This window comes from Pristiophorus japonicus, chromosome 15, assembly GCF_044704955.1.
Source record: "Pristiophorus japonicus isolate sPriJap1 chromosome 15, sPriJap1.hap1, whole genome shotgun sequence".
NCBI classification, from domain to species: Eukaryota; Metazoa; Chordata; class Chondrichthyes; family Pristiophoridae; genus Pristiophorus; species Pristiophorus japonicus.
The window spans coordinates 119,435,574-119,579,752 of record NC_091991.1 but is presented as its reverse complement, the minus strand read 5'-3'; the positions used below and the strand labels follow the sequence as shown (position 1 = coordinate 119,579,752).

The window sequence follows — 144,179 nt, the reverse complement described above, 5'->3', positions numbered from 1 at the left end:
CATTTATACTGTATAGTAAGGACATATCATTGGTGACGAGAAACTGGAATTTAAACCACGCGAGCATGGCCACTAGCAGCGCAGAAGAGAGGTACTGTGTTGGTGATGATTGGGACGACTTTATTGAGAGACTACAGCAAAGTTTTGTCACTAAGGAATAGTTGGGACAGGATTCAGCCGACAAACGCAGGGCTCACCTCCTGACGGTTTGTCGATCCAGAACGTACTCCCTGATGAAGGACCTCCTAACGCCAGAGAAGCCAGCGGACAAGATGTTCGAAGAGCTCAGTAAGTTGATCGGGGTACACCTTAAACCGGCGAGCAGCAAGCACATGGCGAGACACCGGTTTTACACGCACCGGCGGCGAGAAGGGCAAAGCATTCAGACTTCATGGCAGATCTTCGGCGACTGGCGAGCCTATGTAAGTTCCCAGATGCATGCAGAACGGAGATGCTGCAAGACTTTTTTATTGAGGGCATCGGGCACGCTGGGGTTTTCAGGACACTGATTGAGACCAAAGACTTGACCTTGGAAACGTCGGCTTTGATGGCCCAGACATATATCTCAGGGGAGGAAGAGACCAGAATGATGTATGACAAAAATCTTGGCTCAAATGCGGCAAACGACCAGGGAGTCAACATTGTTAACGCGGCACACAGTTCTCTCGGCAGTCAAGGGCAATCGGACATGCCCAGCATGTAGTCGAACCCAAAGGGGGAATTCAACAGAGACAATGGCTAGCTGAACGGCAATTCATGCCATCGCAATGGACAATGCGGCCAGTAATGGGGCCATCAACACTTGTTAATGGTGCGCTTAAGGACAGTTACAGAGACAGTCAGAGATGATTGACTGGTAATGGACCTTTTGTTTCCAACAATGAGGCCTCCAGCTCATGTTGGAGGTGTAGAGGCAAAACCCAGCTAGAGCTTGCAGGTATCAGCAATATACCTGCAGAAACTGCAACGTCAGCGGTCACTTGGTGCATATGTGCAGGAAGCCTGCAGCCAGGTTGATGTATGAGGAGGACGGGCCTGATGTAAGCCCTACGAGGCCAAATGAACGCTGGGGGAAATCGCTGGAAGCTGAAGTTCAGCGAGTTCATGTGGAGCACATAGACAGTTTATATACCAGGACGCACCGATAATGATGGAAGTGCTCCTCAATGGCATCCCAGTATTAATAGAGCTAGACACGGGGGCCAGCCAGTCCCTGATGAATAGCAAACAGTTCGAAAGGTTGTGGGTATCCAAGGCCAGGAGGCCAAAATTATTGCCGATTGACGCACAGCTATGGACATATAAAAAGGAGATCATTCCGGTGCTAGTCAGCGCCACGGTAGTCGTGACCCACAAAGATTCGGAGAACAGGTTGCCACTCTGGATTGTCCCGAGGGACGGTCCCACACTACTGGGGAGGAGTTGGCTTGCTGTCATGAACTGGAAATGGGGCGATGTCAATGCAATTTCTTCTGTGGAGCGAGTATCATGCGCACAGGTCCTGGACAAATTTGACTCACTATTTCAACCCAGCATTGGCACTTTCATGGGGGCCAAGGTAGTGATTCACATAAACCCGGACGCCAGGCCAGTACATCACAAGGTGAGAGTGGTGCCGTACGTGATGTGGGAAAAGATAGAATGCGAATTGGACCGCCTGCTGAGGGAAGGCATCATCTTGCCAGTTGAATTCAGTGACTGGGTGAGCCCGTTCGTGCCGGTGCTCAAGGCAGATGGGTCGGTCAGGATATGTGGCGATTACAAGGCCATCATCAATCGGGTGTCACTCCAAGACCAGTATCCGCTACTGAGAGCAGACGACATCTTTGCGACACTATCCAGTGGCAAACATTTTTCAAAATTGGACCTGACCTCAGCTTACATGACCTAGGAGCTGGCGAGTGAGTCGAAGAAGCTGACCACCATCACGGCACACAAGGGGTTGTTTGAGTATAACAGATGTCCGTTCGGGATTCGTTCGGCTGCCGCGATCTTCCAACGAAATATGGAAAGCCTCCTCAAGTCGATTCCAATGATGGTGGTTTTTCAAGACGACATCCTCATCACGGGTCACGATACTGAAGAACTCCTCCACAACCTGGAGGAGGTGCTACGCAGACTGGACCGGGTAGGGCTGCGACTGAAAAAGGCAAAGTGTGTCTTTTTAGCTCCAGAGGTAGAATTCCTGGGGAGGAGGGTAGCAGCAGGCAGGATCAGATCTACTGCGTCCAAAATGGATGCGATCCAGAGAGCACCCAGACCCCGTAACACGATGGAGCTGCGTTCGTTCATCGAGCTCCTGAACTATTTTGGTAACTTTCTTCCCAAATTTAGCACGCGGTTAGAGCTGCTACACGTGCTCCACGCGATTGGGTCTGGGGGGACAGCCAGGAAAGGGCTTTTGATAGAGCACGCAATTTGTTATGCTCCAACAAACTGTTAATGTTATATAACCCGTGTAAGAAACTTGTTTTAACATGCGATGCGTCGTCCTATGGGGTCGGGCGTGTGTTGCAGCATGTGAATGCCAATGGTCAGTTACAGCCGGTATCTTATGCCTCCAGAAGTCTGTCCCAGGCAAAAAGGGGCTAGGGGATGGTAGAAAAGGAAGCACTAGCATGTGTATATGCAGTAAAAAAAATGCACCAGTACCTGTTTGGCAGGAAATTTGAGCTGGAGACAGATCACAAACCCCTAACGTCCCTTTTGGCCGACAGCAAGGTCATAAATGCGAATGCATCAGCCCGCATACAGAGGTGGACACTTACGTTAGCCGCCTATGACTACACAATTCAGCACAGACCGGGTACTGAAAACTGCGCAGATGCACTCAGCAGGCTCCCACTAGCCACCACTGAGGGGACAACTGAGCATGATGCTGAGATGGTCATGGCTGTTGAAGCTTTCGAAAGCGAAGGCTCACCTGTGACAGCCTGGCAGATTAAAGTCTGGACAAATAAAGACCCGCTACTGTCTTTAGTTAAGAAATGTGTCCTGAATGGGGACTGGAAAGCCACGTACAGGGCATGCCCCGAGGAATTTAAACCATTTCATAGGCGCAAGGATGAACTCTCAATTCAGGCCAATTGCCTACTGTGGGGAAACCGAGTAGTCATACCCCAGATGGGCAGAGAGGTGTTTATCAGAGAACTTCACAATGGCACCCGGGCATTGTCATGATGAAGGCAATTGCCAGGTCACACGTTTGGTGGCCAGAGATAAATGTAGACCTGGAACTTTGTGTTCACACGTGCAACACGTGTGCTCAGCTGGACAATGCACCCAGGGAAGCCCCCCTCAGCCCCTGGTCCTGGCCCGCCAAGCCATGGTCACATATCCAGGTGAACTACGCAGGTTCTTTCATGGGAAAAATGTTTTTGGTTGTAGTAGACACCTACTCCAAATGGATTGAGTGTGCCATTTTAAATTCAAGCACATCCCCTGCCACGGTAGAAAGTCTACGGGCAATGTTCGCCGCCCATGGTCTACCAGATGTCTTGGTCAGCGACAATGCCCGTGCACTGAAACACTGAATTCCAGGAATTCATGGCAAGCAATGGAATCAACGATGTCAGAACGGCACCGTTCAAGCCGGCCTCAAACGGCCAGGCGGAACGAGCAGTGCAGATAATCAAACAGGGGATGCTCAGAATCCAAGGGGTTCCCGACAAAGCCGCTTATCACGCCTCCTGTTGGCCAATAGATCCCGACCACACTCGCTCACAGAGGTTCCACCCGCAGAGCTGCTAATGAAAAGGACACTCAAAACCACGTTATCCCTTATACACCCTACTATGAAAGAAATTGTTGAGAGCAGGCGTCAGTCACAATGTGACTACCATGACAGGAATGCGAGGGTGCGATGTATTGATGTCAATGACCCTGGTTTTGTCCTTAATTACGCTGCACGGCCCAAATGGCTTGCAGGCACTGTGATTGCCAAAGAGGGGAATAGGGTTTGGTACTTAAACTTACCAATGGACAAATCTGCTGCAAACACGTGGATCCAACTAAAAGGAGATTCAGCAACCCCATAGAAGAAGCAGAGGAAGAACACGATGTAGAGTTTACTCCACCACAGGTGACCGAACACCGGAACCAAGTGGAGGAGAGCCCAGTCACTGTGGGCAGTCCGGACAGGCCTGAGGCACCGCAAACAGCAGACACTCAGACCAGCGCCCAACAATCGGAGCCCCAGTTCAGGCGCACTACAAGGGAGTGTAAACCACCAGAGAGACTTAACCTGTGATCCCAATAAGACTTTGGGGGGGAGGTGATGTCATGTATTCAACTATCATTGTAACCATGTATAAGCTGACCTAAGTTGTACACCTTGAGAACATTGACCACAAGGGGGTGAACTTGTGGTAGACACTCCTAACCTAGACTTTCAGGTATAAAAGGGGAAGCTCCACCCTGCTTCATCACTTGAGGTCTTGGTAATAAAGGTAACTGGTCACAGAGTGACCTTCTCTCAAGTATGGGCCTTGTGTGCATTTATACTTTATAGTAAGGACATATCACAAGGCCCATTTTTTTCGGCCTTAGCCACCAACTGGAAAGTCTAGCCCCTTATTTCCACCCAAACTGATTCTACGTCTTAATCTTCTGAGTCAATATCATTTCTCACTACTGCACTGATCTCATCCCTTATTAACTGAGCTACCCCACCTCCTTTTCCTTTCTGCCTATCCTTACGAAATAGCAAATACCCCTGAATATTCAGTTCCCAGCCTTGGTCACCTTGCAACCACATCTCTGTAATGGCAATCAGAGCATACCCATTTATTTCTATTTGTGCCATCAACTCATCTATCTTGTTATGAATGCTGTGAGCATTCAGATAAAGAGCTTTTAAATTTGTCTTAAGTATATACGCTCTTTTCCTTCCTATCACACTCTGGTTATCATTACCCCTATCGCTACTCTGCACTTTTGCCTTCTCCATTCTCTTTTTATCTTTCCTCTCATCAGATCCCTCTCCCCGACTATTTAGTTTAAAGCCCTATCAACAGCCCTAGTTATTCGATTTGCCAGGACTCTGGCCCCAGCCTGGTTCAAGTAAAGCCTGTCCCAACAGAACAGCTCCTCCTATCCCAGTACTGGTGTTAGTGCCCTGTGAATTGAAAACCATTTCTCCCATACCAACCTTTGAGCCACGCATTTAAGTCTCTAATTTATTTACTATTTGCAAATTTGCTCGTGGCTCAGGTAGTAATCCAGAGATTATTATCTTTGTGGTTCTGCTTTATAATTTAGCACCTCGCTGCTCATACTCCCTCAGCAGAATCTCTTTCTTTGTTCCATCTATGTCATTGGGTAGCTACGTGGACCACAGAACCTGAATCTTTCCCCTCCCACTCCCAAGTTCCTCTCCAGCCCAGAGGAGATGTCCTTAACCTTGGCACCGGGCAGGCAACACAGCCTTTGGGACTCATGCTCTCGACTGCAGAGAACCGCATCTATCCTCCTCACTATACTGTCCCCTACCACTATTATATGTCTTTTTACTCCCCCCCACTTGAATAGCCCCCTTTACCACGGTGCTGTGGTCAGTTTGCTCATTATCTCTCAGTCCCTGCCCTGATCCAAACAGGGAGCAAGAACCTTGTACGTGTTGGACAAGTGCAAATGCTGAGGCTCTGCCAGTGCTACATGCTGGATCCCCATACCTGCCTCATACCTGCCTAACCCTAACCTTAACACAAACCCTAAACCTGAACCCTAAAACTAACACTAAATGGTAACCCTCAGCATAAATCCTACCCTCACACAAACCCTAACCGTTATGCAGTGCCCTAACCTCAATCCTAACCCTGAACCGAATTTAATACTACACAACACTAACCATAAAAGTAACTCTAACCCTAACCATAACCCTACCCCTAAAGCTAACCTCTAACCCCTAAACTCTAATCCTAACCTGAACCCTAGTGCAGTCCCGAAACCTAACCCTAACCCTAATGCTAACCCTAACCCTATCCCTAACCCCTAACCCTAGCCTTAACTTGAACCCTAAATCTTAACCCTAAATTGCAAGCCCAAGCCTAAGCCTAACTCTGCCATTGACCCAATCCATTATGCAGTTGGCATTACCCTAATCTTAAGCATTAACCTATGCGTAACCCTACCAAGCGCTACCCATGAAAGTAATCCTACCCTAACTGTAACATTAACCCTAAATAGTAACCCTAAGCCTAAACATATCCGGAAGCATAACACTAACACTATCCTTAACCATTATACAGTTGCCCGACCCCTACACCAAACCCTAGCTCTAACCCCTAATCCTAGCCCTAACCCTAATGCAAACCCTTGCGCTAAATCCTTACCATAATCCAAACCCTAAAACTAATCCTAACCACTAACCTAAACTTAACGCTAGCCCCATCCCTAATTCATCCCAAACACTAACAGTGACCTAATGTAGAGACACTAAGCCTAACTCTAAAATGAACCCCTAACCCTAACCCAAATCCTAAGATAAGCCTAACCCTCAAACTATCCCTAACTGTAAACTAATTCTACACTCTAACCATAACTTTAATATAAGCCCTACCTCTAACCCTAACCCTCACCTTTCAAACCATAACCCTGCCCCTTACACTACACCTAATATTAACACTAATCCTAACCCCAATCCAGTTGCACTAACCCTAAATCTAACCCTAACTCCTTAAACTTACACTAACAGCAACCATACACTTAACCCTAACTCTAATGAAGTGTAACCTAATAGTAATCTCTAATTCTAACCCTAACACGAACCACAACCACAACTGCAACCCCAACACCAAATCAAACCTAACCCGAGAGCTAAACTTTATCCTAACACGAACAGTAACCCTAACCCTCAGACAAAGCCTAATCCAAACCGTATCCATAACCTAACACTAAAGCAGTGTCACTAACCCTAATCTTTCCCCAAGCTGAATATCAACCCTAACCTAAGGGTCACTCCAACCACTAAACCCTAAACCTAATGCTAACCGTAAGCCTAACATTTATCCTAATCCTAATCCCTAACACTATGCCTAACGATAACACTAACCCTAAACCTAACCCTAATGCTAAGCCTAATGCTAACATCTAACCCTGACCTTAAATCTAAGCCCGACGCAGTGGCCCTAACATTAAACCTAACCCCTTACGCTAATCATAATCCTAGCCCCTAACCCCAATCCTAAATGAAAACCTAAGGCTAACCCCTTACAATAACCATAACCCAAACAGTAACCATAACCCTAACCCGAACCATAACACCAACCCCAAAACCTAAACCTAATCCAAACCTGAACCACAACCCTAATCCTAATCCTAATGTAGTGCATACTAAACCTAGCCCTTACTCCTAATCCTAACCTTCTTCTTCTTCTTAGGTGGTCTCTCGTATCGAGGATGACTTGCTTCCACCAAAAAAGGATGAGTTTGCAGGTGTTTCAGTGAAGGACCTGATATTCCAGGTCCTGAACTGCATATTGAAGGGTGGAAGATGCCTGTGCGTGGATTTTTTTAATGTGTGGTGGCCATTGCACACCAGCCACCACACAGGCTTGACAGAGCCAGGTCTTGGTCCAGTGGCAAGGATTAAGCAAGACGACTGGAGACCAGCTCTGCTGCATGGACCTAGTGCGCGCTAACCATAACGATAAACCTAGCATTAACCCCTACGTCGATGGCTGAACCTAAACATATGTAAAAGAAAGCACTGACCCTAACCCTAAGCCTAACCAACCCAAATTCTAATGTTAACCCAACCAACCCAATCTCTAATAGTAACACAAATCCTAAACTTAACCCCTAACACTAACCCTAATCCTAACCTTAAACTGTCACTGCAAATGCTAACCCTGATCATAACCACTAACCCTAATCCTAACCGCAACCTTAACACTAATGCAGTGTATCCTAAACCTAGCCCGATCCCTTATCCTCACCCCTAACCTCAAACCGCTAATCCTATCCTTAACCCTAGTGGAGTCCCTAACCCTAACCTGAATCAAGTGACACTAAATCTAACCTTAACCCTGACCCCTGACACTAAATTCTGACATTAACCTTAACCCTATCGCTAAAACCTAACACTAGCCTTAAATCTAACACAAATCCCAACCCGAAACCTAAACCGAAATTGTAACCATAAACCTAAACCGAATCCTAACAGGAACACTAACAATTATTCAGTTGCCCTAACCCTAACTCTAGCCCCTAACCCTAACCCTAATGTTAAATCCTTACCATAACCCAAACCCGAAAAACAACCCTACCCACTAAACCTAAACCTAACACTAACCCCATACTAATTCACAGCTAACCCTAATCCTAATCCAGTGGCACTAACCCGAACTCTAAAATTAACCCGTAATCCTAATGCAAACCCTAAGATAAGCTTAACCCACAACCTATCCCAAACCAAAAACTAACTCTAAACTATAACCCTAATCCTAACTCTAATATTAACCCTAATGCTACTCCTAGTCCTAAACTTATCAAAACCTTAACGATGCACCTTACACTATGCCACAATATTAACATTAACTCTAATCCAGCGACACTAAACATAGAAACATATAGAAACATAGAAAATAGGTGCAGGAGCAGGCCATTCAGCCCTTCTAGCCTGCACCGCCATTCAATGAGTTCATGGCTGAACATGAAACTTCAGTACCCACTTCCTGCTTTCACGCCATACCCCTTGATCCGCCGAGTAGTAAGGACTTCATCTAACTCCCTTTTGAATATATTTAGTGAATTGGCCTCAACTACTTCCTGTGGTAGAGAATTCCACAGGTTCACCACTCTCTGGGTGAAGAAGTTTCTCCTTATCTCGGTCCTAAATGGCTTACCCCTTATCCTTAGACTGTGACCCCTGGTTCTGGACTTCCCCAACATTGGGAACATTCTTCCTGCATCCAACCTGTCCAAACCCGTCGGAATTTTAAACGTTTCTATGAGGTCCCCTCTCACTCTTCTGAACTCCAGTGAATACAAGCCCAGTTGATCCAGTCTTTCTTGATAGGTCAGTCCCACCATCCCGGGAATCAGTCTGGTGAATCTTCGCTGCACTCCCTCAATAGCAAGAATGTCCTTCCTCAAGTTAGGAGACCAAAACTGTACACAATACTCCAGGTGTGGCCTCACCAAGGCCCTGTACAACTGTAGCAACACCTCCCTGCCCCTGTACTCAAATCCCCTCGCTATGAAGGCCAACATGCCATTTGCTTTCTTAACCGCCTGCTGTACCTGCATGCCAACCTTCAATGACTGATGTACCATGACACCCAGGTCTTGTTGCACCTTCCCTTTTCCTAATCTGTCACCATTCAGATAATAGTCTGTCTCTCTGTTTTTACCACCAAAGTGGATAACCTCACATTTATCCACATTATACTTCATCTGCCACGCATTTGCCCACTCACCTAACCTATCCAAGTCACTCTGTAGCCTCATAGCATCCTCCTCGCAGCTCACACTGCCACCCAACTTAGTGTCATCCGCAAATTTGGAGATACTACATTTAATCCCCTCGTCTAAATCATTAATGTACAATGTAAACAGCTGGGGCCCCAGCACAGAACCCTGCGGTACCCCACTAGTCACTGCCTGCCATTCCGAAAAGTACCCATTTACTCCTACTCTTTGCTTCCTGTCTGACAACCAGTTCTCAATCCACGTCAGCACACTACCCTCAATCCCATGTGCTTTAACTTTGCACATTAATCTCCTGTGTGGGACCTTGTCGAAAGCCTTCTGAAAGTCCAAATATACCACATCAACTGGTACTCCTTTGTCCACTTTATTGGAAACATCCTCAAAAAATTCCAGAAGATTTGTCAAGCATAATCTCCCTTTCACAAATCCATGCTGACTTGGACCTATCATGTCACCATTTTCCAAATGCGCTGCTATGACATCCTTAACAATTGATTCCATCATTTTACCCACTACTGAGGTCAGGCTGACCGGTCTATAATTCCCTGCTTTCTCTCTCCCTCCTTTTTTAAAAAGTGGGGTTACATTGGCTACCCTCCACTCGATAGGAACTGATCCAGAGTCAATGGAATGTTGGAAAATGACTGTCAATGCATCCGCTATTTCCAAGGCCACCTCCTTAAGTACTCTGGGATGCAGTCCATCAGGCCCTGGGGATTTATCGGCCTTCAATCCCATCAATTTCCCCAACACAATTTCCCGACTAATAAAGATTTCCCTCAGTTCCTCCTCCTTAATAGACCCTCTGACCACTTTTATATCCGGAAGGTTGTTTGTGTCCTCCTTAGTGAATACTGAACCAAAGTACTTGTTCAATTGGTCTGCCATTTCTTTGTTCCCCGTTATGACTTCCCCTGATTCTGACTGCAGGGGACCTACGTTTGTCTTTACTAACCTTTTTCTCTTTACATACCTATAGAAACTTTTGCAATCCGCCTTAATGTTCCCTGCAAGCTTCTTCTCGTACTCCATTTTCCCTGCCCTAATCAAACCCTTTGTCCTCCTCTGCTGAGTTCTAAATTTCTCCCAGTCCCCAGGTTCGCTGCTATTTCTGGCCAATTTGTATGCCATTTCCTTGGCTTTAATACTATCCCTGATTTCCCTAGATAGCCACGGTTGAGCCACCTTCCCTTTTTTATTTTTACGCCAGACAGGAATGTACAATTGTTGTAATTCATCCATGCGGTCTCTAAATGTCTGCCATTGCCCATCCACAGTCAACCCCTTAAGTATCATTAGCCAATCTATCTTAGCCAATTCACGCCTCATACCTTCAAAGTTACCCTTCTTTAAGTTCTGGACCATGGTCTCTGAATTAACTGTTTCATTCTCCATCCTAATGCAGAATTCCACCATATTATGGTCACTCTTCCCCAAGGGGCCTCGCACAATGAGATTGCTAATTAATCCTCTCTCATTACACAACACCCAGTCTAAGATGGCCTCCCCCCTAGTTGGTTCCTCGACATATTGGTCTAGAAAACCATCCCTTATGCATTCCAGGAAATCCTCCTCCACCGTATTGCTTCCAGTTTGGCTAGCCCAATCTATGTGCATATTAAAGTCACCCATTATAACTGCTGCACCTTTATTGCATGCATTCCTAATTTCCTGTTTGATGCCCTCCCCAACATCGCTACTACTGTATGGAGGTCTGTACACAACTCCCACTAACGATTTTTGCCCTTTAGTGTTCTGCAGCTCTACCCATATAGATTCCACATCATCCAAGCTAATGTCTTTCCTAATTATTGCATTAATCTCCTCTTTAACCAGCAATGCTACCCCACCTCCTTTTCCTTTTATTCTATCCTTCCTGAATGTTGAATACCCCTGGATGTTGAGTTCCCAGCCCTGATCATCCTGGAGCCACGTCTCCGTAATCCCAATCACATCATATTTGTTAACATCTATTTGCACAGTTAATTCATCCACCTTATTGCGGATACTCCTTGCATTAAGACATAAAGCCTTCAGGCTTGCTTTTTTAACACCCTTTGTCCTTCTAGAATTTTGCTGTACAGTGGCCCTTTTTGTTCTTTGCCTTGGGTTTCTTTGCCCTCCACTTTTCCTCATCTCCTTTCTGTCTTTTGCTTTTGCCTCATTTTTGTCTCCCTCTGTCTCCCTGCATAGGTTCCCATCCCCCTGCAATATTAGTTTAACTCCTCCCCAACAGCACTAGTAAACACTCCCCCTAGGACATTGGTTCCGGACCTGCCCAGGTGCAGACCGTCCGGTTTGTACTGGTCCCACCTCCCCCAGAACCGGTTCCAATGCCCCAAGAATTTGAATCCCTCCCTGCTGCACCACTGCTCAAGCCATGTATTCATCTGCGCTATCCTGCGATTCCTACTCTGACTAGCACGTGGCACTGGTAGCAATCCCGAGATTACTACTTTTGAGGTCCTACTTTTTAATTTAGCTCCTAGCTCCTTAAATTCTTTTCGTAGGACCTCATCCCTTTTTTTACCTATGTCGTTGGTACCAATGTGCACCACGACAATTGGCTGTTCTCCCTCCCATTTTAGAATGTCCTGCACCCGCTCCGAGACATCCTTGACCCTTGCACCAGGGAGGCAACATACCATCCTGGAGTCTCGGTTGCGTCCGCAGAAACGCCTATCTATTCCCCTCACCATCGAATCCCCTATTACTATCGCGCTCTCACTCTTTTTCCTGCCCTCCTTTGCAGCAGAGCCACCTACGGTGCCATGAACTTGGCTGCTGCTGCCCTCCCCTGATGAGTCATCCCCCCCAACAGTACTCAAAGCAGTGTATCTGTTTTGCAGGGGGATGACCACAGGGGACCCCTGCACTATCTTTCTTGCACTGCTCTTCCTGCTGGTCTTCCATTCCCTATCTGGCTGTGGACCCTTCTCCTACGGTAAGACCAACTCACTACACGTGATACTCACGTCATTCTCAGCATCGTGGATGCTCCAGAGTGAATCCACCCTCAGCTCCAATTCTGCAACGCGGACCGTCAAGAGCTCGAGGCGGATACACTTCCCACACACGTAGCGCCCAGGGACACCGGAAGAGTCCCCGAGTTCCCACATGGTACAGGAGGAGCATATCACGTGACCGAGCTCTCCTGCCATGCCTTAACCTTAGATACACTTAAATTGGTAATAACAATGTTGCAGTTCACTGACTGATATAAAAAAGAAAAGAAAAGCTACTCACCAATCACCAGCCAATCTCACCCGAACCCCAAACATAACCACTAACCTTAACCCTAACCCTAACACCTAACATTAAACCTAACAGCAACCATAAACCTAACTCTAACCCTATTGCAATGTACACTAAACATACCCACTAATCCGAAACCTAATACTAACTGCAACTCTAGCACCACCCCAAAACCTAACACTAAAGCTAAACCTAATCCTAACCCTAACGCTAATCCTAAATCTCAGACAAAGCCTAACCCAAACCGTATCTGTAACCCTAGCACTAACTATAACCCTAAACCTACCACAAAATCCTTATCATAGTCCAAATCCTAAAACTAACCCTGACCACTTACCCTAAACCTAACGCTAACCACATCAATAAATCATCTCTAATCCTAATCCTAATTCAGTGACACCAACCCGAACACTAAAACTAACACCTAACCTTAATCCAAACCCTAACATAATCCTAACCTGCAACCTATCCCTAACCGTAAACTAACTCTAAACTCAAACCCTAACCCTAACTCTATTATTAACACTACCCGACTCCGAGCCCTAACCTTCGACCTATCAAAACCCTAACCCTGCCCCTTATCCTATGCCTAATATTAACACTAACTCTAATCCAGTGACACTAATCCTAACTCTAACCCAAACCCTAACTCTAAGCCTAACACCTGGCCCTACCCCGTAATCTTAACCCTAAACCTAACACATTAACACTGACCCTAACAGAAACCATGGGCTAGAACTTCCACTTTTTTTGCATGCTTAACGCCCACTTAACACCCATTTTACCGCTGAAATGACGTATAACGGCCATATATCGGCCATTTTGGCACAAAATGGAAACTAGCAGGCATTTTTCGGAAACTTATCGCCGGGCGTTACTTTCCCCATGTGCTTAACGGCAAGAAAAATATTACCGCCCGCCGACTTTTTTGGGGCGGAATCAGCAGAATGGGTGAATTCAACACCCATAATATCGCCCAGCGTTACTTTCTGCACGGAATTAACACCGAGATTCAATATTAATGCCCACCCACTGTTTTTTGTTGTAAAGAGCATAATTACCTAAGCTAGTGGCCATGGAGATCGCCCATCATCAATTTCACCACCTCGCACACATATCGCCCACAATATCGCTCGCCCAAAAAACGCCCACAAAAAGTGGAACTAACTGGAATGAATCACAGCGTTATGGATGCCATGTTGTAGATCACATGTCGTGTCCTTTAAAAGGCTGCTGTGTTTCAACCTCGACGGAGTTCGGGTATACTCTGCAGGGTCGTTGGAGTTGATGTGAACACCTTTAAATACATCTTGACCACACTGTGACTGATTGGAATTGAAGAGGTGTGTTCGTCGGGACATTCCTTGTTTGTGAGCAATCGGTGGAAAACAGAGAGCTACTGCAATGGGGCCTGTCCTTTCTCACCCTCTCTTGGTGACCAAATACATGCAGCAGACTCGATATCGCCGAAGGAACGTTCCACTGCATTATGTGCCCAATGTACGAAGTGACAGACAGATGAGGAGGACCAGACGTTACACCCCTCGCAAGTACAAGGAGAAGCAGTCTCACCTCTACTTGCCCGACACCACCTGCCTTCGGAATCTGCGCTTCCACAAAGAAGTTATCATTGAGGTATGCCAGCTGATAAGGACAGATCTGCAGCCTGCCAGCACCATCAGTATTGCACTGTCCGTCGAGGTCAAAGTCACCATGGCACTGTCGTTCTACGCCTCGGGTTCTTTTCAGGCCACAGCTGGCGACATTTGCAGACTTTCTCAGCATGCCACACATCGCTGCATTCGACAGGTCACTGAAGCCCTGTACGCACGCATGAGGGATTTGATCAGCTTCCCTATGGCCAGGGAGGCACAGAGTGAGAGGGCTCTAGGATTCTCCAGAATTGCAAACTTCCCCAAAGTGCAGGGAGCAATAGACCGTATGCACATTGCAATGCGGGTACCGTTTCACGATGCTGAGGTTTTCATGAACCCAAGGGATTCCACTCGCTGAATGTCCAACTGGTTGTCAACCATCAGCAAATGATACTGGCAGTGAATGCTCAATTTACGGGCAGCATCCATGATGCTAACATCCTGCGTGAGAGTACTGTATCTGACTTGTTTAACAATGAGTCACAAGGTCAATGCTGGATACTTGGGGACAAAAGATATCGCCTCGCCACCTGGCTGATGACCCTCCTGCGTGACACCCACACCGAGGCTGAGAGGTGATACAATGAGAGCCACAGAGCAACTCGCAATATCGTGGAGAAAACCATTGGAGTGCTGCAGCAGTGCTTCAGATGCCTGGGCCACTCAGGAGGCAAACATAGAAAATAGGTGCAGGAGTAGCCCTTCGAGCCTGCACCACCATTCAATAAGATCATGGCTGATCATTCCCTCAGTACCCCTTTCCTGCTTTCTCTCCATATCCCTTGATCCCCTTAGTCGTAAGGGCCATATCTAACTCCCTCTTGAATATATCCAATGAACTGGCATCAACAACTGAATGGCCTGCTCCTGCACCTATTTTCTATGTTTCTATGTTTCTATGTTTAAATGGCCTACCCCTTATCCTAAGACTGTGTCCCCTGGTTCTAGGCTTCCCGAACGTTGGGAACATTAGAAACATAGAAACATAGAAAATAGGTGCAGGAGTAGGCCATTCGGCCCTTCTAGCCTGCACCGCCATTCAATGAGTTCATGGCTGAACATTCAACTTCAGTACCCCATTCCTGCTTTCTCGCCATATCCCTTGATCCCCCTAGTAGTAAGGACCTCATCTAACTCCTTTTTGAATATATTTAGTGAATTGGCCTCAACAACTTTCTGTGGTAGAGAATTCCACAGGTTCACCACTCTCTGGGTGAAGAAGTTCCTCCGCATCTCGGTCCTAAATGGCTTACCCCTTATCCTTAGACTGTGACCTCTGGTTCTGGACTTCCCCAACATTGGGAACATTCTTCCTGCATCTAACCTGTCTAACCCCGTCAGAATTTTAAATGTTTCTGTGAGGTCCCCTCTCATTCTTCTGAACTCCAGTGAATACAAGCCCAGTTGATCCAGTCTTTCTTGATAGGTCAGTCCCGCCATCCCGGGAATCAGTCTGGTGAACCTTCGCTGCACTCCCTCAATAGCAAGAATGTCCTTCCTCAGGTTAGGAGACCAAAACTGTACATAATACTCCAGGTGTGGCCTCACCAATGCCCTGTACAACTGTAGCAACACCTCCCTGCCCCTGTACTCAAATCCCCTTGCTATGAAGGCCAACATGCCATTTGCTTTCTTAACCGCCTGCTGCACCTGCATGCCAACCTTCAATGACTGATGTACCACGACACCCAGGTCTCTTTGCACCTCCCCTTTTCCTAATCTGTCACCATTCAGATAATAGCCTGTCTCTCTGTTTTTACCACCAAAGTGGATAACCTCACATTTATCCACATTATACTTCATCTGCCATGCATTTGCCCACTCACCTAACCTATCCAAGTCGCTCTGCAGCCTCACAGCATCCTCCTCGCAGCTCACACTGTCACCCAACTTAGTGTCATCCGCAAATTTGGAGATACTACATTTAATCCCCTCATCTAAATCATTAATGTACAGTGTAAACAGCTGGGGCCCCAGCACAGAACCTTGCGGTACCCCACTAGTCACTGCCTGCCATTCTGAAAAGTACCCATTTACTCCGACTCTTTGCTTCCTGTCTGACAACCAGTTCTCAATCCATGTCAGCACACTACCCCCAATCCCATGTGCTCTAACTTTGCACATCAATCTCTTGTGTGGGACCTTGTCGAACACCTTCTGAAAGTCCAAATATACCACATCAACTGGTTCTCCCTTGTCCACTCTACTGGAAACATCCTCAAAAAATTCCAGAAGATTTGTCAAGCATGATTTCCCTTTCACAAATCCATGCTGACTTGGACCTATCATGTCACCTCTTTCCAAATGCACTGCTATGACATCCTTAATAATTGATTCCATCATTTTACCCACTACCGATGTCAGGCTGACCGGTCTATAATTCCCTGTGTTCTCTCTCCCTCCTTTTTTAAAAAGTGGGGTTACATTGGCTACCCTCCACTCTATAGGAACTGATCCAGAGTCAACGGAATGTTGGAAAATGACTGTCAATGCATCCACTATTTCCAAGGCCACCTCCTTAAGTACTCTGGGATGCAGTCCATCAGGCCCTGGGGATTTATCGGCCTTCAATCCCATCAATTTCCCCAACACAATTTCCCGGCTAATAAGGATTTCCCTCAGTTCCTCCTCTTTACTAGACCCTCTGACCCCTTTTATAACCGGAAGGTTATTTGTGTCCTCCTTCGTGAATACCGAACCAAAGTACTTGTTCAATTGGTCCGCCATTTCTTTGTTCCCCGTTATGACTTCCCCTGATTCTGACTGCAGGGAACCTACATTTGTCTTTACTAACCTTTTTCTCTTTACATATCTATAGAAAGTTTTGCAATCCGTCTTAATGTTCCCTGCAAGCTTCTTCTCATACTCCATTTTCCCTGCCCTAATCAAACCCTTTGTCCTCCTCTGCTGAGTTCTAAATTTCTCCCAGTCCCCAGGTTCGCTGCTATTTCTGGCCAATTTGTATGCCACTTCCTTGGCTTTAATACTATCCCTGATTTCCCTTGATAGCCACGGTTGAGCCACCTTCCCTTTTTTATTTTTATGCCAGACAGGAATGTACAATTGTTGTACTTCATCCATGCGGTCTCTAAATGTCTGCCATTGCCCATCCACAGTCCACCCCTTAAGTATCATTCGCCAATCCATCCCAGCCAATTCACGCCTCATACCTTCAAAGTTACCTTCTTTAAGTTCTGGACCATGGTCTCTGAATTAACTGTTTCATTCTCCATCCTAATGCAGAATTCCACCATATTATGGTCACTCTTGCCCAAGGGGCCTCGCACAACGAGATTGCTAATTAATCCTCTCTCATTACATAACACCCAGTCTAAGATGGCCTCCCCCCTAGTTGGTTCCTCGACATATTGGTCTAGAAAACCATCCCTTATGCACTCCAGGAAATCCTCCTCCACCGTATTGCTTCCAGTTTGGTTAGCCCAATCTATGTGCATATTAAAGTCACCCATTATAACTGCTGCACCTTTATTGCATGCACCCCTAATTTCCTGTTTGATGCCCTCCCGAACATCACTACTACTGTTTGGAGGTCTGTACACAACTCCCACTAACGTTTTTTGCCCTTTGGTGTTCTGTAGCTCTACCCATATAGATTCCACATCATCCAAGCTAATGTCCTTCCTAACTATTGCCTTAATCTCCTCCTTAACCAGCAATGCTACCCCACCTCCTTTTCCTTTTATTCTATCCTTCCCGAATGTTGAATACCCCTGGATGTTGAGTTCCCAGCCCTGATCATCCTGAAGCCACGTCTCCATAATCCCAATCACATCATATTTGTTAACATTTATTTGCACAGTTAATTCATCCACCTTATTGCGGATACTCCTTGCATTAAGACACAAAGCCTTTAGGCTTGTTTTTTTAACACCCTCTGTCCTTTTAGAATTTTGCTGTACAATGGTCCTTTTTGTTCTTTGCCTTGGGTTTCTCTGCCCTCCACTTTTCCTCATCTCCTTTCTGTCTTTTGCTTTTGCCTCCTTTTTGTTTCCCTCTATCTCCCTGCATTGGTTCCCATCCCCCTGCCATATTAGTTTAACTCCTCCCCAACAGCACTCGCAAACACTCCCCCTAGGACATTGGTTCTGATTCTGCCCAGGTGCAGACCGTCCGGATTGTACTGGTTCCACCTCCCCCAGAACCGGTTCCAATGCCCCAGGAATTTGAATCCCTCCCTGCTGCACCATTGCTCAAGCCATGTATTCATCTGAGCTATCCTGCGATTCCTACTCTGACTACCGGTATCTAACCTGTCCCGTCCTGTCAGAATCTTATATGTTTCTATGAGATCCCCTCTCATCCTTCTAAACTCCAATGTATAAAGGCCCAGTTGATCCAGTCTCTCCTCATATGTCAGTCCTGCCATCCCGGGAATCAGTCTGGTGAACCTTCGCTGCACTCCCTCAATAGCAAGAACGTCCTTCCTCAGATTAGGAGACCAAAACTGAACACAATATTCCAGGTGAGGCCTCACCAAGGTCCTGTACAACTGCAATAAGACCTCCCTGCTCCTATACTCAAATCCTCTAGCTATGAAGGCCAACATACCATTTGCCTTCTTCACCGCCTGCTGTACCTGCATGGTAACTTTCAATGACCAATGTACCATGACACCCAGGTCTCGTTGCACCTCCCCTTTTCCTAATCTGCCGCCATTCAGATAATATTCTGTCTTCGCGCTTTTGCCCCCAAAATGGATAACCTCACATTTATCCACATTATACTGCATCTGCCATGCATTTGCCCACTCACCTAACCTGTCCAAGTCACCCTGCAGCCTCTTAGCATCCTTCTCACAGCTCACACCGCCACCCAGTTTAGTGTCATCTGCAAACTTGGAGATATTACACTCAATTCCTTCATCCAAATCATTGATGTATGTTGAAAATAGCTGGGGTCCCAGCACTGTGCCCTGTGGCACCCCACTAGTCACTGCCTGCCATTCTGAAAAGGATCCATTATCCCGACTCTCTGTTTCCTGTCTGCCAACCAGTTCTCTATCCATGTCAGTATATTACCCTCAATACCATGTTCTTTGATTTTGCAAACCAATCTCTTGTGTGGGACCTTCTCAAAAGCCTTTTGAAAGTCCAAATACACCACATCCACTGGTTCTTCCTTGTCCACTCTACGAGTTACATCCTCAAAAAATTCCAGAAGATTTGTCAAGCATGATTTCCCCTTCATAAATCCATGCTGACTTGGACCGATCCTGTCACTGTTTTCCAAATGCGCTGCTATTTCATCCTTAATAATTGATTACATTTTCCCCACTACTGATGTCAGGCTAGCCGGTCTATAATTACCCACTTTCTCTCTCCCTCCCTTTTAAAAAAGTGGTGTTACATTAACTACCCTCCAGTCCATAGGAACTGATCCAGAGTTGATAGACTGTTGGAAAATGATCACCAATGCATCCACTATTTCTAGGGCCACTTCCTAAGCACTCTGGGATGCAGACTATCAGGCCCTGGGGACTTATCGGCCTTCAATCCCATCAATTTCCCTAACACAATTACCTGCCTAATAAGGATATCCTTCAGTTCCTCCTTCTCACTAGACCCTCGATCCCCTAGTACTTCCAGAAGGTTATTTTTGTCTTCCTTCATGAAGACAGAATGAAAGTATTTGTTCAATTGGTCTGCCATTTCTTTGGTTCCCATTAGAAATTCACCTGAATCTGACTGCAAGGGACCTATGTTTGTCTTCACTAATCTTTTTCTCTTCACATATCTATTGAAGCTTTTGCAGTCAGTTTTTATGTTCCCGGAAAGCTTCTTCTTGTACTCTTATTTCCCCCCTCTTAATGAAACCCTTTGTCCTCCTCTGCTTAATTCTAAATTTCTCCCAGTCCTCAGATTTGTTGCTTTTTCTGGCCAATTTATATGCCTCTTCCTTGGATTTAACACTATCCTTAATTTCCCTTGTTAGCCACGGTTGAGCCACCTTCCCCGTGTTATTTTTACTCCAATACCACCCTGAGCAGGTAGTTCAATTCATGGTGGTGTGCTGCATGCTACACAACTTGCCTATCAGGAGGGGACAAGAATTGCCTGATGAATCTGACAGTCCACCTCACCAGAGACAGGAAGAGGAAGACGAGGAGGCGGACGCTGACATCGGCCCAGACAATCAGGCTGATGCTGAAGCTGTGACCCCGCCCCCCTGTAGACCACATGAAAGGGCCCATGGTGGCATGATAGCTGCAAGATCAATGATCGCTTTGCCTTAAAGAATGTTGGTGTTATTTACAAGGCTGACACACTGCTGGGTGTGCAGGTCATACATCAATGGTGGGCATCACCTTGGTGACAGTTAAAGTTTAAGTTGATTTAGGTTGTGTGATTATACCCTTTGATGTTAAGGAATCATCAGCATCTAATGGTGCAGCTATCTGAGCCAATGTGCTACAAGGTTTTGTTAAATAAAAAACATTTAAACCAAACATTAGTCTGAAATCATCAGTATTTCTGTACAAAACAAAACCTTTCCCCACCCGCCCCTGCTTCTCCTCCATACCTATACCCCTTCCCCTTCCCCTCCTGACTCCAAGCCATCTGGCCGAGGAGGTCCTCAGATGATGCTTCACTGGGAGGGGGTTGACGGCCAAAGTGCTGTTTGGACGGATACGGGAGAGGACGGTCCCGAGGTGGGAGCATGCTCCGAGCCATAAGCAAGATGTTGCTCCTGGCTCTCATGTGTGGTTGGCAATGGGGGTGCGTCACCTTGGGGTGCAGTGTGGTGTTCCGGGACCACTGGGAGCCCTCTGCCATCAGTGTTCCTGGCTACCAGCTCCAGGGCCTCCTCCATCCCTTCCATGTTATATCTTACTTGTTGGACAAACACTCGGTGCCAACTATGTTCTTGGTGCTTAGTAGGCTTTTTGCTACTCGTGAATCTCCGTCGTACCTCCCACAACAGCCAGACAAGCACACACCACAGCCACACACGCTTTCAGTGCCTCTGAACTCCCTTTCTCTCTGACTCCTCTTCTGCGCATGTCATGTTGAACCTTGATCTCGTGAATCGCAGGAATCAAGTATTGACATGCCGTTGTTAAGGACGGCCACACTTTACGGCAGAAGGTCAAAAAAATTTACCGCTGTCGCCCATTTGATATCGCTCGCAGTAACGCACATTTTCAAAAATGTAAACTAGGTGTTTTGAGAATGGGTGAGTAGCCGGCGATCTGAAAGCACTTTTTTAACGCCCACGCAAGAAATAACGCCCATTTTTGGGCGCCAAGCACAAAAGTGGAGGTTCTAGCCCCATAAACCTAACCCTAATGCTAATCCCAACCACAACCGCAACACCAATACCAACCCAAAACCTAACTGTTAAACTAAACCTAATCCTAACCCTAACAGTAACCCTTACCCTCAGACAAAGCCTAACCCAAAGTGTAACCATAACCCTCACACTAAAGTAGTGTCACTAACCCAAACCATAACACTAAGCTGAACATTACTCCAGCCAAAAATTCCTAAACCTAATGCTAAGCCTAATCCCTAACACTATGCCTAACATTAACATAACATTAACCCGAAATCGAACTTTAACCCCAACCCTAAACCTTATGCGAACACCTAACCCTAAGCTTAACTCTAACCCCTATGCAGTGGCACGAACACTAAACCTAACCACGAACGCTAATCATAACCCTAGCTCCTAACCCCTATCCCAAACTCAAAACCTAAGGCTAACCCCTTACAATAACCTTAAACCAAACAGCAACACCAACCCCAATCCCAAAACCGAAACCTAATCCAAACCCAAACCACAAGACTAACCCGAATCCTAATGCTGTGTATCATAACCCTAGCATTAACCCCTAGATCTATTGCTGAACCTAAACATATATAAAATAAAGCACTGACCCTAACCATAAGCCTAACCAACCCAAATTCTAATGTTAACCCAACCAATCCAATCCCTAACACTAATACTAATCCTAAACTTAACCCCTAACACTAACCCCAATCCTGACCTTAAACCATAACTGCTAACGCTTACCCTGATCCTAACCGCTAATCCTAACGCCAACCCTAACACTATTGTAGTGTAGCCTAAATCTAGCCCTATCCCATACCCTAACCCTTAATCTCAAACCTCTAATCCTATCCACAATTCTAGTGGAGTCCCTAACCTGAAACTGAATCAAGTGACACTAAACCCAACCTTAATCCTGACCCCAAATCCTAAACCCTAACATTAACCTTAACCCTATCTCTAACCTCTAACACTAGCCTTAATTCTTACACTAACCCCGACCCTAAACCTAACCCTAAATAGTAACCATAAACCTCAGCCTAATCCTAACAATGACCCAAACCATTATTCAGTTGCCCTAACCCGAACTCTAAACCCCAACCCTAAAGCAAAACCTAGCGCTAAATCCTTTCCATAACCCAAACCCTAAAACCAACCCGAACACTAAACCTAAACCTAACACTAACACCATATTAATTCACACTTAACCCTAAATCAAATCCAGAGTCACTAACCCTAACTCTAAAACTAACCCCTAAACCTAACGCAAACCCTAAGATAAGCCTAACTTGCAACCTATCCCAAACCGTAAACTAACTCTAAACTCTAACCCTAACCCTAATTCTAATATTGACCCTACCCTACTCCTCGCCCTAACCCGATACCAAACCTTAACGTGCACCTTACACAATGCTACAATATTTACAGTAACTCTAATCCAGTGATACTAAACATAACTCTCACCTCAAATCTAACCATAACCCCTAACCTTAACCCTAACAGCAATCATAAACCTAATCCTAACCCTAATGCAGTGTACACTAAACATACCTGCTAATCCTGACCCTAACACTAACCGCAATTCCAAAACCACCCCAAAATCTAACCCTAAAGCTAAACATAAGCCTAACCCTAACGCTAACCCTAAATCTCAGACAAAGCCTAACCCAAACCATATCTATAACCCTAACACTAAAGTAGTGTCACGGACTATAACCCTAAACCTCACACTAAATCTTTACCGTAGCCCAAACCCTAAAACTAACCCTGACCACTAACTCTAAACCTAACGCTAACCACATCAATAAATCATCCCGAACCCCAATCCTAATTCAGTGACACCAACCTGAACGCTAAAACTAACACCTAACATAACCTACGCCGCCTCCAGGCGAAGTCCAAGATCACTCCAACCTCTGTCGTTGAGCTGCAGTATGCAGACGACGCCTGCGTATGCACACATTCAGAAGCTGAACTCCAGGATATAGTCAATGTATTCATTGAGGCATATGAAAGAATGGACCTTACGCTTAACATCTGTAAGACAAATGTCCTCCACCAGCCTGTCACCGCCGCACAGCATGGCCCTCCAATCATCAAGATTCACGGCATGGCCCTCGCCAAGTGGACCATTTCCCATATCTCAGGAGCCTCTGATCAACAAAGGCAGACTTTGATGCGGAGATTCAATATCGCCTCCAGTATGCCAGTGCAGCCTTCGGCTGTCTGAGGAAAAGAGTGTTTGAAGACCAGGCCCTCAAATCTACCACCAAGCTCATGGTCTTTAGGGTTGTAGTAATACCTGCCCTCCTGTATGGATCTGAGGCATGGACAATGAAGCACTGACCACACTCGATCAGCTTCGCTGGGCACACCACATAGTTCGCATACCAGATACGAAACTCCCTAAGCAAATGCTTTATGCGGAGCTCCTTCATGGTAAACGAGCCAAAGGAGCTCAGCGGAAACATTATAAGGACACCCTCAAAGCCTCCCTGGTAAAGTGCGACATCACCACTGACACCTGGGACACCCTGGCCGAAGACCGCCCAAGGTGGAGAAAGTGCATCCGGGAGGGCGTTGAGCTCTTCGAGTCTCAACGCAAAGAGCGTGAAGAGGCCAAGCGCAGGCAGCGGAAGGAGCGCATGGCAAACCAGCCCCACTGAGCACTTCTCTCGATGAATGTCTATCCCACCTGTGACAGAGCCTGTGGTTCTCATATCAGACTGTTCAGCCATCAAAGAACTCACTTAGGGAGTGGAAGCAAGTCTTCCTTGATTCCGAGGGACTGCCTCGGAATCAAGGAAGACAAACATAAGAAATAGGAGCAGGAGTAGGCCATTTGGCCCCTTGAGCCTGCTCCGCCATAGTCTCAGCTCCACTTCCCTGCCTGCTCCCCATAACCCTTTACTCTCTTATCGCTCAAAAATCTGTCTTATCTCCGCCTTAAATATATTCAAAGACCCAGCCTCCACAGCTCTCTGGGGCAGAGAATTTCATAGATTTATAACCCTCTGAGAGAAGAAATTCCTCCTCATCTCAGTTTTAAATGGGCGGTCCTTTATTCTGAGACTATGGGCCCGACTTTGGTGACCGTCCATTTCTCGGCGGCCACCGGACGGGAGGTCCGTTTTTGCCGCCCGCTGCCGCCAGGTCCCATTCGGAGTCGCTTTGGTCGCCACTGTGTGGGTGGCAGTGGACGTCAGTCGGCGAGCGGGAGCGGGACTCGGCATCACCAGAGCGCGTCATATGGAGGCCTCTCCACTTGGGTTTTTTCGGAGGGCCTCCACTGCTCATGCGCGGGATTTAGGCGGGTTTTTGTAGATTTGGAGATGGCATTTATCGTCCTTTTGTGGCCCGTGCTCGCTAATTGAGGAAGTGCTCAGGCCCGTAAAAGGAGATCAGTCCGAGATTCAATGAACAGGAGTTGGAGGAGCTAGTGACAGAGGTGGAGCGCAGGTACAGCGAACTCACCCGGGATGGGCATGGCAAGCCTCCACCGGCCCAATACCGACGTCTTTGGATGGACATAGGTCAGATTGTCAGTGCAATGGGCAACGTGGAGTGGGATGGGGACCAATGCATCAAACGGTGGAACGATTTGGTGGCGGCAGCTAAAGTGAGCACAAATTTATTCACCCCCTCCTGTCCAAGGCCAATAAGATTGTGCGCACAATGTGTGTGTGTGTGTGTGTGTGTGGGGCGGCAGGGGGGGGATGAGCAAAGTGGGTAAAGGCTGCAACGTTTCTTTGTGCAGAGAAAACAAGCAGCCAAGTAGGTAAGCCTGAGTGCGACCGGAGGGATTCCAAAAGATGCGGTGGAATTGACCAGGCTGGAGGAGCGTGCGTTGGCATTGGTGGGACATCACCGCATTTCAACCACAAACGTTTCTGCAGATCCGGCACTACCACAGGGTAAGGCTACACTCATCTCTGGTGTCAGCAACGCTCATGGTATGAAAGTACAATGTTAAGGCACTTGCGGTTGAACGCATACTTGCCGCCCATTATTGGTGTGGACATGTACAGGTGAGACTCCTTGCTGGCATAATGTGAGATGGAACAGCTCACATCTCACTTTAAGCCCCCCCCAAACACTGAAATATTTGTCCTCTACTTGTAGATGCTGACACGGACACCACGGATCTGAAGAGATCATCGACCTCTGGCCTTCCCAGATGCCGTCACACGCCAGCATCTCCCACCCCGACGTTCTCCACACCCGAGGACACCGGATCCTTCCTACACCCCTTGCCCACATCGCCCATGTCCACCGCTCCCACCTCCGCCACCCAGGGTAGGAAGCAGAGAGAGAGGAGGGAGAAGGGCCCATATTTGTGCCCCTTCACCTGGAGGATATGGACGCGGCTGACATCAGCCCCCTGCCAAGTCAGCCAAGTGTCCGCAGTACCTCGGCGCTGGGCTCAGGTTTCCCACAGACTCAACTCAAGCAAGTGCAGAGTCCGTGCACAAAGGGAAGCAAGGCCCCACCACCCAGCAGCAGCGAGCAACCACCTGAGGATGCAGCATGGCTCGCTCTATTGAGCCAGATGGTTCAGCTATCAACCACCGGCGTGGAGGTAGGTCGCGAGATGCAGCGGACCATGGCTGGGATAGCTGCCAGCATCGCCACATTCACCCAGCAGCACGATCAAAGGATGGAGCACCCCCTCAGTGTTGGAGCGCACAACAGAAAGCGTTGAGGCCATAAGACAGGAGATGACTTCTGCACGTGTGCTGCAAACCCCCAACCCCACACCCTCAAGGCAGACAGATGCAGAGGAGCAGGAGATCTCGGCGCTTTCGGTCCTGCGCCCTACGTTCTCACCGAGACGCACACGTCTGCACACATCCCGCTGCCCTCCTGCACAACCTCCTGAACCAGAGGCAGTGAGGGGCAGAAGAGGGCCACTCCATCGTGTAGGCGTGGGGAGGAAGAGGAAATCGGGCAACGCTGCAAGGCGGGGGAGGGGGGGAGAGAGGTGGTGGCGCCAGGTAGAGGGTTGGGTGTTGCTTCCTCGTCTAAATGTATGTATATGTCAGAATCTTATGTAACGTTTGTCATTGTGCACATGTAATTACATTGTTGACCCTCTATTTATGCGTGTCATTTTAACGTCATATACTGCTTAGTCACATTTCAGTCGGTTTTATGACATCCAATTTAAACATCACCATCAGCAACAAAGTAATGCAACATTGACCTAACTTCTTTCCAGCAGTCTCACTGATATGGTGCAGAATCCGACTGGCTGCCGTGATGTGATGGCCACCAGCACTCCCTCCCAGCCGAAGTGCCAGAGCTGCCCCATTGCACTCCACCTCTCTCTCTCTCCTTCCCTCCCACTCGATGTGCGAGTGCTGCCCGATTCCATTGCTACCTCCCTCCCTCCCTCCCTTCCGACTGCTGCCCGATGACACCGCTGCCTCCCTCCCTCCCTCCCGCCCGATATGCGATTGCTGTCCCATTCCATTGCTACCTCCCTCCTGACTGCTGCCCGATGACGCCGCTGCCTCCCCCTCTCCCTCCCGCCCGATGTGCGAGTGCTGCCCCACTGCCGCCCAGCTCAGACCTGCTTTTCCAGAGTGGTCCTTCTGGCAGGCAGCAGGTCGGCTGGAGTGCAGGAAAAGTGATCAAAATGGTGATTAACAGGCATCCGGCATGGGCAGGCGGGACGCTGCCGGGCAGATCCTCGACTGGAGATGGGCGGCTCCACAGGAATCGCCCAGAAAGCGGACATTTCCGGTGGAACCTCGGCGGGCGGGACATTGATGAATTTCGGGCCCTAGCACCCTAGTTTTAGTTTCCCCTATGACTGGAAATGTTCTTTCTGCATCCACCTTGTCAAGCCCCCTCATTATCTTATCATCATCATCATAGGCAGTCCCTCGGAATCGAGGAAGACTTGCTTCCACTCTTAAAACGAGAACCACAGTCCCTGTCACAGGTGGGACAAATGGTCGTTGAGGGAAAAGGTGGGTGGGACAGGTTTGCCGCATGCTCTTTCCGCTGCCTGCTCTTGGCGATGAGACTCGAGGTGCTCAGCGCCCTCCCGGATGCACTTCCTCCACTTAGGGCAGTCCTTGGCCAGGGACTACCAGGTGTCAGTGGGGATGTCGCACTTTTTCAGGGAGGCTTTGAGATTTCTTGTCATGGCGTAGCCCTGGACAACGTGGACCATTTCCCATAATTTGGGAGCCTCTTAGCAATAAGAGCAGACATTGATGACGAGATTCAACACCGCCTCCAGTTCGCCAGTGCAGCCTTCGGCCATTTGAGGAAAAAAGTGTTTGAAGACTAGGCCCGCAAAACTGCCACCAAGCTCATGGTCTACAGGGCTGTAATTATCTTATATGTTTCGATAAGATCACCTCTCATTTTTCTGAACTCCAATGTCTATAGGCCCAACCTACTCAACCTATCATCAGCTTGCGTTGATTAAGTCCCTGTCCTTTGTACACACTGCCCGTCGCTACTACCGATTGGATGGTTTAGCGAGGTCCTCGGATCGGCTCCGCCAGAGTCGGCAACGGCCCTGGTGGAGCGCCGAGAAGACGATCAAACTTGACTATCTAGAGGAAGTAAAAGTCGTAACAAGGTTTCCGTAGGTGAACCTGCGGAAGGATCATTATCAGAATCAACCTGATGAACCTTCTCTGAACAGTTTCAAATGCAAATATATCCTTACTTAAATACACAGACCAAAACTGTATGCAGTACTCTAGGTGTGGCCTCACCAATACCCTGTACAGTTGTAGCAGGACTTCTCTGCTTTTATACTCTATCCCTCTTGCAATAAGGGCCAACATTCCATTTGCCTTCCTGATTACTTGCTGTACCTGCACACTAACTTTTTGTGTTTCATGCACAAGAACCCCCAGGTCTCTCTGTACTGCAGCACTTTACAATTTTTCTCCATTTAAATTAAAATGTGCTTTTCTATTGGTTAGGCCAAAATGGATAACCTCACATTTTCCCACATTATATTTCATCTGCCAAATTTTTGCCCAGTTACTTAGCCTGTCTATATCCCTTTGCAGATTTTGTGTGTCCTCCTCACAATTTGCTCTTCCACCCATCTTTGTATTATCAGCAAACTTGGCTACATTACACTCGGTCCCTTCATCCAAGTAATTAATATAGATTGTAAATAGTTGAGGCCCCAGCACTGATCCCTGCGGCACACCATTAGTTATTGTTTGCCAACCAGAAAATGACCCGTGTATCCCAACTCTCTGTTTTCTGTTAGTTAGCCAATCCTCTATCCATACTAATATATTACCCACAACCCCGTGAACTTTTATCTTGTACAGTAACCTTTTATGTGACACCTTATCGAATGCCTTCTGGAAATCAAGATACACCACATCCACTGGTTCCCCCTTATCCACCCTGCTCGTTACATCCTCAAAGAACTCCAGCAAATTTGTCAAACATGATTTCCCTTTCATAAAACCATGCTGACTCTGCTTGATTGAATCATGCTTTTCCAAATGTCCTGCTACTGCTTCCTTAATAATGCACTCCAACATTTTTCCAATGACAGATATTAGGTTAACAGGTCTATAGTTTCCTGCTTTCTGTCTGCCTCCTTTTTTAAATAGGGGCGTTACATTTGCAGTTTTCCAATCCGCTAGGACCTCCCTAGAATCCAGGGAATTTTGGTAGATTACAACCAATGCATCCACTATCTCTGCAGCCACTTCTTTTAAGACGCTCGGATGCAAGCCATCAGGTCCAGCGGACTTGTCCACCTTTAGTCCCATTATTTTACCGAGTACTACTTCTTTAGTGATAGTGATTGTATTAAGTTCCTCCATCCCAATAGCCCCTTGATTATCCACTATTGAGATGTTTTTAGTGTCTTCTACCGTGAAGACCGATACAAAATATTTGTTCAAAGTCTCTGCCATTTTCCCATTCCCCATTAATAATTCCCCAGTCTCATCCTCTAGGGAACCAACATTTACTTTAGCCACTTTTTTCTTTTTTATGTACCTGTAGAAACTCTTACTATCTGTTTTAATATTTCATGCTAGTTTACTTTCATAATCTATCTTCCCTCTCTTTATTATTTTTTTAGTCGTTCTTTGCTGGCTTTTAAAAGCTTCCCAATCCTCTGGCCTCCCACCAGCCTTGGCCAATTTGTATGCCCTTGTTTACAATTTGATACCATCCCTTATTTCCTCAGTTTGCCACAGATGGTTATCCTTTCTCTTGCAGTCTTTCCTTCTCATTGGAATATATTTTTGTTGAGTGTTATGAAATATCTCCTTAAATGTCTGCCACTGCTCATCAACCGTCTCATATTTTAAGCTATTTTCCTAACCCACTTTAGCCAACTCTGCCACTGGTTTGAGATCCAACTCTCTCACCCTCCATCTGAATTTGAAATTCAACCAGGCTATGATCATTCACTCTTAGAGAATCCTTTACTAGGAGATTGCTTATTAATCCTGCCTCATTACACACTACCATATCTAAGATAGCCTGCTACCTGCTTGCTTCCACAACGTACTGTTCAAGGAAACTATCCCGGATACACTCTATGAACTCTTCCTCAATGATACCCTGGCCAATTTACTTTGTCCAATCAATATGAAGGTTAAAATTGCCCATGATTATTGCCATTCCTTTTTAACAAGCCTCCATTATTTCTTGATTTATACTCCGTCCAACAGTGTAGCTACTGTTAGAGGGCCTACAGACTACGCCTACCAACAACTTTTTCCCTTATTGTTCCTTATCTCCACTGCATTTATTTTTCAAATAGGGTTTATTTATTAAGGAAACCCTTTTAATTTTCCTTTCCTTCCTTACTTTCTGATTTCCCCTTTGGATCAAAGCACACAACCCATCCCATTTCCCAAACTGAGGTGAACCTTGGACAAGCTGCTCCCTGGTCTCGGGCAGTCCTATTCTACAGTGACCCGCGCTGTCTCACTTTCCCATTTTACTCCCTGTGGGGAAGGGTCTATCTCCTGCCTGATCTTCTCCCTCCTCCGACAGCCCAGTGGAAATTGAAGGCACAACTGCACCGCTCTCCACTCCTTGGTGCAGTTGTTTGAACCACCAACATGTTCACCCACCTGTCACTTTCTTATCCCTAGTTTTGTGAAGCAGAAAACAGAGTCATAGAAACATAGAAACATAGAAAATAGGTGCAGGAGCAGGCCATTCAGCCCTTCTAGCCTGCACCGCCATTCAATGAGTTCATGGCTGAACATGAAACTTCAGTACCCCCTTCCTGCTTTCACGCCATACCCCTTGATCCCCCTAGTAGTAAGGACTTCATCTAACTCCCTTTTGAATATATTTAGTGAATTGGCCTCAACTACTTTCTGTGGTAGAGAATTCCACAGGTTCACCACTCTCTGGGTGAAGAAGTTTCTCCTCATCTCGGTCCTAAATGGCTTACCCCTTATCCTTAGACTTTGACCCCTGGTTCTGGACTTCCCCAACATTGGGAACATTCTTCCTGCATCCAACCTGTCCAAACCCGTCGGAATTTTAAACGTTTCTATGAGGTCCCCTCTCACTCTTCTGAACTCCAGTGAATACAAGCCCAGTTGATCCAGTCTTTCTTGATAGGTCAGTCCCACCATCCCGGGAATCAGTCTGGTGAATCTTCGCTGCACTCCCTCAATAGCAAGAATGTCCTTCCTCAAGTTAGGAGACCAAAACTGTACACAATACTCCAGGTGTGGCCTCACCAAGGCCCTGTACAACTGTAGCAACACCTCCCTGCCCCTGTACTCAAATCCCCTCGCTATGAAGGCCAACATGCCATTTGCTTTCTTAACCGCCTGCTGTACCTGCATGCCAACCTTCAATGACTGATGTACCATGACACCCAGGTCTCGTTGCACCTTCCCTTTTCCTAATCTGTCACCATTCAGATAATAGTCTGTCTCTCTGTTTTTACCACCAAAGTGGATAACCTCACATTTATCCACATTATACTTCATCTGCCACGCATTTGCCCACTCACCTAACCTATCCAAGTCACTCTGCAGCCTCATAGCATCCTCCTCGCAGCTCACACTGCCACCCAATTTAGTGTCATCTGCAAATTTGGAGATACTACATTTAATCCCCTCGTCTAAATCATTAATGTACAATGTAAACAGCTGGGGCCCCAGCACAGAACCTTGCGGTACTCCACTAGTCACTGCCTGCCATTCTGAAAAGTACCCATTTACTCCTACTCTTTGCTTCCTGTCTGACAACCAGTTCTCAATCCACGTCAGCACACTACCCCCAATCCCATGTGCTTTAACTTTGCACATTAATCTCCTGTGTGGGACCTTGTCGAAAGCCTTCTGAAAGTCCAAATATACCACATCAACTGGTTCTCCTTTGTCCACTTTACTGGAAACATCCTCAAAAAATTCCAGAAGATTTGTCAAGCATGATCTCCCTTTCACAAATCCATGCTGACTTGGACCTATCATGTCACCATTTTCCAAATGCGCTGCTATGACATCCTTAATAATTGATTCCATCATTTTACCCACTACTGAGGTCAGGCTGACCGGTCTATAATTCCCTGCTTTCTCTCTCCCTCCTTTTTTAAAAAGTGGGGTTACATTGGCTACCCTCCACTCGATAGGAACTGATCCAGAGTCAATGGAATGTTGGAAAATGACTGTCAATGCATCCGCTATTTCCAAGGCCACCTCCTTAAGTACTCTGGGATGCAGTCCATCAGGCCCTGGGGATTTATCGGCCTTCAATCCCATCAATTTCCCCAACACAATTTCCCGACTAATAAAGATTTCCCTCAGTTCCTCCTCCTTACTAAACCCTCTGACCCCTTTTATATCCGGAAGGTTGTTTGTGTCCTCTTTAGTGAATACTGAACCAAAGTATTTGTTCAATTGGTCTGCCATTTCTTTGATCCCCGTTATGACTTCCCCTGATTCTGACTGCAGGGGTCCTACGTTTGTCTTTACTAACCTTTTTCTCTTTACATACCTATAGAATCGTTTGCAATCCGCCTTAATGTTCCCTGCAAGCTTCTTCTCGTACTCCATTTTCCCTGCCCTAATCAAACCCTTTGTCCTCCTCTGCTGAGTTCTAAATTTCTCGCAGTCCCCAGGTTCGCTGCTATTTCTGGCCAATTTGTATGCCACTTCCTTGGCTTTAATACTATCCCTGATTTCCCTAGATAGCCATGGTTGAGCCACCTTCCCTTTTTTATTTTTACGCCAGACAGGAATGTACAATTGTTGTAGTTCATCCATGCGGTCTCTAAATGTCTGCCATTGCCCATCCACAGTCAACCCCTTAAGTATCATTCGCCAATCTATCTTAGCCAATTCACGCCTCATACCTTCAAAGTTACCCTTCTTTTAGTTCTGGACCATGGTCTCTGAATTAACTGTTTCATTCTCCATCCTAATGCAGAATTCCACCATATTATGGTCACTCTTCCCCAAGGGGCCTCGCACAATGAGATTGTTAATTAATCCTCTCTCATTACACAACACCCAGTCTAAGATGGCCTCCCCCCTAGTTGGTTCCTCGACATATTGGTCTCGAAAACCATCCCTTATGCACTCCAGGAAATCCTCCTCCACCGTATTGCTTCCAGTTTGGTTAGCCCAATCTATGTGCATATTAAAGTCACCCATTATAACTGCTGCACCTTTATTGCATGCACTCCTAATTTCCTGTTTGATGCCCTCCCCAACATCACTACTACTGTTTGGAGGTCTATACACAACTCCCACTAACGTTTTTTGCCCTTTAGTGTTCTGCAGCTCTACCCATATAGATTCCACATCATCCAAGCTAATGTCTTTCCTAACTATTGCATTAATCTCCTCTTTAACCAGCAATGCTACCCCACCTCCTTTTCCTTTTATTCTATCCTTCCTGAATGTTGAATACCCCTGGATGTTGAGTTCCCAGCCCTGATCATCCTGGAGCCACGTCTCCGTAATCCCAATCACATCATATTTGTTAACATCTATTTGCACAGTTAATTCATCCACCATATTGCGGATACTCCTTGCATTAAGACACAAAGCCTTCATGCTTGCTTTTTTTAACACCCTTTGTCCTTTTAGAATTTTGCTGTACAGTGGCCCTTTTTGTTCTTTGCCTTGGGTTTCTCTGCCCTCCACTTTTCCTCATCTCCTTTCTGTCTTTTGCTTTTGCCTCATTTTTGTCTCCCTCTGTCTCCCTGCATAGGTTCCCATCCCCCTGCAATATTAGTTTAACTCCTCCCCAACAGCACTAGCAAACACTCCCCCTAGGACATTGGTTCCGGTCCTGCCCAGGTGCAGACCGTCCGCTTTGTACTGGTTTCACCTCCCCCAGAACCGGTTCCAATGCCCCAGGAATTTGAATCCCTCCCTGCTGCACCACTGCTCAAGCCACGTATTCATCTGCGCTATCCTGCGATTCCTACTCTGACTAGCACGTGGCACTGGTAGCAATCCCGAGATTACTACTTTTGAGGTCCTACTTTTTAATTTAGCTCCTAGCTCCTTAAATTCTTTTCGTAGGACCTCATCCCTTTTTTTACCTATGTCGTTGGTACCAATGTGCACCACGACAACTGGCTGTTCTCCCTCCCATTTCAGAATGTCCTGCACCCGCTCCGAGACATCCTTGACCCTTGCACCAGGGAGGCAACATACCATCCTGGAGTCTCGGTTGCGGCCGCAGAAACGCCTATCTATTCCCCTCACCATCGAATCCCCTATCACTATCGCGCTCCCAATCTTTTTCCTGCCCTCCTGTGCAGCAGAGCCAGCCACGGTGCCATGAACTTGGCTGCTGCTGCCCTCCCCTGATGAGTCATCCCCCCCAACAGTACTCAAAGCAGTGTATCTGTTTTGCAGGGGGATGACCACAGGGGACCCCTGCACTATCTTTCTTGTACTGCTCTTCCTGCTGGACTTCCATTCCCTATCTGGCTGTGGACCCTTCTCCTGCGGTAAGACCAACTCACTACATGTGATACTCATGTCATTCTCAGCATCGTGGATGCTCCAGAGTGAATCCACCCTCAGCTCCAATTCCGCAACGCGGACCATCAAGAGTTCGAGGCGGATACACTTCCCACACACGTAGCGCCCAGGGACACCGGAAGTGTCCCCGAGTTCCCACAAAGAACCATGTGTACTTCAAAACTTAATATACATCTGCAAGGAGCTGGTTGGTTATGTGGGGAGAATTGTCATATTCCTTCAAGAGTCAGTGTCCAAAACGACTGCAAGCCTTCCTTTGCCAGATTTCTGCTTTTCTCAGTTTTTAGCGTAAAATCTAACTTTCCACCAATACCCTTTATAGAGAAGCTGACTGTATGTTTTCCTGATCATCAATTACTGATAATCACTCAATCAATTTACGTTAGAATCGTTCATCCTTCAGTCCCAGTGTCAGTCTGACTATATCAGTGGCACTGAAGTGTGTCTATTGGCATTTACCATGACACTGGCTAAAGAAACAAACCTAAACCAAATTACATCATCGCTCAGAATACCCGAGTGTGTTTTTAGCCATCCGACTTGGTACTGCATCTCGCCTGGTGACAGGCAGGTCAGAGGTCATGGTGCTCCTAATTATTGCTGAGCATTGATTCGCCGATCTCTGCTCCCGTCAAGACTCTGCCCGGGACAAAATTCTCCGGAGATAGAAAGATTTTTGAACTATAGGAGAGTCAAGGGTTATGGAGAACAGGCAGGAACGTGGCATTGAAGCCAGGATCAACCATGATCTTATTGAATGGCAGAACAGACTCGAGGGGCCAAATGGCCTACTCCTGCTCCTATTTCTTATGTTCTTATGTTCGTTGTATTTTCTGCGCACAGATATATAGGCAGGGTTCATACAGGTGAGTGCTGTGCATGGCTCGGCAGAAGGACGTGACATTAGTTGTGGGGCCTGATTGTCATAATTATATTAAAATCGGATATGCGCTGACCTCTCATTATGTATTTCCTTGCCCCAAGGTTGGACACTGTAGGCTGCTGGTTGCACCTCACAACATTAGCACTAGGACCCTGTGGACCCTGGAAAGGACGAGGAAAGGTGACTGGAGTCGCTAGCTCCAGTTGAAGGGCTAGCAGCAGGCATGATAGACCAAATGGCATGCTGCAGGTTTTATATTTCAGCTCTTTTAGCTGACTTTTTTGTATTCCTCCAGTGAAGACTCACTCATCACTGACTCGATTATCATCATCATCATAGGCAGTCTCTCGAAATCGAGGAAGACTTGTTTCCACTCCTAAAGTGAGTTCTTTGGTGGCTGAACAGTCCAACACGAGAGCCACAGACCCTGTCACAGGTGGGACAGATATTCGTCGGGGGAAGTGGGGGAGGGGTGGCATTGATTTGTCAAATGCTCCTTCTGGTGCCTGCGCCTGACCTCGCCATGCTCGCAGTGTTGAGATTCGAGGAGCTCAACGTCCTCCCGGATGCACTTTCTCCACCCATGGCGGTCTTCGGCCAGGGTCTCCCAGTTGTCAGTGGTGATGTCGCACTTTACCAGGGAGGCTTTGAGGGTGTCCTTGTAATGCTTCCGCTGCCCACCATTGGCTTGTTTGACATGAAGGAGCTCTGCGTAGAGCAATTGCTTAGGGAGTCTCATGTCTGGCATGCGAACTAAGTGGCCTGCCCAGCGAAGCTGATTGATAGTGGTTAATGCAGGGAATGTTAGCCTGGGCGAGGACACTGATGTTGGTGCGTCTGTGCTCCCAGGGGATTTGCAGGATCTTGCGGAGACATCATTGGTGATATATCTCCAGCGACTTGATGTGGCTTCTGTACATTGTCCATGCCTCTGATCCATACAGGAGGGTGGGTATTACTACAGCCCTGTAGACTATGAGCTTGGTGGTAGGTTTGAGGGCCTGGTCTTCAAACACTCTCTTCCTCAGGCGGCCGAAGGCTGCAGTGGCGCACTGGAGGCGATGTTGAAGCTCCGCATCAAAGTCTGCCTTTGTTGACAAGAGGCTCCTGAGGTATGGGAAGTGGTCCACGTTGTCGAGGGCCGCGCCGTGAATCTTGATGACTGGGGGGCAGTGCTGTGCGGCGGTGACAGGGCTGGTGGAGGACCTTTGTCTTATGGAAGTTAAGCGTGAGGCCCATGCTTTCATATGCCTCGGTGAATACATCGACTATACCCTGGAGTTCAGCCTCAGAATGTGCGCAGATGCAGGCGTCGTCCGCGTACTGCATTTCAACGACAGAGGTTTAGGTGATCTTGGACCTGGCCTGGAGGCATTGTAGGTTAAACAGCTTCCCACTGGTTCTGTAGTTTAGTTCTACTCCAGCGGGGAGCTTGTCGACAGTGAGGTGGAGCATGGCAGCGAGGAAGATTGAGAAGAGGGTTAGAACGATGACGCAGCCCTGTTTGACCCCGGTACGGACGTGGAATAGGTCTGTAATGGATCAGCTGGTAAGGATCATTTCCTGCATGTCGTCGTGGAGCAGGCGAAGGATGTTGACAAACTGTTGGGGGCATCCAAAATGAAGGAGGACTTGCCATAAGCCCTCACGGTCGACAGTGTCAAAGGCCTTTGTAAGATCGAAAAAGGCCATGTATAAGGGCTGGCACTGCTCCCTGCATTTTTCCTGCAGTTGTTGTGCTGCAAAGATCATGTCCGTTCCCCGTAGGGGACGAAATCCGCACTGTGACTCTGGGAGGAGCTCCTCGGCCACAGGGAGAAGACGATTGAGAAGAACTCTAGCGACAACCTTCCCAGTGGTTGATAGCAGGGAGATTCCCCTGTAGTTGCCACAGTCAGATTTGTTCCCTTTTTAAAGATGGACACGATTAACATTCAATTGAGTTTCCATCCACTGAGTCAGAAGGTTGAGGGTTCAAGCCCCACTTATACCGTCCTCGCAGGTGGCAGATCCCATGGTGCTATATCGAAGAATAGGGGAGTTCTCCACAGTGTCCGGACAATATTTATCCCTCAACCACCATCACTTACAAAAAAAATTATGTGGTCATTATCACATTTCAGTTAGTGGGATCTTGCTGTGTGAACATTGGTTGCCGCGTTTCCTATGTTACAACAGTGACGGTACTTTGTTGGTTGTAAAGCACTTTGGGACGTTCGGAGGCTATGAAAGGCGCTATACAAATGTAAGTCCTTTCTTTCTTACTTTTCTTTCTCTACACCGGGTGGATAAAGATCAGGAGCGTGAGACTGAGGAGTCAGAATTTGAGGAGGAGCCCGCCACATCAAGTAATGAAACAGGGACTGCAACCTTGGTGAAAATGTGAAATGGCAGACTCAAACTGTCAGCAGTTGCAGGTGGCCTGGGAGCCCACAAAGCGACATAAAAGTTTTGAAGCGGCTTAAAGTTTGTTTGGCGCAACCACTTCGGGCAACACCCTGCACTCCAGATCCCCAAGACAGAAAATACTTGCATTCATATGGTGCCTTTCATGATCACTAGACGTCTCAAAGCGCTTTACAGCCAATGAAGTGTTTTTGGAGTGTAGTCACTGTTGTAATTCGGGAAACGCAGCAGCCAATTTGCGCACAGCAAGCTCCCACAAACAGCAATGACCAGATAATCTGTTTTTGTTAAGTTGGCTTAGGGATAAATATTGGCCAGGACACTGGGGATAATTCCCCTGCTCTTCTTCGAAATAGTGCTGTGGGATCATTTACGTCCACCTGAGAGGGCAGACGGGGGCCTCGGTTTAGCGTCTCATCCGACAGACGGCACGTCCGACAGTGCAGCACTCCCTCAGCACTGCAGTGAGAGTGTCACCCTAGATTGAGGTGCTCATGTCCCTTGGAGTAGGGCTTTGAAGCCACAACCTTCTGACTGAGAGCTACTGGGTGCAAGGTGGAGGGCTCTTACACAGACATAGAGAGATAGAGCCTTGCATTGGTGTCCCCTGCACCCACAACCTCACATGGCAGAGGTGGACACGTGGAGCCCCAGGCTGGGCAGTGGTAACCTACGTGGAGTGAGGGGAGGCCCTGCCCCCTCCGGTGACGTCAGCGCGCGGTGACGTCAGCCGCTCGGGTTGCCATGGCCGGGCTGGGACAGGGGCCGCTCGCCTGGCTCTGTCTGCTGGGCTCGGTGTGGAGCGTGTGCCTGGCCTGGCCGGCCGTGCATGCGCTGCGCTGGGCCGCGCTGCTGCTGTCGGTGTGCGCGGCGCTGGCCGTGTGGCGGCGCGGCCGGCGGTCCGGGGCTGCGGACCCCCGCACCGTGTGTGTGCTGGTTGTGGGGGACCTGGGCCGCAGCCCCCGCATGCTCTACCACACGCTCTCCTTCGCCAGGCACGGCTTCAACGTCACCGCGGTCGGCTATCCGGGTAGGTTCAGTGCTCGGCAGGGAAGTGCAGCTCACTGTGACATTAACATCACATTTATACCAACATAATCAATATATAATCAATAACTTTTATTTATATAGCGCCTTTAACATAGTAAAACATCCCAAGGCGTCACAACAATTGTACAACAAATTAGATATTGACTATTGAGGGAAAGGGAGAAGAGGGGGAGAAGGAAGTGTTAAAGGCTGGGGTCTGAATATATGTAGGTATAAAAGTCAAGAGCAGCTAATTACACAATTATGAGTAGTTAATCTCAGGACGTTAACAATTTGATGCCTTGTGTAGGATATTTTTTGTGTCAATCAAGACCATAATTGTACATTTTATGAATATTTAATTGCATTTTAATTCATTTTAAATGTAATTTTTTAAAGCATTTATTTCATCTGTTTCTGTATTTTTGGGGTATTCCTATTCATATTTTGAATAATATGGCCATAACTGGCTATAAATCAATTGTAGATCATTACAGAAAGTTAAGTTTGGATAAAATGATTCCAAATTTACAGTTGTCTGCAAATCATATGCTAAGACTCTTAACAAAAAAACATATTTACCCTTTTTTGAACCAGCAAAGTTGATTGTCAGCAGTATTGCCTTAAGTTTAATGCCATTCTCTTGTAGTACTGTGTGGAAGAGTAGTGGTACTAATGCTGTGGATATAAATTACTGAGCAAAAGGGACGAACAAGTGAAACAAATTCACTTTTGTTTTAGAAACTGTATAGTATAAAGTGTTTTGCATATCGCTTGTATCAAGGAGAAACACAAGATCCAAAACATAATCCTGTGGTGCTTTACTTTGATGTGTTTGCTTTTACACATCTTCGACCAGTGATTCCCAAACTTTTTTGGTTGAATGACCCGTTTTCAAATCGATTAGTAATCACGGACTCCCCCATCTAAATTATAATACTGTATAATACTCCATAATATGAAAGTGCAGCATGTAAAGAGTGTTTTAATAATGCTTTTAAGAAAACGTATTTATTTACAGATGTCAGTGAGATGGGTGTGCCTGCTTCTTGCGCCAATTCTGGGTACTCTGCAGAAATACATGGCCACTTTTAGTCATTTACTACTGGACAGTTTTAAAAGCTGTCAGCGGGCTGGCCAAGGTGAGTGAGGACATGAGCCCCCATGTACATGCAGGGATGCTGTTGGAAGCATGACTCACTGCCACACTGTCCCACTGGCATGTTGTGCAACAGCTGCACAGTGGGATTGTTTTCAGGCACGTGTCTGAAGGGCCCCGCTGGCGCTCTGATCATGTGTCTGGAGGCTGGCACAGGGTTGCGGCGCCAGGGAGAGAGATCAGCTCGACCGGTAGGGAGCGCTTGTTGCAAAATGAGAGCGAGCTGTGGGCCTCTGTGAGGAGGTGGGCCCAGCCATTGAGAAGAATTTGCAAGAACAGAATCAGTATCTGTTTTATAAAAAGCAGGCTTGAAATTACCTCTGGTTGTGGATACCCTGGAAAGTCTCTACAGACCCCAGTTTGAGAATCACTGATCTACACCATAGTACAGTAACACATTTTTTGGTGGGTGTAATATCGTTCAAGAACCAAGGCAATTAATATAAGTGAGGATACATAACAGATTTGAAACACTTTATTTACCCCCACCCTCAATAGTCTCCCATCCTCTTTCAAAGATATATTATTTTGATTGGAAGTTCCACAGGTGCCAACAACCCTCCGGTATCTTACCCAAGCAGCAATTCTTCACGTGCAAAGTGAAAAGCAAGTATAACGATAATACAATTCAAACATGGAGGGCCATCAGTCGAGCACATTTCTACCCTCACACAACTGTACACATAAAGAATGTTACTGGGTAGCATTCAGACCAGGGAACCATGCCTGATTTTCCTATTGTCTAAGCCAGAAGCATTGAGACCCCATGCAGCTCCTCTACTGACACTCCAGCCACGATAACCACAAATCAGCGAGTATCATTTTACCTTGTGATGGTCATCCCCAGTGTACACTTGTATATGTTACAATGACAGTTTGGGAGAATTTAAAATGAGTATATTGGCTCCCTGTGGACCCAGTGTGTAAATGTGACCTTGCACTGAGCAATATAGGACAAGAAGGTCCAAGCTCTCATTCCAAACCTAATAGTGGGTTAGCCAAATTCAAATGGAATACATTATTAGCCCCAGCACCCCTGGGCTAGAGAGGCAAGAAAAATTGGACACGTGTGCTGTGTTGGTTATTCAGCAACTCCTGCTGGAGAGGGTATGTGAGGACACTGAAGGACAACAGCGTTGAGTTTGACTGATTGCCCGCTGTTCTATCTATAAGCATTTCTACATTGAGTGTTAGTAGCAAACTACTGACCATATCTTCCTCGAATCTTTGCTAGAAGATGCTCAAGCAACGTGTCATCCATTTCCAGAAGCTGCTGCGCTGAGCCCAGACCAAGCTGGTTTCTGCTGTGTGACCAAGTACTCGCCCTAAGCACCTTCACTAAAGTGGCTTTCAGAAAATCCTTAAGATTGGTTCTGTCTGGCATACTGATCTTGTGAAAATATTGAGGGTGCTGCCATAGTGGGCCACCTGCTAGGGTGAATTATCAGGCTTGAAATTGCCTTCGGCCGCAGACCCTCTGGAAAATCTCTACGGACCCCCAGGGGTCTGGGAACCCCAGTTTTGGAAACACCGTCTCAGAGGCTGAATGCTGTCCAAAACATGTATATTTTCAGACTTTTAAAAACTTAATCTGAATTATGTTTTTCAGGTGCAAAACCTCATCAAGATGTTTTAAACAATGATAAGATTAACATTGTCTACCTAACAGAAGTTATGACAGCAATTAAATGTAAGTGTTATTTTTATATCAACTATCCTTGAAAGTCTATTGGGCATTTGTAAACATCTGCGTTTTGTTTATTGACTTGGAAAAGTATCGCCATTCCTGCATCGTCACTGGGTCAAAATCCTGGAACTCCCTCCCTACTTTCAACACACGGACTGCAGTGGTGCAAGAAGGCGGCTCACTACCACCTTCTCAAGGGCAATTGGGGATGGGCAATAAATGCCAGTGATGCTCACATATCATGAATTAATAAAAAAAAATCTGTGTGAAAATACAGGTATTTTACAAACATCTGTAAGCACAAATTATAGATGATTAAGGTTTTTTTTTATATTTTATAGTTGGACCAAAGATTTTTCAGTATGGGGTCAAGATCTTTGTGCAAACTTTGCAAATATGTTATGTCCTCTTAAAGATTGATGCACCTTCATACATGCTCCTACAGGTAAAAAATGTAGTCTTGTTCTATTTTTTGTTCTCTGTCCACTGAACTACTTGAATAAAGTCGTAAGATAAATTTTATTTGCTTTACTTTCACAATTCCAAACAGAATCCACCAGGCCTCCCTGCTATAGCAGCTACGTGGGCAGTATGTTTGCTGAGAGGAAGTAAATTTATTATTGACTGGCACAATTATGGTTACACCATTATGAGCCTGACACATGGAGATCATCACCCTATTGTGCTGATTGCCAAATGGTTAGTACCGAATGGTTTTCAGTATGCAGTTCACTTATTCTATATTTAATTCTGATATAAATGATCTTATTTTAGATATTTTACATCTAGTTATTTCTGAAGAATCAGTAAGTTTAAAATATTTGGATAAAAATTTTGATTGCAAACTGGTGAACTTTATTTTCTTCGACCCCAAAATTTAAATCTCACTCTTTAATTCAAAGAAAGCCGATCTGAATGTTCCAAATTAACTCAGTCACAAATAATCATAGAATCATACAGCACAGAAGAAGGTTATTCGGCCCATCGTGTTTGTGCGGGCTCTTTGATAGAGCTATCTAGTTAGTCCCATTCCCCTGCACTTTCCTCATAGCCCTGCAAATTTCCCCTTTCCAAGTATATATCTAATTATCTTCTGAAAGTTACTATTAAATCTCCTTTTAGGCAGAGCATTTCCGATCATAATGACTCGCCGCATTTAAAAAAAACTCTGCATTTCCCCCCTGGTATTTTTTGCTAATTATCTTAAATTTCTGTCCTCTGGTTACCGTCCCTCCTGCCAGTGGAAACAGTTTCTCTCTCTCTATTCTGTTCAAATCTCTCATTATTTACAACACCTCTATTAAATCTCCCCTTCTCCTTCTCTGCTCCATTGTGAACAATCCCAGCTTCTCTCGTCTCCACACAACTGAAGTCCCTCAGCCCTGGTACGATTTCTGGTAAATCTCTACACCCTCTCCAAGGCATTGACCTACTTCCTAAAGTGTGGTGCCCAGCAATGTTTCCCCTGATATTTTGGGGGGCTGCGTAGCCCATTCACAGTTTTGCACATTAACATTGAAGAAGCTGGTCCCGGGCTGCGCAGACCTGGAAAACTGCTGGGCGGCTGCACAGCTTATAGGGAATGTTGCTGCCCACCATTTGACACGAGACTCTAGCTGCAGCCTATCCAGTTTATAAAGGTTCACCATAACGTCTTGCATTTGTTCTTTGTTTCTACTTATACAGCAAAGGATCCCATGTGCTCTTTAACAGCTTTATCAACTTGGTCCAGCCACCTTCAGATATTTGGGATGTGAACCCCCAGATCTCTGTCCCTGCCCCTGCCTTTAATAGTTACCATTTAATGTAATAGCATAATGATTGAAGTGTATTCTTCTGGGTTGAATTTTTACATATTTAGCACTGCATTAACATTTTTCACCTCAATAAAACAAATGATCATTTTTTTATTCAATTAATATAAATGGTTTTGAATTCTGGGATACTTAAAAAAAAAAAATCAGTATGTTGATCACCCATGTTGTCGGGCACAAGGAGTTATGTCCAAATCTAGAGGTCCAAGAGGATTGGAAAACCACAAATGTAACGCCCCTATTTAAGTAAGGAGGGAGACAGAAAGCAGGAGACTATAGACCAGTTAACCTAACATCTGTCGTTGAGAAATTGCTGGAGTCCATTATTAAGGAAGTAATAGCTGGACATTTAGAAAATCATAATACACATCAAGCAGAGTCAGCATGGTTTTCTGAAAGCGAAATCATGTTTGACAAATTTGCTGTAGTTCTTTGAGGGCACAAAGGCATTCGATAAAGTGCCACTTAAAAGGTTATTGCACAAGATAAGAGCTCATGGGGTTGGGAGCAATATGGATAGAGGATTGGCTAACTAACAGAAAAGAGAGGGTTGGGATAAATGAGTTATTTTCAGGTTGGCAAACTTCAACTAGTGGGGTGCCACATGGATCAGTGATGGAGCCTCAACTATTTACAATCTATGTTAATGACTTGGATGAAGGGACCAAATGTAGGAGCCAAATTTGCTGATTATACAAAGATAGGTGGGAAAGCAAGTTATGAGTAGGATGCAACAATTCTGCAAAGGGATATAGACAGGCTAAGTGAGTGGGCACAGATTTGGCAGATGGGGTACAATGTGGGAAAATGTGAGGTTATCCACTTTGGTAGGAAAAATAAAAAAGCAAATTATTATTTAAATGGAGAGCGATTGCTAAATGCTGCAGTACAGAGAGATCTGGAGGTCATAAGAACATAAGAATTAGGAACAGGAGTAGGACATCTAGCCCCTCGAGCCTGCTCTGCCATTCAACAAGATCATGGCTGATCTGGCCGTGGACTCAGCTCCACATATCTGCCCGCTCCCCATAACCCTTAATTCCCTTATTGGTTAAAAATCTATCTCTCTGTGATTTGAATACATTCAAAGAGCTAGCCTCAACTGCTTCCTTGGGCAGAGAATTCCACAGATTCACAACCCTCTGGGAGAAGAAATTCCTTCTCAATTCGGTTTTAAATTGGCTCCCCCGTATTTTGAGGCTGTGCCCCCTAGTTCTTGTCACCCCGACCAGTGGAAACAACCTCTCTGCCTCTATCTTGTCTATCCATTTCATTATTTTAAATGTTTCTATGAGATCACCCCTCATCCTTCTGAACTCCGAGTAAAGACCCAGTCTACTCAATCTATCATCATAAGGTAACACCCTCATCTCCGGTATCAGTCTAGTGAATCGTCTCTGTACCCCCTCCAAAGCTAGTATATCCTTCCTTAAGTAAGGTGACCAAAACTGCACGCAGTACTCCAGGTAGGGCCTCACCAATACCCTGTACAGTTGCAGCAGGACCTCCCTGCTTTTGTACTCCATCCCTCTCGCAATGAAGGCCAACATTCCATTCGCCTTCCTGATTACCTGCTGCACCTGCAAACTAACTTTTTGGGATTCATGCCCCCGGTTCACAACTTGAGCCGCCTCGGGGAAATCCCCTCCGTGCCTTTCAGTTCCGCGCGGAGGGGTTTCCTGTACGGGCTGCTCCTGCACACCCTCAACTTTGCCATCCTCGCCGGCCGTCCGGACACGCCATGGCGTACCATCTTGCCGTCCGGAGGAGGCGGGGGTCCCCGATGGAGGGCACTCTACGCAGGGGTCCTCCCACTATTCATCGGGGACTTGGCCTGGAGGGTGGTGCACGGAGCAGTGCCGTGCAATAAATTTTTAAGCCGGTTCACGGACTCCCAGGCCGCCTGCAATTTCTGCGGTCTGGAGGAGTCCGTGTTCCATGTTTTTATTGAGTGCACGAGGTTGCAGCCCCTGTTCCATTACTTGAAGGGGCTGCTCCTGAAATTCTGGCTGCACTTCAGTCCCACTCTCCTGATCTTTGGGCACCCTGTGCGGAGGGGAGCGGGTAGGTCCGAAGGCCTCCTCGTAGGACTGCTCCTGGGCACGGCCAAGGGTGCCATCAGCCGGTCCAGGCAGCGGGCGGTCGAGGGGGTCGTTCAACCTGACTGCCTGCCTCTCTTCCGCTCTTACATCCGGTCCAGGGTGTCCTTGGAGATGGAGCACGCGGTGTCCACCGGTACGCTCGCGGCCTTCCGCGAGAGGTGGGCACCGGAGGGACTGGAGTGCATCATCACGCCCGGCAACCAAATTTTAATTTGATTTTACGTTTTAAAGTTTAATTTGTTTTAATTGCCGGTGCTTTTAGTGTCCCCCTCTCCTTTTATAGGGGGCACTGGAAAAAGGAAAAATTTGATTTTAGTGCCCAAAAAAAAACCACAAAAAACCCCCCCCCCCAAAAAAAAAAGGGCCTTGTAAATGTCTTGTGTGTGTCATCCAGGTCGGGTGGCACGGATACATGTTTTATGTTTTCGCAGGTAAACTCAAAAGAGTTTCATGCCCCCGGTTCCAAAAAGAGTTTCATGCCCCCGGTCCCTCTGCACCGCAGCATGTTGTAATTTCTCCCCATTCAAATAATATTCCCTTTTACTGTTTTTTTTTCAAGGTGGATGACCTCACATTTTCCGACATTGTATTCCATCTGCCAAACCTTAGCCCATTCGCTTAACCTATCTAAATCTCTTTGCAGCCTCTCTGTGTCCTCTACACAACCCGCTTTCCCACTAATCTTTGTGTCATCTGCAAATTTTGTTACATTACTCTCTGTCCCCTCTTCCAGGTCGTCTATGTATATTGTGAACAGTTGTGGTCCCAGCACCGATCCCTGTGGCACACCACTAACCACAGATTTCCAACCCGAAAAGGACCCATTTATCCCGACTCTCTGCTTTCTGTTCACCAGCCAATTCTCTATCCATGCTAATACATTTCCTCTGACTCCGCATACCTTTATCTTCTGCAGTAACCCTTTCTGTGGCACCTTATCGAAGGCCTTTTGGAAATCTAAATACACCACATCCATCGGTACACCTATCCACCATGCTCGTTATAGCCTCAAAGAATTCCAGTAAATTAGTTAAACATGATTTCCCCTTCATGAATCCATGTTGCGTCTGCTTGATTGCACTATTCCTATCGAGATGTCCCGCTAGAGATCCTTGTACATGAAACACAAAACATTAGCATGAGGGTACAGCAAGTAATCAGGAAGGCAAATGGAATGTTGGCCTTTATTGCAAGGGGGATGGAGTATAAAAGCAGAGAAGTCCTGCTACAACTGTACAGGGTATTGGTGAGACCACACCTGGAGTCCTGCATACAGTTTTGGTTTCCTTATTTAAGGAGGGATATACTTGCATTGGAGGCAGTTCAGAGAAGGTTCACGAGATTAATTTCTGAGATGAGGGGGTTGACTTATGAAGAAAGGTTGAGCAGGTTGGGCCTATACTCATTGGAGTTTAGAAGAATGAGAGGCGATCTTATTGAAATGTATAAGATTCTGAGGGGGCTTGACAGGGTAGATGCTGAGAGGATGTTTCTCCTCATGGCGGAATCTTGAATTGGGGGCATAGTACCAGAATAAGGGGTCACCCATTTAAAACGGCAGTGCTGAGGGTTGTGAATTTTTGGAATTCTCTACCCCAGAGAGCTGTGGAGGCTGTCATTGAATATATTTACAGCAGAGATGGACAGATTTTTGAACGATAAAGGAGTCAAGTGTTATGGGGAGCGGGCAGGGAAGTGGAGTTGAGGCCAAGATCAGATCAGCCATGATCTTATTGAATGGCGGAGCAGGCTTGTGGGGCCAATTGGCCTACTTCTGCTCCTATTTCTTATGTTATTAATTTGGGGCTACAGGGCAGCATTTCAAAATTTGCAGGTGACACGAAATTTGGAAGTGTAGTAAACACAGGAAGATAGTGATAGACTTCTGGGAGGTCATAGACTGGTGGAAAAGCGAACACATGGCAGATGACATTCAATGCAGAGAAGTGTGAGGTGATGTATTTTGGTAGGAAGAATGAGAAGAGACAATGCAAGCTAAATGGTACAATTTTAAAGGGGCTGCAAGAACGGAGAAAGCTGGGGTGTTTGTACACAAATCTTTGAAGGTGGCAGGACAGGTTAACAAATCAGTTAATAAAGCAGATGGAATAGAGGCATAGAGTACAAAAATTGGGATGTTATGCTAAACCTATATAAAACACTAGTTCGACCCCAGCTGATGTATTGTGTCCAATTCTGGGCACCACACTTGGGAAGGTTGTGTAGGCTTTGGCGAGATTGCAGAAGAGATTTACTAGAATGGTTCTGGGTAGCGGAGGGTGGATAGACTTGACAAGCTAGTGTTGTTCCTTCAACCGAGAAGATTTGATAGAGGTGTTTAAAATCATGAAGGATTGAGACAGAGTAAATAAAGAGAAATTGTTTCCAGTGGCTGGTCAAAAGCCAACGAGCACCGATTTAAGATGATTGGCAAAAGAACCAGAGGCGACACAAGGACATTTTTTTTTTACCTGGGAGGTTAGGATTTGGAATGCACTGCCTGATGAGTGGTGGAAACATTCAATAGTAGCTTTCAAAAGAGAATTGGATAAATACTTGGAGGAGAAAACATTGCAGGGAAATGGGGAAAGAGCAGGAGTAACTGGATTGCCCTTCAATAGAGCCGGTACCGACTCGATGGGCCGAATGGCCTCCTTTTGTTATGTACCATTCTGTGATTCTATCTTTTATGAAACCCGCAAAACTAGGATCTCAACAAAGTGGCAGTCTGTTGCTTTGAAGAGGCATATCGTGCTCCGGTGTCCCCCTGTGGCCAGGAAGACTGAAAATATTTAACCATATAAAATGACAGCGATTGGGTCACACTAGGTGTTATACATCATGAGAGGGAAGCTGTAATACTTTTAAACATTGAAGACCCCCATCATAGTGCCATCAGCAGATGTTGCAGGTAAATGTGACACTTTTATAATGAGATTTTCCATCAGAGGAGGTTGCCATAGGAGTTTTTAATATCACCGATCCCCTCCACAAATTCAATTTAATATACTATAGATTTATTAAAATAAAATGGAAATTTATAGTTTTATATTTTATATATGCTATCTGGGGGAAAAAAACATTTTTTGAAAGTTAAAAGGCAATAAATGCAATCCTTATAGTTGCATAATTTGTGATAAATGTTTGCTTTGATTTAATTGATTTTTTTTTAAATTAGGTATGAACGTTTTTTTGGAAAGCTCTCTGATTCAAATTTGTGTGTCACTGAAGCTATGAAAGAGGATTTGAGAGTGAACTGGAATATCAAGTGAGCATGCATACTGATTTGTCCTGACACGTGCATTGTATTTAATGTATACTTTATCATTATGGATGGAAACCCTAGCCTAATGAACAGAATCTCTTCAAGCATATTCTGCACTGTTGTGTTTTGTGAGTAAACCCAGCTTGTAACCTTTTGTTTTTACTGATTAGCATCAATGGGAACCCATGACTTAGTCTTCCTATAGTACATTTGGGATAGGTTGGTTTCATCCTGGAATGCTTGTGTTCTGAGGCTATGTTGCATAACGTGGACGTTTCTGGCTAATACACTGATTTTTATGGAAAGTTGCCTGGCACATCATCCTACTTGTGGCATAGTGTACAGTATGAAGAAGCAGCAATTGTAACAACATAGCGATGAAAAAAAATCACGGTAAATGTTTTATTTATACACACCACATGGTTCAGAGTTACTGAAAGATACAGAGTAAGCACAAAACAAATACGATAGAAATTGTGTTGAAACTCACAGTATTTCTTTATCTGGAGAACTTGATAATTGCAAGTTTATATGTGCCACAGCTTTGATACCTATTACTGTCCATTTATTTCAGTTCTCTCAATTGATCTTTAAGATTTTTATACCTATGGGAAGAGGTAAATGTGTTTTCATTCGGCTTCCAAATTCCTTCTCTGTAATGAAACATTGGTTAGATTCCTTCAACACTGCAATGTGTCTTAACCCAATGCAGGATCATTTCTGCCTCATTAATTTAGCCTTTACAGAAAAATAGTATATTGTTTCTCACAGGGGAGAGCCAGCTGTCCCTTTGATAAAGTTGCCCACTTGTTCCAACAATGTGTTGCATACAAAACTTTCCTAGGCCATGCCCCAAGTTCTTTTTCTCCTGTTGTTGGCTGCTGATAACTTTCTTGTTTCCACATCAGAAAAAAAAATTGCGATCATCTTATCCTAGTATCAATTTGTGTACATTTTCGATTACTGCCTCCATTCAGAGAGTTATAAACATGAAGAATTTTAGAAAACTGGTTATCTTCTTTGAATGGAATCAAACTTCTAGTGTGAAAGTCCCTCCCAGCCTCATTTATTTTTCTAACTTTCTGTGGCTTGGAGGTCCTCTTCTGTTTTACATTATGATGTTTTAGTGCTATTGCTGTTACTTGTAAATTTAATCTGCCATGTGCCTGCACATGATTTGAGTTCTTTTAAGTAACTGAGGGGGTTGATGAGCAGTTGATGTTGTGTATATGGATTTTTAAAAGGCATTTGATAAGGTACCACATAATAGACTTGTTAGCAAAATTGAAACTCGTGGGATTAAAGGGGCAGTGGCCGTGTGGATACAAAATTGGCTAAGGGACAGAAAGCCGAGAGTAGTGGTGAACGGTTATTTGTCAGATTGGAGGGAGGTATACAATGGTGGCCCCCAGGGACCACTGCTCTTTTTGATGTATCGTGTGGGTATAAAGCGCATAATTTCAAAGTCTGCAGATGGCACAAAACTCAAAAACTCGGAAACAATGAGCAGGATAGTATCAGACTTCAGGAGGGCATAGACAGGCTGGTGAAATGGGCAGGCACATGGCAGATGAAATTTAATGCAGAAAAGTGTAAAGTGATACATTTTGGAAGGAAGAATGAGGAGAGACAATATAAATAAAATGGTACAATTTTAAAGTGGGTGCAGGAACAGCAAGATTTGGGGGTTCATGCACGCATGTCTTTGAAGGTAGCAGGGCAAGTTGATATTGCTGTTAAAAACATACGGATCCTTGGCTTTATAAATAGAGACATAGAGTACAAATTCAAAGAAGTTATGGTCAGCTTTTATAAATAACTGGTTAGGCCTCAGATGGAGTATTTTACCAATCCTGGAGGCACCACACTTTAGGAAGGATGTTAAGGCCTTCGAGGGTACTGAGGAGATTTACTAGAATGTTACCAGGGATGGGGGACTTCAGTTATGTGGCGAGACTATAGAAATTGGAATTATTCTCCTTGGAGCAGAAAAGATTAACAGGAGATTTAATGGTCCCAAATTTCCCCAGGAGTTGCTCTTTTTTTTGGAACAACTTGATTTTCCTGGAGTATCTTAAAAATTCCCATTCTGCGCATTTAATTTGCGCCAGTGTAAGTGAGTTAGTTAGGATTTTTTTTAGTTTTGTTTTTTTATCAAAAGGGGTTGTTACCAGCCACCTACACCTGAGTTGGCCATTTAAGCCAGTTTGGACAGCTAATAGTTGCTCCAAACCAACTTAGGCCAGCGTATGTGGCCCGCACAGAAAACCCTTGCGGAGAGTTAAGAAATCAGCACAGGTAACCAGAGATGGGGGGGGGGGAGAGAAGGGAAGTGAGAGAACCTTGCAAAGCATTAAACACCTTCACAACAACATTCAAGAAGCATAAAAACCACCAATAATAAATAAAAAATAAAAAAACTTAAGTTACCAAGGGCTCGAGGCTGGACCAAACAACGTACATTAGTTCACACAGATTGGCTATCCTCTCAACATTAAATGAAAACTATCTTTTATAGTCTAAAATGCTTTTGTCCATTTCAACATATTGACACCCAAAATCTAGTTAAACGTTGGATTGACCCGAGAGTTTCTCACTGAAATTAAGCAGCATTGATGCCAGCATGTCTTTGGACTAGCTATGCTGTCCATCTCTGGATAGCATATTAACGTTTCAGATTACCACTAGCCTCGCTCTATGCTCTTAGCTTATTGTTACGAAAATTCAGCATTTAATATTACAGAAATATGTTTAACTGCATCAGAACTAGACTTTTCTTTAAAGACAAAATGATACCCCTCCCACCCGGCTATAAAAAAAAAGTTCCTTGTACGCGAGTCCCAATGGCTCGTGCATGCAACTGTGCACACTCTGCTAAGCGATTCACTACGGCTGCTGGTGTTTCGAAACAACAGGATTCCATGAACTCCGTGGAAACCTGTCTGACAGACATGCAACTCCTGCTAGCACCCCTAACTTACTTCAACCATGGCTCTGTGATGTGCAGCATAGTTTGCCCGTGCAGTGCTGTTGAAGAGTATCGAGTCGTCCCTTCGGCCAGGGATAGGGGCGGCAAACATCGGGTCGTCCCTTCGGCCAGGGATAGGGGCGGAGAACATCGGGTCGTCCCTTCGGCCAGGGATAGGGGCGGAGAACATCGGGTCGTCCCTTCGGCCAGAGATAGGGGCGGCGAACATCGGGTCGTCCCTTCGGCCAGGGATAGGGACGGCGAACATCGGGTCGTCCCTTCGGCCAGGGATAGGGACGGCGAACATCGGGTCGTCCCTTCGGCCAGAGATAGGGACGGCGAACATCGGGTCGTCCCTTCGGCCAGGGATAGGGACGGCGAACATCGGGTCGTCCCTTCGGCCAGGGATAGGGACGGCGAACATCGGGTCGTCCCTTCGGCCAGGGATAGGGACGGCGAACATCGGGTCGTCCCTTCGGCCAGGGATAGGGGCGGCGAACATCGGGTCGTCCCTTCGGCCAGGGATAGGGGCGGCGAACATCGGGTCGTCCCTTCGGCCAGGGATAGGGGCGGTGAACATTGGGTCGTCCCTTCGGCCAGGGATGGGGGCGGCGAACATCGGGTCGTCCCTTCGGCCAGGGATAGGGACGGTGAACATCGGGTCGTCCCTTCGGCCAGGGATAGGGGCGGCGAACATCGGGTCGTCCCTTCGGCCAGGGATAGGGGCGGAGAACATCGGGTCGTCCCTTCGGCCAGGGATAGGGACGGTGAACATCGGGTCGTCCCTTCGGCCAGGGATAGGGACGGCGAACATCGGGTCGTCCCTTCGGCCAGGGATAGGGGCGGCAAACATCGGGTCGTCCCTTCGGCCAGGGATAGGGGCGGTGAACATCGGGTCGTCCCTTCGGCCAGGGATAGGGGCGGCGAACATCGGGTCGTCCCTTCGGCCAGGGATAGGGGCGGCGAACATCGGGTCGTCCCTTCGGCCAGAGATAGGGGCGGCGAACATCGGGTCGTCCCTTCGGCCAGGGATAGGGGCGGCGAACATCGGGTCGTCCCTTCGGCCAGGGATAGGGACGGCGAGCATCGGGTCAGGCACACAGCCTGCAGGACGCACTGGGAGGGCGAGGAGCTACTGCGCATGCGGCAGACTCCACTGCGCATGTGCGCAGCTGCCGGCACTGTTTTCAGCGCAGGGATGTAGCTCCGCCCCCCACTGCTCTATATACGCCGTGCCAGGACCCGGGAGACACAGCAGAGTGGCCAGAATTGTTGGTAAGTTTTTTGGCGCCGTTTTGAGCATACACAGTCGGCGCATCTCGGGAGAGCGCGCCGGAAAAAGGGGTTGGGGAAATTTGGGCCCAATAAGATGCTCAAAATTATGAGGGATTTTGATAGAGTAGATAGGGAGAAACTGTTTTCACTGTCAGGAGGTTCAGTAACGAGAGGAGATAGATTTATGGTAATTGGCAGAGGAACCAGAGGGGAGAAATTATTTTACGCAGCGTGTTATGATCTGGAATGCACTGCCAGACAGAGTAGTGGAAGCAGTAACTTTCAAAATCGCAGAGCTAGGGAGTGGGACTATTTTTAAAAAAAGGAGGCAGACAAAAAGCAGGAAACTGTAGACCAGTTAGCATAACATCTGTCATTAGGAAAATGCTGGAGTCCATTATTAAGGAAGCAGTAGTGGGACATTTGGAAAAGCATAATTCAATCAAGCTGAGTCAGCATGGTTTTCTGAAAGGGAAATCATGTTTGACAAATTTGCTGGAGATCTTTGAGGATGTAATGAGCAGGGTGGATAAGGGGGAACCAGTGGATGTGGTGTATTTGGATTTCCAGAAGGCACTCGATAAGGTGCCACATAAAAGGTTACTGCACAAGGTAAACATTCACAGGGTTGGGGATAATATATTAGCATGGATAGAGGATTGGCTAACTAACAGAAAACAGAGAGTCGGGATAAATGGGTCATTTTCCGGTTGGCAAACAGCGACTAATGGGGTGCCGCAGGGATCGGTGCTGGGTCCTCAACTATTTACAATCTTATATTAATGACTTGGATGAAGGGACTGAGTGTAATGTAGCCAAGTTTGCTGATACAAAGATGTGTGGGAAAGCAAATTGTGAGGAGGACACACAAAATCTGCAAAGGGATATAGACAGGCTAAGTGAGTGGGCAAAAATTTGGCACATGGAGTATAATGTGGCAAAATGTGAGGTTATCCACTTTGGCAGTAAAATAGAAAAGCAAATTATAATTTAAATGGAGAAAAATTGCAAAGTGCTGCAGCACAGAGGGACCTGGGGGTCCTTGTGCTTGAAACACAAAAAAGTTAGTATGCAGGTACAGCAAGTAATCAGGAAGGCAAATGGAATGTTGTCCTTTATTGCAAGGGGGATAGAGTATAAAAGCAGAGAAGTCCTGCTACAACTGTACAGGGTATTGGTGAGGCCACACCTAGAGTACTGCATACAGTTTTGGTCTCCTAAGGAAGGATATATTTGCATTAGAGGCTGTTTAGAGAAGGTTCACTAGGTTGATTCCGGAGATGAGGGGGTTGACTTATGAAGATAGGTTGGGCCTATAATCATTGGAGTTCAGAAGAATGAGAAGTGATCTTATTGAAACATATAAGATAATGAGGGGGCTCGACAAGGAGGATATTTCCACTCATATGGGAAACTAAAACTAGGGGGCATAGTCTCAGAATAAGGGGCCGACCATTTAAAACTGAGATGAGAAGGAATTTCTTCTCTGAGGATTGTAAATCTGGAATTCTCTGCCCCAGAGAGCTGTGGAGGCTGGGTCATTGAATATATTTAAGGCGGAGATGGACAGATTTTTGAGCGATAAGGGAATAAAGGATTATGGGGAGCAGGCAGGGAAGTAGAGATGAGTCCATGGTCAGTTCAGCCATAATCTTATTAACTGGCGGAGCAGGCTCGAGGGGCCAGGTGACCTCCTCCTCCTCCTATTTCTTATGTTCTCATATTCTAATTTTCATAGCTCCTTCAACGAGCTGGTTACTATGGGCCAAATTACTGCCTCCTGTGCTGTATTCTGCAATGCATCTACTGCATTCTTTGTATCCATTCAGTCATTTCTTCAAAAAAAAGTCTCAGATTTGTGAAAGTCAAGTTGTCTTTAATAAATTCATGCTGGCCATACATGAGTAATGTCTACATTTCTAAATGCTCTCTAATTTTATCTTGAATTATAGATTTTAAGAGTTTGCTTAACCAGTAGCATTATCTTTCTCCTTCTGTAACAACGGTGTTACATTGGCTATTCTCTACTCCAGTCCCACAATCAGTGTGTTTAATGAGGATTGTAAAATGGTGATCAGAACCTCAGCTATCTCCTCTGATTTCTTTGAACAGCACAAGGTGACTTATCCAATTTGAGTTCTATTTTTTGCAGAATTCATTTTTTTCCCCTATGTATCCTCCTCTAGTATACTTATGCTCTCATTCTTGCAGTGGTTTGTCTTTTTTTTATAAAAGCACTTGATATTTCCTTTTATCTGCTACCCTTTTTTCATAAGGTCAGAAGTGGGGATGTTTGCTGATGACTGCACAGTGTTCAGTGCCATTCGCAACTCCTCAGATAATAAAGCATGTATGCAGCAAGATCTGGACGATATTCAGGCTTGGGCTGATGAGTGGCAAGTAACATTCATGTCACACACATGCGAGACAATGATCATCTCCAACAAGCTAGAGTCTAACTGCCGCCCCTTGACATTAGCGGCATTACCATCACCAAATTCCCCACCTTCAACATCCTGGGGGTCACTATTGACCAGAAACTTAACTGGCCCAGTCACATAAATACTGTGGCAACAAGAGCAGGTCAGAGGCTGGGTATTCTGTGGTAAGTGTCTCACCTCCTGACTCCCCAAAGCCTTTCCACCATTAACAATGCACAAGTCAGGAGTGTGATGGAATACTCTCCACTTGCCTGGATGAGTGCAGCTCCAATAACACTCAAGGAGCTCGACACCATCGAGGACAAGGCAGCCCGCTTGATTGGCACCCCATCCACCACCTTCAACATTCACTCCCTCCATCACCGACGTACCGTGACTTCAATGTGTACCATCTACAAGATGCACTGCAGCAACTGGCTAAGGCTACTTTGATAGCACCTCCCAAACCCACGACCTCTACCACCTAGAAGGACAAGGGCAGCAGGTGCATGGGAACACCACCACGTCCACGTTCCCCTCCAAGTCACACACCATCCTGACTTGGAAGTATATTGCTGTTCCTTCATCGTTCCTGGGTCAAAATCCTGGAACTCCCTCCCTAACAGCACGGTGGGAATACCTTCACGGACTGCAGTGGTTCAGGAAGGCAGCTCACCACCATCTTCCCATGGACAATTAGGGATGGGCATCCCATGAATTTTTATTTTTTATTATTTTTTCCTTTCTAACCTCCTTTTTCACCTACCTACAGTACTTCTATTCCTCATGATTATGTTTAGTATCATTAACCTAACAATTATATCATATGTCTTCCTTTTAAGTTTGTTTAGTTTTCATCTCCCTTCAGCCACAGAACTCTATTCTTTGTACCCCTTTTTATCTTAACAGAGCATATCTAATTTATACTATATCCTATTTCAAGATTTCCCACTGCTGATCTATCGATCAGTTTCCTAACTTTTCTGACCAGTTAATTTGGGTCAGGAATCATGTTCCCAATCCTGTCCAAAGCTAAGCTATATCTCTTCTAGCTATTAAATCGTATTCCTCCCAAGTTATTAATGTATCTGATTGTCCAATTTTGTTCTGAATATTTTGTGTATACATACCACTCAATCCTGACTTCAATTTTTAAAATGTTGACCATTATTCTTTTTCCTAATGTACTCATTTAAGTTCCACAGGGTTAACATATATTTTTGTGAATATATTTCTTGGTAAACAATATGACTTTTAGATGAATTATTTTTTCATAGACTGTCACAATTTGAAGTTACATGTTGGTGATGTGAAATGACCAATCCACAGAAATCGAATCTCTGGCTAGAACTAAAGATGCTGAGGGAAGTCCCAGTATATATTTCATATAATGTGCCCCTGAGGATTGAGTTATCAATCAACCAAGATCAAGTTCATACTGGAGCTTGGAGCTTATTGCATAGAATGATCGAGCAAGCGTTACCCAGGACCTGTGAAAGCTTTCACAAAGTAGAACTGAATTAGCGCCCAAAACAAATTCTCTGTATTCCGACTAACTTACAGATCAAACAACCTGGCCTGTGTCTCACAGGCAACCAGGCTCTGGTTTTCATTTTGAAATTGAACTAGGAAAGACTGCTTCCATTTTAGCTCTAGTTATGTCAAAATTAAAATGCAGACCCCTCCCTACTATCCAGTCAAGTTCTTTAGAGGAAAAACATAGTTCAGTTTTTTTACATAATATGCTTTTATAGACATTCATACAAACAACTGGTTATTGATGAGTTTACTAGGTTGAATATATTTTAACTAAAAAAAAAACTTTTTCTATCACAGGGCAATCACATTATATGACTGTCCACCTCCCATTTTTAGAGAAACTCCTCTAGAATTGCAACATAAGCTGTTTAAGAAGCTTGCTAATGATTTTGCCCCATTTAAAGCAAGGTATGTTTTATATTTTTGCTAGAAAATGTTAATACTGTAATTGTAAACATTTTGTTTGTTAAATACTTTGTGGTAAAACTGAGCATTGCCTGACCTTTTTCGTACTTTATAATTTTAATTTCAAAAAAGGTTGAAATCAAATATAGGAAAGTTCCACTACTGGTATGACTGCTATTTTTCTAAACACGTTTTGTAGAAAGTAAACCTACTTAACGATATTGATGGTAAACTTTACATTTTTGTTGTGAAACTAGGACAGAATCTGTGCTTTCTAATTTGGAACAGACAGCCTTTACAGAATTGAATATTGGTACCGGTAATGTCACACATGTCCGAGGAAGACCTGCATTACTGTTGAGCAGTACTAGCTGGACAGGCAAGTCAGATATTTTTTTTAAATAGCCAATTTTAGTGTACGGTTTTCTGTACATGTTAATATCAGCATAGTTGTGCATGTTAATTTGAAAACGATACAGGAAGAGTTGGTGAGAGAGTGATGGCAAGAAAGATGACAGTGAGAGGGCTGAAGATGGTTGAAAAGGAAAAGTTTTCAGGGCTATGGGGAAGAGCAGGGGAGTGGACAGCTGGTCCCACTCCCCCGCCCTTTCCCGTAGAGCTGCAAATTTTTTTCCTTTAGGTATGTTACCAATTCCATTTTGAAAGCCACGATTGAATCTGCCTGCACCACCCTTTCAGGCAGATTCTAACCACTCGCTGTGTGAAAAAGATTCTCACGTCGCTTTTGGTTCTTCTGCCAATCAGCTTACATTTGTGTCCTCTGGTTGTCGGCCTTCAGCCAATGGGAACAGTTTCTCAATCTACTCTGTCCAGACCCCTCATGATTTTGAACACTTCTATTAAACCTCCTCTCAATGGGCTAGATTTACCCCAACAAGTTTTGTTGGTGCACTGACCTCAAGCGCGTCGACTTTGCGCGCTGGAAACGGCGCCCGGCAAAATCCTGGCCGCTGCGTGCAGTCCCCGGAGTGCTGGCGTGGCGTCGATGTTGAAGTGGGGGGGCGGAGCCAAACGCCCGCACTGCAAACACTGCCGGCACCTTCGCGCATGCGCAGTGGTGCCGGCTCCAACGTGCGTACATGCACAATAGACAGAGATAGAAAGAAAACTTGGTTCCAGCAGCTGCAACTTCCCTCCCCTATCCCAGGCCGAATGACCTCACACATAGGCCGGCCTGCTGCCTTTCCCAGGCAGACCTTCTCGGGTGGCTCGGCGGGCTTCCCCCCCCCCCCCCCCCACATTAAACGCAACTCCAGCAGCTCTCTTTTCCGTCCGCTCCCACCCCCCCCCCCCCGCGATTAAATGCGCTGCATCTCCAGCAGCTGCAACTTCTCCGGTGCGTTGTCTTGCCCTATCCCAGGCCGAATGGCCTCACACACAGGCTGGCCGGCTGCCTTTCCCGGGCACACTTTAAAGATAAGGTAGGATTTACTTCTTTTATTGTATTTAGTTTGAGTTTTTCCTTAATGTTTGCTGCTTGTATGTTGCGGTCCTCTCCAGTTCCCTTCCCTCCCCTATCCCTGCCCTTATGTCTGTTGAATGTGCGCTGCTTTTTCCCGCAAGGTTTTTCAGAGCTGGCCACATACGCTGACCTAAGTGGATCTGGAGTACGTTTTTGCTGGCCAAAGTGGCATAAGTAGCCAAAACTGACACAAGTGTCTGGGAATGCCCCCTTTTGGGAAAAAAAAAACTGACCTAAAAATAATTGTACCTAACTGACTAACTCTGGAGCAAATCTTTTGGGGAAAATGGCATTTTCTAACTTATGCCAGAAAAAACAACTTACTCCAAAAAAAATTGATGCAAGTCATGGCCAAAATTGGGCCCATTCTCACGTCGCTTTTGGTTCTTTGTGTCCTCTGGTTCTCGGCCCTTCAGTCAATGGGAACAGTTTCTCAGTCTACTCTGTCCAGACCCCTCATGATTTTGAACACTTCTATTAATCCTCCTCTCAATCTTCTCTGCTCTGAGGAGAACAACCCCAGCTTCTCCAGTCTATCCACGTAACTGAAGTCCCCCATCCCTGGAACCATTCTTGTAAATCTTTTCTGCACCCTCTCTTAAAGCCTTCATATCCTTCCTAAAGTGCATAGCCCAGAATTTGACACAATATTCCAGTTGAGGCCAAACCAGTGTTTTATAAAGGTTCATCATAACTTCCTTGCTTTTGTACTCTATGCCTCTATTTATGAAGTCCAGGATCCTGTATGCTTTTTTAACTGCTTTCTCAACCTGCCCTGCCACCTTCAACGATTTGTGCACATACCCCCAGGTCTCTCTGTTCCTGCATTCACTTTAGAATTGTACCCTTTAGTTTATATTGCCTGTCTGAGTTCTAAGTACCAAAATGTATCACTTCACACTTTTCTGCGTTAAACTTCATCTGCCACGTACCCGCCCAGTCCACCAGCCTGTCTATGTCCTTTTGAAGTCTATCACTCTCCCCCTCACTGTTCGCTATACTTCCAAGTTTTGTCATCTTCAAACTTTGAAATAGTGCCCTGTACCGCTAAGTCCAAATCATTAATATAAATCAAGAAAAGTAGTGGTCCCAGTCATCATCATCATCATCGGCAGTCCCTTGGAATCGAGGAAGACTTGCTTCCACTCCTGAAGTGAGTTCTTTGGTGGCTGAACAGTCCAATACGAGAGCCACAGACCCTGTCACAGGTGGGACAGACATTCATTGAGGGAAGGGGTGGGTGGGACTGGATTGCCGCATGCTCCTTCCAATGCCTGCGCTTGACCTTTTCACACTCTCGGTGTTGAGATTCGAAGAGCTCAACGCCCTCCCAGATGCACTTTCTCCGCCTAAGGCAATCTTCGGCCGGGGACTCCCAGGTGTCAGTGGTGATGTTGCACTTTATCAGGGAGGCTTTAAGGGTGTCCTTGTAACGTTTCCACTGGCCACCTTTGGCTCGTTTGCCATGAAGGAGCTCCGCATAGAGCATTTGCTTAGGGAGTCTCGTGTCTGGCATGCGAACTATGTGGCCTGCCCGAGTGTGAAGCTGATCGAGTGTGTAGGGGTGTGTGTGTGTGTGTCGGGGAAGATGTATGTGTCGGGGAAGATGTATGTGTCGGGGAAGATGTATGTGTCGGGGAAGATGTATGTGTAGGGGAGGGTGTGGGTGTGTGTGTGTGTGTGTGTGTGTGTGTGTGTGTGTGTATGTATGTGTGTGTGAGTGAGAACACCACTGCATATCTTCCTCCAGTCTGGAAAAACAACCGTTCACCACTATTCTCTGTTTCCTGTCCCTTAGCCAATTTCGTACCCATGCTGCCACTGTCCCTTTTATTCCATGGCCTTCAACTTTGCTGGCAAGCCTTTTATGTGGCTCGTTATCAAACACCTTTTGGAAGTCCATGTACACTACATCAGTTGATTTGCCCTCATTAACCCTCTCTGTTACCTCATCAAAAAATTAAATCAAGTTAGTTAAACACAATTTGCCTTTAACAAATCTCTGCTGGCTTCCCTACCATGTGACTGTTAATTTTGTCCCAGATTATAATTTCTTAAAGCTTCCCCACACCAAGTTTAAGCTGACTGGCTTGTAGTTGCTGGGTTTATCCTTGTACCCTTTTTGGAACAAGGGTGTAACATTTGCAATTCTCCAGTCCTCTGGCACCAGCCCTGTATCCAAAGAGGATTAGAAGATTATGGCCAGTACCTCTGCAATTTCCACTTTTACTTCCCTCAGCATCCTAGGATGCATCCCATCTGCTCCTGATGACTTATCTACTTTAAGTACAGCCAGTCTTTCTAATATCTCTTCCTCATCAATTTTTATCCTATCCAATATCAACTACCTCCTCTTTCACTATGACTTCTTCAGCAGCATCTTCCTTGGTAAAGACAGATGCAAAGTACTCATTTAGTACCCCAGCCATGCCCTCTGCCTCCATGTCTTCATTTTGGTCCCTAATTGGCCCCACATCTCCACTTGCTGCCCATTTACTACGTATCTGCCTATAGAAGACTTTTGGATTACCTTTTATGTTAGCTGTCAATCTATTCTCATGCTCCCACTTTGTCCTCTGAACTTCCTGTATTCAACCTGGTTCTCACTGGTATTCTTAACCTGACAGTCATATATGCCCCATTTTTCTGCTTTATCTTACTCTCTATCTCTTTCGTCATCCGGGAGCTCTGACTTTAGTTGCCCTGCCTTTGGGTATGTACCTCGACTGTACCCAAACCACCTCCTCTTTAAAGGCCGACCAGTGTTCTATTACAGTTTTGCCTGCCAATCTTTGATTCCAATTTACTCGGGCCAGATCTGTTCTCAAACCACTGAAATTAGCCTTCCTCCAATTAAGTATTTTGACTCTAGATTACTCTTTGTCCTTTTCCATGTTCCATGAGATTTTACTGCAGCACATACAATTTCTTGGGCAATATCACCTCCCAATGGTTGGATAAGGTAACTGTTACCAAAAATAAAAACCAAAGAAAAAATTGAAATGGACCGAGCCAGAGTTTGAAGTAGAATTACCAACTTTAAAGTGCCTTAGATATCTGATTTACAAATTACTTCAGTAGGATTGAAAACAATTGCTTCCCCCATCTTTTGTAAAAAAAATAAATGTATATATGTCTGCTAAGTTCATAAAATTATATTAAATGAAAAAAAATTAAGCAGTTAAAGCTTGCCTTGAGCATTATGGTAGAAATAAAATTGGTTATTGAATATCGCCTAAGCTGTTAACATTTACAGCCAACATCAAGGCCTGGAGTATCTGCTGGCTTGCGCTGTTCCAATCGGCGCAATTCGCCCGAAATCGGCTAAACCAGCGCAGAAAATCGTGGGATTTCAAGCGCAAAGTGCGTCCAGCACAAATGAAGTTTCGGCGATCTTGTGGACTAGTTTAAAAGTGGTTCTGCCCACAAAACTGGCCACAGCCTCAGATTCAATGAATCACCATGGCGAGTTTCCGCTAATTATATCCGTTTGCGGGCCAATGAGGAAACTCTTAAAATTATTCTTTCAGACGCAAGGACACTAATAGGCACATTTTAATAGCTTTTGAGTAATTTTTTTAATTTATTACGAAGTTGACTACTGTATAATTAGCAAATGTTTCTGTATAGCTTTTTTTTTTAAGTCATTTTCAGTTATTCAAAATTGAGTTACTCACAGATGGTGGACTAGACACTGATGCTTATTTTTTGAGAGAAATCCATTTGAGCTGTACTAATCAAACTGCACCAAGTTACCACTCTTTAAATATATCAAGCAATATTTTTTAAGGGATTTATTTTTAAAAATTGTATTCTAAAATGCTGGCGGATGTGCTGGTTCTTAGTAGATTTTATGTTTGGCAGTATCCAAATTCATTTGTGTGGAAACTTAAGGGAAAAAATTCTTCTCAAAACTCTCACAATTTTGGGAAACATTTGCACCCAAATCGACAATTATGCCCAAAGCGGAAACACTATCCCCAGATGTTAAAATCATTTACCAAATTTTTGTGTAATTTAGTATCTTGCTAAATTTATTATAGTGCCCTGTAAATGTTAGCTTTATATTAGGAGATTGTTGCATAGCATTATTTAATGATATGAGAATGTTTTCACGGCTAAATAATAATTTTTTTCTAGTTTTAAATGTCTTTGTAATTCAAGTGTAAAATCAAAGACAACTACGTGAATCAGTATTACTTGGTGACATTCAGCCAAATTTGATTTTCTCCAAGGTAGTGATGCTCTATTGCAGATCTTGGGTGTCCAATTTGTGGCCCAAGAGCCACATGCAATCCTGGCGCTCCAGCCCTTGATGTCCAGGTGACTCAACAACAACAACTTGTATTTATCTAGCACCTTTAACGTAATAAAATGTCCCAATGCGCTTCACAGCAGTGTTATATAAAAGAAAATTGACACTGAGCTATATAAGATGTTACAGCAGATTACCAAAAGCTTGGTCGAAGAGATAGGTTTTAAGGAGAGTCTAAAAGGAGGAAAGATAAGTAGAGAGGTGGAGAGATTTAAGGAGGGAATTCCAGAGCTCAGGACCTAGGCACCAGAAGGCACGACCGCCAATAGTGGAGAATTTAAAATCGGGGATGTTCAAAAGTCCAGAATAGGTGGAGCGTAGAGGTCTGGGGTATTATACGGTTGGAGGAGATTACAGAGATAGGGCGGGGCGAGGCCCTGGAGGGATTTGAAAACTAGGGTGAGAATTTTAAAATTGAGGCTTGCTTCACCAGGAGCCAATGTAGGTCAACAAGCACAGGGGAGATGGGGACGATGCGAGTTGGCACATGGGTGGCAGAGTTTTGGAAGATCTCAAGTTTAGGGAGGGTCGAACTAGGGAGGTCAGCCAGGAGTGCATTGGAATAGTCAAGTTTAGAGGTGATAAAGGTATAGATGAGGGTTTCAGCAGCAGATAAGTTGAGGTAAGGGCAGAGACGGGCGATATTACGAAGATGGAAATGGGCAGTCTTCGTGATAGAATGGATATGAGGTACGAAGCTCAATTTATTATCAAATATGACACCAAGGTTGCAAACAGACTTGGTCAGCCTTAGACAGTTGCCGGGGAGAGAGATCGAATCAGTGGAAAGGGAATGGAGTTTGTGGTGTGAACTGAAGACAATGGTTTTGGTCTTCCCAATATTTAATTGGAGGAAATTTCTACTCATCCAGTGCTGGATGTTGGGCAAGCAGTCTGATAGAATAGAGATGGTGGAGGGTTCGAGAGAGATGGAGGAGAGGTAGAGCTGGGTATCATCAGCATACATGTGAAAACTCACGTTGTGTTGCCGGATGATGTCGCCAAGGGGCAGCATGTAGATGATACATAGGAGGGGGCCAATTGGGGACACCAGAGGTGACGGTGTGGGATCGGGAAGAGAAGTCTTTGCAAGTGGTCCTATGGGGTGAAACAAGGTGTTATGCTCAAAGGGAGAGAAGTTCTGGAGGAGTACGGAGACAGACCAAGGTGTGATTTAGATATAAGGGCTACTTCATTACCACGGCGGTTTGGCCATGAGATATGGTGGAAAATATAGCCAGATGGGGCAGCTTCATTAAGAGGAAAGATGTCATCACTCCTTTACCATGTTCTCCGTCAATGCCATGATGTCAATTTGATCATAAATAAGGTCATGGATGACAAGGTCCTTATTTACAAATGAATGTATATTTTGAAGGGAAATGTGGAGGGGGGTGATGAAACCTAATTTACTGGTGTAGTCCATAGGGGCAGAGTAGGGAGGATGGTGGAATTCTGCATTGGGATGGAGAATGAAACAGTTAATTCAGAGACCATGGTCCAGAACTTAAAGAAGGCTAACTTTGAAGGTATGAGGTGTGAATTGGCTGGGATGGATTGGCGAATGATACTTAAGGGGTTGACTGTGGATGGGCAATGGCAGACATTTAGAGACCGCATGGATGAACTACAACAATTGTACATTCCTGTCTGGCATAAAAATAAAAAAGGGAAGGTGGCTCAACCGTGGCTATCAAGGGAAATCAGGGATAGTATTAAAGCCAAGGAAGTGGCATACAAATTGGCCAGAAATAGCAGCGAACCTGGGGACTGGGAGAAATTTAGAACTCAGCAGAGGAGGACAAAGGATTTGATTAGGGCAGGGAAAATGGAGTATGAGAAGAAGCTTGCAGGGAACATTAAGATTCTATAGATATGTAAAGAGAAAAAGGTTAGTAAAGACAAACGTAGGTCCCCTGCAGTCAGAATCAGGGGAAGTCATAACGGGGAACAAAGAAATGGCGGATCAATTGAACAAGTACTTTGGTTCGGTATTCACGAAGGAGGACACGAACAACCTTCCGGATATAAAAGGGGTCGGGGGGTCTAGTAAGGAGGAGGAACTGAGGGAAATCCTTATTAGCCGGGAAATTGTGTTGGGGAAATTGATGGGATTGAAGGCCGATAAATCCCCAGGGCCTGATGGACTGCATCCCAGAGTACTTAAGGAGGTGGCCTTGGAAATAGTGGATGCGTTGACAGTCATTTTCCAACATTCCATTGACTCTGGATCAGTTCCTATAGAGTGGAGGGTAGCCAATGTAACCCCACTTTTTAAAAAAGGAGGGAGAGAGAAAACAGGGAATTATAGACCGGTCAGCCTGACATTGGTAGTGGGTAAAATGATGGAATCAATTATTAAGGATGTCATAGCAGTGCATTTGGAAAGAGGTGACATGATAGATCCAAGTCAGCATGGATTTGTGAAAGGGAAATCATGCTTGACAAATCTTCTGGAATTTTTTGAGGATGTTTCCAGTAGAGTGGACAAGGGAGAACCAGTTGATGTGGTATATTTGGACTTTCAGAAGGCGTTCGACAAGGTCCCACACAAGAGATTGATGTGCAAAGTTAGAGCACGTGGGATTGGGGGTAGTGTACTGACATGGATTGAGAACTGGTTGTCAGACAGGAAGCAAAGAGTAGGAGTAAATGGGTACTTTTCAGAATGGCAGGCAGTGACTAGTGGGGTACCGCAAGGTTCTGTGCTGGGGCCCCAGCTGTTTACACTACATTAATGATTTAGATGAGGGGATTAAATGTATTATCTCCAAATTTGCGGATGACACTAAGTTGGGTGGCAGTGTGAGCTGCGAGGAGGATGCTGTGAGGCTGCAGAGCGACTTGGATAGGTTAGGTGAGTGGGCAAATGCATGGCAGATGAAGTATAATGTGGATAAATGTGAGGTTATCCACTTTGGTGGTAAAAACAGAAAGACAGACTATTATCTGAATGGTGACAGATTAGGAAAAGGGGAGGTGCAAAGAGACCTGGGTGTCATGGTACATCAGTCATTGAAGGTTGGCATGCAGGTGCAGCAGGCGGTTAAGAAAGAAAATTGCATGTTGGCCTTCATAGCGAGGGGATTTGAGTACAGGGGCAGGGAGGTGTTGCTACAGTTGTACGGGGCATTGGTGAGGCCACACCTGGAGTATTGTGTACAGTTTTGGTCTCCTAACCTGAGGAAGGACATTCTTGCTATTGAGGGAGTGCAGCGAAGGTTCACCAGACTGATTCCCGGGATGGCGGGACTGACCTATCAAGAAAGACTGGATCAACTGGGCTTGTATTCACTGGAGTTCAGAAGAATGAGAGGGAACCTCATAGAAACAGTTAAAATTCTGACGGGGTTAGACAGGTTAGATGCAGGAAGAATGTTCCCAATGTTGGAAGTCCAGAACCAGAGGTCACAGTCTAAGGATAAGGGGTAAGCCATTTAGGACCGAGATGAGGAGAAACTTCTTCACCCAGAGAGTGGTGAACCTGTGGAATTCTCTACCACAGAAAGTTGTTGAGGCCAATTCACTAAATATATTCAAAAGGGAGTTAGATGAGGTCCTTACTACTAGGGGGATCAAGGGGTATGGCGAGAAAGCAGGAATGGGGTACTGAAGTTGAATGTTCAGCCATGAACTCATTGAATGGCGGTGCAGGCTAGAAGGGCCGAATGGCCTACTCCTGCACCTATTTTCTATGTTTCTATCTTTGCGAGATTAGTTGGCAGCAGGCGTTTAGGATGGGGAGTGAGTAAGATGGGGCAATTTGGGTTGCTGCTAGCTAACTCTATCCTATTTGCATTTATGTATTTTGCTAGTCTGAATCAAAACACCCAAATAGTTTGCATCACCAATTTAAGATTTATGCAAATTAATGTGAAATGGATTAAAACTTGGTTTGTGGCTCCTGAGGATCCTCATGTGGCCCAGGAAGACAACACCTTGGATACTTCTGACTTCAACCATTAATGGAATACTCTCCTTTTGATTTTCAGAGGATGAAGATTTCTCCATTCTGTTGAAAGCCTTGGAAGGTAGGTTTCTTTTAATTTGCATTTTTTGTGGTCCAAATGTGCAGTACACTATTATGCTTATCTTAATGGATTCTGTGAATAATGCACATACTCAAATATTAAATGGATAACTGCTGCATCATTATTATGTAATTAATAGTTATAAACCTTTTACTTTGCACTTGCACATTGACAAGGACATCATCATAGGCAGTCCCTCGAAATGAGGATGACTTGCTTCCACGCCGAAAAAGGATGAGTTCACATGTGTTTCAATGAAGGACCTAATATTCCAGATCCCGAACTACATGTTGAAGGGTGGAAGATGCCTGTGCATGGATTTTTTTAATGTGTGGTGGCCGTTGCACACCAGCCACCACACGGGCTTGACAGAACTAGGTCTTGGTTCAGTGGCAATGATTGACCAAGACGACTGGAGACCTGATCTGCTGCACAGACCTAGTGCGCACACGTATCGCAGTGTGGGCTGGTCCGTGCTGCCGCTGGGCCCTCACCTCTGCTCGGCCCCGAACACTCGCCTCTCCTGGGCTCTGATCACATCCCTTTACGAACTCTCGCTGCTCCTGCTGTACCTGCCCGCACTGCAATCAGTCGATACCCTCCTGCAGCAGCACGCGCTGCTCTCTGAAGTGGCATACTGCCGCACGCTGCTCCCTCTAATGGCCGCGGCCTGCTGATGGTCTTGCTGGAAATACCCACATTTGCACTACATTTCCCTGGATTGTGTCTCAGGCGGTTTCTAATACAATTAGTGCCTGGGGACAAACCAGTGTGGCCGAAGCAACACCTGTGGTAGGTCAGCAATTTCTATTGGCCGACACTGTCCCACCTGAGCCCACAGAGCGAGTGTTTGCGATTGGACCATCCAGGAACAGCGCCACCGAGCGGGGGGAGGGCGCACTGCAGCTCGCAGTTTACAAGGCCATTACAAATCATGGAAACACTATTCCTTCAAAATCATTTTAATTTAAAAAGGAGATGCAGAGTTGCTTTCCTTGTTCACTCAAGTCCCGGTTGCCTGGGTTCCCTCACTTTGACGATAGCAGCTTGGCACGCATAAAATTTAAAAACCGAAACACACAAGGGCTTTAATAACTCTGTTGCTCAGTGTCAAATTTTGTTTGATAATCGCACCTGCGCCTTGAGAAGCTTTACTATGTTGAAGACATTATATAAATGCAAGTTGTCGTAGACCCTTTGTCAGAAACATTAAATCGTTTTTTCTTTATACAGTTTTTCTTTGTGGCATTTTCTGTTGTTTCAGGTTTACAACATTTGCATTTTTTTTCTCTCTTTTGTATTATTCTGCTGCTAAAGGGCAGTGGCTTGTGGCTTGAGCACTTATGGCCACTAAGTCCAATTGCTGTAGCTCCTCATGTCAATTACAGGTGAATTGTTCTTTGTGAGGGAAGTTGACAGAATACGAGGTACAGGTGCATCGTCGAGAATCCGGGACCCTCGGGACCGAGGCGGTTCCGGATTACGGGCTTTTCCGCACTTTCGATCATCTTTCTGACGTCATGAATCCTGAAATACCCAAGCCCAGGTTCGGGTATTTCCGGATTTCGGAACTTCAGAAAGGGTGGGGGGCCTTGCCGAAGAGCTGTTCGGGCCGGTCGGCCCCGTCGAGGAGGTCATCGGACAGGGGCCTGCCGAGGGGCTGGTCGGCCCCATCGCGGAGGTGGTGTTCGGGCGGGGCAGCGGCGGGGCTCCGAGGTCGGCGGGTCCGGATTCCGGAACATTTTATGGATTCCGGACGACCCTGCCACCGATCGGTCTGGATTCCAGAACTCTGGATTCGTGATGCTGCACCTGTACATGTAAATATTTAGCTCCGGGTCAGAAGAAACTAGCATAAAATGACTGGCTTTCTCTTTGAAGCATGATGTCTTAAATATAACTAGACACATGACCTCATAGAAACATAGAAAATAGGTGCAGGAGTAGGCCATTCGGCCCTTTGAGCCTGCACCGCCACTCAATGAGTTCATGGCTGAACATGCAACTTCAGTACCCCATTCCTGCTTTTTCACCATACCCCTTGATCCCCCTAGTAGTAAGGACTACATCTAACTCCTTTTTGAATATATTTAGTGAATTGGCCTCAACAACTTTCTGTGGTAGAGAATTCCACAGGTTCACCACTCTCTGGGTGAAGAAGTTTCTCCTCATCTCGGTCCTAAATGGCTTACCCCTTATCCTTAGACTGACCCCTGGTTCTGGACTTCCCCAACATTGGGAACATTCTTCCTGCATCTAACCTGTCCAAACCCGTCAGAATTTTAAGCGTTTCGATGAGATCCCCTCTCATTCTTCTGAACTCCAGTGAATACAAGCCCAGTTGATCCAGTCTTTCTTGATATGTCAGTCCCACCATCCCGGGAATCAGTCTGGTGAACCTTCGCTGCACTCCCTCAATAGCAAGAATGTCCTTCCTCAAGTTAGGAGACCAAAACTGTACACAATACTTCAGGTGTGGCTTCACCAAGGCCCTGTACAACTGTAGTAACACCTCCCTGCCCCTGTACTCAAATCCCCTCTCTATGAAGGCCAACATGCCATTTGCTTTCTTTAACCGCCTGCTGTACCTGCATGCCAACCTTCAATGACTGATGTACCATGACATCCAGGTCTCGTTGCACCTCCCCTTTTCCTAATCTGTCACCATTCAGATAATAGTCTGTCTCCCTGTTTTTACCACCAAAGTGGATAACCTCACATTTATCCACATTATACTTCATCTGCCATGCATTTGCCCACTCACCTAACCTATCCAAGTCACTCTGCAGCCTCATAGCATCCTCCTCGCAGCTCACACTGCCACCCAACTTAGTGTCATCTGCAAATTTGGAGATACTACATTTAATCCCCTCGTCTAAATCATTAATGTACAGTGTAAACAGCTGGGGCCCCAGCACAGAACCTTGCAGTACCCCACTAGTCACTGCCTGCCATTCTGAAAAGTCCCCATTTACTCCTACTCTTTGCTTCCTGTCTGCCACCCAGTTCTCAATCCACGTCAGCACACTACCCCCAATCCCATGTGCTTTAACTTTGCACATTAATCTCTTGTGTGGAACCTTGTCGAAAGCCTTCTGAAAGTCCAAATACACCACATCAACTGGTTCTCCCTTGTCCACTCTACTGGAAACATCCTCAAAAAAATTCCAGAAGATTTGTCAAGCATGATTTCCCTTTCACAAATCCATGCTGACTTGGACCTATCATGTCACCTCTTTCCAAATGCACTGCTATGACATCCTTAATAATTGATTCCATCATTTTACCCACTACCGATGTCAGGCTGACCAGTCTATAATTCCCTGTTTTTTCTCTCCCTTTTTTAAAAAGTGGGGTTACATTGGCTACCCACCACTCCATAGGAACTGATCCAGAGTCTATGGAATGTTGGAAAATGACTGTCGATGCATCCGCTATTTCCAAGGCCACCTCCTTAAGTACTCTGGGATGCAGTCCACCAGGCCCTGGAGATTTATCGGCCTTCAATCCCATCATTTTCCCCAACATAATTTTCTGACTAATAAGGATTTCCCTCAGTTCCTCCTTCTTACTAGACCCTCTGACCCCTTTTATATCCTTTTGTATCCTCCTTAGTGAATACCGAACCAAAGTACTTGTTCAATTGGTCTGCCGTTTCTTTGTTCCCTGTTATGACTTCCCCTGATTCTGACTGCAGGGGACCTACGTTTGTTGTTACTAACCTTTTTCTCTTTACCTATCTGTAGAAGCTTTTGCAGTCCATTTTAATGTCCCCTGCAAGCTTCCTCTCGTACTCTATTTTCCCTGCCCTAATCAAACCCTTTGTCCTCCTCTGCTGAGTTCTAAATTTCTCCCAGTCCCCTGGTTCGCTGCTATTTCTGGCCAATTTGTATGCCACTTCCTTGGCTTTAATACGATCCCTGATTTCCCTTGATAGCCACGGTTGAGCCACCTTCCCTTTTTTATTTTTACGCCAGACAGGGATGTACAATTGTTGTAGTTCATCCATGCGGTCTCTAAATGTCTGCCATTGCCCATCCACTGTCAACCCCTTGAGTATCATTCGCCAATCTTTCCTAGCCAATTCACGCCTCATACCTTCAAAGTTACCCTTCTTTAAGTTCTGGACCATGGTCTCTGAATTAACTGTTTCATTCTCCATCCTAATGTGGAATTCCACCATATTATGGTCACTCTTCCCCAAGGGGCCTCGCACAATGAGATTGCTAATTAATCCACTCATTACACAACACCCAGTCTAAGATGGCCTCCCCCCTCAACATATTGGTCTAGAAAACCATCCCTTATGCACTCCAGGAAATCCTCCTCCACTGTAATGCTTCCAGTTTGGTTAGCCCAATCTGTATGCATATTAAAGTCACCCATGATAACTGCTGCACTCATCAAACTCAAAAATCCAATGTAACATATAATATAGTGTCAGGGCCACTGATTTATTGTGATGGCTGCAGTTGCGAGTAGTCTGGTTTTGTCAATGGTCTGATGAAATAATTGGTAGGGTTGCTTTTTCCAGACTGCCGATTGAGTGGAGGATCTGTCAGATTCTTGTCACGATCACCTCATGTCTGGTTGAGTCTGTGGGGATAGCATATTCTGCCCTTTTGAATCCCCAATTTTAATTGATCCAGCATAGATGGCCGTGCCTTCAGCTGCCTAGGTCCTAAGCTCTGGAATTCCCTCCCTAAATCTTCCCGCCTCTCTACTTCTCTTCTCTCCCCTCCCTTAAAACGCTCCTTAAAACCTACCTCTTCGATCAAGCTTTTGGTCATCTGCCCTAATACTTCCTTATGTGGTTCGGTGTTGAATTTTGTTTTATAATGCCCTTGTGAAGCGTCTCGGGCTACATTAAAGGTGCTACATAAATACCCATTGTTGGTGTTCTGGAACACACTGCCTGAAAGGGTGATGGAAGCAGATACATCAGTAACATTCCCAAAACTGGATAAATACCTGAAGGGGGAACACAATTACAGGGCTGTGGGGAAAGAGCAAGGGAGTGGGATTAATTGGATCGCTCTTCAAGGAGTTGGCGTAGATACAATGGGACAAGTGGCCTCCTCCAGTGCAGTATGATTCTATTATTCCACGATTGAATGATTTGCCCCGACATCAGGCCCCATCACGTGGGCTGCAGCCGCTATTCCTCTCTTCACCCCTCCCCTGGGGTTACCAATCGGCCACAGCCACCGATTGCTCTCCTTTCCCTAAGGCCAGCGATTCCAGCTCCAGCCCCAAGGCCATCACATAACTTCGGCGCAAGCAATGACCAGACCTTCCTTAACATTTATCATCTTGGGCTCCTCCCGCAGCACCATTCCTATTCATCTGAGGTCCGAGTTTCAATATCCAGGGCTCCTGAATTTCTAGACCGTAATGTCTATGTGTTGTTAGTGCACTTCATGTTTGTGAATTTATGCAAGGCAGTTTTGGGCAATGTTGAGAGTCCAACTGAGTTCTCTGTCAGTCACAGCTTTGGAATCTAATGGTTAAGTAAGTGCCAGCTAACTGCTGCAGAAAATGGTCTGAAATAAGAATGGAAACAAAACATTTTCATTTCTAAAATTTCTTCTGCCCTCTGGACATCCCAGAGTGTCACACAACAAACAGCTTACTTTTGAAACGCAGTTACTGCTTTGTAGGTAAACGTGGCAGCCAATTTGCTCAGCAATTGAGATGCACCGAAGAGTAAACTTGATGGTGCTACTTGAGGGAGGAATGTTGCCCAGGATGTCTGGGTAACATGCTGCATTTTTTCAAATAATGCCATGGGATCTTTTACATCCACCTGACAAGTTCAATGGGGTCTCATTATAACATCCATTTCGATAAATGGCACCCTGACCGTGCAGCACTCCCTCAGTCTCCAGAGTAGGGCCTGAGCCCACAACCTTCTGACTCTCGGGCGAGAATGCGACCATTGAACCACGACTAACACCAAAACCAAAAAACGCTTAAATTTAGTGTGATTGCTCCTGAAAAGTAGTTAATTTGTGGTAAGCCAGTTATTCATGAAACATGTTAACTAATATAATTGGTGTATTGCCTTTGTACTGTTTGGTTTTCAAATTATGGAATGGTTATGCACATTTTTCGAAACAATGCATCTTGTATAATTGTGTTCCTTTTACAGAGTATGAAGGTTTCATAATGAGTGGGGTAACATTACCACCCCTCGTTTGTGCCATCACAGGTATATTTTTAAACAAATTTCTTCATTTCTTTCTCTTCCCCCAAATCACTATCACTCCCCTCGCGCCCGTCCGCACCCTGCGTACGGCCCTGCGCTCACCCCAGCCCTTGCACCCCCCCCCCGCCCCGTGCTCGCCCTCGCCCCCCCCCCCGTGCTCGCCCTCGCCCCCCCCCCGTGCTCTCCCTCGCCCCCCCCCCCGTGCTCTCCCTCGCCCCCCCCCCCGTGCTCGCCCTCGCCCCCCCCCGTGCTCGCCCTCGCCCCCCCCCGTGCTCGCCCTCGCCACCCCCCCCCGTGCTCGCCCTCGCCACCCCCCCCGTGCTCTCCCTCGCCCCCCCCGTGCTCGCCCTCGCCCCCCCCCGTGCTCGCCCTCGCCCCCCCCCGTGCTCACCCTCGCCCCCCCCCCCGTGCTCGCCCTCGCCCCCCCCCCCGTGCTCTCCCTCGCCCCCCCCCGTGCTCTCCCTCGCCCCCCCCCGTGCTCTCCCTCGCCCCCCCCGTGCTCTCCCTCGCCCCCCCCCGTGCTCTCCCTCGCCCCCCCCCCGTGCTCTCCCTCGCCCCCCCCGTGCTCTCCCTCGCCCCCCCCCCGTGCTCTCCCTCGCCCCCCCCCCGTGCTCTCCCTCGCCCCCCCCCCGTGCTCTCCCTCGCCCCCCCCCCGTGCTCTCCCTCGCCCCCCCCCCGTGCTCTCCCTCGCCCCCCCCCCCGTGCTCTCCCTCGCCTCCCCCCCGTGCTCGCCCTCGCCCCCCCCCCGTGCTCGCCCTCGCCCCCCCCGTGCTCGCCCTCGCCACCCCCCCCGTGCTTGCCCTCGCCACCCCCCCCCGTGCTCTCCCTCGCCCCCCCCGTGCTCGCCCTCGCCCCCCCCCCTCGTGCTCGCCCTCCCCCCCCCCGTGCTCACCCTCGCCCCCCCCCCCCCCCGTGCACGCCCTCGCCCCCCCCCCGTGCTCGCCCTCGCCCCCCCCCCCCCGTGCTCGCCCTCGCCCCCCCCCCCCCCCGTGCTCGCCCTCGCCCCCCCCCGTGCTCGCCCTCGCCCCCCCGTGCTCGCCCTCGCCCCCCCGTGCTCGCCCTCGCCCCCCCCGTGCTCGCCCTCGCCCCCCCCGTGCTCGCCCTCTCCCCCCCCGTGCTCGCCCTCGCCCCCCCCGTGCTCGCCCTCGCCCCCCCCGTGCTCGCCCTCGCCCCCCCCGTGCTCGCCCTCGCCCCCCCCGTGCTCGCCCTCGCCCCCCCGTGCTCGCCCTCGCCCCCCCCGTGCTCGCCCTCGCCCCCCCCGTGCTCGCCCTCGCCCCCCCCGTGCTCGCCCTCGCCCCCCCCGTGCTCGCCCTCGCCCCCCCCGTGCTCGCCCTCGCCCCCCCCGTGCTCGCCCTCGCCCCCCCCGTGCTCGCCCTCGCCCCCCCCGTGCTCGCCCTCGCCCCCCCCGTGCTCGCCCTCGCCCCCCCCGTGCTCGCCCTCGCCCCCCCCGTGCTCGCCCTCGCCCCCCCCGTGCTCGCCCTCGCCCCCCCCGTGCTCGCCCTCGCCCCCCCCGTGCTCGCCCTCGCCCCCCCCCGTGCTCGCCCTCGCCCCCCCCGTGCTCGCCCTCGCCCCCCCCGTGCTCGCCCTTCGCCCCCCCCGTGCTCGCCCTCGCCCCCCCCGTGCTCGCCCTCGCCCCCCCCGTGCTCGCCCTCGCCCCCCCCGTGCTCGCCCTCGCCCCCCCCGTGCTCGCCCTCGCCCCCCCCGTGCTCGCCCTCGCCCCCCCCGTGCTCGCCCTCGCCCCCCCCGTGCTCGCCCTCGCCCCCCCCGTGCTCGCCCTCGCCCCCCCCGTGCTCGCCCTCGCCCCCCCCGTGCTCGCCCTCGCCCCCCCCGTGCTCGCCCTCGCCCCCCCCGTGCTCGCCCTCGCCCCCCCCGTGCTCGCCCTCGCCCCCCCCGTGCTCGCCCTCGCCCCCCCCCGTGCTCGCCCTCGCCCCCCCCGTGCTCGCCCTCGCCCCCCCCGTGCTCGCCCTCGCCCCCCCCGTGCTCGCCCTCGCCCCCCCCGTGCTCGCCCTCGCCCCCCCCGTGCTCGCCCTCGCCCCCCCCGTGCTCGCCCTCGCCCCCCCCGTGCTCGCCCTCGCCCCCCCCGTGCTCGCCCTCGCCCCCCCCGTGCTCGCCCTCGCCCCCCCCGTGCTCGCCCTCGCCCCCCCCGTGCTCGCCCTCGCCCCCCCCGTGCTCGCCCTCGCCCCCCCCGTGCTCGCCCTCGCCCCCCCCGTGCTCGCCCTCGCCCCCCCCGTGCTCGCCCTCGCCCCCCCCGTGCTCGCCCTCGCCCCCCCCGTGCTCGCCCTCGCCCCCCCCGTGCTCGCCCTCGCCCCCCCCGTGCTCGCCCTCGCCCCCCCCGTGCTCGCCCTCGCCCCCCCCGTGCTCGCCCTCGCCCCCCCCGTGCTCGCCCTCGCCCCCCCCGTGCTCGCCCTCGCCCCCCCCGTGCTCGCCCTCGCCCCCCCCGTGCTCGCCCTCGCCCCCCCCGTGCTCGCCCTCGCCCCCCCCGTGCTCGCCCTCGCCCCCCCCGTGCTCGCCCTCGCCCCCCCCGTGCTCGCCCTCGCCCCCCCCGTGCTCGCCCTCGCCCCCCCCGTGCTCGCCCTCGCCCCCCCCGTGCTCGCCCTCGCCCCCCCCGTGCTCGCCCTCGCCCCCCCCGTGCTCGCCCTCGCCCCCCCCGTGCTCGCCCTCGCCCCCCCCGTGCTCGCCCTCGCCCCCCCCCTTGCTCGCCCTCGCCCCCCCCGTCCGGTCCGCGCTCACCCTGGCCCCGGCCCCTCGCCCTCGCCGGCCCCCTCTCGCTACCCCCTGCCGTCCCATTGAATGTTTGTTTATTTGGTGTTTAAACTTAGTTTCTTGTTTTTCAGGGAAAGGTCCACTAAAGGAATTTTATATCCATCAAATTGAAAAAATGCATTTTAAATATGTTCATATTTGCACACTCTGGCTGGAAGCTGAGGACTATCCAGTGCTGCTAGGTAAAATTCCTCACAATTAAATAGAAGTGGTATTTGTGTTACCTTGGCAGTAATTTTAATAAATGTTTGATTTTGCTTTACTATCCAAACCTGATGGAATAGCAAAATTAATCTTTCTCAACCTTTCATTACACATTATGCAGATCTCGGCCTTGTGATATTTCTCGTTGATTTGCTCTCTTGGGAACATAATTGAGCTTAATGGGCTTTAATATTTGATGGTAAAATCAGGTCCTGAAGGTGAAGAATTTTATATTATCCGTACAAACATTGGAAATTATGGAAAGCTATAGGACGCTACAACTTTTTTCATAAAATCACGAAGGGTTTAATATTTTCTACTGAAACAGAAGTTCCACATTGCAATGAAATCAGACATTTATTTTATTGTATTTTTTCTCCACAACTTATCTTTTGTAACAATTTTGCAGGCTCTGGTGATCTAGGAGTTTGTCTTCATAAATCAACCAGTGGGCTTGATTTGCCTATGAAGGTGGTGGACATGTTTGGCTGCTGTTTACCTGTATGTGCAATTGATTTCCAGTGGTACGTATAAGGCAAAATATTACATTGAATTCTTTCTTTCACCTCCACCCCTGGGTTCTGAATGGGGAACACTTTTGTTATAGATTGTTGTCTGTTAACACTATTTTTCTTTTAATTATAACAAGCCCTGTTAAGTGATTTCCCGTCATTAAAAATAGGGCTGGCCAGACTTGTCAGTGTATTTGTGCATCATGAGACACTATTGTTTCATTACTGTATTACCTTCATCTATATAATAAAATTGGTAAGTGGATTACGTGCTCCAGAGGCTGGTAAACATCCCTTACGGGCTTTTGCATTCTTAAAATGTCAGCAGTTCATCATGCCTGCAGGTGTGCGCTCAATAAGATTTTCCATTGTTAATATACAGCTATTATCTTCATAGTCCTAGTTACAGCAGCAGGACTAACACTACCACTAAATTGGAGCTTCAGAATCAGCAGATCCCCACAACTCTATCAGCAAAGCAGCTTCATGCCTCCATGGTTCCCGAGTACAGTCAGCACTGCAGCCTCCCTGCCTGAAGAGACATGAGTTCAAATTTGTATTTTTAAATAGTGAATTTTTATTTTTTTCATCAATTTTAACCGGCATTTTTTAAATCTTTCATTAAATTTTGAAAGTTCAGACTTCTGCACGAGTGCCACCCAGTCTTAATTCCAACCAATTCCCTGATGTGATTGATTTATAAATGTTTTTTTTATTAATTGCTGTCCTTTCTCTGCTGTCTACGACCTTCCCCCTCCCTTCTCTGTCACCCACTCCCTCCACCCCTCCACTCTGCTTCCTCCCAGCCCTTAAATACTTCTTTCTCTGGTAAGATAAACTGTCACTTTTCCACCCCATTTTACAGTTTACATGAACTTGTGAAACATGAAGAAAATGGCTTAATATTTAAAAATTCCCACGAACTGGCTGAGCAACTAAAGGTAAGACAACTACTGCACTGAGAAATAGTTTGCATCTTAAAAACTATCCCTTTGAAACCCATTCAGGTTTCTTGTTCCACCACCTGTGCCGGTAATCTGTTCCACATACTTGAGATTTTGTCTTCTGCCAGATGCCATGAATGAATGGGTCTGAAAATCCAGTGCCACCAACTTTAATACTTTATTAAGAAATTCAAGAATAAGCAGATTTTGTGTCCTCTATCTTGTATCAATACAAGATAATCATAGTAAACTCGCAAGTGATGCGTGTCTGCAAACCTGTCTTCAGGTTGGATGAAACCTTGGACATCTTGAGGCTTACCTCTGGTGTCTTCAGCTCCATTTGCCTGCAGGTCACTTAGGATACACTAACTTATATATACCTAATCTATAACACACCCACTTTTGGGATATGATGCAACCAACCACAGCACTACATGTAATTCTCTTTGGAAAAACTGCCCCAAACCAAATTTGTCCAGTCTTGCAGTAGAACTCATTCGTCATCTCTGGAAATGTGCCATATTCAGCACTTTCCCACTAAACTTCTGTATCCAATGGTAAGCCTATTGTAAATTTGTATACTGCTAAATTCATGTCGTACAATAATTATCCAAGGGTCTCTTGTCTACAAGAGTACAGTTAATTACATCTGTGTTTATCCTATATCTCACTCAAACTGTCTGTTACTGCACCAAAATGTCTCTGGATTTCAGATTATCTTTGTGTCTCTATCTCTTTCTCTCCATATCAATTAATCTATGATGCTAATTTACCTATATCAACCTGTTAAAGTACACAAGACCCAGGGTAATGAATCTTTCCTCAAGTCATTCCCTTAAATTCTGGGATCAACCATGTCGCTCTTTTCTGTACATATGAAATAGGAGCAGGAGTAGGCCATTTGGCCCCTCGAGCTTGCTCTGCCATTTAAAAAGATTATTGCTGATCTGCTCTTGGGCTCAGCTCCACTTCCCTGCCTGCTCCCCATAACTCTTTACTCCCTTATCGTTCAAAAATCTGTCTATTTTCACCATAAATCTATTTAATGATCCAGCCTCCACAGCTCTCTGGGGCAGCGAATTCTACAGATTTACGACTAAGAAATTCCTCATCTCCATTCTAAATGGGCGACCCCTTATGCCCTCTAGTTCTAGATTCCCCTACAAGTGGAAACACCCTCTCTGCATCTACCTTGTTAAGCCCCCTCAGTATCTATATTTCAATAAGATCACCTCTCATTCTTCTAAACTTTAATGAGTACAGGCCCACCCTGCTCAACCTTTCTTCGTAAGTCAACCCCTTCATCTCTGGAATCAACCGAGTGAATCTTTTCTGAACAGCCTCCTATGCAAGTATATCCCTCCGTAAATGAGAGCAAAACTGTACGCAAAGGTGTGGCCCCACCAATACCCCGTACAGTTGTAGCAGGACTTCTCTGCTTTTATACTCTATCCCCCTTGCAATAAAGGCCAACATTCCATTTGCCTTCCTGATTACTTGCTGTACCTGCATACTAACTTTTTGTGTTTAATGCACAAGGACCCCCAGGTCTCTCTGCACTGCAGCACTTTGTAATCTTTCTCCATTTAAATCATAATTTGCTTTTTTATTTTTCCTGCCAAAGTGGATAACCTCACTTCCCACATTATACTCCATCAGACAAATGTTTGCCCACTCACTTAGCCTGTCTATATCCCTTTGCAGATTCTCAGTACCCCCTCTAATAATAGAATATCCTTTTTGAAATAAAGAGACCAAAGCTGCACACACTACTCCAGATGTGATCTTTCTAGAGGCAACTAGTTTGAAAATGACTTCGCTAGCTTTATGTTCTAACCCTTGCAATGCATTCCAGCGTTCTTGTTTACATTTTTTAATCAGTCTAAGAACATTGTTTGGACCTAGACCACTAAAGGCCCATGATCTCTCCTGTCCGATACCTGAAGTACATTTCCAGTGGCATTCCATTGGTAACTAGTTGCCAACCAGATATCGGCCCCTGCATTATCACTCTTTTCAATCTACCAAGCAACTATTTACCAATCCATTTTAATCATCATTATCATAGGCAGTCCCTCGACTTGCTTCCACTCTTTAAAAAAAAGAGTTCTCAGGTGACTGAACAGTCCAATATGGGAATTACAATCTCTGTGGGACAGTCATTGAGGGAAAGGCTGGGTGGGTGTCTGGTTTGCTGCACGCTCCTTCTGCTGCCTGCGCTTGCTTTCGACATACTCTTGGCAACGAGACTCGATGTTCAGCGCCCTCCCGGATGCTGTTCCTCCACTTAGGGCGGTCTTTGGCCAGGGACTCCAAGGTGTCGGTGGGGATATTGCATTTTACCAAGGAGGCTTTGAAATACATTTTAATACATTCCTATCTATCCATCCCATGAACTTGGACCATATGTAGAGCAATGCAATGTGATTTAATGAAATTCAAGTAAATAACATCTCTCTCTCTCATTTCCTCAAAGTAATCCAATCAATTAGTCAAGCATAACCTCCCATTCCTAAAACCATGCTGACTGTCTCAGACTAGCTTACACCCCATAAGATTTTACCTTAGCCACTCTCTTCCTTTTTATATACCTGTCGAAACTCTTATTATCTGTTTTTATATTTCTTGCTAGTTTACTTTCATAATCTATCCTCCCTCCTATTATTTTTTTAGTTCTTTGCTGGTTTTTTTAAAATTCCCAATCCTCTGGCCTCTCACTAATCTTGGCCACTTTGTATGGCTTTTATTTTCAATTTGATACCATCCTTTATTTTCTTAGTTAGCCACAGATGGTTATCCCTTCTCTTAGTCTTTCCTTCTCATTGGAATATATTTTTATTGAGTTATGAAATATCTCCTTAAATGTCCGCCACTGATCATCAACCGTCCCACACTTTAATCTATTTTCCCAATCCACTTTAGCCACCTTAAGAGGTAACCTAGTAGAGATTTTCAAGATGATAAAAGGTTTTGATAGTGCAGGAAGGAAAAGCAGAGAGCTCTAACTAGAAGAAGTGGTCTTTGGGGTGACCACTTCTTGGAACTTGGTTTGGGGGGGGTTCCACCAACCTTTTCTCCTTCTGTATGATGTGGTGTGTGTGGTCAACTTGTGCTGCTTGAGTGACACAACCTTCCAACATTTGATGCATGTATACTCCTGGATATCTCGTGGATGCAGGAAGCCCCATATGCATAACTGTCTTTGTAATTGCATTTGCTATTTTCCTAAATCTGACTCTCTTACCTCAGTTTCATAGATCACCATAAAGTATAAAGTGCACTTTTAGCCCTTAGCTTTTTACTAAAATCTAACATTTTTACTTCATGTTAGTCCTCCCTCCCCTAAGATATATAGTAACACGGTAAAAATTTGTGTCATGAACACTGAGTTGTTAATTCAGGAATGCATTTCATCTAAACCAGGATCTTTGCTTCTATTCTTGATTCAATGTGTGGAGAAGAAATGCATTGTTTATGTTCCAATTGGTACTGAGTTGACCTGTCACCCGAAGACATAAATAAACAAAAGGAATGCATGTTAATTAGCAAATTCTTTCAAGCTGGTGGAGACGTAAAGCTGGGTGTCGTCCGTGTACATAGAGAAGCTGACCACATGTCTCTTCTCTCCGACGGGATTTCTCAGTGCCATGTCTGTGGATGATGTTGCCAAGGGCAGCATGTAGATGGAGATGGGGGGGTAAAAGATAGATCTTTGGGGGAACTCCATAGGTAGCAGTGTAGGGGTAGGAAGAGAAGCTATTGCTGGAGAAGCTCTGGCTACAATTGAATAGGTCATTAGAGTGGAATCAAGAAGGCCAATCCCATGAGTTGGACAACAGAGGAGAGGCGCTAAAGAATGTAATCGACTGTGTCAAAGTCTGCAGCAAAGTTGATAATGGACAATACACCATAGTGATTGTCACGTGGATGTCATTGACATTTGTGACTTTGGCTCTCAGTACTGTGGCAGGGATTAAAACATGGGCATGAATTTGGGAGGAGACAAAGCGTTCAAGGACTTAGAGGAAAGGAGGGTTGGAGATGGGGTGGTAGTTTGTATGGTCAGAAATTGATAGCTAGAGTTTTTGAGGAGGGGGCGATGATGATTTTAAAAGGGAGGGGGATAGGACTTGCAGAGAGTAATGGGAGAGAATAAAGGTTTTGCTGGGAACCAGGGCATCAGAGTTGGAGATGAGGGAGTGGTTGAGCAGATCGACGGGGGCAAAAGTATCATGGCGAATGACAGGCCAAAGGCTATGCAGTTGGTTGTTTGATAATGCTGTTGTAAGTGACTTGAGGGAGAGTTTTTCCTCGAAGTGGATGCAGAGGAAAGTGTTGGGAGGCTGGTGAGGGATACAAAAGTGATCAGAATTGGCAGTGTCAGTGTTCGAGACCACAGTAGTAGAAAGGCCATGTGAGATGACAAGTTCGGGGGGGGGGTGGCTGTGAATATGGGTAGGAGCATTTATATGGAGGAAGAGGTTTAAGGAAAACAGGAGGGCAGTGAACGCTCAGAAGAGGGAGCAAGGGGAGTTGAGGTAGTGCATGAAATCACTCAGTGTAGATGTTGTCCAGCCAGAGAGGATATCTTGGTAAGGTACTCTGGGTAGGGCTTGGTAGATAATGAGAGTTTTAATGGAGAGGGGTGGAACGAGGTGAGATGCTCAAAGGAGAAATTGCTCGAGTAGGGAGAGACACCAAGGTGTGATTTGATGATAATGACAACACTGCTATCATATTGGTTTGGGTTGAGCAGGTGATGGAAAGTATAGCCAGGCAGGGAGACTTCAGTCGTCACCCTTGAGCCAAGTTTCAGCCTAAGGCTGGATGCCAGTTCCGATTCACAAGATCACGAATGGCAAAGACCTCGTTCGCAAGTGAACGGACATTCTGCAGGGAACTGCGGAGAGTGGCAGTGATAATGCGTTACCAAACTCCAAGGGTATGAGTCTGGGGTGAGCTGTACAGGAAGGAGTTGGTGAGGTTAGCCTCAGCAACCGTGCTGGGCAAGAGAGGATGAAGTAGTTGCGGTTGCTGCTCATGTGGAGGGAGTGAAGGGTTGCCTCAATAGGCCCTTTGGAGAATGCCAGGAGAGGTACAGAGGGTAGCTGTGGGCTTATTTAAGGGGATTAAAGCCTGGGACGGCAGTAGTGAGTAAAGCAAATCACATGTTGAGATGTGCTTAAAAGAAATGTCAATATTGAGATGAAATTGTGATGTAATCATGCCACTTTATAAATCATTGGTATGACTGTACTTGGATTACTTTCTACAGCTCTACTGATTAGAGACAGGGTGCAGTAGAATTGGAGCGTTCACAAACCACTGTCCAGGTTTGGAGAGTTGTGCTGAAGGAGGGGATCCAGAAGCTGAGGGACAGAGTATCGATGGGCATTGGAGGTTGTTCAGTGGAATTGGGAGGGTTGTGCAGAAGTGGGGAGTCAATCATGAGCCATCAGAGGTTGATCCAGGGGTCCAATGGAGATGCATAGCTAGCTAATTGTCGACTTCACTCTCCATCTTGCTACGGGCTACATGTGAATGCAAGTGTCAGAGGTTTCATAGAATCATAGAAAATGACAACACACGAGATCATTTGGCCCATTGTGTCAGTTCCGATAACGATGGATTTGATGGACCCTAGGTTGCGGAGGAGGCCGTTGCCACAATTTTTCAATATTCCTTGGATATGGAAGTGGTGCCAGAGGACTGAAGGGTTGCAAATGTTTCATCCGTTCAAAAAAAGGGCGAGAGATAAACCAGGTAACGGCAGGCTAGTCAGCCTAATGTCAGTGGTGGGGCCTAGAGACCATAATCTGGGACAAAATTGTCACTTGGAAGAACATGGGTTAATAAATGACAGCCAACATGGATATGTTAAAGGCAAGTAATGTCTGACACTCTTGTTTGAGTTCTTCAATGAAATAACGGAGAGGGGGTGATGTTTCATATGTGGACTTTCAAAAGGCTTTTGGTAATGTACCACATAATAGACTTGTTAGCAAAATTGAAGCCCATGGGATTAAAGAGGCAGTGACAGCATGGGTACAAAATTGAATGAGACACAAAGTGGAGAGAAGTGTTGAACGGTTGTTTCAGACTGGAGGGAAGTATGCAACAGTGTCCCCAGGGGTTGGTATTGGGAACACTGCTCTTTGATAAATATTAATGACCTAGATTTAGTTACAGGGGGCATAAGTTTACAGATGTAACAAAGCTTGGAAATGTAGTGAGGTTAGTAGAAAATTTCAGAAGGGCATACAGACTGGTGAAAAGGGCAGACACATGGCAGATTAAATTTATGGAGAGAAGTGTGAAGTGAAGCATTTTAGAAGGAAAAATGAGCGCCAGTATAAACTAAATGGTTTTAAAGTGGGTGCTGGAACAGAGGCCTGTGGGCTCTCACACACAAATCTTTTAAGGTTGTAGGACGTTGATAAGGCTGTATAGAAAAGCATTTGGGATCCTGGGCTTTATAAATAGAAGCGTGGAGTACAAAAACAAGGAAGTTATGGTAAACATTTATAAACCACTGGTAAGGCCCCAGTTGGAATATTGTTCCAATTCTGGGCGGGACACTGAAGGATGTCAAGAGCCTTGGAGAGGGTACAGAGGGGATTTACCAGAATGGTACCAGGGATTATGTGGAGAGGCTAGAGAAGCTGGGATTGTTCACCAGAGAAGTTTAATGGTAAATTTAATAGAAATGCTCAAAAATATGAGGGATTTTGTTAGAGCTAATAGGATAAACTGTTTGGAGGGGTCGGTAACCAGAGGACACAGATTTAAGATCATTGGCAAAAATCCAGAGGGAAATGAGAAAAAAACTTTGCAGGGAGTATCTTGCCTGCACTACTTGATTGTGATGGAAGCAGATACAGTAATCATTTTCAAAAAGGAAGAATTTGCAATGCTATGCAAAGAACAAGGGAGTGGGACTAATTGGATAGCTCTTTCAAAGAGCTGACACAGGCACTGAATGGCCTCCTTCAAGTTGCAAGATTCTATGAATTACATCTTGTTTGTGCTATCAATATGTAGCACAAGGAGTATAAACCACTGATTGCTCCTAATCCATTTAATTGGATCTGATATTTTTTGATATGTTAATGGATAGCTTATGTGCTTGTTTTTTTATATATATTTATTACGGCAATAGTATGCAGATGCATTTGCAAAAAGTAAATAGGGTCCTACTGCAGTAGCTATATTTCAAATTCTGAAGATAGCTGTTCAGTAAGGGCCCAAGGAATCCTCTTTTACATTTATAAGATACTGTTACTGTGACCTGCACCATTGATTAAAAGAGTTTTGATTTGAGATTTTAACTATTCATGAAACTAAAGTAAAAAAATATCTTTGCAATTGTACTCTATATTTAGCTTATAAATTGGTCTCTTCAGCTTCTCTTTACAGACTTCCACAATGAAAAAAACAAACTGGGCCTATTTAAAAGAAACCTGAAGGAATCGAAGATGGTTCAATGGGATGAGAATTGGGATAAAACCATGCTTCCTCTTCTGGCAGCAAGTAACTGAAGTGTGTGACTCTAGTATTGGGACCAGTTCGCAGTCCTGATTGTCCAGTCTGTTTGTTGTCTCTGTCCGGCAGGATCATGGACCAGAATACTTTTTTTCCCCTGTTCAGCATAAAACCGAAAAAGAGTGTCGGTGCTGATCAGAGTATTGATGGTGATCATGCTCTCAGTGGACCAATAAATACGAGCTCATTTCTGGATCATATTTTGATGCATTAATGCAATTACAAAACAGCGGGGTTTTAAGGTTAATTTCTAAAACGTCTTTGAAGCTACAGAAGAAAATAAGAATTACACTGCTTTTCAAATGGGAAGGTCTGGCTGCTTGAACATTTGTTAAATTGATGTCAGTCTAGTCCAAAATTTTGTTAACTTTGAAGAACTTTCTCAATCACCACTGATTTGATTTGAGTTGGTTTAAATGCAGAAGGTGAATTTCACTCCTTATCTTTAAACTGGAAAATAAATGTTGTTTATCTGGTAGTTTGATTGAGTACTCGAAGTTCCACAAGACTTATTTTTGGTAAGATATTATTTTGTAATAACTAATGTAACTTCAACTTTTTAAAAAGTAGATCACCTTGTGTTGACTTATTTCTGCCCAAGGTGTTTTTTTGAAATATCATCATCTGATTTGCATATTTTGGCCACCGTTAAACCTCAGCCTGATCTAAGGGGACTGTACCTTGTCTATACTCGAGTGCTAAACTATAATCGTCTAAATTTGATTTAATTCTTTTATTTACTTGAACTATCATAACTGGGGTGGCATGTTCATCATATTACAACATATGATACAGGTTGACACACCCACACAGCAAGCCAGAAATCTGTGCTTTCCTGCTGGAGGATGGAGGAAACGCTAAAACAGAAGTTACTCCAGGCTGTGTCCACTTACTATCTAACAGCTACACCAAGCTTTAGCAGTGCCTTAAGAACAGAACCTGTCCAGCCTTTTACTGTGGAAAGGTAGCACATGGTGCAAAAAACTTGAAAAAGAGAAAGATGAAACATTTGAGCACGTAGATTACTTACAATCTATTTAATTTTCATGGCTTTCAATTTTTCTAAACCAATGTCAAAATGTTGGACAAACACTTAAGTTTCATGATATAATTTAAGAAGCTCCATTTTTGTGCATCTGTTGTAAGGAAAAACCTTTGTGGTAGGGCCTGTAATCACTTGGTGTCCAATTCCAACTTTATCTGCATTAAAGAAAAAACAAGCTTTATTAATAATGTACTTTAATCTTATTACTAAAGCAACTCCATCATAAGAACATAAGAATTAGGAACAGGAGTAGGCCATCAAGCCCCTCGAGCCTGCTCCGCCATTCAACAAGATCATGGCTGATCTGGCCATGGACTCAGCTCCACTTACCCGCCTGCTCCCTACCCTTAATTTCCTTATTGGTTAAAAAGCTATCTATCCTTGACTTGAATACATTCAATGAGCTAGCCTCAACTACTTCCTTGGGCAGAGAATTCCACAGATTCACAACCCTCTGGGAGAAGAAATTCCTTCTCAACTCGGTTTTAAATTGGCTCCCCCGTATTTTGAGGCTGTGCCCCCTAGTTCTAGTCTCTCCGAACCTCTCTGCCTCTATCTTGTCTATCCCTTTCATTATTTTAAATGTTTCTATAAGATCACCCCTCATCCTTCTGAACTCCAACGAGTAAAGACCCAGTCTACTCAATCTATCATCATAAGGTAACCCCCTCATTTCCGGAACCAGCCGAGTGAATCGTCTCTGTACCCCCTCCAAAGCTAGTATATCCTTCCTTAAGTAAGGTGACCAAAACTGCACACAGTACTCCAGGTGCGGCCTCACCAATACCCTATACAGTTGCAGCAGGACCTCCCTGCTTTTGTACTCCATCCCTCTCGCAATGAAGGCCAACATTCCATTCGCCTTCCTGATTACCTGCTGCACCTGCAAACTAACTTTTTGGGATTCATGCACAAGGACCTCTAAAAGAGTTTCATGCACAAGGACCCCCAGGTCCCTCTGCACCGCAGCATGTTGTAATTTCTCCCCATTCAAATAATATTCCCTTTTACTGTTTTTTTTTCCAAGGTGGATGACCTCACATTTTCCGACATTGTATAAAAGGGGTCAGAGGGTCTAGTAGGGAGGAGGAACTGAGGGAAATCTTTATTAGTCGGGAAATTGTGTTGGGGAAATTGATGGGATTGAAGGCCGATAAATCCCCAGGGCCTGATGGACTGCATCCCAGAGTACTTAAGGAGGTGGCCTTGGAAATAGCGGATGCATTGACAGTCATTTTCCAACATTCCATTGACTCTGGATCACTTCCTATCGAGTGGAGGGTAGCCAATGTAACCCCATTTTTTAAAAAAGGAGGGAGAGAAAAGAGGGAATTATAGACCGGTCAGCCTGACCTCAGTAGTGGGTAAAATGATGGAATCAATTATTAAGGATGTCATAGCAGTGCATTTGGAAAATAGTGACATGATAGGTCCAAGTCAGCATGGATTTGTGAAGGGGAAATCATGTTTGACAAATCTTCTGGAATTTTTTGAGGATGTTTCCAGTAAAGTGGACAAAGGAGAACCAGTTGATGTGCTATATTTGGACTTTCAGAAGGCTTTCGACAAGGTCCCACACAAGAGATTAATGTGCAAAGTTAAAGCACATGGGATTGGGGGTAGTGTGCTGACGTGGATTGAGAACTGGTTGTCAGACAGGAAGCAAAGAGTAGGAGTAAATGGGTACTTTTCAGAATGGCAAGCAGTGACTAGTGGGGTACCGCAAGGTTCTGTGCTGGGGCCCCAGCTGTTTACGTTGTACATTAATGATTTAGACGAGGGGATTAAATGTAGTATCTCCAAATTTGCGGATGACACTAAGTTGGGTGGCAGTGTGAGCTGCGAGGAGGATGCTATGAGGCTGCAGAGTGACTTGGATAGGTTAGGTGAGTGGGCAAATGCATGGCAGATGAAGTATAATGTGGATAAATGTGAGGTTATCCACTTTGGTGGTAAAAACAGAGACAGACTATTATCTGAATGGTGACAGATTAGGAAAAGGGAAGGTGCAACGAGACCTGGGTGTCATGGTACATCAGTCATTGAAGGTTGGCATGCAGGTACAGCAGGCGGTTAAGAAAGCAAATGGCATGTTGGCCTTCATAGCGAGGGGATTTGAGTACAGGGGCAGGGAGGTGTTGCTACAGTTGTACAGGGCCTTGGTGAGGCCACACCTGGAGTATTGTGTACAGTTTTGGTCTCCTAACTTGAGGAAGGACATTCTTGCTATTGAGGGAGTGCAGCGAAGATTCACCAGACTGATTCCCGGGATGGTGGGACTGACCTATCAAGAAAGACTGGATCAACTGGGCTTGTATTCACTGGAGTTCAGAAGAATGAGAGGGGACCTCATAGAAACGTTTAAAATTCTGACGGGTTTAGACAGGTTAGATGCAGGAAGAATGTTCCTAATGTTGGAGAAGTCCAGAACCAGGGGTCACAGTCTAAGGATAAGGGATAAGCCATTTAGGACCAAGATGAGGAGAGACTTCTTCACCCAGAGAGTTGTGAACCTGTGGAATTCTCTGCCACAGAAAGTGGTTGGGGCCAATTCACTAAATATATTCAAAAGGGAGTTAGATGAAGTCCTTACTACTCGGGGGATCAAGGGGTATGGCGAGAAAGCAGGAAGAGGGTACTGAAGTTTCATGTTCAGCCATGAACTCATTGAATGGCGGGGCAGGCTAGAAGGGCTGAATGGCCTGCTCCTGCACCTATTTTCTATGTTTCTCTGTTTCTATCTGCCAAACCTTAGCCCATTCGCTTAACCTATCTAAATCTCTTTGCAGCCTCTCTGTGTCCTCTACACAACCCGCTTTCCCACTAATATTTGTGTCATCTGCATAAAAATAAAGCTTGTATTTATTTATTTATAATGCATGTTTTTTTTCAAATACAGGAATATCTGATTCAACAACCTGCCACTTGGCATAGGGGACATTTAGCAAAGGTTATCTGGACACCAGGAGTAGAAATTAGCATGTGTTTTGATGTTTTTTTTGGCATAAAGCAGCTGTGAGGTCCTGTATCTAATCTGCAACGGTGGCATTGCCATATTGGTCCTCACTGTTTTTAAGTGGACCTGGCGGCTACCTGGAATCAGCAATTTAAATACGCAATGAAGGGTCCTGTGCCTATTTCAGGACCATTCTGCAAAACGTGTCAAACTAGGTGGGACATGGTTTGTGCAAGTTCCAACTAGTTTTCTCCAGACGACAGCAGCTTAAACAATGGTCCTTAAAGGGACCCCTCGTGATGCTCTACACGCAGTGAAAATCCTCAGTCTCCATCCTCTTGTGCTGCATTTTCCCAGCAGTGGAAAGAATGGGCCACTCTTCAGCTGGTTAAATTTCTGCGCCGTTATGTACTAGAAGTGCGAGCTGATAACAGTTTGGCAAGGGCCTTAATGAACAGCGGGACCAACAGTCTACCTCCTTAACCAATGAGATTAAGGATTGAGAAAAAAATGTGGGAGTGGTGGAGATGGTGAATTAGAGTCAAATTGGCACAGAAACAGAGGGCAAGGAAGATCAAAAATTTCTAAACGTCACGGAGCAGGGCCAATGCTGCAAGTCAGACAGGTACTGTTCTCCCGGGATGTCAGCAGCAGTGTCCAAGAGATTGGTGTCCCATTTCAGGATATGGCAACATTAAGCACAGCAGACCGATGAAACACATCGTGTATCTCATTGCTGTTTTGGGACCTTGCTGTCCGCAAGTTGGCTGCCACATTTTCCCTACATTACAATAGTGACTGCAGCCAATAAAGTACTTTATTGGCTGTAAAGCTCTTTTGGATGCCCTAAGGTGCTATCTAATGGCAAACACTCTTCTGGTATAGATCACATGCACATGCAGGTTATGGTACAGAGTTACACAGCTCAGGAAAGTGCCAGCTGATGTCAGTCGGATCAGAAGTGTTATTGCTGTAATTTCCCACCGTATCTCTGAGCGAGAAAGAAAAGTGATCCTGCTCCTGTGAGCCTAGCTGCAAACAAGATCAAACTTAACTGATCCTTCCTCCTACTCTGGTTGAAAAGCCTACTGCTACATGAAGGGCCACATAGCCATAGCAGTCAGGGGCTAAAGAACCATCTCCCAGCATGAATCACAAACCTGCTTTGGGTAGAAATGCAGGTAGCTAACGTAATAGGCTTTAAGAAAATGCTGGGTCTTACTAAAATCAAATTATCTACGGACCTATTGTGCTTTAAAAAAAATCTACATTCGATTAATGCAAAAAAACATAGTCCTAAAAAACTCATTGGAGTTTGTCTTTTAAAAGGCATTTATAGATAGTGGTTTTAAGGCGGAAAAAAAATTCCAAAACCCTTCACAAAAGCATTCTAAAAATAATGGACGCAGAGCCAAAGGAGATTACGGGAAGGGTAATTACAAGCTTGGTCAAACAAGTAGATTTTAAAGAAGACAGGGAAGTGCTGAGCCGGAATTCCAGATTATGAGCCCTAGGTAGCTGAAGGCATGGTGAGCAATGGTGATGTGAAAAGACAGGGATGTACAAGAGGCCCGAGCAAGAAGAACAAAGATTGGTGGGGGAGGGAGTTTGTAGGGGTGGTGATGGCCCCAGAGATAGGGAGAAGACATGAGATATAAACACAATGATAATTTTAAATTTGAGACATTGGCCTAAAGTGGCCCCCAATCCCCCAATGAGGACAGAGATGATGAATAAAGGAGACGTAGCACAGCATCGGATGTGAGCGACAAGAGTTTTGGATTGGCACAGGGTGGAGAATAGAAAGATGGCCAAGAGTACATTGTATTAAGTCCACAGGGGACAAAAGCATGGGGGTTATACTTGAACTGTAAAACTGGAGTACTGCGTGCAGTTCTGGTCACTATTGCAGGAAGGATGTGATTGCACTGGAGAGGGTACAGAGGAAATTTATGAGGATGTTGCCAGACGTGGAGAATCTAAGCTATGATGATAGATTAGATAGGCTAGTTTGTTTTCCTTGGAACAGAGGAGGCCGAGGGGAGACCTCATTGAGGGGCTTTGATAAAGTGGATAGAAAGGGCCTACTTCCCTTAGCAGAGAGGTCAACAACCAGGGGGCATAAATTTAAAGTAATTGGTAGAAGGTTTTGAGGGGAAATGTCTTCACTCAGAGTTGTGGGGGTCTGGAACTCGCTGCCTGGAAGGGTGGTAGAGGCAGAAATCCTCACTACATTTTAAAAAGTACTTGGATGTGCACTTTAGATCCGTAACCCTTAAGGTTATGGCACTTCAAGCTGGAAAATGGGATTAGGCTGGATAGTCTCTTGTTGGCTGGCACAGACACGATGGGCCGAAATGGCGGCCTCCTGTTCTGTAAACCTCTATGATTTTATGAATGAAGGAAAATGCGTGTGGTGAGGCTTCCCATCCACCTGCATTACTGCCGCTTCCTGTGGCCCCTATTGGGAAGGTGGTAGGTCCCAGGAAATGATGGTAACAGCTGTAAGGTGCCATCATAAAAGGAGGGACACTTGTAGCAGTCTCTTCTGCCCCCAACACTTCCCTGCATCTGAGACTTTCAGTGGGACATTGAGTGTGGTCTGTTGCAAAAGCACCTGGATTCAGCACCCTCAGCAATAGGAATCTGATCGGAAACCAGCATTGCATTCTTAATGACCCCCCAATCCAGGAAACCGGTTTGGGGTTCTGGCGGTATCAGAACGGTGGGAAGAAGTCCCACCCCGAAGGAATACCACCACTGGAAGGAGAATCCCAGCCATAGGCTCTTTAATAGTTAACGTGCACTTACCAAGCTCCATTTTGAATTGGTGATACGTCTCTGGATTACGTATTGTAGATGCCAAATATACAACTGAACTTTTCATTTTTTCACTAGATGTATCAATAAGAAGTTTCTTCAGTGCAGAAACTAGGCAAAGAAACACCTCAGGATCATAAACTACATCTGTTTATAAAGAGAAAAGAAAGGAACATAAGATTTCAATTAAATTCTACTGACACTGACAAAATAGTCTCTTGATTTAACACACGCGCTCACTGCATGTGTTGATGGATAAATATTTACAGACCTATGGATGTTGTACTTGTTATATTACACACTTTGTTCTTCATTACCTTGGTGCTCACTATTTTTCCATCGACATAAATAAGCAAAGCATATTTATTTCATTTTTACAAAAGAATAGCCAACCAGGGATGAATTACAGATAAATATGGTTATCTGCAAAGAGAGCATCAAATCATCTCAACATCTGATCTCTGACTCGCTACTAAGTACAAGTATATATCTGAAATTCTGTAGGAGAAATGCCTTCAATGAATCCTCCAAATGGAATCAGTGGTCAGACTGAATGCTTAGAAAGGGGCTAATTAAACCACGAAGGCTTATACAAACAAAATATTCCTTACCAGGCAGGGGTAGAAGGCGAGCCATCATGACGACAGACCATTAGGAGAGACATATCTGGACCCTTTGTGAGCAAGGATTAAATGAGTGACCTGGTATATCTAGGTGCCAGCATTTCATTGATATAAAGGTTATCAGGGATATGGCTGAGTGAGGTGATGCACCAGCAAAAGGGCTAAACTCTTCCAACTTACATTACTCAGTTTGCTCAATAGAATTGAGGTGTTTCTTTTAACTTGAGGATATACAAGATGCTGTTTTTGACCGTAAAGTCTGGAGTTCTTATGGTTCTGGTGCTTTTAGTAGTTTTGGAAGGAGTTGGTGAAGGAGATCTTCATTTAGTATATGTAGAAATGTGCTACTGTAAAATCCAAAAGTGCATCTCCAAGAGAGAAAAAGGTTGCAAAGTTAAAATTGTACGGCTATATCAGCCAAATGTAAAAAAGCGGGAAATCAGAGCTTCAAAAAGGATCCCAAAGGCAGCCCAGACCAGCATTTAAAAAGAGTGGGAAATTGGAGCAGTTTAAAATAGACCAGTCCAGTCCAGTCAAAAAAAATCGCAAACAGTGACATCATAGTAAGTGTTTAATTTACTACACACACACTTTTTAACTATAAACCAATCTACCAACTTTAACTCAATAGTTAAATAAGTAAATCAATTTCAGCATACGCAAGGCCAACATCCCCAGCATTAAAGCACTGACCACACTTGATTGGGCAGGTCACATTGTCCGCAAGCCAGACATGAGACTCCCAAAGCAAATGCTCTACTCGGAACTCCTTCATGGCAAACGAGCCAAAAGTGGGCAGAAGAAACGTTACAACGACACTCTCAAAGCCTCCCTGATAAAGTGCACCATCCCCACTGACACCTAGGAGTCCCTGGCCAAAGACCGCCCTAAGTGGAGGAAGTACACCTGGGAGGGTGCTGAGCACCTCGAGTCTCATCGCCAAGAGAATGCAGAAAGTAAGCGCAGGCAGCGGAAAGAGCGTGCGGCAAACCAGTCCCACCCACCCTTTCCCTCAACAACTATCTGTCCCACCTGTGACAGGGACTGCGGCTCTCGTATTGGACTATTCAGCCACCTAAGGACTCATTTTTAAGAGTGGAAGCAAGTCTTCCTCGATCCCGAGGGACTGCCTATGATGATGATGATGACGTAATTACTAATTAATTTTAGTTAAGCTAAAATTCATTACTAAATAGAAACATTTGAGGTCTAGATTATATCAGTTCTAGAAATAAATTACTGTTAACTAATCAATAAAAATAAAGATTAGAAATGTCAGGACAGGCAGTGTGTTGGGACTGCAGTATGTGGAGGTTTGCAGGCAGCGAAGCTGTCCCAGATTGCTGCATCCACAAGAAATGTCTCTACCTTGAGACAATCCAACAAGTTAGAGTCACTCCGACGCATAAGGGAGAGGGAGGAATATCTGGATAGCTTTCTCCAGTGTACAGTCACACCTCAGAGGAAAGCATAAGTGCAGGAAGGTGCGACTCAGTCTGAAGAGTAGTGGAAAGCTAGGGTAGGTAGCTTTCCTGCAGACACTGTTCCTATCCAACAGGTACAATGAGAGCTTGGGCACAGAGCTGGGTGAATCGCAATCAAAGTAGTTCACAAACTGAGCGGTAGCTAGGAATTTGGTGATAGGAATTCGGTGTTCAGGAGGAAGGCGGTGTCTCGCGCCCAACTCAAAGATCCTAAGATAAGTATCTAAGTTAAGTATCTAGATATCTAATATTTAGGTTCTTTGTGTTTAGTATCTCAGTGGTTCTTGTTAAGCTCGAGTTTTTGGTTAGTTCACTTTGAGGAGCGAATGGAAAATTGCAATGTAGTTTATACCTAGTTAACAGTAATTATATAACTAAAAACCTTATATCTAAGGAATTTATTTTAAGTTTCTAATTAGAATGGAGTGACGGCTACGACCCGTAGCCTGCAATTTCTGCGCCATGTGGGAGTTTCAGGACGATTCATGTATCCCAGAGGCACAAGTTTGCAGGAAGTGCCTCCAGCTGCTCGAACTCAAGAGTTTGAGGTTGAGCAGCAGCTGTATTCACTGCAGGGCATATGGGTGGCTAAATGTTTCCTGGATCGTAGATTCCAGGAGGCAGACAGATAAGAGGTCAGAATAGCAAGTGGGTGGCCACCCAGTAGAGTAGGAACAGGCAGGCAATGCAGGAATCCTCTGGGAGTGTAGCACTCTCAAACTGATATTCGGTGAGGGTGAGGACAACTCGAAGGAGTGCAGTCCCGAGCCTGTAACCGTAAGACAAAGGACTGCACAGAGGGCTAGAGCAAAGGGTAGGAATTCAGTAATAATTGGATATTCAATAGTCAGGGGGACAGACGGGCAGTACTGCTACCGTCGACGCGAGACCATATGGTATGTTATCTCCCTGATGCAAGGAAGAGCCAGAATCGTGGTCCATGTCGGAACCAATGACATAGGGGGGAAGAGGGTTGAGGTCTTGCAGTCAGAGTTTAAGGAGCTACGGAGGAAGTTAAAAAGCAGGACCTCAAAGGTAATAATCTCTGGATTACACCCAGTGCCATGCACTAGTGAAAGTAGAAATCTGAGTATATGGCAGGTTAATGTGTGGCTCAAGGCATGGTGCAGGAGGGAGGACTTCAGATTCCTGGGACATCGGGAACAGTTCAAGATGGATGGGTTGCACCTGAGCTGGGACCAATATCCTCAGGGGAGGCGGGAGGGAGGGGAAACTAACTTGCCAGGGAGTTGGGCACCAAGATGTAGTATTAAAAAGTAGAAACAAAATGCACAAAGGACTGGGAGTGACAGCTAGTGTTAGAAATAATACAGAATTAGGTGGGATCATAGTAAATACAAAGTGGTCTATGTTAGGTTTGGAATGCATGTGTATAAATGCACAAAGTGCTGTTAATACGATTGGTGAGCTGCAGGCACAAATGGCCACGTGGGAATATGATGATGTGGTGATAACTGATCTGGATCAAAAAATAGAGAGGGATTGATTGGATGCTTAATATTCCGGGGTACAAGGTATTCAGGAAAGATCGGGAAGGAAAAAAAAGGAGGGGTAGCAGTTTTGATTAAGGAAAATATTAGTGTTAGAAAGGGAGATGGTCATTGAGGGATCAAAGTTCAGAAAAGGTTCACGAGGTTGATTCCGGGGATGAGGGGGTTGACTAATGAAGAAAGGTTGAGCAGGTTGGGCCTATACTCATTGGAGTTCAGAAGAATCAGAGGTGATTTTATTGAGACATAAGATAATGACGGGGCTTGACAAGGTGGATGTAGAGTGGATGTTTCCCCTCTTGGGGGAATCTAGAACTAGGGGGCATAGTTTCAGAATAAGGGGTCGCTCATTTAAAACTGAGATGAGGAGGAATTTCTTCTCAGGATTGTAAATCTGTGGAATTCTCTGCCCCAGAGAGCTGTGGAGGCTGGGTCATTGAATATATTTAAGGTGGAGATAGACAGATTTTTGAGCGATAAGGGATTAAAGGGTTATGGGGACTGGGCAGGGAAGTGGAGCTGAGCCCATGATCAGATCAGCCATGATCTTATTGAATGGTGGAGCAGGCTCGAGGGGCCAAATGGCCTACTCCTGCTCCTATTTCTTATGTTCTTAATGACAGAATCTATTTGGTTGGAGTTGAGAAACAACAAAGGAACTATTACATTGTACAACTTTATTTTATAGGCTGCCAAATAGGATGAAGGAGATAGAGGAGCAGATTTACAAAGAAATTACTAAGAGGTGCAAGAACTATGGAATAGTGATAATGGGAGACTTTAACGACCCCAATATTGAATGGGACGGTGATTGTGTTAAGAGCAGAGAAGGAGAGGAATTCTGAAGTGTGTTCAGGAGAATTTTCTTGATCAGTCTGTCTCCTGCCCAATGAGGAATGAGGCATTGCTGGATCTAGTCCTGGGGAATGAAGTGGGCCAAGTGGAGAATGTCACAGTCGAGGAGTATCTTGGGAATAGTGATCATAGTATCGTGAGGTTTAGATTAGTAATGGAGAACTACAAGAAGCAATCTAGAATAAAGATCCTTAACTGAAGGAGGGCTAATTTCAGCGAATTGAGGGGGGGGGCTCTGGCCTGGGTAAATTGGGAGTCAAAGACTGGCAGGTAAAAATAGAATGGAGCAATGGGCGCCCTTTAAAGAGGAGATGGTTTAGGTACATTCCTACAAGGGGGAATGGGAGGGCAGAGCGACGAGAGCCAGAGCTCTGCAGATGGCGAAGGATGAAGCAGAAAAAGGGAGCATATGACAGATGTCAGCTTGATAATACAGCTTGAGAATCAGACTGAATATAAAAAGTACAGAGAAGTAAATAAGAAATGAGCGGCAAAGAGACAGTACGAGAATAGATTGACGGCTAACCTAAAAGGGGAATACAAATATCTTCTATAGGCATATTAACAGGAAAAGGGTTGTCAGGGGAGTGGTGGGGACGATTTAGGGACCAGAATGGAGATCTACTGGTGGATGCAAAAGGCATGGCTGAGGTACTAATTGAGTACTTTGCATCAGTGTTTACCAAAGAGGTCTTTGTCAAAGCTATGGTAAATGAGGAGTTGCTGGGATACTGGAGATTGCTGGGATAAAAATAAAGGAGGTATACTAGAAAGGGTGGCGGAACATAAAGTGGATAAGTTATCCGGTCTGGATGGGATGCATCCTGGGTTGCTGAGAGAAGTAAGGATAGAAATTGCAGAGGGGCTGGCCACAATCTTCCAAACCTCCTTAGATATGGGGGTGGTGGCAATGGACTGGACGATTGCAAATGTTACACCATTGTTCAAATTCAGGGGAGCAGAATAAACCTGACTATTTCAGGCCAGTCAGTTTAACATCTGTGGTGGGTAAGCTTTAGAAACAATAATCCAGGAGAAAATCAACAGCCACTTAGACAAGCATGGATTTGTTAAGGGCAAATCGTGTTGGCTAACTTAATTGAGTTTTTTGATGAGGTAGCAGAGAGTGTGGATGAGGGCAGTGCAGTGATGTATATATGGACTTTCAGAAAGCGTTTGATAAAGTACCACATATTGGGCTTCAATTTTACTACTAAGCCTATGTGAAGCCCATGAATAAAAGGAGCAGGAACAGCAAGGGTACAAAATTGGCTAAGGGTTAGAAAACAGAGAGTTGTGGTGAGTGGCTGTTTCTCAAAATGGAGGGAGGTATTCATAAGAACATAAGAAATAGGAGCAGGATTAGGCCATGTGACCCCTCGAGCCTGCTCCGCCATTTAATAAGATCATGGGCTCAGCTCCACTTCCCTGCCCGTTCCACATAACCCTTTATTCCCTTATCGCTCAAAAATCTGTCTATCTCCGCCTTAAATATATTCAATGACTCAGCCTCCACAGCTCTCTGGGGCAGAAAATTCCAGATTTACAATCCTCAGAGAAGAAATTCCTCCTCATCTCAGTTTTAAATGGTCGGCCCCTTATTCAGAGACTATGTCCCCTGGTTTTAGTTTCCCATGAGTGGAAATATTCTCTCTGCATCCACCTTTTCGAGCCCTCTCATTATCTTACATGTTTTGATAAGATCACCTCTCATTCTTCTGAACTCTAATGAGTATAGGCCCAAGTACTCAACCTATCTTCATAAGTCAACCCCCTCATTTCCGATAGACTCCAATGCAAGTAATACCCTTCCTTTAAATACGGAGACCAAAACTGTACGCAGTACTCTAGGTGTGGCCTCACCAATACCCTGTACAATTGTAGCAGGACTTCCCTGCTTTTATACTCCATCCCCCTTGCAATAAAGGCCAACATTCCATTTGCCTTCCTGATTACTTGCTGTACCTGCATACTAACTTTGTGTTTCATGCACAAGAACCCCTAGGTCCCTCTGTACTGTAGCACTTTGCAATTTTTCTCCATTTAAATTATAATTTGCTTTTCTATTTTTTCTGCCAAAGTGGATAACCTCACATTTTCCCACATTATACTCCATCTACCAAAGTTTGCCCACTCACTTAGCCTGTCTATATCCCTTTGCAGATTTTTTGTGTCCTCACAATTTGCTTTCTCACCCATCTTTGTATCATCAGCAAACTTGGCTACATTACACTCGGTCCCTTCATCCAAGTCATTCATATAGATTGGAAATAGTTTAGGCCCCAGCACCGATCCCTGCGGCACCCCACTAGTTACTGTCTGCCAACCGGAAAATGACTCATTTATCTCGACTCTCTACATCCCCAACCCACCAGTTTTTGGGAGTTAAGATTCAGCCCCAAGAGTCTAAATGGGGTAGAGGAGCAAAGGGATCAACAGGTACTGATACACAATCATTATAAGTAGCAATGCAGGTTAATGAGGCCAGAAACAAGCAAACAAGCACTGGCCTCATTTCTAGAGGATGAGAATTGAAAAGCAGAGAAGTGATGTTAAATTTGTATCGAACCTTGGTTAGATCACGCTTGTGAGTACAGTTCTGGTCTCCATATTATAAAATGGATATAGAGGCACTGGAGAAGGTGCAAAAACAATTTTAAAGGATGATCCCAGAACTGAGAGGTTACACTGATCAGGAAAGATTGATTAGGCTGCAATGTTCCCTTTAAGCCACGTAGCCTCGCAGCACTCCAGGGGTCCCGCGCAGCTGGTGAGCCGGCCTGTAAATTGAAAAAAACACACATGCAGACTTTTCAATGCACAGCACATTAAAGGGGCCCCGCAGCCTAAAACATATTACGGGGAACATTGAAAGGCTGGCGCTCTTCTCTTTAGAAAAGCGATGACCAAGAAGTGACCTGTTAGAGTTCTTTAAGATTATGAAAGAGAACATCAAGCTATCGTTTCCAAAACTGTCACAGGCCTCATCTCCTTTGGAGATCTTCCCTCCACGGTCTCCAACCTCATAGACCCCCAACGCTGCATAGAATCTTCTACCTTCTTCCCAAGATCCACAAACAGGACTGCCCTGGTAGACCCAATGTCTCAGCCGGTTCTTGCCCCATGGAACTGATTTCATCCTATCTCGCCTCTATCTGTGCTCCACTTATCCTGTCACTTCCCAGCTACATCCAGAACTCTTCTGCGCCCTCCGCCACTTTAACAGTTTCCAGTTTCTGGCCCTAACCATCTCCTTTCACCATGGACGTCCAATCCCTCAACACCTCCAACCCCCACCGGGATGGTCCGAGGGCTCTCCGCTTCTTTCCTGAATGGAGGCCCAAGTACCACCACCCTACTCTGTCTGGCTGAACTTGTTCTCACATTGAACAACTTCTCCTTTGACTCCACTCACATTCTCCAAACAAAAGGTGTCACTTTGGGAACCCATATGGGTCCTAGCTATGCCTGTCTTTTCGTGGGATACATGGAACATTCTTTGTTCCAGTCCTACTAAGGTCCTCTCCCTTACCTCTTTTTCCAGTACATGGATGGCTATTTCCTGCTCTCACCCCAAACTGGAAAATGTAATCAACTTTGCTTCCAATCTCCAACCTTCATTTGGCTTCACATGGTCCATCTCCGACTCTTCCCTTCCCTTCCTCGACTTCTGTGTCTCCATTTCTGGAGATAGACTATCGACCAATATCCACTATATGCCCACTGACTCCCACAGCTATCTTGACAACACTTCCTCTCACCCCACTTCTTATAAGGATTCCAGTCCATTCTCCCAATTCCATCTCCGTCACATCTGTTCTGGCGATGCCATCTTCCATACCAGTGCTTCCGATATGTCTTCCTTTCATCTTGCATCATTATCCCTTTTGTCATTTATTTTCTCCTGCCTTCCTCCCTATCGCAGACATTCCCTTTTGTTTTTTTCCTCTCCTTCCCCCTTTCCCTACATCTCTAACTTTTTCTAGTTCTGACGAATGGTCATCGACCTGAGACGTTCACTCTGTTTCCCTCTCCACAGATGCTGCCTGACCTGCATTTTCTATTATTATTTTTGATAGAGTAGATGTAGAGAAGATGTTTCCGCTTGTGGAGGAGGCCAAAACCAAGGGCCGTAAATATAAGATAAGTCACTAATAAATCCAAAAGAGAAACATCTTTACCCATGGGGTGGTGAAAATGTGGGACGTGCTGCTACAAGGAATAGTTAAAGCGAATAGCATGGATGTATTTCAGGGGAAGCTGGATAAAAACATGAGGGAGAAAGGAATAGGTTATGCTGATGGGGTTAGACAAAGAGGGGTGGGAGGAGGCTTGTTGGAGCTTAAACACCCACAGAGATCTGTTAGGCCGAATGATCTGTTTCTGTGCTGTACAATCTATGTAATTCTGTGTTAGCTTATACAGGCAGATATTAGCATTTCCCCCAGATCAAGTTAGGTGCAATTTAAGCCAGCTGTTCCACAGCTATCTGTGCAGAAGTTAAATTTACTCAGGAGCAGAGGATGCAGGTATAATGGATAGCGTCTCTACAGATAGAGGTTCGTCGCTCTGACATCTCAAAAGGCTAACACCATCCAGGAAGGCCACGCAACCAGTTTATTCATATCAGCAAATGGGCAGAACAGTGGCAAATGGAATTCAATCCTGAGAAGGGTGAGGTAATGCATTTGGGGAGGGTTAACAAGGCAAGGTAATACACATTAAATGGTAGGTCACTGAAACAAAGGGACCTTGGAGTGCATGTCGACAGATCATGAAGGTAGCAGGCCAGGTAGATAAGGTGTTTAAGAAGGCATACGGAATACTTACCTTTATTAACCGAGGCATAGAATACAAGAGCAGAGACGTTATGCTTGAACTGTATAAAACACTAGTTAGGCCATAGCTAGAGTACTGCGTGCAGTTCTGGTCACCACATATAGGAAAGATTTGATTGCAATAGAGAGGGTACAGAGGAGATTTACGAAGATACAAAAGCAAAATACTGCGGATGCTGGAATCTGGAATAAAAACAGAAAATTCTGGAAATCTCAGCGGGTCAGGCAGCATCTGTAGAGAGAAAGCAGAGATAACATTTCGGGTCGATGACCCTTCGTCAGACTGGAGAGTGTTCGGAAAGAACGGATTCTTAACAAGCATGTAAGGGGGCGGGCAAGAACAAAAGGGAAGATTTACGAGGAGGCTGCCTGCACTGAGGAATTTTAGCTGTGAGGAAAAATTGGATCAGCTGGGTTTGTTTTCTTTGGAACAGAGGAGGCTGAGGGGAGACCTTATCGAGGTGTATAAAATTATGAGGGGCCTAGATATAGTGGATAGGAAGGACCTATTTCCCTTAGCAGCGGGGTCAACGACCAGGGAGCGTAAATTTAAAGTAATTGGTAGATGGTTTAGAGGGGATTTGAGGGGAAATCTTTTCACTCAGAGAGTGGTGGGGGTCTGGAACTCACTGCCTGAAAGGGTGATAGAAGCAGAAACCCTCACTACAATTAAAAAGTGCTTGGATGTACACTTGAAGTGCCGTAACCTACAAGAGCTGGGTAGCTTTGTCGGCCGGCGCAGACATGATGGGCCGAAATGGCCACCTTCCGTGCTGTAAATTTCTATGACTCTATAAGGACAAAGTTCTAGAAACATTGCTACCTACAAGCTTACTGATGGTAATTTATTCAATAGATTGGCTCGCAAATGCTGATAATTTATCAGTTATCCAAGAAGTTTAATCCTAAATTAATCTGAACAATTTATACCAATCTCAAACACCGATCACAACTATAAATTTATAATCAACAAGCACTTAGTGTTGAATTATGAACATAACTGAACTGGAGAAATGGTGCAGGAGGCAGAGCTTCAGATTCCTGGCACATTGGGACCAGTTCTGGGACAGGAGGGACCTGTACAACAATAATTTACATTTATATAGCGCCTTTAACGTAGCAAAATGTCCCCAGGCCATTCACAGCAGTGTATTTAGACACTGACACAGAGCCAAAGGACGAGATAAGAGGGCAGCGTGGGCAATATTACGGAGGTGAAAGTAGGCGGGCTTTGTGATGGAGAGGATATGGGGTTGGAAGCTCAGCATCAGGTCAAAACACGGGGTTACAGTCTCAGAATAAGGGGTCGGCCATTTAGGACAGAGATGAGAAGAAATGTCTCACTCAAAAGGTTGTGAATCTTTGGAATTCTCTAACCCAGAGAGCTGTGGATGCTCAGTCGTTGATTGTATTCAAGACAGAGGTCAATACATTTTTGGGAACTAAGGGAATTAAGCGATATGGGGATAGTGTGGGAAGGTGGAGTTGAGGTAGGAGATCAGCCATGATCTTATTGAATAGTGGAGCAGGCTCGAAGGGCCGAATGGTCTACTCCAGCTATTTCTTACGTTCTTAATGCACCTGAACAGGGCTGGAACCAAGATCCTCACGGGGAGTTTAACTAGTGTTGTGGGGGTGGGTTTAAACTAACAGCAGTAGGGGAACTAGGATAAAGAATCAGACTGGATAAACAAGGTGAATAGACAAACAACATGAGATTAAAGAGTAGTCCAGAAGGAGAAGGGATCAGACAGGAGAGAAATGCAAAGCAGGTGAAGGTGGGTTTCGAGTACATGTACATAAATGCACAGTGTGTAACTAGCAGGGTTAGTGAGCTGCAGGCACAAATTGCCACCTGGGGTACTGATATAATGGCATTGACGGAGACCTGGCTCATACAAGCTCAAGAGTGGGATCTAAACATTCCTGGCTGCAATGTATTCAAGAGAAATAGGAGATGGAGTTGGTGTTGACAGATACTGCTACAGCTCTGGAAAGGAATGATGTGCTTGAGACAAATGTTCAAAGACAAAACCTAGTTGCTTAGATTTGCGAAGGAGAACAGGAACTGTTGCTTTGCTGAGTGTATACTCTAGACCACCAAATCGTGGGAATAAGATGGAGGAGAAAATCTGCAAGCAAATTTCAAAAAGATGTAAAAACAATAGAGTGGTGCCATCAATTATCCTAATATAGACTGGGAAAAGAACTGTGTAAAGGGCTAGCAGGAGGAAGAAATCCTTCAATGAGTACAGGAGAACCTCCTTGATCAGTATGTTTCCAGCCCACCGAGTTGGATATAGGTCTGGGGAATGAAGTGGGGCAAGTGGAGCATGTTTCAGTGGGAGAATATTTAGCAAACTAAGCACAATATGATTAGGTTTAGAGTAGTTATGGAAAAGGACAAGGAACAATCAAAGGTGAAGATACTCAACTAGCAGAGGGCTAATTTCCATGAGTTGAAAAGGGATCTATCTGGCCGTAAACAAAGATTGGTGTGTAAAACAGTAAATGAGCAATGGGAGGTCTTCAAGGAGGAGATAGTTCAGGTTCAGACTCAATTCAGATTGCATTGAGGAAAGGAAGAGCTCCCTGGATGACTAAATGAATTCAGATTAAAATGCAACAGTAAAAGGATAAATGATAAATGTCAGGTTCATAATACAATGGAATGTCAAGCAGAATACAGAAAGTGCAGAGGAGAACTAAGAGTGGTAAAGCGAGCATATGTGAAAAGATTAGCGGATGACATAAAAGGGAACACTAGTATTTTACAGGTGCAACGTCCCAAATCCAGAACTCCAAAAACCGGAACTGTCCAAAAACCGGATATTTTGCGCATAGCTGATGGGAGTCGTCCCGAATCCGAAATTATTATCCGAAAACTGGACATTTTTGAGGCAAAACCCGAAATCCGGCACAGTTTAGGTCGAGGATTCCGGCTTTCAGACAAGAAAATCAAGTCTGAAATCCGGAATTCTTGACCTAATCCGTGCTGGATTTTGGGTTTTGCCGGATTTCGAATTTCGCCGCTCACAACCCGGAGAGACAGAAAGCAAAGAGTAGTGGTGAACGCTTGTTTTTCAGATTGAATGGAAATTTATAGTGGTGTCCCCCAGAGGTACATATTAGGACCACTGCTCTTTTTGATATGTTACTGACTTGGATACACAGGGCATAATTTCAATGTTTGCAGATGACCCAAACTTGTAAATGTAGATAAGTGAAGAGAATGCTAGCAGACCAGGAGGACAGAGACAGACTGGTGGAATGGGCAGACACATGGCAGGTGAATGCAGAGAAGTGTGAAGTGAAGCGTTTTGGAAGGAAGAATAAGGAGGGGCAATACAAGTGAAATGGTAGAATTTTGAAGTGGGTACAGGAGCAGAGTGACCTGGGGATGTATGTACACAAACCTTTGAAGGTGACAGGACAAGTTGATAAGGCTATTAAAAAGTATGGGGGACCATTGGCTTTATAAATAGAGGCAGAGAGTACAAACGTAAGAAAGTTCTGAAACCTTTATAAATCACAGGTTAGGCCTCAGCTGGAGTAGTGTGTCCAATTCCTGGCAACGTATTTTGGAAAGAGTGCAGAGGAGATTTACTAGAATGGCACCAGGAATGAGGAACGTCAGTTATGTGGAGAGACTAGAGAATCCGAGCTTATTTTCCATAGAGCAGAGAAGGTTAAAGGGAGATTTAATAAAGGTGTTCAAAATTAGGAGGGGTTTTGATAAGAGTAGATTGGGAGAAACTGTGGGACGGTAACCAGAGGACACAGATTTAAGATAATTGGCAAAAAAAACAGAGGGGGTGAGGGAGATTTGTTTTTTTGTAAACGCAATTTGTTATGATCTAGAATGCACTGCCTGAAAGGGTAATGAAGCAGATAGAGAGTAACTTTCAAAAGGGAATCGGATATATACTTGAAAAGGAAAAATTGGCAGGGCTACAAGGGACGAGCAGTGGAGTGAGACTAAATGGATAGCTCTTTCAAAGAGCCGACACAGGCTCGATGGGCAGACCTGCCTCCTTCTGTGCTGTAAGAGTCTATGTCACTGGTGCATGCCTAGAAATTGAGGGCTGTCTTCAACTTCATGGTCACTGATAAGGCCCTATGGGAAATGATAGCCTTTTATGAACATCATACACCAAGAGCACAGAGCTTTCCTAATAGAGGAGCGCTGAAGTTAAAGGAATTACAAACAAACAGCAACATTAATTACTTCAAAGTCCTCCGGGTTCAGATAATACTTATAAACTATTCTAGTTTGGCTCATGTCGTTATTTTATCTGAAAGTATTGATTCGATCACAGTCTTGTACTTGCAGCCATCCAATATTCTGTACAAGTATGACTTTCTACGCGCCATTAAGAAAACCGCCAGCCTACCAGAATGAACAGATACCTGTTGCGATAATGATATCTGGTTGAAGCTCTGCGACTTGTTCCTTTGTAACTTCTGCCCATTCCAGTCCGACAACAGAAATCTTGGGGCTCTGGCTTTCTGCAGATCCATTTCTACTCTTGGCCTCTACTTCACAATCTTTTGAGTTCCAGGTATCTGAATCCAGTAGCAGACCATTACTGAGAATATTCTTCCTGAGTTGCTGAAGTACATTTAAATGGCTGTCGCTGAATATGTACTGTTTGGGGGAACAAGTCTTGCAGATGGCAATTCCAGTGAGGCCGATTCCACTACCCAACTCCAAAATGGTCCTGATACAGACAAAGCTAACAATTACTTCCTTCAAAAATAGATTCACAGCACGTTAATGGCTGATAATTATCCAAACAAAATATTTAAATAGGTTAGAACAGATCTACAAGAATTTTCCATTTAGAATGTAATCTTGAATATTGCGATACCCCATTGAGTTCTGTAACTATAAAAGACTTAGGGGTCAAAATTCAGTTTCTACCGTTACCGTGCATCTAACAGGCGGCAAAGGCCTACCGTTGACGGTAAGCTGCGTCCACACCTGTGCAGAAATTCAGTCGACTCTTTGGCAGAGGTGCCAAGAGCTAACACTGCGCCGGCTAACGCCCCCCTCGTGGTGACATCATCCAGCGTACAACGCCCCCTTGGCGCCTCTACCGTGATATTTAGTTTGAATGTTGGCCTTCCTGGCAGGCATTCTTACAGCCTGGAAAAGTGGTGAGTAAACAGCGGAACTCGGGCAGATTCGGCCTGAGAGCAAGGTAAGTTTTTTTTCTTTATTTCTTCATTTTTTCATTAGTTCTATCAGTGGGGAAGTTTGTGCGTGGGTCGGGGAAGTTTGTGTCTGGGTCGGGGAAGTTTGTGTCTGGGTCGGGGAAGGTTGTGTGTGGGTCGGGGAAGTTTGTATGTGTGGGTCGGGAAAGTTTGTGTGTGTGGGTCGGAGAAGTTTGTGTCTGGGTCGGGGAAGTTTGTGTCTGGGTCGGGGAAGTTTGTGTCTGGGTCGGGAAGTTTGTGTCTGGGTCGGGGAAGTTTGTGTGTGTGGGTCGGGGAAGTTTGTGTCTGGGTCGGGGAAGTTTGTGCGTGTGGGTCGGGGAAGTTTGTGCGTGTGGGTCGGGGAAGTTTGTGCGTGTGGGTCGGGGAAGTTTGTGCGTGTGGGTCGGGGAAGTTTGTGCGTGTGGGTCGGGGAAGTTTGTGCGTGTGGGTCGGGGAAGTTTGTGCGTGTGGGTCGGGGAAGTTTGTGCGTGTGGGTCGGGGAAGTTTGTGCGTGTGGGTCGGGGAAGTTTGTGCGTGGGTCGGGGAAGTTTGTGCGTGGGTCGGGGAAGTTTGTGCGTGGGTCGGGGAAGTTTGTGCGTGGGTCGGGGAAGTTTGTGCGTGGGTCGGGGAAGTTTGTGCGTGGGTCGGGGAAGTTTGTGCGTGGGTCGGGGAAGTTTGTGCGTGGGTCGGGGAAGTTTGTGCGTGGGTCGGGGAAGTTTGTGCGTGGGTCGGGGAAGTTTGTGCGTGGGTCGGGGAAGTTTGTGCGTGGGTCGGGGAAGTTTGTGCGTGGGTCGGGGAAGTTTGTGCGTGGGTCGGGGAAGTTTGTGTCTGGGTCGGGAAGTTTGTGTCTGGGTCGGTGAAGTTTGTGCGTGGGTCGGTGAAGTTTGTGCGTGGGTCGGGGAAGTTTGTGCGTGGCTCGGTGAAGTTTGTGTGTGTGGGTCGGGGAAGTTTGTGCGGGGTCGGGGAAGTTTGTGCGTGGGTCGGGGAAGTTTGTGCGTGGGTCGGGGAAGTTTGTGCGTGGGTCGGGGAAGTTTGTGCGTGGCTCGGGAAGTTTGTGCGTGGCTCGGGAAGTTTGTGCGTGGCTCGGGGAAGTTTGTGCGTGGCTCGGGGAAGTTTGTGCGTGGCTCGGGGAAGTTTGTGCGTGGCTCGGGGAAGTTTGTGCGTGGCTCGGGAAGTTTGTGCGTGGCTCGGTGAAGTTTGTGCGTGGCTCGGGGAAGTTTGTGCGTGGCTCGGGGAAGTTTGTGCGTGGCTCGGGGAAGTTTGTGCGTGGCTCGGGGAAGTTTGTGCGTGGCTCGGGGAAGTTTGTGCGTGGCTCGGGGAAGTTTGTGCGTGGCTCGGGGAAGTTTGTGCGTGGCTCGGGGAAGTTTGTGCGTGGCTCGGGGAAGTTTGTGCGTGGCTCGGGGAAGTTTGTGCGTGGCTCGGGGAAGTTTGTGCGTGGCTCGGGGAAGTTTGTGCGTGGCTCGGGGAAGTTTGTGCGTGGCTCTGGGAAGTTTGTGCGTGGCTCTGGGAAGTTTGTGCGTGGCTCTGGGAAGTTTGTGCGTGGCTCGGGGAAGTTTGTGCGTGGCTCGGGGAAGTTTGTGCGTGGCTCGGGGAAGTTTGTGCGTGGCTCGGGGAAGTTTGTGCGTGGCTCGGGGAAGTTTGTGCGTGGCTCGGGGAAGTTTGTGCGTGGCTCGGGGAAGTTTGTGAGTGGCTCGGGGAAGTTTGTGCGTGGCTCGGGGAAGTTTGTGCGTGGCTCGGGGAAGTTTGTGCGTGGCTCGGGGAAGTTTGTGCGTGGCTCGGGGAAGTTTGAGTTTTTTTTTCTTCATGTTTTCCAGCTCGTGTGGCGACAACCTCCTGATACGAAATTCAGTCGGCCTCCTGAACTCCCACCTGAGGATGAATGCGCAATGCCACCTTTTAGCACTGCTCTCTCACCTTTGGCCGTAAAAACTGAATTTGGCAGTTTGAGCGTGGCCCCAACACCCGGCGGTAAAATCAGCTCTCAGGCAGTCACACCGCCTCAAAATCAGCGGTACTGAATTTCCACCCCTTAGATAGTTAAAACATATATATTTATAATATATAAAATAGTAAAGTCACAACTCAATATATTGGTGAATCACCACGGAGTATTATGTGAGGAATTTCCCATGATTCCTCAGACAGGGTGTTCCCAATCTCAGCAATCACATTTGGTGTATTACATAAAGAAAAGTCACTCTCGGCCATGCTCACACACCTCCTGGTAACTCGCTGAAGAGCAGCACTGGTAGAGGTGCAGTCACTTCTTGCCTTGGTAAAAGGGAGAACTGAAAGATGGGAGAATGTAACTTAAAAAAGGATAAAGTATACTTTAAGTAAAAGACAATCAGAAAATATAAATTTGCCTTTTCCAGGAGTAAAATCAATCCCCATTGTTGCCACCTGTGTGTTTATTTTATGCATGGGATTTAGATTCTAACCTGCAATTAAACACCTCAGAGTTTTCCATCGCCCACTCTGCAAAGTACAGTGCAGCTTCCCACGTGACCAGACCAGTGGTTCCTTCAGAGATTATGGCCACATTTTCAGCGAGTCTGATATTCTCTCCTGACAACTGAATAATGAATTTATAAAAAATCAAAAGCACTGAAATATTTTTTCCCACTGCTCATTTTTCTGCAATTAAATCACAAGGACAATAGAAAGTTATTACATACGTTTTTCTTGAAATGCAAACAAAAAAAATGACCAATTATACACAGATACAACACATTTCCCTATAAGTAAACATCTGCTTATATGTAGAAATGCTAATTATAGAATATTACAGCACAGAAACAGGTCAGTCAGCTGTTACATCCTTGCACTTGTATTATAAAAATATTATATAACATAATATATATGTATATATATATTTTTATATATATATATAAAGCTAGGATTTGGTTAGCCTTTTTATGGCCTTGTATATTTTTAATTACCTGTGTATCTGTACTCAAACATCATTCTGCTCTCCATTTCATTTAAAATCTTAGTTTATCTTTTCCCTATTCTTTCAAACCATACATCATATTTATCTAAACTAAACCATATCTGCCCATCCCAACAGCCTTTCTGTCCCCAGCAGTTTTTTTTGCACCCACTGTTCTAATTTATCACATCATCCAATTTGATATCAACAAATTTCAATATTGTTCCCTCATTCCGTAATTCAGATTATTTATGTGTGCAGTCAGAAAGTGTCACCCCAATACAGCCCCCCTATGAAACACCATGTCTCCTCTTAGAATCATGCAACACAGGAGGACATTCGGTCCATCGTGCCTGTGCTGGCTCTTGGAGCTATCTAATGTCCCACTACCCTGATCTTACTGTTTCCAGTGGCAGAAGGGTCGGTAACCAGAGGACACAGTTTTAAGGTAACTGACAAAAGAACCAGAGACGACATGAGGAAAAAAATTATGCAGTGAGTTTGATGATCTGGAATGCATTACCTGATAGGGTGGTGGAAGCGAATTCAATAGTAAGCTTCAAAAGGAAATTGGATAAATATTTGCAGGGGTGAGATTTGCAGGGCAATGGGACGAATTGGGACAAAGAGTCAGTATAGGCACAATGGGCTGAATAGCCATCTTTTGCAATGTATGATTCTATATTAGGGAAGGAAGAAGGTAGCTGTACTAATTAGAAATAAAATAATGGCAGTAGAATAAAGGGACTACCATTAAGATAGAATTGAATTCATATAGATTGAGACAAGAACAAGATAAGACAAAGGATAAGAAGGGATCGATCGCACTAATAGTAGTATACTACAGACCATCTAATAGTGGCAGGGAAGTGGAGAGAGAAATATGTAAGGCAATCTATGAAATGAGTAAAAGACAAAGAATAATAATCAAGGTTATTTCAACAAGTCCCAAATAAACTGGCTCGAATAGGTAGTGAAATGGGGAAAAGTGAATGGAGTTTTTATAGCATATACAAGACGTAAGAAGCCCAAGAGAGGAATCACTGCTCGATCTAGTAATGTAAAATGAACCAGAGCAAATAAGAGAAGCATGGAGGAACATCTAGGCAATAGCAATCATGACATAATAAGTTTTAACATAATCACTGAGCGAGACATATGCAAGACAAAGACCATAGATTGGAAAAAAGCTCATCTTGAGCAGTTGAGAAAGGAACTAGAGAAGATGAATTGGTAAAAAATATTGACAAAGAGATAGAACAGCAGTGGGAAATATTTTAAAAGGTGACCAGAGGAAAAATATATTCTGTTAAAAAGAACAAATTAGTTAATAATGAAACAGCATGGATGAATAAAAAGATAAAAAGACTTGGATTTATATAGTGCCTTTCATGACCACCGGACGTCTCAAAGCACTTTACAGCCAATGAAGTACTTTTGGTGTGTAGTCATTGTTGTAATGCGGGAAACGCAGCAGCCAATTTGCGCACAAGCAAGCTCCCGCAAACAGCAATGTGATAATGACCAGATAATCTGGTTTTTTTGGTTATGTTGATTGAGGGAAAAATATTGGCCAGGATACCGGGGATAACTCCCCGCTCTTCTTCAAAATAGTGCCATGGGATTTTTTACGTCCACCTGAGAGAGCAGGCGGGGCCTCAGTTTATCGTCTCATCCAAAAGACGTGCCGACAGAGCAATGTTCCCTTAGCACTGCACTGCAGTGTCTGCCGAGATTTATTTTGTGCTCAAGTCCCTGGAGTGGGACAAAATTGAAACCAAGGAGAAAGGCATATCATAAGAACATCATAGACAATAAAGGACACGATGACAAAAGGGAATACGAAGAGGTTAGAAAAAAGTAAAAATAACAATTAGGAAGACAAAGAGGAACTATGAAATTAAATTAACTTAAAAATTGTGAAGTGTTCTACAGACATATAATAAAAGAAAAATCAGGATGGGAATAGGGCCACTAATGGATGTATAAGATTACATCGAATATACGGTACAGAAACAAGCCCAACTGGCGTTTATCCACACGCGTTTCCTCCCATTCAATCGACCTCATCTCAGCCTGTCAGCAAATCTTACTATTGCTATTTCTCTCATGTACTTGTCTAGTTTCATTTTGAAAGCATCTAAACTATTTGCCTCAACCACTTCCTGTGGTAGCAAGTTCCATGTTCTAACCATTATCTGAGTAAATAAATTTCCCCTTATTTCCCGATGGGATTTATTTGTAACTATTTATGTATTTATGGCTCTGCATTTTAGAGTCTCCCACGAGTGGAAACATTTTCTCTACATCTATCCTGTTCAACACATCCTGAATTTTAAAGATCTCTATCAGGTCACCTCTAAGCCCTCTCTTTCCAAAACCTGCTCAATCTTTCCCGATATCTGTAATCTCCTTGTCAATCTTTTCTGCACTTTCTCCAGTGATTCCAAGTCCTTTTTATAGTATCTGGACCAGAACTGTGCAGTGCTCTAGCAACCTGACCAGAGTCCTCTACAAGTTTCACATAACTACTTTTGAATTCTATACCCCTAAAAATAAATCCCAGTACTTTGTTACCATGTTTAATTGCTTTGCTGACCTGTGATGCTGCTTTTAATGATCTGTTCACCTGTATCCCTAGCTCCCTTTGCTCTTCTACCCCATTCAGTTTCTGTTTTTCAAAGTTTTGGTGATGTTTCTGTTTTTCCTGCCAAAGTGCATCACCTCACATTTATCTATGTTAAAGTGTATTTGCCACTTAACTGCCCAGTCTGCAAGTTTTGTAATGTCTTATTGTATTATGTTGCATTCTTCAACTGTGTTAGCTATACATCTATCATCTGCAAATTTTGATATTGAGTCCAAATCATAAAAATAAATTATAAATAACAATAGTCCATGCACTGATCCTTGTGGACCACCACTTTCTACCTCCCACCAATCTGAATAACTACACTTTACCCCCAATCTCTGCTTTCTATTTTTTAGCCTATCCATTCAGCTATTTAACCCCCCAGACTCCACATACCCTCACCTTTGTCATGAGCCTACTGTGTGGTACGCTATTGAAATGGCAGAGATATTGAATAACTACTTCGCCTCAGTATTTACCAGAGATACTAACAGGGTGGACACAACATCGAAAGAAATCAACTAAGATATCAAGATATTTAAGATAGAAAGGAGAGAGATAATTGATAAATTAGTGAAACTTGAGGATCAAATCCATGGTCTGGATAGATTGTATCTACGGATACTAACAGAAGCTAGGGAAGAGGTAGCAGAGGCACTAGTATATAAAAATTCATTAGAAAAGGGAATAGGACCAGAGGACTGGCAGACAGCTAATGTTATTCCTATATTTTAAAAGGGAACACAGGAACAGAAGTGGGCCATTCAGCCCCTCGCGCCTCTTCCAACTTTCAGTTAGATTATGGCTGATCTTTAACTTAACTCAATCTACCCACCTTGGTTGTGTAACACTTAATATCCTTGCCATAAGTTAATTACTCAGACCGGCATAAGGTGAGAAATGATATTTCGCAGTGCTGGGACCACTGTTGTTCACCATTTACATGAACGATTTGGACAAGGGAATAGAAAATTTGCAGATAAGAAAAAATTGGAGGTTGAACTTAATACTGAGGAAGACTAATAAATGACAAGATATTAATAAACTTGCAGAATGGGCCTGTAAATGATAAATGAATTTCAACATAGATAAGTGTGAGGTGGTGCATTTTGGTAGGAAGAATAAGGAGGCCATATACTCCTTGAAAAGTAAGAATCTAAATGTGGTAGAGGAGCACAGATACAAAAATCATTAACGTACCGACATAGGTTAACAAGGGCATAATAAAAGCTAACAAACCACGGGGGTTCATTTCTAGGGGAGAAGTGTGGGAAAACAGAGCAGTCATGTTAAACTTATATTGATCCTTGGTTAGACCACACTTGGAGTACTGTGTACAGTTCTGGCCTCCATATTACAAAATGGATATAGAGATACTGGAAAAGGTGCAAAAAAGATTTACAAGGATGATACTAAAACTGAGAGGTTATAACTATCAGGATAGACTGGACAAGCTGGGGCTCTTTTCTCTAGAGTAGAGAAGGCTGAGGGTGATCTAATAGAGGTCTTTAAAATTATGAAGAGGTTTGATAGGGTAGAAGTAGAGAAGACATTTCCCACTTGTGGGGGATTCCAAAACTAGGGTCATAAATATAAGATAGTCGGTAATAAATCCAGTAAGGAATTCAGGAGAAACTTCTTTACCCAGAGAGTGGTTAGAATGTGGAACGTGCTACCACAGGGAATGGTTGAAGTGAATAGCATCGATGCAGTTAAGGGGAAGCTAGATAAGTACATGAGGGCGAAAATAATAGAAGGATATGCTGATGGAGTGAGATGAACTACGATGGGAGGAGGCTCATGTGGGGCATAAACACCGGCATGGACCTGTTGGGCCAAGTGGCCTCTTCCTGTGTTGTAAATTCGATGTATTTGAAAAGTATCCTACCCTAACAGTTCTACATCACCTCTGTAAAATCTAAAGTACTTCATAAGTATATCTGCTCTTGCTTCTTTCATCACTTTGCATCTCGTCCTTAATTATTCCCTTACTACTAATGTGCCTAACACTAACCCATTATGGTTTTTGATTATTTTCTCTCAGTTCATCTGAGCCTGACAAATCTTAATTTTTATTTTTTCTCTGTATATCGTCTTTATATTTATCCTGGTTTTAATTTCTATTAGTGCCCAGTTAGTACTAAATACTTTTTTAAAGTTTCAAATATGAACTAATCTCCCTTTGATCCATAGAACATGCATCGAATCATAGAGCACTGAAGGCGGCCATTGGGCCCAATTCCCAGATGAAAGTTACTATTGAATCTACTTCCACCGCCCTTTCAAGCAGTGCATTCCAGATCATAACAACATTGTCAAAATAATTTTTCTCATCTACTCTCTGGATTTTTTGACAATGACCTTAAATCTCTGACATCTGGTTAAAGACCTTCTCATCAGTGGAAACAATTTCTCCTTATTTACTTTATCAAAACCCTTCATAACTATGAATGCCTCTATTAATTATCCCTTTAAAATTCTAGGAACGAGAGTAGACCATTCAGCCCCTCAAGCCTGCTCTGCCATTCAATTAGATCATGACTGATCTGCATCTCAACTCCATCTACCCGCCTTTGTTCCATATCCCTTAATACCTGTACCGAAAAAAAATCTAACAATCAAGGACAGTCACCGTGGATTTGTTTAGGGAAGGTTGTGCTTGACTAACTTGACTGAATTTTCGGGAGAGGATGGTCGATGAGGGTAACGCATTTGATGTAGTCTACATGGGTTTTAGCAAGGCTTTTGACAAGGTCCCCATGGCAGGCTGGTCAAAAAAGAAAAACTTTGGATCCAAGGGAAAGTGGCAAGTTGGATCCAAAACTGGCTCAGTGGCAGGAAGCAAAGGTTAATGGTCGACATGTGTTTTTGTGACTGGTTCCAGTAGGGTGCCGCAGGGCTCAGAACTAGGTCCCTTGCTTTTTGTGGTATACATCAATGATAATAAAATCCTAGAAATTAACAGCATGAAAGGAGGCCATTTCCTCCTACCATGTCCGCGCCGGCCGACAAAGAGCTATCCAGCCTATTCCCACCTTCGGCTCTTGGTCCATAGCCTTGTCGGTTACGGCACTTCAAGTGCCCATTTAAGTACTTTTTAAATGTGGCGAGGGTTTCTGCCTCTACCACCCTTTCAGGCAGTGAGTTCCAGACTCCCACCAACCTCTGGGTGAACACATTTCCCCTCAAATCCCCTCTAAACCTCCTACCAATACTTTAAATCTATGCCCCCTGGTTTATGACTCCTCCGCTAAGGGAAATAGACACTTCCTATCCACTCTATCTAGGCCCCTCATAATTTTATACATCTCAATAAGGTCTCCCCTGATTTAGACTTCAATTTAGGGGTCACGATTAAGACATTTGCAGATGATACAAAAATTGGCTGAGTGGTTGATAATGAGTAAGAAAGCTGTAGACTGTAGGAAACATAGAAAATAGGTGCAGGAGCAGGCTATACGGCCCTTCGAGCCTGTACCACTATTCAATATGATCATGGCTGATCATGCAACTTCAGTACCCCACTCCTGCCTTCTCTCCATACCCCCTGATCCCTTTAGCCGTAAGGGCCACATCTAACTCCCTTTTGAATATACCCAACAAACTGGACTTAACAACTTTCTGTGGTAGAGAATTCCACTGGTTCACAATTCTCTGTTTCTCCTCATCTCGGTCCTAGATGGCTTGCACCTAATCCTTATTGTGACCCCTGGTTCTGGACTTCCCCAACATCGGGAACATTCTTCCTTCATCTAACCTGTCCAATCCCGTCAGAATTTTATATGCTTCCATGAGATTCTTCTAAATTCCAGTGAATATAAGTCTATTCGATCCAGTCTTTCATCATATGTCAGGCCTGCCATCCCGGGAATCAGTCTGGTGAACCTTCGCTGCACTCGCTCAATAGCAAGAACGTCCTTCCTCAGATTTAGAGATCAAAACTGCACACAATACTCAAGGCGTGGTCTCACCAAGGCCCTTTACAACTGCAGTAAGACCTCCCTGCTCCTATACGCAAATCCCCTTGCTATGAAGGCCAACATGCCATTTGCTTTCTTTACTGCCTGCTGTACCTGCATGCCAACTTTCAATGACTGATGTACCATGACACTCAGGTCTCGTTGCATCTCCCCTTTTACTAATCTGTCACCATTCAGATAATAAACTGCCTTCCTGTTTTTGCCACCAAAGTGCATAACCTCACATTTATCCACATTATACTGCATCTGCCATGCATTTACCCACTCACCTAACCTGTCCAAGTCACCCTGCAGCCTCTTAGCAACCTCCTCAGAGCTCACACTGCCACCCAGCTTAGTGTCATCTGCAAACTTGGGAGATATTGCATTCAATTCCTTCGTCTTAATCATTAATATATATTGTAAATAGCTGGGGTCCCAGCACTGAACCTTGCGGTACCCCACAAGTCATTGCCTGCCATTCTGAAAAGGACCCGTTTATCCCGACTCTCTGCTTCCTGTCTGCCAACCAGTTCTCTATCCACGTCAATACATTACTCCCAATACCATGTGGCTTAATTTTTCACACTAATCTCTTGTGTGGGACCTTGTCAAAAGCCTTTTGAAAGTCCAAATACCACACATCCACTGGTTCTCCCATATCCACTCTACTAGTTACATCCTCAAAAAATTCTAGAAGATTTGTCAAGCATAATTTCCCTTTCATAAATCCATGCTGACTTGGACCGATCCTGTCACTGCTTTCCAAATGCGCTGCGATTACATCTTTAATAATTGATTTCAGCATTTTCCCCACTACCGATGTCAAGCTAACCGGTCTATAATTCCCCGTTTTCTCTCTCCCATCTTGTGGGGTTACCCTCCAATCCATAGGAACTGCATGGAATGTTGGAAAATGACCACCAATGCATCTAGTATTTCTAGGGTCACTTCCTTAAGTACTCTGGGATGCAGACTATCAGGCCCTGGGGATTTATTGGCCTTCAATCCCATCAATTTCCCTAACACCATTTCCTAACTAATAAAGATTTCCCTCAGTTCCTCCTTCTCGCTAGACCCTCAGTCCCCTAGTATTTTCGGGAAGTTATTAGTGAAGACAGAACCAAAGTATTTGTTCAATTGGTCTGCCATTTCCTTGTTCCCCATTATGAATTCACCTGATTCTGACTGCAAGGGACCTACATTTGTCTTCACTAATCTTTTTCTCGTCACATATCTATAGAAGCTTTTGCAGTCAGTTTTTATGTTCCCTGCAAGCTTACTCTCATACTCTCTTTTCCCCCTCCTAATTAAACCCTTAGTCCTCCTCTGCTGAATTCTAAATTTCTCTCAGTCCTCAGAAGATATCAATGGACTGGTCAAGTGGTGGCAAATGGAATTCAATCCAGAGAAGTGTGAGGCAATGCATTTGGGAAGGGCTAACAAAGCAAGGAAATGCACAATAAATGGTAGGCCACTGAAGTGTAGAAGAACAGAGGGTCCTTGGAGTGCATGTCCACAGATCTCTGAAGGTAGCAGGATAAGGTGGTTAAAAAAGCATATAGGATATTTTCCTGCATTAGTCAAGGCATAGAATAAAAGAGCAGGGAGGTTACGCTTGGACTGTATGAAACACTAGTCAGGCCACAGCTAGTGTACTGCGTACAGTTCTGGTCACGACATTACAGGAAAGATGTGACTGCACTGGAGAGGGTACAGAGGAGATTTACAAGGATGTTGCTAGGACTGGAGAAGTTTAGCTATGAGGAGGTAAGTTTAGATAGGCTGGGGTGTATTCTTTGGAACAGAGGAGGTTGAGGGGAGATTTAATTGAGGTGTATAAAATTATGAGGGGCCTAGATAGAGTGGTTAGGAAGGACCTATTTTCCTTAGCACAGAAGTCAATAACCAGGGACATAGATTTAAAGTAATTTGTAGAAGGATTAGAGGGGATTTGAGGAGAACTTTTTTTTCCACCCAGAGGGTGGTGGGGCTCTAGAACTCACTGCCTGAAAGGGTGGTAAAGGCAGAAACCCTCATCGCATTTAAAAAGTCCTTGGATATGTACTTGAATGGCAAAGCAGGCCATAGCGACTGAATGGCTTACTCCTGTTCCTATGGTCTTTTTAATAAAGCCACCTGGTGGACTAATGATGTATATAATAATAAACCTATGTGCAAGGCAGTTTTTACCGGAAGCCAGGTTGTGCAGTTCTCTATATATGCTGTGTCTCAATATATCACAGAATTGGCGACGAGGATGCAATTGTGGATTCCCGAGCTGACATTTTTGTTGGAGGATAATCCTGCCAACTGACGGAAGGACTGTTAGAGGGTCTTCATTTTGCAGAAAAACTTAAAAATCCGAGGTAAATTTTGAGCACACATGACTGAACTGTTGACATTGCCAGAGTCCAGATGGCCGCGCCTATGGAAATATTAGGGCGCTTGGGTGAGTTCGATCACGACTAAGAGACTTTTGGAGCATATGTGGAGCAGCTAGAAATGTTTTTCACCACGAACAGTATCGTCAAAGTCCCCGATGATGTAAACCGGAGCCAGGCGGTTTTAGAAATGAAACAGACTATTTTTTTTGACCAAAGCAGGTGCCTAGGTGTATGAAGCCCTGAAAAATTTGCTTGTTCCCACCAAGCCGAAGGACACGCCACTGACGGAGGTTCTACAGCACTACAGTCCTGAGCCCCTGGAAATTGCTGAAAGTTATCGTTTTGGAACATGGGATCAATTAAATGACGAGGGTATCAGTGAGTACATTGTAGCTTTAAAAAACTGTCCATTCACTGTTATTTCGGAAACTTCCAGGACAGGGCTTTGCATGACAGCTTTATTTGTGGGTTGAAAAATGAACGTATCGGAAGTAAATTATTGACAACCCCCTAACTTGACTTTTGATTTAGCTTGTCAGACAGCTATGTTGATGGATACGGCCGACCGATACTCCCGAGAATTTCGCGCCATTTCCGGTCGACAGACAACCAAGGTGAATCGGCTGCAGGCTAAAAGTCAATGCAAGTTGGGCACCAAGGCCTCAGCAACTGGCCAACGTAACAGTACATTGCAGTCGTGCTATCTGTGCCTGGGACAACACATCACTCAAGGCTGTCAATACGTGAAGGCAGAGTGTTACTACTGCAAGAAAACTGGGCATCTTGCGAAGGTGTGCCGAGTGAAGAGTAAACCAACTGGCAATGCTAGAAGTAGAAAGTGCCAGACACTACATACCTTTGAAGAGTCGCAGCAGGACAAGGAGTTTCTGGAGATTCATGTCATCAGGAGCACAAAGGTATCGAACAGCGATTCACAAGCCATCATCATCCAAGTAGACGTCGCAGGAAGCAGGATACCATGGAAATCGACACTGATGCATCAGTGATTGCAGTATTGGAATCACTATATCGCAACAAGTTGGGTGATGTTCAACTGGAGAAATTGAAGGTAGGGCTGCGAGGCTACTCAGGAGAGCTAATCTCTGCAGTAGGATGTGTTGGGATCACTGAAGCTGGATTGGAATGAGATTTTTCACGTGGAAGTGAAATTTGTTTCGAAAGATGACGTCATTAAGCAGTATCCGAAGGTGCTCCGCGAAACAGGCAATCTGATCCAAGACGTCAAGGCAAGTGTCAGAGTGCAGAAGGACGCAAAGACCACTTTACTACAAGCCACGTCCCGTACCATAAGCACTCGAGGAGAAAGTTGAGCAAGAACTCAAAAGACTAGAAACTGAGAGCATTATCTCGAAGGTAGATCGGAGTCATTGGGCTACACCCATTATTGTTGTACCCAAGTCAGATGGTAAGGAAAGGTTGTGCGGTGATTATAAGGTAACCCTAAACCAGGTTCTACAGTGTAATCTACCCAATAAATTGTCAAACGTGGAAGATTTATTCACAACGCTGACAGGTGGCCAGATCTTTTCAAAGTTAGATCTAACAAATGCCTACCTACAATTTGAGTTAGATGAAGAGTCCAAGTCATGCTTGACTTTCAATATTCACCAAGACCTCTATCAATTCAATAGGCTACCATTTGGAGTGTCTTTCGCCCCCGACATATTCCAGGGGGTGATCAATCCCTTGCAAAGTTTGGTTCAAGATGTTATTTAGATGACATACTCATTTCAGCACCAAACAAGCAAATCCATGATGAAGTGTTCAATTAGGTGCTCAAATAGCTAGAGAAGCATAGAGTACGTGTGACTACTCACAAGTGTTAGATGTTTCAAAACTCAGTGGAGTACTTAGGGAACAGAGTAGACAAAGATGGTTTACATCCAACTAAGGGAAAGCTGGATGCAATCAGAAATGCACCCACTCCCAAGAATGTCATTGAACTTCGATCATTTTGAATTATTACGGAAAGTTCCTCCGAAGCTTGGCTGCAGTGTTACTGAATGAGCTGTTGAAAAAACATGTCCCTTGGAAGTGGTCAGAGGAATGTGACACAGCATTCAAGGAGTGTAAAAGCCAGTTGGTAGAGAGTACCATGTTAGTTCGCTATGGCGTATCTAACGAAGATCATCAAGCTAGTGTGTGACGCCTCTCCATATGGAGTTGGGCAGCGATCTCTCATGTACTACATAGTGGGGAGGAGAGCCCAATTGCTTTTGCTTCACACACTCTCACTACCAGTGAGCGGAATTATGCGCAGATCGAAAAGGAAACTTTGAAATTGATTTTTGGAGTCCAGAAGTTTCCCAAATACCCGTTTGATTATAAGTTTACCATATTTACTGACCATCAGTCCCTGACAGCAATCCTCCATCCAAAATCCCCAGTTCCAACCTTAACTGCAGCCCGAATGCAGAGATGGGCTTTGATTTTGTCAGCATATATGTATGACATTAAGTACAGATGATTGGCTAATCACAGTAATGCTGATGCTGTGTCCAGATTGCCATCCCCATCACAAGTTACACCCGATAGGGAAGAAGTATTCTATTTCTCATACATTTATGAGCTGCCAATCACAGCTGAAGAGATTGGTAGGGCAACCAAACAGTTATGTCAAAGGTGTACATAGCAAATGGATGGCCAAACCAGGTATAAGATATCCATCCATGCCCTGATGTCACAATGGACCACTCTGATGTCACGACAACTTCCTGATGACATTAAGCAGCTTCAATCCCTGACATATGAAGATCCCAATTTGAGGCAATTCTGCTAGAAATATCTGCCCTACATTCCCATTTCTACTTCTTTTGTCACAAATACTTTTGAGTTTCTGTGGTGCAGTGGTTCTTTATTAGGAACAAACAGCTGCTCAATCCAATATGGCTGCCAAGGGTTGCGAATGTTGCTTTGTCCGTATGGTCTGTATCTCAGGTCTGAACCTTAACTCCCTACACCCGCCTTAAACTACCATAAAGAGCTGGCAGGACTTATATGGGCACATGACCCAGGGACACATCACAACTGAGGGGTTATGTAACCTGCCCTCACAATGAAAAGCCTGACAACACAGAAACCCAGGGGTGGACAAAATACAGCAAAGTGGTACAAACTGTGCATTTCTGCATGAGATGGATGTAGTGACAGAGGTAAAGTGTCTCCGGCTAAAACCACAAATGGACAATCTGCTTAACAAGCTCCACCAGCAGATTTGTGTTTCACTGGAGTCTACTGATAATCTTGCTGTGAAGACCCAGACTGAGATCCTTTGCTGTTTCAGAATTCTGGCCGCAATTCATCCTATCGGTCTCAGCACACTTGGAGAGGAAGGCGGTTCAGATTGCGGCTGCAATAAAACCAGTACTTCGAGACAAGAGCAGCAATCAGGAGAAGAAGCTAATTGCCCAGGTAATATGCGTAATGGCCCAGCAAGGTTACCTTAAGCTAGAGGGAGGAATGGCAATGGTGCAATTTCTCACCCAACAGTGTGCTGCACTCGTTGATCCAGGGACCCTGGTACCACCAAATCATCAGCCAGACCCAGTAACAAATGAAGAATTAGTCGTACTATCCGCAAGAGTGACGTGTTTGATCACAACTGCAGTGAAGGTGGAGGATGACCTTTGGCCATCCTTACTGGAGTTTGGCGGATTTCCGGCTCTTCTGTGCTCCATTTTTCACCCCGGAGCGGCGACAATGGCAGCGGTGAGATGTTCTGGCCAGGCGGTCAGCCTCCAGCGCCCCGCAGCGATCCTCGGGTCCGGTTTTGCGGCAGCATGGAGCAGCCCTGCCCGGAAGAGCTGCACCGGTGTGCAATACCCTTGGTTGCGACACGAGCGCAAGTTTTGACTATTGCTCGATCCGTACGCCACGAAGCACCCCCTGCAGTGAATGTCTGGGAAATCAAGTGGTGCAATGATACCGACAGCGGAGAAGTAAGTAATGGACTCGTAAGGAAGGGGATTTTTTTTGGGGGGGGGGGGGTTGTTTGCGATTTGTGTTGTGGTGGCGTGGGCAACGTTTTTTTTTTAGGTTTCCCCCCCCAGGCATCTCTCGGAACCCTCCAAGCCCGGCTCTTTAGCGCGGGAGTTTAGCTCTCTTAAAGGGAAGGGCCCACGCTTCAGGCTCTGCAAATTAAAAGGTACCTACCACTGTAACTCAAGGGAAACGATTTCTTTCTGAATTGGGTCCCTTCCTGATGTAATTGTTGCTTCTGCTCATAATCAGCTTCAAATAATTGCTTCAATATCAATACAGTGGTTGCTTGAAAGGGACATCTCATCATCGTTGGACCAGTAACAGCGGAGACAGCAGAGGGTTCTGTAACATCACAACTCACCATTGCAACGCATCCTGTTTCCAGGCCAACACAACAAGCACAAATTACATTGGCCCTTGCCGGAAATGATTTCCTGGCTACCTGACTGGAGATCATTGGAGTACGACTGCTATCCACCAAAAGACACAGCTTATCTTGAGAAGCAATTTACCCTCAGAGATTACAGCGTTTGATAAGAGATATTTATATAAAACCTGACACCAGGACCTATGTTGCTATCAATTGTTAATTTTATATTTGCGATTGATATTTTGCTGTTAACCAGGGGTATTAAGGGATTAGGGGGGCAAATGTGGGTATATGGAGTTAGGTCGCAGGTCAGCCATGATCTCATTGAATAGAGGAACAGGTTCGAGGGGCTAAATGGCCCCCTCCTGTTCTTATGTTCCTCGATCTTCTGACCACAACTAGTTGCAGTACTGTAGATCTTTTTCCAAAGGTCACTGTGAAGCGTTGCAGATTCTCATGTTTATCAATAACATGCAACATACGCATAGGAGCGTGGGAGTTCAGAGCAGGAGTGGGATATGTGGCCCCTCAGGGCTGCTCCGCCATTCATGGCTGATCTTCGACCTCGGCTCCACTTTCCCGCCTGTTCCCCATGTCCCTTGATTACCCCGGAGTCCAGGAATCTGTCGGTCTCTTGCCTTGAGTATGCTCGGTGGGTAGGCTTCCACGGCCCTCTGGGGTAGAGAGTTCACCACCCTTTAACAAAACTTTAACAACTTGAAATAAACTTTTAAAAATCAAACTTCAATTATTTAAAATGAACAATGAACACTTGACTACAACAAAACTGTCCTCGACCGTGTACTCTACCACCCTTGGGACTCACTGCCCCCCTCCCCCCCCTTTCTTACTCCCGCCCTTCCCTTTCCAACTGCCCCTGAGCCCGGACCTCCCCATGGTGGCACCAAGCTGTGCAGCAGTGCACCCCAAGTGCTGTTGCTGTCGTTGGGGGGCAATGAATGGGGCCTCAGGAAAAGCTTGTGATCCAGAAGGCACGGCTTCAGGGCTGGAAGCCACTGGCAGTTCCCCTCCCTTGGGTGGGTACATTACAACTCATATCAGTCTTTCATAGTTTTCTTTATTTGCAAACATGACACAGAATGGGAATAAATTGAATGGGTCAGATACCACCAGGACTGCAGGAAGATATCAATCAACTGGTCAGGTCGGCAGAACAGTAGCAAATGGAATTTAATCCAGAGAAGTGTGAGGTAATGCATTTGGGGGGAGCTATAAACATTAAATGGTCGGACACTGAGAAGTGCAGAGGAACAAAGGGACCTGGGAGTGCATGTCCACAGATCCCTGAAGGGAGCAGGCCAGGTGGGTAAGGTGGCTAAGAAGGCATATGGAATACTTGCCTTTGTTGGCCGAGGCATAGAATATAAGAGCAGGTGGGTTATGCTTGAACTGTATAAAACACTCGTTGCAGTTCTGGTCACTGCATTACAGGCAGCACGTGAGTGCACTGGAGAGGGTACAGAGGAGATTTACGAGGGTGTTGCCGGTAGTGGAGAATCTTAGCTATGAGGAAAGATTGGATAGGCTGGATTTGTTTTCCTTGGAACAGAGGAGGCTGAGGGCTTGTTGAGGTGTATAAAATTATGAAGGGCCTATATATAGTGGATAGAAAGAGCCTATTTCCCTTAGCAGAGGGGTCAACAATCAGGGGGCATTTAGGGTTAGGGTTAGGGTGGGGGTCTGGAACTCACTGCCTGAAAGGGTGGTAGAGGCAGAAACCCTCACCACATTTAAAAAGTGCTTGGATGTGCACTTGAAGTGCTGTAACCTACAGGGCTACGGACCGAGAGCTGGAAAGTGAGATTAGGCTGGATAGCCTCTTGGCGGCTGGTGCGGACATGATGGGCCGAAATGGCCTCCTCCCGTGCTGTGAATTTCTATGATTTCTACCTGGACCACCATGGAGCCGGGGTGCCGCACGATCAGCTTTTTACATTTCTACTTTCAAATGCTTCGATTTTGTACAAAATAAATGAATGAATTGTACCACTTACCAGAAAATAATTTTTGTGACACATCTTTGATTCTTCTGATCCTAGTACTGCACCCAGTGCATCATACAAATCATCTAGTGGCTCGGTGCTTGTGATTTCGTGCTGCATTGAGAAAGATTTTATTTTGGTAAACATGATTTCTCAGAAAAATCAGATGAATAATATCCTACATGTGTACCAAGTGAAATCAGGAGAGTGAAATGGCCAGCCATGATGTACATCAATATCTTCACAAAAGCAGCCTAATGGATAATGCATGGGTTATAAAGTCACCTCAATTACAATCACCTCAAAAGGGGCGATATTTATTATATCTTGTGGTTCCCCATGATATTCTATTTACAACACTTGTTGTAGGTTTGGAACTGAAAAATAAAATAATCAAATGTCATCTCTTGTAAGTTCAACTATTATTTCCTGACAAGTAATTCTTCAACCAGTCAAGTATAGTTAGGAAAAATGTACCTTTTTAATTAGCTCAGCTAGAAACCGTCTTCTGTACTTCACCGAAGGAGGATATTTATTGCAAAGAGGATGAAGAACTGTCTAACAAAATAATTAAGACATGCAGATAAGTTATAGTTCTTACAAATCAATTGCACTACCATTTTTATAAATGATGTTCAATGCAGACAGACAGAAATGAACCTGTAACACATTGTACTGTACCGCACACACCTGGCACATCACTCATTGTACAGCAAGAAGTTGAGTAACATAATTGAAGTAAATTAATTGTGTTTTTGTTTGTTTGGGTTGTCATTTGATCCTCTGGATTTCCTCAATTAAATATAATTTTAAAAAGTGTGAACAGATACTTGAGTAAATATAAGACCACAATCAAGAATCTTCAATTATGTGTGCATTTCAATCGTGGATTTTAGTCTTCGTAGAAATGCATACATAAAAGTTACAACACTGAAACAGGTCATTCGGCCAGTCAATGTCGGTGTTTACGCTCCAAATGTACCCACCCTGTTCGAATGTCCCTTCGTTCACCTATTCAATCTAATCCTGAATGTTGAGAATCCTACAGCCTCACAATTCTGTGTAAGGAAGTCTTCAAGACAGACCGTGGTATTGGTTATTATTTTATATATGGCCATTTTATGTTATTGTTGATTAGTTTCTGTCGTGTAAATGCAGACACCAAATATCAGTACACTCCCAAATTTCCCCAATCCCTTTTTCCGTCGCACTCTCCCGGGATGCACCGCCTTTGTGCGTTCAAAACAGCGCCAAAAAACTTACTAACGATTCTGGCTGTTCTGCTGTGTGTCCTGGGTCCTGGCGCGGCGCTTCTCGTGGAGTGGGGGGGGGCGGAGCTACAGCGCCGAAAACAGTACCGGAAGCTACGCACATGCGCAGTAGCTCCTCGCCCTCCTCGTTTGCTGTGAACCGAACCCAATGTTTGCCGTCCCTAGCCCTGGCCGAAGGGCCTCCCGCCCCCCCCCACCCCTAGCCCTGGCTGAAGGGCTTGCCGGTGCGTGCTGCAATCAGTGCGTTCTCCCACTGACTTCCCGGGCCGAGGTAGGACTTAAGTTTTATTATATATGTATTATTGATGGTTTTTATGCTTCTTGAATGTTGTTGTGAAAGTTTTTAGTGCTTTGCAAGGTCCTCCTTGCTTCCCTCCCCCAATCTCTGGCTACCTGCGCTGATTTCTTAACTCTCCGCAAGGGTTTTCTGTGCGGCCACATACGCTGGCCTAAGTTAGTTTGGAGCAACTATTAGCTGTCCATACTGGTGTAAATGGCCAAAACAGGCATAGGTGGCTGATAACGCCCCCCTTTGAAAAAAAAACTAAACTAAAAAAAAATCCTAACTCACTTACACTGGCGCAAATTAAATGTGCAGAATGGGGATTTTTAAGATAGTCCAGAAAAATCAAGTTGCTCCAAAAAAACCGGAGCAACTTCTGGCCAAATTTGGGCCCAGAGTAACTGCCCACTGAGCATGTGATTCCATATTTTCAGAGAATCTGAATGGTTATTTTTCAGTTATTTTTAATGACCCAAGTTTCCCATCAGGCAGAGGAATCCTTACAGGGTTGGAAGCCTTGAAAAATATGCTTGTCATTGAACTTCCCAGGAAACTTTAAATACAGTATCTACCGCTTATAGCGGCCACGTTTGTGGGCACAAGATTTACTTGCTATATGGATGGTTGATATCATCATAGGCAGTCTCTCAAACGAGGAAGACTTGCTTCCACTTGAGCTCACAGATGTTTAAATGAAGGACCCGATGTTCCAGTCCTAAACTCCAATTGAGGGAGTGGAAGATGCCTGTGCATTGATTTTTTTAACGTGTGGTGACCGTTGCACATCAGCCACCACACGGGCTTGACAGAGCTAGGCCTTTATCCAGTAGCAAAGGTTAACCAGGACGACTGGAGACCTGCTCTGCTGCACCGACCTAGTGCGCACAAATATCGCAGTGTGGGCTGGCCCGTGCTGCCCTGGGCTCTTCTGGGCCCCGTACCCTAATTCGCCGCACCTCCGCCACAAACATTCGGAGGTGCAGCGAATGTTTCTGGCGGAGATGGTTGGTATAATGGGGTATGGTCTGCATGTCCCCAATTAGCCTTTCACTCACATCAGTGTGACTGCACGGTTCTCTGATTTCCCCATACCAGTTCCTGCTAGCACTGTTTTTCCCCGATTCTGCCTTTACCTGTTGCTCCGGAGCCAGAGAGACTTTCCTGCATGCTGTGGGCAGTGGTTTTTGTTGATCAGAAATCCTGTACGCGAAGTGCAACAGACTTTGGATTGCTGAAGTAGCGGCATCAGGTAGGGGAAGGGGAAGATTGATTTTAATCCGCAAATACAGACAGGCAGACTCTATGCTTGAAATGCGCGTAGCTGCAACGCACACAGCAGGGGATACCTCGGTGTCTGTGCAACTCAAATCTCTGCCAACATTTATTAAGTTACTGATGAGGAATTGTAGAAATCTATAAAGCCTAGAATTTGCAATTAGTGTAAAGCATTTTGCTGATAATTTTGCAATACTATTTGTGGAAAAGCCTCTTAATTTGAAGAGTTTTTCAGTACAGCTGTTTCGGTCCAAAATAAATGGAGCATTTATGACGCTATAAACTAACAACTTTGAAATTGACAATAATGCAAATGGATATCCCTTTTTGGTTGATAATAGTGAATACCCGTTTCAAACGTGGACTTTTTAAGTGGTGGGGATTGTATTGACATCAAAATTTGGAATCAATTAGTGTGAGCACTTGGGGACATGCCATGGGCCCAAATTTGGCCAGGAGTTGCTCCGGTTTTTCTGGAGCATCTTAAAAACCACCATTCTGCACATTTAATTTGCGCCAGTGTAAGCGAGTTAGTTAGGATTTTTTTTAGTTTGTTTTTTTTTCCAAAAGGGGGCATTACCATGATCTTATTGAATGGTGGAGCAGGCTCGAGGGGCGAAATGGCCTACTCCTGCTCCTATTTCTTATTTTCTTATAATCGGGACGCAAATCAATTCCAGGCCCTAATAGATTGCGGAATTTAGGGTGCAAGCGAGTTATGTGTGCAATACATCCAAAGCTCCTGTCTTTAACGCCCCCAACTTTCAAATACGAGTATTCTGCAATTGCACTGGCTCGGATCAGATTTTCGGGCATTTGTAGTCACCTGAAGCAGATGCAATCAGCTGACCCAGGAAGCACTGCCGACATCATCCGTTGTCGCTGTAAAAAGCCATTTAGTACTCAATTTTGGAAAAATAATTGGTCCTTTTCTGGGGTTATCCCTACTTTATATCATTATTATGGAGGAAGAACAGAAAGAAGAGAACCATAGACAGGAGGCCTGAAGAATGAAGCACTACAGGTGAAGACAGCACCCTATTAAGATACCCAGTGAAGAACAGGCAAGCCCTTGACTAACATTCCAGATGTCTAAGGATCTGTGCAATGGCTACAATTTACTGTAATTTACTTTAAAAGGCCATCGTCCAATTGTGCAACTTGCTCAGAGATAATTTAAAGCCCTAATTCGGCCACGGTCTTAATTGTAGAAACGAAGGGGACCACAGCCCTCAACTTCTACAAGTCTGGCTCCTTCCAGGCAGCCACAGCACACCTGTGCCAGTTTATCCAGTGACAGTGGGGCCTGCATTTGGCAAGTGATTGATGCTTTGTTCTGTAGGGCTGGGGTGTTTATTAAATTTGGAATGCCTGCAGTGGAGCAAAGGCAGAGGACACTGAGCTTCGACAGGTTTTCAGACTTCCCAAGAGCGCTGGGAGCGATTGACGGAACACAAGTGGAACTCAAGGCTCCCTTTCAGAACCGGCAAAGCTACACGAACAGCAACAGCTTCCACATCCTCAACACGCTGATGGTCTGTGATGCCCAGTTGCACATATTGCATGTGACCTATCATGGGTGCCTGTCATAATATTATGCGCAATGTGGTTATAGAAACATAGAAAATGTTTATCATAAGCATCCTCAGAGATGGGCGCCCAGTGAAAGGATGGATAATTTGTGACGAGGATTAACCCCACTACCTTGGCTGATGACGCCCTTTCACGCCCCACAGAACTAAGTGGAGGAGACAGAGGTACAATTAGCCGCATTCATTGCAATCAAACGGAGTCCGGCACAGCTCTCAAATCTGAAAGTGTTTTAATGCAGAAGTGTTTTATAACTTCAAATACAAACTATTACAAATAAATACAAATGTTGACTGAAAAAGTTAAGCTATACTGAGAAAATTTAAAGAATTTTGCATAAATAAACCCCGAGAAATATATTTAAATTACAAGCGTTTTATGGGAATGTTGAACTCTTTAGAAATTTGAACTATTTACAAGAAAATACCTTTAATCAACAATTATAAACTTTACAAACCGTTGGAAAGCAGAGTTCAGACAATGGAAACTTTAGAAATTTTATGCAACATTTGCAAACTCTTAAAAAACTTAAACAAACATTTAACTCTTTGAAACAAGAAACTTGTAATTAGCAGTAACAGCAGGACATGACTGCGACAATGTTCCAGCTAGGCAGGCAACTTTCCCCTTCACACCAAAGGAGGAGACAGAGGGGTAGTAGAGACAAGATTTAAATTCACCCTACTCCCTCAAGGCACTTCGTCCAGCTGCTACTCTACATGGTCTCCCAGTAAACTCGGAACCAGAGGTGGCAAGATGCCAGGCCGATGAGTCGTAGACCTGTCTGTAATGGTCGCGTGCTCCTGGACCAGGGCTGCTCCAGCCTGCATCCTAGAATGAAGATCCACAGTTGTCTTGTGCGGCCTGTTGTGTACAGAGGGTAACATGCCTGTCACTGCCGCCTCGAGAGGTGGCAGCAGCATACATTTGGACCGCATCTCTTGTCCTCCACTGTGGTCTTGATTTGCCCCCAGCCATCATTCTGATGGGTGGAAAGATGGCAACAGTCAGATCCCGCAAGTCATGAAGCCACAACTTATCACATCCTCCAGTCTGTCACCTAAAGCATCAGGAGGAGAGGTCTGAGCTTCCATCAATGCCATATCCCCAACTGCTGTATTGGTTCTCACAGCTCCAACATCACCTGTGCGATGCTGGTGCTGAGCATACTTGGAGGCCAAATCCTCATGTTGCTGCTGATGGATCCCAGAGTCCTCACACCACACTTATACTCCACCAACAGGCACCTTTTCAGTATCAAGTCACACTCTACTGATTCCAGAGAGGTTGACCATACCCGCCTCCTGACTGCACACAAGGACTGGGACGTCGGGGAGCTGAGGAGATGCTCATGCCTTCCCCTCTATTTCATCCAGGGCATTCAGGTTGTTAAAAGTCCTCTTCCTGACAGCTTTCTCCTGTGATTCAGTAGTCATCTGTGAGAAGGAAAACGTTTGCGACAATTCAGAGTTTCTACACAGCAATTTCAATGAATAAACTTGAAAAAATCTTTATGACAGAGCTGTGCTGCTTACCTTGCACTCCCCAGTCCCCAATCCCATTCTGCAGGAAAACGTTTTTCTCCAATTTTTAATAGTCCTCCACCAATGCACCTTGAGGCTGCATTGATTCTGTTCCAATTACATTTGAACTACATTGGACAATTATATGGATTTACACTTAGCTAAAAGTGAGGATGAATAGATTAAATTGTCTCAATAACCTCCCATCCCAAATTACACTTAACATAATTAAAATCCAGTAATGTATACCTGCTGCAAAATTTGTTGCAATAAACTGAAATCTTTGCTGTTCCTCAACCTTTCTTCAAGCTCCTAAAAAAATTAAAATAAAATTAAAAGTTGAAGTCTGAAAGCACTTGAGCATTTCATTCATAAGTAACAGGGGCCATAATGCAACACCATCTATTAAACAACCAGTTACAAAGTACCATGCCACAAGTGGATATTTAGTAACAGCAACAACACGAAATTGGGAATGGAAGAGGCAGCTGGGGTTTTGGGGGAGCTCTACCTGGAACTATAAACCCACTGAGTGTCCACAAGTCAACCCAAGTGCGAGCGAGGCGCAGTTCACTCACCGCCATCGGCAGGGTGTCCAGGCGGCTCATGGCGAAGAACGACCGCTGTACACTGAGCACGAAGCTCCGCTCCGCCTGCTCCCGCCACCCAGGCCCGGGACTGTGGGCCTCCGGAGAGCAGCCGGCGCTCATCACCGCCTTCCTTCCTCACCGCTATCCCTCAATCCCTCACCCACCGGACTTACCGCTATCCCTCACTCCCTCCCTCACTGACCCACCGCCAATCCCTCCCTCACTGACCCACCGCCAATCCCTCACCCACCGGACTCGCCGCTATCCCTCCCTCCCTCACTGACCCACCGCCAATCCCTCACCCACCGCCAATCCCTCACCCACCGGACTCGCCGCTATCCCTCCCTCACTGACCCACCGCCAATCCCTCACCCACCGGACTCGCCGCTATCCCTCCCTCACTGACCCACCGCCAATCCCTCACCCACCGGACTCGCCGCTATCCCTCCCTCCCTCCCTCACTGACCCACCGCCAATCCCTCCCTCACTGACCCACCGCCAATCCCTCCCTCACTGACCCACCGCTATCCCTCCCTCCCTCACTGACCCACCGCTATCCCTCACTCCCTCCCTCACTGACCCACCGCCAATCCCTCACCCACCGGAATCACTGCCAATCCCTCACTCCCTCTCTAATCAGCGCCTCACTCACACACCGGCTCCCTCTCTTCACCGGAATCACATTAATCCCTGCCTGCCTCCCACTCACTCACTCAAACCGACTCTAATCACCTCCCTCACCGTGATCGCTCTAATCACCGCTTCCCGCACCGTCTGACTCCCACCGGAATCACCTCACCACAATAACAACAATCCCTCACTCACTCCCACAGTGAAGCCTGTCCCGTCCCGCCCCGCCCACAGCAGCACTGCCGGGTCACCCGTTGCCATTGGCAGCACTGCCAGGTCACCGGGGAGGGGGAGCTGGTGCTGAGCCTGGCTGAGGGAGGGAGGGAGGGTTTATGTGGGAACGAAAGAAAGAATTCGCATTTCTATACAGCATCGCAAAACCTCCAGTCCCCCAAAGCGCTTTACGGCCAGTGAAGTGGTTTTTTGAGAAGTGTAGTCAGTGTTGTACTGCAGAAATATGCCAGCCAATTGCACACAGCAAGATCCCACAAACAGCACTGTGATCACCAGGTAATCTGTTTGTTCTGATGTTGGTTGAGGGATAAATATTGGCCCCAGTACACGGGGGATAACTGCCCTGCTATTCTTCGAAATGTTGTCCGTGGGATCTTTTACTCCACATGAGAGCAGACGGGGCCTCGGTTCAACGTCTCATCCGGCAGTGCGGCACTCCCTCGGTACTGCACTGGAGTGTCGGCCTAGATTATTGTGCTCAAGTCTCTGGAGTGGGACCTGTACCCGCAATCTTCCGACTCGGAGACAAAGAAGTGGGAACCATGTTGCTAGGGTCACTGTTGACTGACCGTGACCACAGTGCCGTCATCATAGGCAGTCCCTCGTATCGAGGATGACTTATTTCCACGCCAAAAAGGGATGAGTTCACAGGTGTTTCAATGAAGGACCTAATATTCCAGGTCCCGAACTACATGTCCGCAGTGCAGATGGAGAATGACCAACAGTATCCTTGAGTTGGTTGGCTCGGTTCAAACCTCGATGCCAATCATTAGATGTAAATTAAAGTTGAACTGGGAGGTGTGGCAAATGTTCAGTGATATGGAAAGGAGCAATCCCCAGGAACTTGTTGACTGATTACTGGAAAATAAATAGTATTTACCTTCTATTGTAAAGAGATTACCTTCAGATTGAGTTGGCATCCCTCCATGGATCTCCCGGACGATGCACCTCGTGGCTCAGGAGATTTTGTGCTTTAAATTTTCAGCCACAGTGGCACCTCCCTTGCTCCATTATGTCAGCAGAGGTGTAGCGGCTGCCACAAGAGAGGCGGGAACAACTGCCGTACTGGTTACAGTCAGGGGTCGATGGGCTTGTGAGACTGGGGAATGGGGGTCAGAGAAGAGGGAGAGAGGGAAAATTGGGATCAGGGAGAGAGAGAAATGAATGGTGGTCAGGGATAGGGAATCGGGGAAAGAGAAATGGGGGTAGGTGGTCGGGGAGAGAGAAATGGAGGCTGAGGAGAAATGGAGGCTTGGCGAAGAGAGGGGCAATGGGAGTGGAAGGAGAGAGGAACATTAGGAGCCAAGGTAATTGGGGCTCGGGAGGGTGGGGGAATGACGGTGCCTTGGGGATGGGATGGGCGTGGGGATCAGCATTTCCTGCAGAGCCCCGATCAACAGGAGCAACAGGTGAGTGGGAGCAACACCAAGAGAGGAGCAGCCAGTAAAGGGGGGAGTGAAAGCTGGGGATTTTACTATGGGTACACAATGAAAGATTGCTCCCCCGGTAAACGAATGGGGAACAAGGGGACGGAGACCAGGGATTTTCACTGGAAGTACTAAGGGCGAAGGGAGAAGAAATGTTCTTAAGCTGAGAGCTATTAAACCATGGGATGCATCACCATGAGTGACGGCAGAGATTTGAACAATATTTAGAATGGGATTAGTATTTGAAAATGAGAAACAGGAGCTGGAAGGAATGGGGTTACAGGACAGAGGGTCAGCACCAGCACATGGCCCCCTCCAGTGCTGTAATTTGTTTATAATTCTTTAAAAACTTTTTTATTGAGCCCAAGCCCAGAGAGTTGTTTAGAAATATCGGCGCTGTGCTGTGTGACAAGTGCCGCAAACACCTGCTGCCCTTTGTGCTCTCTCTCGGTTTGGTTCAGGTCGGTCAGTCCTGGATGGTTTTGACAGATGAGATCCAAGTACTCTGGCTGAGGCTCCCAGGTCAGAGTTATCACCTTTGCACACAAACTGCGTCCAAACCAGCGTTCTTGGAGATAGGGAGAGAGATGGGGGCCTATTTAAAGTGCAACGGCCACCACAAGTTAAAAAAATCCACGCACAGGCATCTTCCACCCTTCAGAATGTAGCTCAGGACCTGGAATTTTAGGTCCTTCATTGAAACACCTTTTTTTTGGCGTGGAAGCAAATCATCCTCGTTTCGAGGGGCTGCCTATGATGATGAAAGTGGCATTGAGGAGCCTGACCACACCTTGTGCAATGCAGGGGAACCTGGCTGTATTGTTCCCTCTAATTTTTTTGGGGGGACGCACGGCCCCTTTAACAGGAACATCACCAACCCCAAGTTCCCCTCCAAGTCACACACACCATCCTGACTTGGAAATATATCGCTGTTCCTTCATCGACGCTTGGTCCAAATCCTGAACGTCCTCCCTAACAGCACATGGACTGCAGCGGTTCAAGAAGGCAGCTCACCAACAATTCTCAAGGGCAGTTAGGAATGGGCAATGACTGCTGGCCTTGTCAGCGACGCCCACATAAAAAAATGATGCAGTTGTGCATTTATGTGTTGATAAACTTGTTTAAAATGATTCTTTTCGAAAGCTAATGATAAATAATGCATGTTTAAGGGTAGATTCTTTGAATTTGTGTTCCTGACAGGGTGAACTGTCCCTCAATGCCCCAGATTCCCATGAGACCTCCCAATGGATGAATCTCGGCAATGGGAGTCTGAGCTCGTAATATTTCCCTTATGCAGCAGCATTACAGGGGTTCAGGTCCAATAATTAATTGTGGGGTACACTGATTGCAATCGAGTTATACCAGGACATCATATAACGGGACCGGTAGCATAGTGGTTATGCTGCTGGACTAATGATGCAAAGACATGAGTTCAAATCCCACCATCAATTTAAATTCAGTTAATGAAATACATTTGGAATAAAAAGCTAGTATCAGTACTGGTGACCATGAAGCTATGGAATTGTTGTAAAACCCCACCTGGTTCATTAATTTTCTTTAGCGAAGGAAATCTGTCCTTACCTGGTCAGGTCTATATGTGACTCCAGACCTACAGCAATGTGGTTGACTCTTAACAGTTCTCTGAAATAGCCTAGCAAGCCACTCAATTGTATCAAACGACTACAGAAAACAATAATAAGAATGGACCTGGATGAAGGGCATCAACCCAGGCACTGGATTCAGACACGGCAAAGGCACACACAGCCCAGTCAATGATGTGCAATAAGTTTTTAAGTCGGTTCAAGGACTCCCAGGCCGCCTGCAATTTCTGCAGTCTGGAGGAGTCCGCGTTCCATGTATATGTGGAATGTGCGAGGTTGCAGCCCTTGTTCCAATATTTGAAGGGGCTACTCCTCCAATTCTGGTTGCACTTCAGTCCCACACTCCTGATCTTTGGGCATCCTGTGCGGAGGGGAGCGGGCAGGTCGGAAGGCCTCCTCGTAGGACTGCTCCTGGGCATGGCCAAGGGGACCATCAGCCGGTCCAGGCAGCGGGCGATCGAGGAGGTCGTTCAGCCTGACTGCCTGCCTCTTTTTCGCGGTTACATCCGAGCCAGGGTGCCCCTGGAGATGGAGCACGTGGTGTCCACTGGTATGCTCATGGCCTTCCACGAGAGGTGGGCGCCCGAGGGACTGGAGTGCATCATCACCCCCGGCAACCAAATTTTAATTTGATCATTTAAGTTTAAAGTTTAATTTGTTTAATTTGCCGGTTTTAGTGCCCCCCCCCACCCCTTTTAGCCAGGGGGCGCTTGTATAATTTCTGTTTTTAGTGCCCTAAATCCCCCCCCCCAAAAAAAAGGGGCACTGGAAAGATGTATTTTGGAGTGTGAACCTCCCTTGCAGGGGGCATTTGTTTAAAGTGCACAACCAAAATAGTTAAACTGGTAATGTGCAGTGTGATTGTTAAACCTTTGCTAAAAAAACAACTAGTTCTTAATAGCAATGTGTTGCTGTGAATTCTTAAGCAAAGAACCCATGAAGCAAATACATTAGTGGCCATCTCGGAAAAGCATGCACCCAGAGAGGCTATGAGGCCAATTGTTGCACCCATAACTGTCCTTGACCTGTGAGCCATATCAACAGAGGCCAGGGATCAAACCTTGGGTTGTCCTATTCCTGGATAGCTCAGAGTCTCACCGGACAAGTGCATCGAGTCATAGACATAGCTGCTATCAGGATCCATTTGTATTGCTTCTGATTTGTAACAGTGGATCTCCCATCAGTGTAATGGGATTGAGAGTGAAATGACAGGAGGTTGTGACACTATCAGAATTGGCTATGACACCATCAGAATGTACCAATAATCTGAGGGGGAACTCAGCTGTGGTGTACTTTCTGCAACTGTGGTTGAGTTAGAATCAAATCAGGAGCGCAGGGTAAATAGAGTTGAGATAGAGATCAGTCATGATTTAATTGAATGGTGAAACAGGCTGAATGTCCTTCTCTTGTTCCTATGTCCAGTGGCTATAAAGGACCTTTCAGTCTATCTATACTGGAGTCTATGAATTACTGTTGCCTATTTATCTGGCATTCCTCTGTCTGCTATTTTAGTGGAACCATTTAAGATATACTTGTTACTGCCTGCTTTAAATCATCAGCCAGAGGAATGTGTTAACCCTTCATCACCTGGTATCACCGACTGTCATTTCCAGGCTGCTGCCTCTTGGATATCCCCTCTTTAGTTAAAGATCTATCCATCTCCCTCTTGAATCTGCCAACACTCTCCATGTATTAATTCTCAGTATATCTCTAACCCTTCGATAAAGTTTCCCCCGAGCCGCCTTTCCTTCAGTGTAAACATTCCCAGCTTCCTGAATTTCTCCATGTAGCCCAAGTGCCTTAAAAAGAATGTGCTTAAATTTACGTAACATTTTTCAGGTCCTCTGGACATCCTAAAGCTCCTCACCGCCAAGGAATTACTTTTGAAGTACAGTCACTGTTTTTGTAGGGCAATACAGTAGCCAATTTTCACCCAGCAATGTCCTAGAAGTAGCAAACGAGATGAATGACCTGTTTCGGTCGAGGGATGAATGTTGGCCAGGATACCAGAAGAACTCTCCATCTCCAAATAGTGCCATAGGATCGTTTACGTCCACCTGAGAGGGCAGGCGGGACCTCAGTCTAGCATTTCATCCAAAATACGGCATCTTCAACAGTGCAGAGATCCCTCACTATTGCACTGGAGTGTCAGCCTGGGTTCTTTGCTCAAGTGTGACTTGAACCCCCGACTTTCTGACAGACACATAAGTGCTACCAATTGAGCCAAGGCTGATACTACCGGGTCCTGCTGTGACTGGGGTGCCCCCAAGATCGCTTCTAACATTATGGCGAGTCGTGCCTTGGTGGTGCTTTCTGATCGACAGTCCCAGCTGCCCTTGAGAAGAGGAGCCGCTACTAATTTTTGGCCAAAGTGTGGTATGTGCAGCTGGGCACAGGACACGTCTCGTGGTGTCAACTGTGCCTGGCATCTTTCGGTTGGCCTTCCAACAGCTCAGACGGGGATTCCCACTGGGGGCACGGCAAGATAAGTGCCAACCAAAGCGAAAACACGAATAATAAAAAAAGAGAAAGAGGGTCAACAAATGGCCGAGATACGCTGACCTTCAAATTACTGTGACTTTTAAACAAATTGCCTTATACATACTACTGGCTAGCAACCCTAGATAGGCTGCTCACGAGGGCATGGTTAAAAATGTCGAGATGGTACGATGTCCCTTTAAATTTGCTGCACATCTGCGGAATACGCTGTAACTTTTCCAGCAGCAACAACTTATGAGTGGCCTGTGCGGGCCCTCCCGATCAAGGCACAGCCGTGCACCTGACGGGAACATTGCCGGGCATGTCACGGATTTCCGCCCACTTTTTCGATTGGGCTGGCTCCATTTCTGGCTGTATAGTGTGAAAAACTAAACCTTTATGAGGGGAATTCGCCAGAACTCGCCTTAGAAAAATGTACATTCCCCCTCGTGAAATTGCTCCCACCCTGTTGCCACTGTCCAATGTGAAATGTCTCAGGACATTGTATTATGGTCAAGACGTTATATCAAGCTGCATATTGTGACACCTCTAATCTCTGTCAGAATGGGGATGATTCCGCAATGCCCTGTCAATCACACCTGGACTGGAACGGATTTTATACACAAAATGCGTATGTAACTATCCTCTACTGACTTCATTTTGCTGGTGAAATCACTCAGCTTATCGAGAGACTTCGCTGTAGTTTCGTCATGAGCTCTGTGTGCTGTAATTGTAGAGGCTTTATTTAAATAGACAATATTGGGCTAGAAATTCATTATAGACAAGGAATGGGTATTGTTTCGACTAAAAATGGTTAAGTAGCACCAGACGAAAATGGTCTAGACTGCACGCAAAATTCGTCCATACCATACAGGATGGTATGTTGCCTCCCTGGTGCAAGGGTCAAGGATGTCTCGGAGCGGTGCAGGACATTTTGAAGGGGGAGGGTAAACAGCCAGTAGTCGTGGTGCATATAGGTACCAACGATATAGGTAAAAAACAGGATGAGGTCCTACAAGATGAATTTAAAAATTGGACCTCAAAAGTAGTAATCACAGGATTGCTATCAGTGCCACATGCTAGTCATAGTAGGAATCGCAGGATAGCTCAGATGAATACGTGGCTTGAGGAGTGGTGCAGAAGGGAGGGATTCAAATTCCTGGGACTTTGGAAACGGTTCTGGGGAGGACTGGAACCAATGTCCTAGGGGGAGTGTTTGCTAGTGCTGTTGGGGAGGGGTTAAACTAATATGGCAGGGGAATGGGAACCTATGCAGGGAGACAGAGGAAAGTAGAATGGGGGCAGAAGCAAAAGATAGAAAGAAGAAAAGTAAAAGTGGAAGGCAGAGAAACCCAAGGCAAAATGCAAAAAGGGCCACATTACAGCAAAATTCTAACGGGGCAAAGGGTGTTAAACAGGCAAGCCTGAAGGCTCTGTGCCTCAATGCGAGGAGCATTCGCAATAAGGTGGACGAATTAACTGCGCAGATAGCAGTTAACGGATATGATGTAATTGGCATCATGGAGACATGGCTCCAGGGTGACCAAGGCTGGGAACTCAACATCCAGGCGTATTCAACATTTAGGAAGGATAGACGGAAAGGAAAAGGAGGTTGGGTGGCGTTGCTGGTTAAAGAGGAAATTAATGCAATAGTAAGAAAGGACATTAGCTTGGATGATGTGGAATCGGTATGGGTGGAGCTACGGAATACTAAAGGGCAAAAAACGCTAGTGGGAATTGTGTACAGACCATCAAACAGTAGTAGTGAGGTTGGGGACAGCATCAAACAAGAAATTAGGGATGCATGCAATAAAGGTACAGCAGTTATCATGGGTGACTTTAATCTACATATTGGGCTAACCAAACTGGTAGCAATGCGGTGGAGGAGGATTTCCTGGAGTGTATTAGGGATTGTTTTCTAGACCAATATGTTGAGGTGCCAAATAGAGGGTTGGCCATCCTAAACTGGGTGATGTGTAATGAGAAAGGACTAATTAACAATCTTGTTGTGCGAGGCCCCTTGGGGAAGAGTGACCATAATATGGTGGAATTCTTTATTAAGATGGAGAGTGGCACAGTTAATTCAGAGACTAGGGTCCTGAGCTTGGGGAAAGGTAACTTCGAAGGTATGAGATGTGAATTGACGAGAATAGGCTGGCGAGTGATACTTAAAGGGTTGACGGTGGATAGGCAATGGCAAACATTTAAAGATCACGTGGATGAACTTCAACAATTGTACATCCCTGTCTGGAGTAAAAATAAAACGGGGAAGGTGGCTCAACCGTGGTTAACAAGGGAAATTAAGAGTTTTGTTAAATCCAAGGAAGAGTAATATAAATTGGCCAGAAAAAGCAGCAAACCTGAGGACTGGGAGAATTTTATAATACAGCAGAGGAATAGAAAGGGTTTAATTAGGAGGGGGAAAATAGAGTATGAGAGGAAGCTTGCTGGGAACATAAAAACTGACTGCAAAAGCTTTGATAGATATGTGAAGAGAAAAAGATTAGTGAAGACAAACATAGGTGCCTTGCAGTCAGATTCAGGTGAATTTATAATGGGGAACAAAGAAATGGCGGACCAGTTAAACAAATACTTTGGTTCTGTCTTCACAAAGGAAGACACAAATAACCTTCCGGAAATACTAAGTGACCGAGGGTCTAATGAGAAGGAGGAACTGAAGGAAATCTTTATTAGGCAGGAAATTGTGTTAGGGAAATTGATGGGATTGAAGGCCGATAAATTCCCGGGGCCTGATAGTCTGCATCCCAGAGTACTTAAGGAAGTAGCCCTAGAAATAGTGAATGCATTGGTGGTAATTTTCCAACAGTCTATCGACTCTGGATATAGACTGGAGGGTAGCTAATGTAACACCACTTTTTAAGAAGGGAGGGAGAGAGAAGGCGGGTAAGTATAGACCGGTTAGCCTGACATCAGTAGTAGGGAAAATGTTGGAATCAATTATTAAAGATGAAATAGCAGCACATTTGCAAAGCAGTGACGGGATCGGTCCAAGTCAGCATGGATTTATGAAAGGGAAATCCTGCTTGACAAATCTTCTAGAATTTTTTGAGGATGTAACTGGTAGAGTGGACAAGGGAGAACTGGTGGATTGGTGTGCAAAATTAAAGCACATGGTATTGGGGGTAATGTACTGACGTGGATAAAGAACTGGTTGGCAGACAGGAAGCAGAGAGTCGGGATAAATGGGTCCTTTTCAGAATGGCAGGCAGTGACTAATGGGGTGCCGCAGGGCTCAGTGCTGGGACCCCAGCTATTTACAATACACATTAATGATTTGGATGAGGAAATTGAGTGTAATATCTCCAAGTTTGCAGGTGACACTAAGCTGGGTGGTGGTGTGAGCTGTGAGGAGGATGCTAAAAGGCTGCAGGGTGACTTGGACAGGTTAGGTGAGTGGGCAAACGAGTGGCAGATGCAGTATAATGTGGATAAATGTGAGGTTATCCACTTTGGTGGAAAAAACACGAAGGCAGAATATTATCTGATTGGCGGCAGATTAGGAAAAGGGGAGGTGTAACGAGACCTGGGTGTCATGGTGCATTAGTCATTGAAATTTGGCATACAGGTACAGCAGGCGGTGAAGAAGGCCTTCATAGCTAAGGGATTTGAGCATTGGAGCAGGGAGGTCTTATTGCAGTTGTACAGGGCCTTAGTGAGGCCTCACCTAGAATATTGTGTTCAGTTTCGGTCCCCTAATCTGAGGAAAGACATTCTTGCTATTGAGGGAGTGCAACGAAGGTTCACCAGACTGATTCCCGGGATGGCAGGACTGACATATGAGGAGAGACTGGATCGACTGGTCCTGTATTCACTGGAGTTTAGAAGGATGAGAGGGGATCTCATAGAAACATATAAAATTCTGATGGGACTGGACAGCTTAGATGCAGGAAGAATGTTCCCGATGTTGTGGAAGTCCAGAACCAGGGGACACAGTCTAAGGATAAGGGGTAAGCCATTTAGGACTGAAATGCGGAGAAACTTCTTCACTCAGAGAGTTGTTAACCTGTGGAATTCCCTACTGCAGAGAGTTGTTGATGCTAGTTCATTGGATATATTCAAGAGGGAGTTAGATATGGCCCTTACGGCTAAAGGGATCAAGCACACTAATCTCTTGTGTGGGACCTTGTCAAAAGCCTTTTGAAAGTCCAAATACACCACATCCACTGGTTCTCCCTTGTACACTCTACTAGTTACATCCTCAAAATATTCTGGAAGATTTGTCAAGCATGATTTCCCTTTCATAAATCCATGCTGACTTGGACCGATCCTGTCACTGCTTTCCAAATGCACTGCTATTACCTCTTTAATAATTGATTCCAACATTTTCCCCACTACTAATGTCAGGCTAACCAGTCTATAATTCTCTGTTTTCTCTCTCCCTCCTTTTTTAAAAAGTGGGGTTACATTAGCTACCCTCCAATCCATAGGAACTGATCCAGAGTCTATAGAATGTTGGAAAATTACCACCAATGCATCCACTATTTCTAGGACCACTTCCTTAAGTACTCTGGGATGCAGACTATCAGGCCCTGGGGATTTATTGGCCTTCAATCCCATCAATTTCCCTAACACAATTTCCTGACTAATAAGGATTTTCTTCACACTAAACCCTCGGTCCCCTTGTATTTCCAGAAGGTTATTTGTGTCTTCCTTAGTGAAGACAGAACCAAAGTATTTGTTCAATTGGTCTGCCATTTCTTTGTTCCTCATTATGAATTCACCTGATTCTGACTGCAAGGGACCTACATTTGTCTTCACTAATCTTTTTCTCTTCACATATGTTCCCAGCAAGCTTATTCTCATACTCTATTTTCCCCCTCCTAATTAAACCCTTTGTCTTCCTCTGCCGAATTCAAAATTTCTCTTAGTCCTCAGGTTTGCTGCTTTTTCTGGCCAATTAATATGCCTCTTCCTTGGATTTAACACTATCCCTAATTTCCCTTGTTAGTCACGGTTGAGCCACCTTCCCCGTTTTATTTTTACGTGAGCTCATGCAAAATTTGTCCATGTCCTAACTCGCACCAATTCCCATTCACCCATCACCCTTGTGCTTGCTGACCTACATTTCTTCCCAGTTTCAAAATTTTCATCCTCATATATAAATCCCTCCATGGTCGTGCCCCTCGTTATCTCTGTAACCTCCTCCAGCTCAACAACCCTTCGAGAACTTTACGTTCCTCCAACTCTGGCCTTCAGCCATCTAGGCCCTAAACTCTGGAATTACCTCCGCAAACCTCTTCATCGCTCCACCTCTCTCGTTTAAGATGCTGCTTAAAACCTACCTCTCTGACCAACCTGTTTTAATGTCTCCTTCTTTGGCTCTGTGTCAATTTTTGTTTGATTTACGTTCTTGTGAAGAGGCTTGGGATGTTTTACTACATTAAAGGCGCTGTATAAATGCAAGTTGTTGTTGTAGTAGTGTCTATCCTGCTGGTGTGTTTTCAGATTTCTGCTCCTCTGCTGGGAATTGTTCACTCGCTGCTGGGTTAGCTGCGATCTGCTGGTTTCTGCTGGTCCCCATCCTGCTTTGGATTCCGTCCCACTGCTGCCGAATGCCCTTTGCTTGCCGGCTTTTTGCCTTTCCCTCTTTGGTATTTACTCCGTCCTATCAGTTCACTTGGCCCTTCATGCTTTATCTTGGAGCTCCCTCTTGTGTTAATCCATGCTGAAGTCCGACAGCGCTGCACTGCACAGTTTTCTGGCAGTGTATGCCTATTTAATACTGACTAGCCAGTTAGGTATTAATTGATTTGACACTCCCAGCCACCATCTCCCATCAGTGTACCCCACTGAAAGTCAGCAGCCTTCCACCAGCCATGGGCGTAGCACTGCGTGACATCAGTAGGATAGACAAAGGCATACACAAGTCAGTCACTAATGGAATGCATAAGGATGACGATTTAATTTTTTGATGTCATATTGGATGATGTATAAAGTTAGATTTGTAAAGTGTTTCGTGGTGCCTTTTATTTCAGTATTGTGGTCAAGAGGACGCTGTGATTGTCAATAACAGAGGGAAACTAAGGTGTGGGTCTAATGTTGAAAGGGGAATTGGATTGTGGTCAGTGATACTG

At 45.6% G+C, this 144,179-nt stretch overlaps 2 protein-coding genes across 5 annotated transcripts; one reads left to right on the top strand and one right to left on the bottom strand.

The window, feature by feature from the left end:
* Nucleotides 1-38,777: 38,777 nt before the first annotated feature.
* Nucleotides 38,778-86,795, top strand: alg1 (ALG1 chitobiosyldiphosphodolichol beta-mannosyltransferase). 4 transcript variants are annotated; one of them, XR_011596810.1, is made up of 14 exons: nt 38,778-38,934; nt 41,702-41,782; nt 42,121-42,224; nt 42,330-42,478; nt 48,874-48,963; nt 57,460-57,570; nt 57,825-57,946; nt 67,358-67,396; nt 73,548-73,607; nt 76,439-76,549; nt 76,981-77,095; nt 77,949-78,024; nt 83,672-83,790; nt 85,431-85,516. XR_011596810.1 is itself a non-coding variant. In XM_070900881.1 (13 exons), the coding sequence occupies exons 1-13, from the start codon at nt 38,871-38,873 to the stop codon at nt 85,563-85,565; spliced, it is 1,257 nt and encodes a 418-aa protein (XP_070756982.1). In that variant the 5' UTR covers nt 38,778-38,870; the 3' UTR covers nt 85,566-86,795. The 4 variants fall into 4 exon arrangements, 3 of the variants coding, with proteins under 3 accessions (XP_070756982.1, XP_070756983.1, XP_070756984.1); XM_070900881.1 differs by lacking the exon at nt 83,672-83,790 and having other exon boundaries at nt 85,431-86,795; XM_070900882.1 differs by lacking the exons at nt 48,874-48,963; nt 83,672-83,790 and having other exon boundaries at nt 85,431-86,795.
* eef2kmt (eukaryotic elongation factor 2 lysine methyltransferase) lies at nt 86,592-131,901 on the bottom strand. Its single transcript, XM_070900884.1, has 8 exons — nt 131,703-131,901; nt 131,374-131,436; nt 125,660-125,740; nt 125,195-125,296; nt 109,339-109,472; nt 106,112-106,422; nt 92,382-92,537; nt 86,592-86,769 (listed from the first exon to the last, which is right to left on the bottom strand). The coding sequence occupies exons 1-8, from the start codon at nt 131,832-131,834 to the stop codon at nt 86,663-86,665; spliced, it is 1,086 nt and encodes a 361-aa protein (XP_070756985.1). The 5' UTR covers nt 131,835-131,901; the 3' UTR covers nt 86,592-86,662.
* Between the last annotated feature and the right edge of the window lie 12,278 nt (nt 131,902-144,179).

What these genes read in the sequence shown, in the direction of transcription:
- alg1 (XM_070900881.1), top strand. Translation starts at nt 38,871, where the DNA reads ATGCTCTACCACACGCTCTCCTTCGCCAGGCACGGCTTCAACGTCACC. An exon ending in AGTTATGACAGCAATTAAAT is followed by an intron (nt 41,783 to 42,120) that starts GTAAGTGTTATT and finishes TATATTTTATAG; the next exon opens with TTGGACCAAAGATTTTTCAG. An exon ending in ATTGTGCTGATTGCCAAATG is followed by an intron (nt 42,479 to 48,873) that starts GTTAGTACCGAA and finishes TTTTTAAATTAG; the next exon opens with GTATGAACGTTTTTTTGGAA.
- eef2kmt (XM_070900884.1), bottom strand. Translation starts at nt 131,834, where the DNA reads ATGAGCGCCGGCTGCTCTCCGGAGGCCCACAGTCCCGGGCCTGGGTGG. An exon ending in GTCACAAAAATTATTTTCTG is followed by an intron (nt 109,473 to 125,194) that starts GTAAGTGGTACA and finishes TTCATTATTCAG; the next exon opens with TTGTCAGGAGAGAATATCAG. An exon ending in TCTGAGGTGTTTAATTGCAG is followed by an intron (nt 106,423 to 109,338) that starts GTTAGAATCTAA and finishes TGTCTGTATCAG; the next exon opens with GACCATTTTGGAGTTGGGTA.